Consider the following 140,828-nt stretch of genomic DNA (forward strand, 5'->3'; position numbering starts at 1 on the left):
TGTTGACCTTGACATCCTCAACAAACACAACTGTATTGTCTTCTGTTTTCTTCATGGCTGACTCAGTAGGCAGGGAGAATTTGATGGCATAGTGGTCAAGCTTGTTTCTCCTGGGGGCACTCTTTGTAGTATATTTGAGCTGCCTTCACAGACCTAGTGTCTTGGGCCATCAGAAGGTAGGTGATGCGTGGATCTTTTCTTCATTTTGTGACTGGACACCTTTCAGCATCACTTCTTGGCCTGCAAATCCTTTCCTTTGGCTTCAGCTTTGGGAGAGGCAGGGGTTTCCTTCTTCACTTTCAGTGTCATCTTCATGAAAGGACAATATGTTTTAGATTTATCAAGGATCCAGTGGATTGATATGGTAATTATGAGAATGAATAAGCTCATTCTATTAAAAAAAATTGAAGTTTCACTTTGGTTTTTGGAAGACCTCTGTGAAAGAATAAAAGTTATAAAACATTAATCCTTATGCATAGTTAGAAATCAAAAAATAAACTTAAAAATTAAAATTGGAAAAAATAAAAAATAAAAATTGGGTCTAATCCCCTGATGGTATACTGTGAATTAAAATGAAATTCCCCCCCAAAAAAATAAATAAAATAAAAATAATAATAATAAAATGAAATTCCCCTAAGGGGATTTAGCTGAAGGTCCACGTCTTCTTTTATGCAAATAAAGAATAGTAGAAACTATAAATTTGACACAAAATGAGACCCCATGAAAATGAATGACAAATGACAAGCAAAAAATGCAAATAAATGAGGACAGTGGTGAAGACCCTGGTGTTTCTAGTAGACAAGAGATACCAAGTTCCTCTGTTGGAGGATAGTTCCAAGAAAGCTGTCCCATTCTCCTTCCAGGGACTCCCCTTTGCCCTTCTGGCTTAGAGACCCAGGCCCAAAGCCTGTTCTCACTTCCTTACTCCCTCTTTCAGCCATCCACAGAGGCGACAGTGGCTCACAGGACCCTAGGGCTTGATACTCCAGGCTCTTGTCTCTGCTCTGACACTCCATTCTCCTTGTTTCATGGACTCTGGCCCCAAAGTGTGGCACTGGGTGTAGGGCACATGGGGTCAAGAGAGGGAGGCATGGTTTATATTCTTATGGCACTTACTGACCTCCTTCAAGGTTTTTCCTCTTCTGTCACAGCCCCCATATATTCAGCTTTTTCTTCCTCATAGCTTCCACAAGTTCATTGTTTCTACTTCATCTTTTAGCTTGCTGGGCATGACCTCTGAGTTCAGACATAGCTTCATGGCCTCTTTGATACTTATCTTGTCAACTTACTCAGCCCCAATTTCTTAAATCCCAAAGGGAGGAACTTCCTACCATGGCAGTGGTCCTTGATTTTAGAGTTGAATTTTCTTTGGTAAACAACTATAAATCCTAAGCAAAAAATAAAAACAGTTTATAGACACTTCACAGCAGCCAGTGTTTGATGGACAGAGGGCACACAAGGTGAGCCCTATATTTACCTAGCTTTCCCCCTGTGGCTATTTCCTCAAATGAGGTGCAGGGAGTTGAACCAAGCAGGAAGTGAGTATCTCACTGTATCTGAATATCTCAGATATTCAGATACAGTGAGTATCTCACTGGGGGGAAATGTATATATATGTATATTTATGTATAATATGTATAATATGTAATTTAAAAATATATATCTGTAATCGAATTTGGATTGTAGGATACAAAAATCTTTGTAAAGATTACCTTTGGTTCCTGGGCCAACTCTTAACCTGCACATGCTCAGAGTGAGGCTTTAAAAGATTCAGCAGAGAACAGCCATTGAGAAGCTAGAGAGCTGGAGAGACTTCAGAGGCCAAATAGTCCCAGAGAGATTTTGAAATGCAAGCCCAGGCAAAGAGGAGATCTTGGTGAATGTACCAGAGCTCCAATTAGGATTCCAGAAAAGCTATGTACCCTGGGAATAAAGAGTAAACTCTAGGAGAAAGGGCAAAACTGAAATGACCACCTTAAGAAAGCCTAAAACCAAATCTCTACAGATGAAGGTTTTCATCAGAATAGTGGTAATGTAACTGGTAATGTATTTGATTTTATTAAAAGATTTTATTTATTTATTTGTCAGAGAGAGAGAGAGTGAGCACAAGCAGGGTGAGCAGCAGAGGCAGAGGAAGAAGCAGTCTGCCTGCTGAGCAAGGAGTCACATGTGGGACTCAATCCCAGGACCCTGGGATCATGACCTGAGCTGAAGGCTTAAACAACTGAGCCACCCAGGCATCCCTGGCCCATTGGTAATTTAAATGCTTACAAGAACACAACCTAAAACTTGTCAGAAGAAGATAATAAGATTCACAGATTTTAAAGTGTAACAACTACAATCAAGAATCACTAGATAGTGGCTCAGTGGGTTGAGCCTTTGCCTTCTGCTTGGATCATGATCTCAGGGTCCTGGGATTAAGCCCCGAATAAGTCTCTCTGCTCAGCAGGAAACCTGCTCCACCACCATACCCTGCCCCCCACCTGCCTCTCTGCCTACTTATGATCTCTGTCTGTCAAATAAATTTTAAAAATCTAAAAAAAAAAAAAGAAAAGAAAAAAGAAAGAAATACTAGATATATGAAAAAGCAGGAAAAAGTTACACAAAATCAAAAGATAAAAGAGGTAATAGATTGAGAGATGATCTAGATGTTGAATTTAGCAAAAAAAAAAAAAGAGAGAAAAAAACAGCTTTAAAATAAGTAAGATTAATATATTGAAGAGAATAAAACAAAGATGGGTAAATGGGTGAAAATACTGAGTAATTTTTAAGGGGGGAGGGGCAGAGGGAGGGAGAGAATTTTAAGCAGGCTCCATGCCCGGTGTGGAGCCTGATGAGGGGCTCAATTTCATGACCCTGAGATCATGACCTGAGCCAAAATCAATCACTTAACTGACTGAGCCACCCAGGTGCCCCAAGATGATGTAAACAGAAACATTGAATCTATAAAAATGAAAAGCTGGAGGTCAAGATACAAAATAGGATATCTGAAATTAAGAACTCACTTGGGGGGCACTCATGGCTCAGTTGGTTAAGCAGCTGACTCTTGGTTTTTGGCTCAGGTTATGATCTCAGGTCCTGGGGTCAAGCCCCATGTCAGACAACACACTCAGTGGGGAATCTGCTTGAGGATTCTCTCTCCCTCTCCTTCTGCACCTCCCCCTGCTTACGTACACACTCTTCAAAAATAAAAATAAATAAATAAATAAATAAATAAACAAATATTTAAAAATTACTGTTAAAAAAAAAAAGAACTCATTGGATGGGTTTAACAGGAGACTGTATACAGCATAAGACAGGATGACTGACCAGTCAATAGAAATTATCCAAATCGAAACACAGAATGAACAAAAATAAATACAGAACTGCACATAAGAGATGTGTAGGACATGTTCAAAAGGTCTAATGTGTTTTGAATCTCACAAGGAGGAAAGAAAAAGAATAGGACAGAAGAAATATTTGAAGACCTAATGACTGAAAGTTTCCCAAATACGATGAAAGGCATCAAGCCACAAATTCAAGAGTATCAGTGAGCTTGGGGCGCCTGGGTGGCTCAGTGGGTTAAAGTCTCTGCCTTTGGCTCAGGTCATGATCCCAGGGTTGTGGGATCGAGCCCCACATCAGGCTCTCTGCTCTATAGGGAGCCTGCTTCCTCCTCTCTCTCTGCCTGCCTCTCTGCCTACTTGTGATCTCTGTCAAATAAATAAACAAAATATTTTAAAAAATGTATATTGCAATCTCTGGGATGATCACTAAAATGACAATAGAAGAAGATACAATTAAAAAGCTAATAGTCAGGGGACACTTGCTTGGCTCAGTAAGTTAAGTTTCTCAGGTCTTGATCTTAGGGTTGTGAGTTTAAGACCCGGTGAGCATGGAGCTGACTTAAAACGATTTTTTTTTTTAATTAAAAAAAGCCAGTAGGGGTGCCTGGGTGGCTCAGTCATTAAGCAGCTGTCTTCAGCTCAGGTCATGATCCCAGGATCCTGGGACTGAGCCCTGCATTGGGTTCTCTGCTTGGTGGGAAGCCTGCTTCTCCCTCTCCTACTCCCCCTGCTTGTGTTCCCTCTCTGGCTGTGTCTCTCTGTCAAATAAATAAATAAAATCTAAAAAAAAAATTAAAAATAAATAAAAAATAAAAAATTTTAAAAGCCAATAGTCTAATAAAATGGAATAAAACAACAACAACAATAACTTGATTAACCCAAAATAAAGTGAAAAAAGGAATAAAAATACCAAGAATAAGTAGTAAACAAATAGCAAGATAAACCTAATTGTATCAGTAATTACAATGAATGTAAATAGTATAAATATGCCATTAAAAGAGAAGGATTATCAGAGTTGATTAAAAAACACACACACACAGTTCATCCCTGCTGTTGACAAAAGGCTCATTTTATTTATTTTTATTTTTTAAAAATTTTTAAAGATTTTATTTATTAATTTGACAGAGCGAAATCACAAGTAGACGGAGAGGCAGCCAGAGAGAGAGAGAGAGAGGGAAGCAGGCTTCCTGCTGAGCAGAGAGCCCGATGCGGGACTCGATCCCAGGACCCTAAGATCATGACCTGAGCCGAAGGCAGTGGCTTAACCCACTGAGCCACCCAGGCACCCAGGCACCCTGACAAAAGGCTCACTTTAAATAGAAAAACACAGAAAGTCAAAGTAAAAGGTTATAGAACAGTATGTCTGCAACCATTAACCAAAGAAAACTGATATGGATACACTAATATTAGAAATATACACTTTGGGTACCTGGGTGGCTCATTTCGTTGGGCATCCTACTCTGGATTTCAGTTCAGGTCATGATCTCAGGATTGTGGGATCAAGGCCTGTACTGGGCTCCATGATCAGTGGGGAGTCTGCTTGGGATTTTCTCTCTCTCCCTCTGCCTGCCCGCCCACCCCGCCCAGTGCTCGCTGTCTCTCACATAAATAAATAAATCTTAAGAAAAGGAAATATAGACTTTAAGAAATATTATGAAGGGAAGAGGAATATTTCATAATAATAAAATTCCTAAGGAACTATTTGGCCCACTTGTACAGCCAGACAGAAGTTCCAAGTACTGGGGTTTGGAGAACTACCCTCTCAGAAACTCTGAGTGGAAAGGTATGGGCCATTTGCCACCCTGATCACTCTGGTTTGCTCCCATCTTTCCCATGTTTGATGTCTAAAATGGTACCCATGTATATGTTTCCCTCATCCTAGTCAGGCTCTCCTCTGTTAGGGATTCAGCCTGAATCTGGGGTGCATAAACACTCCAAGCTTGGATCTGAGCTACAGTCCATCCCAGGACCTGTGGCCTTAGAGTGGGGATTGAAAATCCTATCTCTTTGGCCTTAGCCACCGTTCCCATGGACGGTGACCATGTGTGATCCTGACTGGTGGCTCAGGCTATTCCGTCACCCTCGTGGACAAGTAAGTCTTTGCCACCTACTTGTTGTGCAGACTGTGTAGGGCAGGACAGGACCTGCAACTCCCCAGTAGGACCACAGTTCATGACTGATATACCTTAGCACACCATCGCTGGATTTCTGTGACATCCCTCTTCTATGCTTCAGAGAAGATATGGAACAGGGTAGGCTACATTGTATCTGGGTCTCTGTGGCTCTAGATCTAGCCCCTGCCTCACCTGTTAGCTCTGATCTAACTGTATTTTCCTCCTTTGGACACTGTTCCATCCTATGAAGTCCAGCTGTTCCTGCCCCACTGTTGGGATCCTTCCCTCTGAAAGAAGAAATGAAATAGTTTTCATGGTTCTCCATCGCTGGCTCCCTTTCCTCCCCATTCTTCTGCTTTTCAAGGCCATGTGGGTTGACAGGCCACAGCTCTTGTCCACCCAGCCCCAAGCCTTGCTCATCTGGGTGGATCCTGATCCACTTCAGGTCATAGCCTGTACTAATTTGGGTACAGGTCCCACTTGTACTCCCAAGTGTCATTATCTATCTTGCTGGAGTCTAATATTCCCTGTCAGACCTTATAAGCTATGGCAGATGCCTGACATGTAGTGATTACGCTCAAAGATATTAATTGGTTTTTAACCTTGTTCGTGTGCTATAGGATTGAAGAATACAGGTTCTGCAGGCAGGCCTGGGCTTGAATCCCATCTCTGTGATTTTAGACATGTGACTTAACCTTTTTGTGCCTGAACTTACTCATCTGTAAAATGGGTTAATATCTACTTTCTAGAGTGTGGTGAGGAATAAATAAGATGATGTATGTAAAGTCCTTAGCATACTGCCTAGTGCATAAAAAATGTCTACTAACAACACAGATGTGAGATTGTTATTTCTGAAGAGCTCTGCTGTAAGTATTCCTTTTAAAGTTGGGAGATAATTGAAATAAATTATATTAGTTTTGGGTATGCAACATAATGATCCAATATCTGTATATATTGTGAAATGATCACTACAATAAGTCTAGTTAACACCCAACACTATACACACTTACAAATTTTCTTTTTCTCATGAGAACTCTTAAGATCTACTCTTTAGCAACTTTCAAATATACAAGACAGTATTATTACTGGTATTATTATTACTGGTATTATTACATGGTGACTATTATTATAGTCACCATGCTTTACATGACACCACCATGTCTTATTTATAACTGGAAGTTTGTATACCTTCTGATTCTCTTCACCCATTTTGTCCACACCCCCAGTCCCCACCTCTGGAAACCACCTATCTATTCTCTGTATCTCTGAGCTTGAGGTTTCTGTTTTTTTTTGTTTTAGATTCCACATATAGTGAGAACATATGGTATTTGTTTTCCCCTGACTGATTTACTTATGAAAATTGCCTCAAGTTTCAGCCATATTGTAGAAAATGGCAAAGATCTCATTCTTTTTGATGGCTAAATAATATTCCATTGTACATATATACCAGATCTTCCTCATCTATTAATCCATTAAGGGACATTTAGGTTGCTTTCACATCCTGGCTATTGCTAATAATTCTGCAATACACATGGGATTGCATATATGTTTTTGAATTAATGTTTTTGTTTTCTTCAGGTAAGTATCCATTAAGTGGAATTTCTGGGACAAATGGTAGCTCTATTTTTAATTTTTCGAGGAACCTCCATACTGCTTTCCATTGTGGCTACACCGATTTATATTCCCATCAACAGTGCATGAGGGTTCACTTTTTTCCATATCATTGTTAACACTTGTTATTTCTTGTTTTTTTGATAACAGCCATTCTAACAGATGTGAAGTGATATCTCATGGTGATTTTGATTTGCATTTATCTGATAATCAGGGATGTTGAGTACCTTTTCATATACCTGTTAGCCATCTGTATGTCTTCTTGGGAAAAATATTATTCAGAACCTGAATAGATCCATTTATAAATAGTCTAAGAAACCATAATTCTGTTTCATTGTGGTTGGGTTATTCTATTTTGGGAGGTGGGGATTTTTCAATTTTTTTACTTCTTAAATTTTAGAATATATCATATATAAAAAAGAGTATGCCTTATATAACATATATGTATAATTTAAATAATAACAAAATTAATACATGCATACCTATTATCCAACTAAAATTAAACATTCCCAGTTCCCTGAAGCCTCTTCTGTCTCCTCCCAAATTGTATCTCCTCTTTTCACTCCAGAGGTTACTACTCTCCTGAATAGTCTAGTGTAAATGGAGGCCATGTGGGGAGCAGTAAGGAGATCTACCTGCCCCTTACGTCCAGGGCATTAGCAATGGAGCTACAGGGGGAGCCAGAACTCCCATACCCTTCCATCATTAACAAGTAGTGCTCCTAGTTCAAGAGTCAGTGGAGACTATTATAAACTGGATTGTTGCCCCTCACCATCCAGTGACAAGTTGAAGCCCTAATTTGGGTAATATGGACATTTTGACAATATTTGTTCTTCCAATCTATGAGCATGGAATGTTTGTGTTATTTTAAATTTCTTTCATCAATGTTTTATAGTTTTCAGAGTACAGGTCTTTAACCTCTTTGGTTAGGTTTATTCCTGGGTATCTTATTGTTTTTGGTGTAATTATAAATGGAATTGTATCTTAATTTCTCTTTCTAAAAATTCTTTTTAAAATTCTCTCTCTGCTGATTCATTATTAGTGTATAGAAATGCAATGTGTTTCTCTACATTGATTTTGTATTTGATTTTGTGTAGCATTACTGAATTCATTTATCAATTCTAGTAGTTTCTGGTGGAGTCTTCAGGGATTTCTATATGTAATATCATATCATCTGCAAATTACTGAAAGTTTTACTTCTTTTTTTTTTTTTAAAGATTTTATTTATTTATTTGACAGGCAGAGATCACAAGTAGGCAGAGAGGCAGATAGAGAGAGAGGGGGAAGCAGGCTCCCTGCTGAGCAGAGAGCCCAATGCAGGGCTCGATCCCAGGACCCTGGGATCATGACCTGAGCTGAAAGCAGTGGCTTAACCCACTGAGCCACCCAGGTGCCCCTGAAAGTTTTACTTCTTTACCAATTTGGATGCTTGTGTGTATGTGGGTTTTTTTTTTTTTTTAAGATTTTATATATTTATTTGTCAGAGAGTACAAGCAGGGGGAGTGGCAGGCAGAGGAGAAGCAGGCTCCCCACTGACAGAGGAACCCGATACAGGACTTGATCCCAGGACCCTGGGATCATGACCAGAGCCGAAGACAGATGCTTTTAACCAGCTGAGCCACCCAGGCATCCCTGGATGACTTTTATTCCTTTTCTTGTCTGATTACTGTGGCTAGGATTTACAGTAGTACGTTGAATAGAAGTGGTGAGAATGGACATCATTGTCTTATTCTTGAACTTAGGGGAAAACTCTCAATTTTTCCACCAGTGATTATGATGTTAGCTGTCAGTTTTTGATAGATGACCTTTATTATGTTAGGGTATATTCCCCCTAAAACTACTTTGTTGAGGGTTTTTATCATGAATGGATAGTGTACCTTGCCAAATTTTTTTTTCTGCATCTGCTGAAAGGATCATATGGTTTTTCCATTTTCTCTTGATGATGTGACATATCATGTTGATTGATTTGCAAATACTGACCCACCCTTGCATTCTGGGAATAAATCCCACTTGATCGTGGTAAGTGATTTTTTAATGTATTGTTGGATTTGGTTTGGTAATATTTTGTCAAAGATTTTTGCATCTATATTTATCAGAGATATTGGCCTGTAGTTCTCTTTTTTTGTGGTGTCTTTATCTGGTGTCAGCTACAAGGTAATGCTGCCCTCATAGAATTAATTTGGAAGTTTTCTTTCCTTTTCTATTTTTTTGAGTAGTTTGAGAAGAATAAGCATTAACTCTTCCTTAAATGTTTGGTAGAATTTGCCTGTGAAACCATCTGGTCCTGGACTGTTGTTATTGTTTTTAAAGATTTTATTTTTTTATGATAAAGAGTGATAGTGAAAGAGGGAACACAAGCACAGGGGAGCTGGAGTGGGAGAAGCAGGCTCCCCGCTGAGCAGGGAGCCCAGTATAGGGCTCAAGCCCAGGACACCAGGATCATGACCTGAGCCAAAGGCAGACACTTAATGGCTGAGCCACCCAAGCACCCCAGGACTTTTGTTGTTGATATTTTTAAGTTACTGATTCAATTTCATTGATGTTAATTGGTCTGTTCAAATTTTCTATTTCTTCCTGGTTCAGTTTTGGGAGGTTATATGTTTCTGGGAATTTATCCATTTTTTTTCTAGGTTGTCCAATTCATTGGTATATAATTTTTCATAACATTCTCTTACAAACCTTTTCTTTCTGTGGTGTCAGTTATTATTTCTCCTCTTTCATTTCTGATTTTGTTTATTTGAGTCCTCTCTTCTCTGTTTTTGATGAGTCTGGCTAAAGGTTAATCAATTTTGTTGATTTTTTCAAAGAACCACCTCCTGGTTTCATTGATCTGTTTTATTGTGTGTGTATGTGTTTTAGTTTCTATTTCATTTATTTATAATTTTTATTATTTCCTTTCTTCTGGTTTTGGGTTTTGTTTGTTGTTCTTTTCCTAGCTTCTTTACATGTAATGTTAATTATTTATTTGAAATTTTTCTTTCTTCTTGAGGTAGGCCTGTATTGCTCTAAACTTCCCTCATAGAACAAATTTTCCTGCATCCCAATGATTTTGGAGCATTGTGTTTTTGTTTTCTCTGTGTATATTTTTTTATTCCCTATCTGAGGAGGATTTTTTTTTAAAGGAATTTCTCTTTGTTATTTATATTATTTTTTTTTTAAGATTTTATTTATTTATTTGAGAGAGATCACAAGCAGGCAGAGAGGCAGGCAGAGAGAGAGGAAGAAGCAGGCTCCCCGCCGAGGAGAGAGCCTGATGCGGGGCTCGATTCCAGGACTCCGAGTTTATGACCTGAGCCGAAGGCAGCGGCCCAACCCACCGAGCCACCCAGGCGCCCCTCTGAGGAGGATTTTAAAGCAACCATCATAAAATGCCTTAACAAGCAATTGTAAACACACTAGAAACATGAAAAAAGAGAAACTCTTGGCAAAGAAATGGAAAATATAAAGAAGAGCCAAATAGAAATTTTAGAACTAAAAAATACAATAACCAAATAAAAACTCAGTGTATGTGCTCAGCAGCAAAACAGAGTGCGACAGGAAAATCTGTGAACTGGAAGAAAGAACAACAGAAATCCTAATCTGAAAAACTTTGGTCTGAGAAAATAGACCAAAAATAGAAGTAAACAAATCCTCAGGAACTTGTAGGACTATAGCAAAAGATCTGATATTCATGTCATTTTTATCTAAGAAGGAGAGAAGAGCATGTGGGATGGGATAGATTGTGGTGGGCAACTTTGGAAACTATAATTGGCCCCATCCATGTTGATGCATGGAACTATAGTTTTCTATTTCACTACAATGTTCTATTGTGTGATTGAGCCCCAATTTATTCATTTTACTATAATGGACATTTGGGTTGTTTCCTTTTGTTTTTTCCTTTGCTATTATAAACGGCGCTCTATGAATATTCTGATCATGTCTCCAGAAGTAGAATTGCTGGATCCTCAGGTATGTGAATATTCACCTTCACTAAATAATGCGAACTTGTTCTTCAAGATGAGTGTACTAGCTTCTAACCCCATAACAGTTTAATAGTTACATTTCACCAGGATTTTGCCAATCTCTCTCTCTCTTTTTTAAAAGATTTTATTTACTTATTTGACAGACAGAGATCAAAAGTAGGCAGAGAGGCAGGCAGAGAGAGGGGAGGGAAGCAGGCTCCCCGCTGAGCAGAGAGCCCGACGCGGGGCTCCATCCCAGGACCCTGAGATCATGACCTGAGCCGAAGGCAGAGGCTTAACCCACTGAGCCACCCAGGCGCCCCAGGATTTTGTCAATCTTTTCATTTTTTCCTGCACCAGTGGACATGAAGTGGTAATTTGTGGCTTTATTTGCATTTCCTTTTTTATTTACAAGGTTGAGTATATCTTCATTAATTTAATGGGCCATTTGTGTTCTCTCTTCTGTGAAATGTCTGCTCATATTTTTGAAAAATGTTCTATTGGATTGGTTGTCTTCCTAATCAATTTTAAGATCAGACTACTAAATTTTTTTTGTTTGATATGTGTAAAATTTATTGAATAACAATAAAGCTATAAATCAATTGGGGAGAAATAACAACGTTACAGTATGAAACTTTCTATCAATGAACATGATGTCGTTGTCCATTTGGTTTTCTTACTGTCTTCTAATGAGGTGCTATAATTTTCTACACAAAGGTTTTGCATATCTTTTGTTAGATTTATTTTCACCTACCTTTTATTCTTCATGGCTATTGTAAATTTTTAATTGCATTTTCTAACTTTATTTGATGGTGTTTGTAAATTCATTAGACTTCTATTTGTTGGACATTGAATTTATATCATCTTTTTTTTAAGATTTTAATTTATTTATTTGACAGAGATACATCACAAGTAGGCAGAGAGGCAAGCAGGGGGGTGGGGGGAAGCAGGCTTCCTGCTGAGAAGAGAGTCCCCCCCAGATCATGATCTGAGCAGAAAGCAAAGGCTTAACCCACTGAGCCACCCAGGCACCCTTGAATTTATATCTTCTTTTAGGCTCTGGATTGCTTTTCATTTTGTAAAGTGTCTTGAAGATCACTTGTTTTAAGCATTTTGATTATGATGTCCCTTGGTATAATTTTCTTTTATGCTTTTTCTGCCTGGGGTTCACTGAGCTATTTTGCAGTTATTGGTAATTTTCATAAATTTGGGAATTTTATGCTGCCATTATTTCTTCAAACTGTTTTCTGTGTTTCCCTCTCTCTTCTCTTCTGGAACCTCAATCACTTGTATATTGGGTTTTCTATCTTTTTTCTGTCTGTATTACATTTTGAATAGTTTCTACTGCTATGTTTTCAAATTCATTAATCATTCTTTATTGTCTAGTCTGCAGCTAATTCTATCAAGTGTATTTTTAATCTCACATATTGTATTTTTCTTATCCAGAAATTAAATTTGGGTTTTTAGAAATAGATTTCATGTCTCTTACTATGCTCAAGCTTTTTTTTTTTTTTTTAAGATTTTATTTATTTATTTATTTGACAGAGAGAGAGAGTGATCACGAGTCGGCAGAGCAGCGGGCAGAGAGAGAGGGGGAAGCAGGCTCCCCACCTAGCAAAGAGCCTGATTCGGGGCTTGATCCCAGGACCCTGGGATCATGACCTGAGCCGAAGGCAGAGGTTTAACCCACTGAGACACCCAGGTGCCCCTATGCTTAGGCCTTTGTCTGCTTTCTTGAAGATATGGAATATATTAGCAATTGTTGTTTTAATGTCCTTGTCTACTAATTCTATCATCAATATGATTTCTGGGTCTGTCTCTATTGACTTATTTTTTTCATTATGGGTCATATTTTCCCACTTCTTCATATACCTGGTAACTTTTTTTTCTTGAGAGTGTGTCAAGTTTATTAGCTTGTTAGCAAGCTAACAAGGTGACCGAAGTATGCTGCTTCAGAGAGGGTGTGAAAGGGAGGAGTGAAAGAGTATGGAAATAGACGCTTGGCTAAGCAGAGCATTGCATGTCCAGGAAAGGGGGCACTTTTTTTTTTTTTAAGATTTTATTTATTTATTTGACAGAGAGAGATCACAAGTAGGCAGAGAGGCAGACAGAGAGAGAGAGAGAGAGGAGGAACAGGCTCCCTGCTGAGCAGAGAGCCCGATGCGGGACTCGATCCTAGGACCCTGAGATCATGACCTGAGCCAAAGGCAGAGGCTTAACCCACTGAGCCACCCAGGCGCCCCAAGGGGGCACTTCTTTTGGCAAGATCCTAGCAATATTAAGTCTGTATCATTTTATCAGTTGTCACAGAGAAACTGTCTGTTTCAGGTGGCTTTAGGTGCCTGTCATCAGTAGCAGAAAGACATGATGGGGACACATTGCGTGTGAATTGGAACCACAGGGCTCATCCTCCATATCATGGGTGGGTTGGCAGAAGGCAGGAAGTGGTGTCACCTCAGACCAGCCGCTGGCCTCCGCTACAGGAAGGAAATGGAAACAGGTGCAGGGTACTCCCAGTGCTTTTTCTCAGCCTCAGAGAGGCAACACACTGCAGGTTACCTATCCCTTAGTTTGTGGACAAGCAGATGTTTCTGTGCAATTTCATTTCTTAGAGGGAATTCCTAGTGGTTTGTCAGTCAGCACCTGTGCATTTGCGAGACCTCTGGCCCACCTCCGCCACCACTTCTGTCGGTTTTACCTCCACGTGGCTCACTGGCATCCCTCTGTGGTCCATCGTCACTTTCAGGATGAAGGCACTGAAGTCCCCTCCGGGTCTGACTCCAGCCCAGATTCACTGTTTCTCCCCGCGTGTCCTTACTGTGTTCTCTGTGGCATGCGGTTCCTTGATGCCGCACCCCTTGCTTTTCTGGGCGTGGTCGCATCTGTCTGCCCTTAGGCCCAGCCCGGACGTAAGCTTCTTTGGGGAAAGGGGCTGTCTGTGGATTCCTAGGCGGGCTTCTCTCAAGTGCTGTGCCTGTGCCACCCTCTCTGTGCCCCGGCCCCCACTTTGTGGCATCCTTGTTACAAGTTAGAATGCTGTCATCTGGGGCACCTCGGTGGCTCAGCGGGAAGCCTCTGCCTTCAGCTCAGGTCATGATCTCAGGGTCCTGGGATTGAGCCCCACATCAGGCTCTCTGCTTAGCGGTGAGCCTGCTTCCTCCTCCCTCTCTGCCTGCCTCTCTGCCTACTTGTGATCTGTCTGTCAAATAAATAAATAAAAACTTAAAAAAAAAAAAAAAGAAAGAATGCTGTTTCCATGTACTTGACTTCTTTAGTTTCTTTCAGCAATGTTTTGTAATTTTCATTGTACAAGTCTTTCACCTCCTTGATTAAGTTAATTCTTAATATTTTAATGTTTTTGATGTTATTGTAAATGGAATTGTTTTTATAATTTCATTTTCAGATTGTGCATTATTTGTGTATGGAAATGCAACTGATTTTTGTCTGCTGAATGTATCCTGCTACTTTGCTGGATTCATTTGTTTTAACAGTTTATTTTTGTAGAATTTTAGGGTTTTCAAAATATAAGATTATATTATCTATAGAATCTGTGGACAAAGATCATTGTACTTCTTCCTTCTGATTTATGCCATTTATTTATTTTTCTTGTTTAATTGCTCTGGCTGGAACTCTAGCTTTTTTTTTTTTTTAAAGATTTTTTTAAAAATTTACTTATTTAAGAGAGAGAGAGAGCACCTTCATGGTCACGTGTGCTCAAGAAAGAAGGAGTGGTGGGGAGGGGCAGTGGGAGAGAGATAAGCAGACTCCACGCTGAGCAGGGAGCCCTACATGAGGCTCCATCCCAGGACCCTGGGATCAGGACCTGAGCTGAAGGCAGACACTTAACTGACTCAGCCAGCCAGGTGCCTCCCTTGCTGTTTCCCTCTTTCATTTTTCTTTTTAAAATTTTATTTAATTATTTGACAGACAGAGATCATAAGTAGGCAGAGAGGAGCGGGGCGGGGGGCGGGGGTGGGAAGCAGGCTTCCCGCCGAGCAGAGAGCCCGATCCCAGGACCCTGAGATCATGACCTGAGCCGAAGGCAGCGGCTTAACCCACTGAGCCACCCAGGTGCCCCCCCCCCCCTTGCTGCTTCTGATCTTTGAGGAAATGCTTTCAGTCTTTCACCATTGAATATGATGCTCACTGTAGCTTTTTTGTACATGGTTTTTATTATGTAAATACAGTTTCCTTTTATCCCTAGTTTGTTGAGTGTGTTTGAGGGTGTTGAATTTTCTCAAATACTTTTTTTATCAATTGAAATTATCATGTGGGTTTTTCCTCTTCATTCTGTTGATGTGGAGTATCACACTGATTGATTTTTGCATGTTGTATCATCCTTGCATTCCAGGAATAAATCCCACTTGATCTTGTGTATAATCCTTTTAGTATAAATCTGCTGAATTTTGTTTGCTAGTATTTTGTTGAGGATTTTTCACCAATATTTATAATGGATATTGGTCTGTAGCTATCTGCTCTTGTAGTGTCTTTGTGCGGTGTTAGTATCAGGGTTATGCTGGTCTCATAAATGAGTTAGGAAGTGTTTCTTACTCTGCAATTTTTGGGAAAAATCTGAGAAGGACTGGTATTAGTTCTTCTTTTAATATTTCATAGAATTAACCAGTGAGAGCATCGGGTCCAGGGCTTTTCATTGTTGGAAGATTTTTGATTCCCGATTCAATCTTCCTACTAGTCCTTGGCCTATTCATATTTTCTTTTCTTTCTTTTTTTTATGATTTGGTCTTGGTAGATTTTGTGTGTCGAGAATTTTTCCATTTTACCGAGGTTATCCAACTTGTTGGTGTACAATAGCCATAGCACTGTCTTAGAAATATTTTTATTTCTGTAGAATTGGTAAGAATGTCCACACTTCCATTTCTGATTTTAGTTAATTTGAGTGCTGTTTTTTTCTTAGTCTATCTAGCTGAAGATTTGTCAGTTTTGTTAGTTTTTTCAAAGAACTAGCTTTTGGTTTCATTGCTTTTCTCTATTGTTTTTCTACTCTCTATTTCATTTACCTTGGCCTTAATCTTTTTTTTTTTTTTTTTTTCTTTTTTAAGGTTTTACTAATTCGGGTGCCTGGGTGGCTCAGTCAGTTAAGTGTCTGACTTCAGATCAGGTTATGATCCCAGCTCCCATGTAGGGCTCCCTGGTCAGCAGGAAGCCTGCTTCTCCCTCTTCTTGCCCTCCCCACAACTCGTTATCTCTCTCACTATCTCTCTCTTGCTCTCTAACTTATCTTCTGGTTGTTCTATCCATTACAGTGAGTGGGAAATTAAAGTTTCCAACTGTTATTGTAGAACTGTCTATTGCTCCCTTCAATTCTACCACTTTTTGCTTCATGTATTTTAATGGTCTATCATCAAGTGCATAAATGTTTATTGTTATATCATCTTGTTGTATTAACCCTTTTATTAATATATATTGTACCATGGGGCTTCTAGGTGGTTCAGTCAATTAAGTGGCCAACTCTTGATTTTGGCTCAGGAAATTATCTCAAGGTCCTGGGATGGAGACCCATGTCAAACTCCATGCTCAGCAGGGAGTTTTCTTGATGATATCTCCCCCTCTCCCTCTGCCCCTACCTGTGCTCATGATCTCTGTCTCAAATAAATAAATCTATAAATAAATAAATAAATAGATAGATAGATATGTAGATATACACATATATATATATTGTCCTTCTTTGTCTCTTATAACCTGTTTTTTTTTTTTTTAAACATTTTAGTTATTTTAGTGAGAGAGAGAGCTGGGGGCAGGTGTGGAGGGTCCAAGGGAAAGGGAAAGAAGCAGGCTCCCCACTGAATGGGGAGGCTGACACGGGTTTGATCCCATGAGCCAGAGATCACGAGCTAAGCCAAAATCTAGATCTAGGTGCTCAACCAACTGAGCCACCCAGGAACTCCTTTTATAACCTGTTTTTGAGTTAAAGTCTATTTTATTTAATAGTTTATTTAAAGTCTGATATCAGTATAGCCACCTCTATCCTCTTCTGGTTACTATTTGCATGGAGCATCTTTTTTCATCCTTTCAACATCAACCTGCTGTGTCTTTGGATATCAAGTGAGTCTTGCATAGAAAGCATATAGTTGGAACCTGTGTTTTTTCCCCATTTTTCCAAACTCTTTCTTTTTTGGGAGAGTTTAATCCATTTACATTTAAAGTAATTACTGATAAGTAGGGGCTTACTTCTGTCATTGTTTTGTTTTCTATTATAGCCTTTTTTGTCACTCATTTCTTTCATTACTATCTTCTTTTGTTTTGTTTTGTTTTGTAATGAAATGTTTAAATATTTTTCTCATTTCCTTTTGTGTATATTCTATGCTATTTTCTTGGTGGTTACCATGGTGATTATACCTAACATCTTAAAGTTATAACACTGTAATTTGAACTTATACTGGCTTAACTTTAATAACATACAAAAATTCTCTCCCTATACAAGTCCTTACTCATTCAGTTGTTGATATCACACAATTATATCTTTGTACATTGTATGTCCCCAAACATATTAATAGTTCTTTAAAATGCATTGGTGTTAGAGTGCCTAGGTGACTGAGTTAAGTGTCTGAATTTGGCTCAGATCATGATCTGAGGGTCCTAAGATTGAGCCCTGTGTTAGGCTCCATACTCAGCAGGGAGTCTGCTTGTCCCTCTCCCTCTGTCCCTCCCTCTGCTCATTCCCTCTCTTTCTCTCTGTCTCTCTCTCAAATAAATAAATAAATGAAATCTTAATAAATAAATAAATAAAATACATTAGTACTAATTGTGTAGAAAACAAGATTTGGAGTTAAGAACCAAAGTTACATTAATACTAGCTTTTATTCTAATAATTTTGTTTAAACATATCAGTCCCTTAAATCATGTAGAGAATGAAAGGTGCAACCATAAACCATTGTTACAATAACACTAGCTCTTGTAATTGTCCATTTACTTTTATTGGGATCTTTATTTCTCTAATGGCTTTGAGTCTAGAGTCCTTTCATTTCACCTTGTACGACTCCCTTAAACATTTTTTGCATTTTTTGTGACCTAGTGTTCACAAACTTTCTCATCTTTTTTTAAAAGCTGGGAATGTCTTAATTTCTCCATCACTTTTGAAGGTTATAGGATTTGAAGTTTTTTTTTTTTTTAAGTTTATTTATTTATTCCAGAGAGAGAGAGAGAGAGCAAGACCATGAGTGCAAAGGTCAAAGGGAAAGGGAAAAGAGAATCTTAAACAGACTCTGAGCTGAGTGTGGAGCCTGAACTGGGATCTTGGTGTGAGCTGAAAGAGGGTCAGAGGCCCAACCTACTGCTCCACCCAGGAACTCCTAGGATTTGAAGTTTTGTTTGATATAAGATTCTTGGTTGACTTTTTTTTTCTCTTTTAGTACTTTGAATATATTGCCCCACTATCTCATGGCCTCCAAAGTTTCTGATGAGAAATCTGCATATATCTTATTGAGGATCCCTTGTATGTGATACATTATTTCTCTTGCAGCTTTCAAGATTCTGTCTTTGTCCTTTGAAAATTTCATTGTATTGTACCTCAGTGTGGTCTGTTGTAGTTCATCTTTCTTGGAGTTTGTTGAACTTGTTGGATGTTAATATTCATATCTTTCATCAAATTTGGGAAGTTTTCAGCTGTTATTTCTTCAAATATTCTCTGTTCCCCTTTTTCTTTATGGTATTCTGATATTCTCACTAAGTATATATTGGTCTGACTGATGATATAGTGCAATCTCTTAGGCTCTGTTCATCTTTTTTCAATCTTTTTTCTTTATGTTTAGACTCAAAATTTTCCATTATCCTATCTTCAAGTTCACTGATCCTTTCTTTTGCCTGCTCAATCTGTTTTTTAATTCCTCTAGTGAATTTTTCATTTTGGTTATTGTATTTTACAGCTTCAGAATTTCTTTTAGGCTCTTTTTTAGGTTTCCTATCTCTTTATTGATATTTCCACTTTGTTCACATATCATTTTCTTGACTTTCTTGACATCTTCCTTTAGTTGTTTGAGCAACTTTAATAAAGTTGATTTAGGGGCACCTGGGTGGCTATTGGTTAAGCTTCTGCTTTCAGCTCTGGTCATGACCCCGGAGTCCTGGTATGGAGCCCCACATCTGGCTCTCTGCTCAGTGGGGGGCCTGCCTCTCCCTCTCTGTCTGCCTGCTGCTCCCCCTGCTCATGTGCTCTCTCTCCATCTGTGTTAAATAAATAAATATGACCATTATGTCCTTTTCAGGGATAGTTTCTGTGGGTATTTTTGCTGTTGCTTTTGCTTTTTGTTTGTTTTGCTTTGAATGCTCTATACTTTCTTATTTTTGTTTAGTGTTTTTATATACCTTGTCATTTTTGCTGGACACTGGACATTTTGATCTAGTAATGTGGTAACTCTGGAAATCAGATTCTCCCCTTTCCCCAGAGTTTGCTATTCTTTGATTATTTATTTATATTGTTGTATGCTGTCCCTGAGCTGAGGGTCAGGCTGAGGTGTAAACTTAAGGTTTCTTGGGTCTTTTCTGAGCCTTTCTATGAGCATGCATGATTGCTTTCTATTAAAAAATTATATATTTATAAATATTATATACCTATTATTAATAAAATAATATTAATTAATAATATATTGGTATAGTAATAATATAATTAAATATTATCAATATATAAGTAGTATATAAATATATATTATATATTATGTACTTATATATATAAAGATTTATTCATTTATTTTAGAAATGGAGAGAGAGTGCAGGGAGGAGGGACAGAGGAAGAGGGGGAGGGAAGAGAGAATCTCAGGCAGACTCCACGCTGAGTGCAGAGCCCAGTTTGGACCTTGATCTCATGACCCTGAGCTCATGACCTGAGCCAAAATCAAGAGTCATGTGCTTAACCAACTGAAGCACCCAGGTATTCCTATACTATTATTATTTATAAATAGGTTCCACACTGGATGGAACCCAGTGTGGGGCTTGAGCTCACAACACTGATATCAAGACTTGAGATGAGATCAAGAGTCAGACACTTAACCAACTGAGCTACCCAGGCACCCTTGCATGGTAACTTTCTAATTTTTCCTCTATATGCAGCTGTTTTTGAATGTCCTAGTCTTTAATGTCTGGGTTTCAGAAGGGGAAAAACAAGAAAGGGGGGATTAATAGGGTGCTAACCCTTTAAATCTCTTAGAAGTCACTAGAGCCAGACGAGGGGGTGCAAAAACAATGACTGCCCTCCTTTCTGTCTGCACCTTTATGATAACAAGTGGCAATTAGCAATCAGAGCAGATCCCTGACACTGGAGGACAGGGCCCTTTTTGTGTTTTCTAGCTCCTCCCTTAAGCTATGTCCTAGCTACTTCCAGGGTATGTGTACAGCTGCCTGCCATGTGGTTGTAGGTGGAGGATGGCTAGCTGCTATAGTGATGAGAGCTGAAATTGAAATTAACCACAATTTACTATCCAAGTCTTACCCTGGAAGCTGGAAGCCTTCAACAGAATCCAGAGCTCTAAAATAGTTATATCAAGCAGATTGTGCCAGTGCAGTTATTGTCCTGATGAGGAGACAGATTTCCTGGTGCTTTTACTCTTCTTACATCATCCCAGAATACTCCTCTATACCTGGCAATTTTTTATTGGAGATCAGACATCATTATTGTTGGGTTCTGGAGTTTTTTGTATTCTTTCCATTTTGAACTTTGATCTTGCAAGCAGCTAAGTTACTTGGAAACAATTTGAGTTTGAGACTTACTTGTAAGCTTTTTCACATGTGTCCAGAATGGTTTCTAATCCAGGGCTCACTTGGCAATACCCTTCTGAGACCTCTGTATGCTGCATGGTTTGTCAGGAGGACTTTGCACTCTGCTGTTGGGAACATTTCTGTGAGTATTGGGATGTTCCCAGAAAAATTTGCAATATTTTACAATTTTACTCTGTAACATAAGAATTTCAGATGCTCTCCATTCTCTCCATTTTTATTTTAGCCATTCTAACAGGTGCATAATGGAATCACATTGTGATTTAAGTTTCATTTCCCTAATGATTGATGATATTGAACATTTAAAATGTGCTTATTGCCGTGCATATCAAATAAGTAAATAAAATCTTTAAAAATTTTATTTATTTATTTGACAGACAGAGATCACAAGTAGGCAGGGAGGCAGACAGAGAGAGGAAGGGAAGCAGGCTCCCTGTGGAGCAGAGAGCTCGATCCCAGGACCCCGGGATCATGACCTGAGCCAAAAGCAGAGGCTTTAACCCACTGAGCCACCCAGGCACCCCAGGACTATACAGTCTTGATTACTGTAGCTTTCTAGGAAGTTTAAAAATCAGGAAGTGTGAGTTTTCCAACCTTGTACTTTTCCCAGATTGTTTTGGCTATTCTGAGTTTCTTGAATTTCTATATGGATTTAAGAATCAGCTTTTCAGTTTCTGCAAAAAAAAAAGATAGCTGGGAGTATGATAGAGACTCCACTGAATCTGTAGGTCAATTTGAAAAATATTGCCATCTCAACAATATTAAGTTTTTGAATCCATAAATATGGGATATCTTTCTGTTTATTCGTGACTTTAATTTCTTTCAATGATGTTTCTTTAATTTTTTTCAATGATGGCTTATATTTTTCAGTGTACATTTTACACTTCTTTTGTTAAATTTATTCCTAAATAATTTATTATTTTTTATGCTATTGTATATGGTATTGCTTTCTTGATTTCATTTTTGGATTGGCCAGTGCTTGTGCAGTTGATATTTGTATACTGATCTGAAACCCTGTAAACTTGATGAATTTGGTTATTATTTATAATAAGGTTTTTTGTGTGTGTGATTTCAATAAGATTTTCTATATAAAAGATTATGTTATCTGAGGACGGACATAGTTTTATTTCTTCCTTTCTAATATGGTCTCTCCCTTTCTTTCTCTTTTCTGTTCTAATTGTCCTGGCCACTATCATCAGTACAATGCTTGAATGGAAATGGTGAAATTGAGCATCCTTGCCTTGTTCCTGATCTTAGGGGAATATGTTTCAATCTTTCAATATTAAGTATTGGGTATTTCATACATGTCCTATATCAGAATGAAGGAGTTCCCTTCTATTCCTAATTTTCTGAATATTTTTTTCATGAAAGGGTTTGGATTTTGTTAAATGCTTTTTCTGCATCATTGAAAGAGTCATTTGGTTTTCATTCTTTATTCTATGGATGTAGTTTATTATATTGATTGATTTTCATATGTTGAGCCAACCTTGCATTTTTGGGGCAAATGTCACTTGGTCATGGTGTATAAATGTTTTCAGATGTTGCTGGATTCAGTTTGATAATATTTTGTTGAATATTTTTACATCTATATTTATGAGAAATATTGGTCTATAGTTGTTTGTTTGTTTTCTTGTGATGTCTTTCTAGTTGTGGTATCAGGGTAACTGTGGCCTCATAGAATGATGGGAAGCTTTCCTCCCTTCTCTAATTTTTCAAAGTCTTTATGGAGAATTGATGTTAATTCATTTTCAAACATTTTTTTAAAAAGATTTTATTTATTTATTTGACAGACAGAGATCACAAGTAGGCAGAGAGGTAGGCAGAGAGAGAGAGAGATGGGGGGAAGCAGGCTCACTTCTGAGCAGAGAGCCCGATATAGGACTTGATCCCAGGACCCTGGGATCATGACCTGAGCTGAAGGCAGAGGCTTTAACTCACTGAGCCACCCAGGTGCCCCTCATCTTCAAATATTTGATCGAATTTACCAGTGGAGTCATCTTGCATCAGCTTTTCTTTGTGGGAATTTAAAAAAATTATACATATTGATCTTGCATACTGTTACCTTCTTAAACTTGCTTATTAGTTCTATCAATTTGTAGAGTACACTCCTTAGAATTATCTACATATAGGGGCCCCTGGGTGGCTCAGTGGGTTAAGCCTCTTCTTTCGGCTCAGGTCATGATCCCAGGGTCCTGGGATCGAGCTTCCCTTCTTCTCTCTCTGCCTACCTCTCTGCCTAATTGTGATCTCTGTCTGTCAAATAAATAAAAATTTTAAAAAAGAATTAACTACATATAATGTCATGTCCTCTCTGATTAAAAACAGTTTTACTTCTTACTTTCCAATCTGCATGCTTTAATTTCTTTTTTTCCTGTTGTTGTACTGGCTGAAACCTCCAGTACAGTTGGAATAGAAATGCAGGAGAGAGATGAGGTGCCTGGCTGGCTCAATCAGAATAATAACCAACTCTTGCTCTTGGGGTGGTGAGTTTGAGCCCCATGTTGGGTGCAGTGATTGAAACGTTAAAAAAATGAAACTTAAAAAAAAAAAGTTCATTAGAGAGAATCCTTTCCTATTCCTGATCTTAGTGGTGGGAGGGGGGTGAGAATATTCAGTTTGTACTATTAAGTTACTTGTAAGCTTTTTGTAAATGGTATGCTGTGATATCCCCTGTGATATTGGTAATTTGTGTACAAATTAATTAATTTGTGTACTCTCTCCTTTGTTCTTAGTCAGCCTTAGCAATTTTGTTGATCATTATAAAGAGTCAGCTTTTGATTTCACTGTTTTCTGTATTTATTTTCCTATTTCATAGATTTCTGCCTTTATTTTTATTATTCACACCCCCTTCTTACTTTGTGCTTGATTCACTTTTTAAAAAACCCTTTGAGACAACTCTTACATAATCAATATCTGATTTTTCTCCTAATATAAGTATTTAAAACTGTAAATTTCTCTTTAAGCATTGCTTTAATGATACCCTATACATATTGGTGTGCTGTGTTTGAATTCAATTTATTCTTTAATTTTCACTTTATTCTCTTTTTTGACTCATGGGATATTAAATGCCTGGTTTATTTCCAAATACTTAGAGCTTTCACAATTGTCTTCTCTTTTTGATTTCTAATTTAATTCTGTTGCATATGGAGAACACACTTTGTATGATCTCAATTTTTAAAAATTTACTGAGTCTTATTTTATGATCTAGTATATTGCCTTTCCTAAAGAATGTTACATGCTTTCTTGAAAATAATGTGTTGTTCCACTGTGACTAGTTTGAGTTTTCTATAATAGTTAGATCAAGTTCTTTGATAATGTTGCTCAGGTCTTCTACATCCTTAATATTTTGTGATTATGCATTCTATCGGTTACTGAGAGAGGTATACTGAAAGGGATCTACTACCATAATAAATGACTGGTCTGTCTCATCTTTTAATTCTGTCAGTTTTTGCTTCCAAAATGCTGGGGCGCTGTTGTTAAGTGCATATTTATTTATTTAAAATTGTTTTATCTTTGATGTAGTGATTCTAGGTCATCTATAGTGATTCATAGTGCTACTATGATGTAGTGATTCTTTTTTTTTTTTTAAGATTTTATTTATTTATTTGACAGAGAGATAGAGAGCGCAAGTAAGCAGCAGGCAGAGGGAGAGAGAAGAAGCAGGCTCTCCGTTAAGCAGGGAGCCTGATGCGGGGCTCGATCCCAGAACCCTGGAATCATGACCTGAGCCAAAGGCAGCCGCTTAACCAACTGAGCTACCCAGGTGCCCCTGTAGTGATTCTTTATCATTGTGTAGTGTCTCCTTGTCTGTAGTAATGTTTCGTGTCTTAAAGTCTAATTTTGTTTGATATTAATATAAATACTCCCACTCTTTTATGGTTACTGTTTACATGATATATTTTTTTCCATCCATTTTACTTTCGACCCAGTTACATCTTTGAATTAAAAATGTGCCCCTTGGTAGGAGAAGAATAAATGAAACAAGATGGGATTGGGAGGGAGACAAACCATAAGTGACTCTTAATCTCACAAAACAAACCCAGGGTTGCTGGGGGGAGGGGGGTTGGAAGAAGAGGGGTGGGGTTATGGACATTGGGAAGGATATGTGCTATGGTGAGTGTTGTGAAGTGTGTAAACCTGGAGATTCACAGACCTGTACCCCTGGGGATAAAAATATATCATATGTTTATTTAAAAAAAAAAATTTGCCCCTTGCCTTTGGCTCAGGTCATGGTCCCAGAGTTCTGGGATCGAGCCCTGCATCAGGCTCTCTGCTCAGCAGGGAGCTTGCTCCCCTCCCTCTCTCTCTGCCTGCCTCTCTGCCTACTTGTGATCTCTGTCTGTCAAATAAATAAAATCTTTTTTAAAAAATGTGCTTCTTGGGGCGCCTGGGTGGCTCAGTGGGTTAAGCCGCTGCCTTTGGCTCAGGTCATGATCTCAGGGTCCTGGGATTGAGTCCCGCATCAGCCTCTCTGCTCAGCAGGGAGCCTACTTCTCTCTCTCTGCCTGCCTCTCCGTCTACTTGTGATCTCTGTCTGTCAAATAAATAAAATCTTTAAAAAAAAAATGTGCTTCTTGTAAACAGCATATAGTTGAAACCATTCTGACAGTCTCTATCTTTTTTTTTTTTTAAAGGTTACTTATTTATTTATTTGACACAGAGAGAAAAAGATCACAAGTAGGCAGAGACACAGGAAGGGAAGCAGGCTCCCCGCTGAGCAGAGAGTCCGATGCAGGGCTCCATCCCAGGACCCTGGGATCACAACCTGAGTTAAAGGCAGAGGCTTTAACCCACTGAGCCACACAGGCACCCCTGACAGTCTCTATCTTTTCTTTGGAGTGTTTAGAGCATTCACAATTAATGTAAGTGTTGGTGTGATTTGATTTATGTTAATCCATTTTGTTATTTTCTTATACCTCATGTCTTTTTTTGTTCTTCTGTTCTTCATTGCCTTCAATTGTATGAAACAAATATTTTTAGTTTACTATCTTAATTCCTCTGTTGATTGATTGATTGATTGATTTTAAGATTTTATTTATTTATTTGACAGAGAGAGATCACAAGCAAGCAGACAGAGAGAGAGATGGGGAAGCAGGCTCCCCACTGAGCAGAGAGCCCCATGTGGGCCTCCATCCCAGGAGATCAAGACCCCAGCCAAAGGCAGAGGCCCAACCCACTGAGCCACCTATAGTGCTCTCCTCTGTTGATTTTTTAAACCGTATTTTTAAAAGTTATTTTCTTAGTAGTTGTTTAAGGGTTAAAAATCTTAATTTATCACTATCTACTTTTTAAAGATTATTTATTTATTTATTTATTTATTTATTTATTTATTTATTTGACAGAGACCACAAGTAGGCAGAGAGGCAGGCAGAGAGAGAGGAGGAAGCAGGCTCCCTGCTGAGCAGAGAGCCCAATGAGGGGCTCCATCCCAGGACCCTGGCATCATGACCTGAGCTGAAGGCAGAAGCTTTAACCCATTGAGCCGCCCCGGTGCCCCTCACTATCTACTTTTATGCTGACTTAATTCTGGTAAACTATAACAAGTTTCTTCTAATACAGCTCTTTTCCCTCTCCCTGCTTTGAGGGAGATATATATATATATATATATATATATATATATTTAATAATAAATTATATATAAACATAAATTATATGTATAAGTATATAAAATAAACTTTATAATACAATGCCATAATTATTGTATTATACAATTTTATTCTTCTTAAGGAAATTAAATGAAGTAAGCCGGTCACAAAAGGACAAATGTCATATGATGTCAAATGTATAGAGACAAATAGTGGAATGGTGATTGCCAGCTCTGGGAGATAGGAAGAATGAGGAATTAGTGCTTGATGGGTACACAGTTTCAATTTTCTTTATTCTTTCTTTCTGTTCTTCAGATCAGACCATTTCTTTCAATCAGTTTTTAAGTCAGGTGTTTCTCTAACTGAGATCTGCAGCTCAGCATTTATATTGAATTTTTCTTTTTAGAAACTCAAGTCTAGCTTTTTTAGGTCTTAAAGTTTCTAATTTTCTATTGAGAATCTCTGTTTGTTAGAGTATTGTCATCATATTTTCCGTAATTTTTGGAGCACATTTATAATAGGAACTTTGAAGTTCCGTCTGATAAATCCAACATCCACACCCCACCAGTGCGTTCCTACTGACCTTCTTTCTTCTGCGTGTATAAGGATTATACTTTTTTATTCCTTTGTATATCTCATATTTTTTTATTGATAATAATTTACAGAAACTCTGGGTTATGACTTTATTTTCCCTAAAGGAGTTTTCTGTTTGTTTCATTTTGCTTTTGCTTTTGCTTGTCATTTGCCTGGACTTCAATTGCAGATTGTCTCCCCCGCGGTGTACCTCCGCTGGCATCTCTGCTTTGGGTGTTTTTCTCACCTTTCTTTCTTGTTTTCATGCTTATGCTGGCTTCCCAGTGATTGCCCTTCATTTGCATGGCTTAGCAATCAGCGAAGAATTTGGGCAGAGGATGTGCTCCAACTCTCTCAATCTGTAAGGTTTCACCCTTTGCCAGTTGATCTGTGTATGGACCGCGGAGCTTATTCTCAGTTCACGCAGTTCTCCAGACTACCTTTACTTTTACATTTCATCAGAGCTCTCTAGATCTCTTGTGTGAATGTATATACTTTCTCAGTCTGCCAGGCATGTCTCTAATATTCAAGAATCCCCCTGTTAGATTTCTCAGTAGTTGGCAGCTCACCTCAAGCAGGCAAGCAAAGCAGCAGGTGTTTCCCACTGGTTTCCTACTTTTAATAACAATGCTGCTTGCTTAAGTGTTTACCTACTTCAATTCAAATATATTCCCTTTTGTAGAATATGTGCTTTCATTACTGTCCCCACTCTGGTAACGTTATCATTCTTAATAAGTGAGCTGAGCAGCAGAAGTAACAGACCTAGGAAGGAAGATGCCAAAATTCCATTGTTCTTTTTCAAAGTTCTAGCATTTTTTTCATGAATAAATGCTTCTCGATTTGTTGTTGGCCTTTGGTTAATTTCCAGAACCCTCTAAAGATTATTATTATTATTTTTTTAAGATTTATTCATTTGACAGAGAGAGACACAGCAAGTGAGGGAACACAAGCAGATTGGGGGGGAGGGTGGAGAGGGAGAAGCAGGCTTCCCAAGGAGCAAGAAGTCTGATGCGGGGCTCCATCTCAGGACCCTGGGATCATGACCTGATCCAAAGGCAGACGCTTAGTGACTGAGCCACCCAGGCGCCCCTCTAAAGGTTATTTTTTGGAAAATGTGTCCAGTTTTATCCTTGTTAAGGGGGGAGAGTACTTGACAACGTGTTCATGTCAGGCAGCCAGAAGGTCCTCTTCCTGTTATTGAATTTTGAGAATTCTTTATGCATTCTGAATACTAGTTCTTTATCAGATATGTGTGTGGCAAATATTTTCTTCAAGGCTGTGGGTTGCCTTTTTATCTACTTAACAGTGTGTGTTAAAGAGGAAAACCTTAAATATTTTATAAAATACGGTTTATTGATATTTTTTCTTTATAGATTGTGTTTTTCGTGTAATATCTAAGAAAGCTTTGCCCGACCAAGGTCTTGAAGATCTTTATACTACTTTCTTTTAGAAGGTTTAAGTTTTAGGTTTTATATTTCGGTCTATGGTCCAATTTAAAGTAATTTTTTAATATGGTATGATTTATGGGTTGAAGTTCCTCTTTTTTTTTTTTTTTTAATGAATGTCCAATATTCCCAGCACAATTTGGTGAGAAGAATATTATTTGTCCATTGAATTGGCTGAGCCCCTTCATCAAAAAGTATATGAGTATAACTCTGGATTCTCAATTCTGATCTGTTAAAAGATGAAGTACATTAAATTTTGGAAAAGTTTATTTGAGCAGCAAAAGAAGTTTATTTGAGCAGAAAATTGATTCTTTATTTTTTAAGAAAAAATTTTAATTAAAGAAAAATTACACTTGGCACGGTTTAACAACATCTTAAGCATTTAGGGCAAATTATATAAACACATTTACTCAAAGAAGGAAGGAAATATGAATATTGAAATTTGACCATCAGGAATAAAGCTACATTTAGATTTTTTTAAATGATGGGAGAGGGCGGGCACAGTATTTTTGCCCTCTCCGGGAGCACATGTAAGACACTGCTGGAAATGAAAGTGGTTAGGACCATTCCACCTGCAGGAGCTATAGGACAAGACTTTTATAGAGCAGATGTGGAAGCAAAGCAAAGAAATTGGTTTGCTATAGCTTAAGCAGTTGCCTTATTTGGAATTCCTTTTTTTTTTTTTTTTTTGCCTACTCAGTCTAATGGCCATCTTGTTTAATTACCTTTACAGTTTCATTGACATGTGTGTCTATCCTTATGTCAATATTACACTCTTTTTTAAAAAGTTTTTTTTAATTTATTTATTTTTTTCAGCGTAACAGTATTCATTGTTTTGCACCACACCCAGTGCTCCATGCAATCTGTGCCCTCTTTAATACCCACCACCTGGTAATATTACACTGTCTTGAATATTATAGCTATATAATAAGTCTTGAAAATAAAGTAATGGGTTTTTTGTCAATATTTCCATAAATATTTGTATTTCCATAAATATTTTTTAATCATCTTGTTAATTTCTATGAAAAAAAAAACTGCTGGGATTTTTTTTAAAGGTTTTATTTATTTGACAGAGAGAGACACAATGAGAGAGGGAACAGAAGCAGAGAGAGTGGGAGAGGGGGAAGCAGGTTCCCCACTGAGCAGAGAACCCAATGTGGGGCTCCATCCCAGGACCCTAAGATCATGACCCAAGCCGAAAGCAGAGGCTTAACCCACTGAACCACGCAGGTGCCCCCAAACTGCTGGGATCTTAATTGGGATTGCATTATATATATAAATTAAGTTGGGAAGGGTTGACTTCTTAACAATATTGATTTTTCCCAATCTATAAATATTTATTTAGGTGTTCTTTAGTTTCTCTCCTCTTGTTGTTTTCAGTATACCAAGCTTGCATATGTTTTGTTAATTTATACCAAGTATTTTGTGCTTTTATGGTATTGTAATGTTACTATTTTTTTTAATTTCCAGGGGAATTTTTCATTGCAAATATATAAATACAATTTATTTTTCTGTGTATACTTTGTATCCTGTAACTTTGCTAAACTCATTCATTAGAGTAGCTTTTTTGTAGATACTTGTTTTCTGCATAAGCACTTATGTTCTTTGCTTATAGAGACAGTTTTATTTCTTCCTTGCCAATCTATATGCTTTTTATATCTTTTTCTTGACTTGCTACACTGTTTAGGACATCCATTAAAATGAATGTTAAGAGTGTACATCCTTGGGACGCCTGGGTGGCTCAGTTGGTTAAGCAGCTGCCTTCGGCTCAGGTCATGATCCCAGTGTCCTGGGATCGAGTCCCATATCAGGCTCCTTGCTCAGCGGGGAGCCTGCTTCTCCCTCTGCCTCTGCCTGCCGTTCTGTCTGCCTGTGCTCGCTCTCTCCCTCTCTCTCTCTGATAAATAAATAAAATCTTAAAAAAAAAAAAAGAGTGTACATCTTTGGGTGCCTGGGTGACTCAGTTGGTTAAGCAACTGCCTTTGGCTCAGGTCATGATCCTGTAGTACCAGGATTGAAAAATTACCAAGAATTCAATAATGAATGATAAAAATATGAAATACAAAAGAGAAGTTAAGAGGAATAGAAGAGATTCAGTATTTATTCATGATAAAAATCTCAGGGCTTCCAGCTCCACGGGCAGTCTGCTTCTCCCTCTGACCTTCTCCTCTCTCATGCTCTCTCTCACGTCTCTCTCTCTCTCTCTCTCAAATAAATAAATAATTTTAAAAATCTTAAAAAAAAGAGTATACATCCTTGCTTATTCTTGAACTTTGAGAGAAAAACATTCAATGTTTCACCATAAAATATGACAGTAGATATAGGTTTAGGGTGGATATCTTTCATTGAGCTGAGGAAGTTCCCTTTAATTCTTAATTTGCTGAGATTTTTATCATGAATAAATACTGAATCTCTTCTATTCCTCTTAACTTCTCTTTTGTATTTCATATTTTTATCATTCATTATTGAATTCTTGGTAATTTTTTAGGCTTTATATTTTAGTTTAGTAACTCTCTCTTCGACTTTGCCTACTCTGCTTTTGATCTTGTCCTTTGAAGTTTTTAATTTGAATTATTACAGTTTTCATTTCTAGAAGTTTTATCTGGTTCATATTTAAATATGTCCAGTTAGTTTTATTTATTATCCTGTCATCATATTTCAATACCTTTTGAAAACTTCTTCAAACGTATTAAAGTACTTTTTCCTATTTTGGTTCCTGGTCCATTTTATGCGGCATTTGTAGATTTCACCATGCTATGTGTTGTTTCTGTTAATTTATGATCCTGTGGTTTGTTTCTTCATGGGTTTACTGATTTTATCTTCCTTGGAATTCTTTGAGATTGTGTTTAAAATCTGTTATTCCAGAGAGGATTTTGTTTGCTTCTGTCAGTCACATAGGGGTACTTCCAACTCAGAGCTACTTTTTTTTCCCCTAAGATTTTATTTATTTATTTATTTGAGAAAGAGAGAGTGGGAGAGAGCATGAGAGCCGGGTGAGGGGTAGAGGGAACAGCAGGCTCCCCGCTGAGCTGGGAGCCCCAATGAGGAACTCAATCCCCCAGTCTCTGGAATTATGACTTGAGCCGAAGGCAGATGCCTAACCAACTGAGCCACCCAGGTGCCCCTCAAAACTACTTTTAAGTAAATTTTTTGGCTTGGGGTTTATATAGTCACATAGGGAATATGATTTAGGATCCTCCCTCTGCATGAGTATTAGCTTGTGTCAAGAATCCTAGCAAACTTCTTTTACTCCTTGTGCTCCTACTACACCCAGAGCTAAGTGGATATGGGCAAGCCTTCTATGGGTGATTTTTCCCCCCCATTTCTCCTCTTGAGCACTGATTCTGAGAAGCCCAAAATATGGGGTAAGGAAGTGTTCTTCGATGACCCCCAACTAAGGCTCTTTCTTTCTTTCTTTTGGTTCTAAAATCAGACCTTCAGACAAAGGTGAATGTAGTTAATTTGAGAAGTGATCCCAGGGACCAGGTGTGAGGGGTGGTGTGAGTGAAACAAAGGAAGAAGAGAAAGCAGTACAATGTCACCTTATCAAGGGGACCTCTGATACCTCTCGATTGCCACAGGAGCCTTCTGAAATGGGGGCTAACAGGAGAAACATTTATTATTTACTTCTGTCAACCATTGATCAAGAGTGTCCCTATAGACATTGACTTCCCCAGTGGTACATGTGTGAAAGCCCAAGAGATCCCCAAGGGGTCCCTACCCTGTGGAGTCTGAACAGACTCAGACAGGAAGTGAGAAGTAGAACACAAGTGCCCAAGGTGAAGAGTCACCTCCATGAGGCTGGTCAAAACCTGCACAAAAGTGGTCACCTCCGCGGTGGGCAGAAGCAGAGTCAGGGCCCAAAGGACAGAAGGTGTGCTGAGGAGGCACCATGTACAACCCAGGACCATAGGACCACAGGCTCTAGTGTAGGCTTACCTCTGCTGGGATCACGTTCTCCCGTTATTCTGGCTTCTGACTGATTCTCTTACTTAACATCAGTTCATCTGTGCTTTAACATACATGGTTTTTATATTCAGTATTTTATATTCATCTGGTCTGCATATTGCCGGATACAGAGATAAATTTCACAATTTTCAAAATGCTTAATATGTACTTTAATATTGATCCTAAAACGGTCAAGGGGCACCTGCGTGGCTCAGTCAGTTAAAGCATCTTCCTTCTGCTCAAAACACAATCCAGGGTCCTGGGATCGAACCCACATTAAGCTCCCTGCGCAGGGAACCTGCTTCTCCCTGTCCCTCTGCTGCTCCCCGTGCTGTGCCCTCTCTCTCTCTCTCTCTCTCTCTCTGGCTGATCTTCTCTCTCTCTCAAATAAATAAATGGAATCTTTTAAAAATAATAAAATAAAATGAAACTGTTGAATATGGAAATCAAGCATCCCTTTCTGGAGTTCCCAGAATCTACTTTTGTGCCCTATTTTGGAAAACAGGCCAAACAATAATAATAACAACAAAAACTACCAGTTTTTAAAGCCTTATTATGTGTCAGATACTGTGCTGAGTGCTTTATAAGCATTATCTCGGTGAATCCTCGCAACTATATTGGGATAGTCACTTTGGTTCCTATTTTATTTTATTTTATTTTTTTAAATATTTTATTTATTTATTTATTTGACAGAGATCACAAGTAGGCAGAGAGGCAGGCAGAGAGAGAGGAGGGGAGGCAAGCTCCTCGCTGGGCAGAGAGCCAGGTGTGGGGTTTGATCCCAGGACCCTGGGATTATGACCTGAGCCGAAGGCAGAGGCTTCAACCCACTGAGCCACCCAGACACCCCTGGTTCCCATTTTATAGATGAAGAAACTTGGGCCTACAGAGGTTGCCCAAGTATATATAAGTGGTTGAGCCAGAATTTAGTCCAGAGTTTCCCCACTACATAGTCTGCCTTTTTACAGAAAAGCCTTCCTTTGTTCCCATAGTTGTTTTTCTCAAAACGTACAGTGGACCCAGAGGAGTGCTCAAGGCCCAGGCACCCTTGGCAGCTGACTAAGAGTAGGCAAGTTAAGTTTGAGGGAGCCAGGAGACATACACAGAGCTTTCTTATCTACCCAAGAAAACTGCAAGGGCCCAAGAGGTCTTTGAAGGTCAATGCTAGCAATTCCCAGCTCCAGGCAAATCATGAACTCTTCATTCTTGTAGACTGGCTACTGTCCCTGTTGGAACTCCGTGGAAGGGGTAGGGAATCCAGGCCCAGGGAATGGGCTCAGAGCTACAGCCAGCTGCCCCTTCACCCTATCCTGGGAGGGCCCACCCGGTAAGCATTTCACTCTTTTCTGGTTGATGTAGTCAAGGTAAAAAGTGTGAACCTTAAAAACAAGATAGCCCATTATTTAATCAGCAAAAAGGGGAATGCCTCAGGAATACCAGAGGAATTACAAGTCAGGACATTCCAACTATGGCAAACTACAGGCCAGTCTGAAGAACAAAGGAAGAAGGACTTGGGAGGGGTTGTTCTCAAGGGAAGTTCATTGCAGTAGAGCAAGAGTTCGGGATTTTGGTGATTTCTCATTAGCTGGGTTGTTGCTGAACAAGGAAAAAGAGTCTTCCTTCTTCCTGGGGTATGTAAAGTAAGCTGTGATGAGTGGTATACGAGTGAAACCCTCCTTTTACTGCTTCCCGATGCCATTTTGAATCAGGTTTTCTTTATTTTGACAAAAGCAAGGTTCAACCTGAAGGTTGGGGAGTCAAAAGGTGTCGGGTTCCTTCTGGCTAAATGTATGGGGTGTGGGGGTGGGGTCAGATCCCTGGAAGGTTCTGGGGGAACTAGAACATCGCTGGGATAACCCTGTGGTTTGTATCAGGGGCTGGGAAGGTTATGTTATCAGGCTGAGCAGACTACAACATGAGGACACACATCTCTCTTCTGGGTCCGAACCATGTTTGGTGAAAACAAGGGCTTTCTCATGCACTGGGACCAGGGAAAGAAAGTGACCCATGTGGCTGACCTGCATGGTGGTGCTGACCATGCCATGGACCATGTGTAATCTTGTGGCTGCCTGGGGTCTTGGATTGCCATTATCCTCAGCCACCCCATGAGCACCTGCAGTGACAGCACCCTTCCTGGGTGCTGAGATGCCCTGCTCAAGTCCCCAAGGCCTTGTGGGTTGACCAGAGTGAAGTCTGTCCTCCCCTCCTATCCCGTGCCCTCCAACTCTTCTCTGACCACTCTTCTCTGACCAGCCCTTATTTCAGGAGAGAGACACTTGTCTTTCCACCTGGGACTTGAACTGTCAGGACAATTAGCACTACCCTCATGGCTCCCACGGACCTGGCATTTTGTCTAGATGGACTGATAAATGTGTAGCTAAAGCAGGATGGAGCAAAGGGGTAGCAAGTGGAGAGTTGCAGAGCCACAGGTAGCCTCTGTCGAGGGGTCTCTGCCCTCAACGTCAACCCCAACCTGACCCTTCTTCTCTCACAGTGACACCACTGTGGATACAGGTCTGGAAGTCATGAAACCGAGTCAACCCATCCCTCACTACCACTGACATTCACTCAGTCACCAAGTACTGCTCATGCACAAGTGCTTCTGAAAAGTGGGCAAGCCCAGGCTGGGACAGGAAGTACAATGGGCGAGTCCTAGACATCCTGTCACACCATAAGATGGTGTGAGACACCACCACAATCACGTCAAAAGAACACAAGAGCCAACCTGAAGATGCTTCCACAAGCCAAAGGCAAGATTATTTGAGTATCAATAAGAATAATAACTGTAATGTATTGATTGGCACCCATCAAACGTGTTTAAATCCACGGATTCATAAATATTTTAAAAATAACTCATTTGTCCCGTTAGGAGAATTCTAGGCAAATGATAAACGAAAGGAAAGGACCAAATATTTATCCTGTCTTTTGTACATGATCTCTCCCTCGGGGTAACTAATCAATGAAGGAAGTTTCACTTTGTAGAAGTATGCCTGCTAATAAAAGAAGAAGAAATTAGAGGCACCTGGGTGGTTCAGTGGGTTAAAGCCTCTGCCTCGGCTCAGGTCATGATCTTCGGGTCCTGAGATAGAGCCCCGCATTGGGCTCTCTGCTCAGTAGGGAGCCTGCTTCCCTCTCTCTCTGCCTGCCTCTCTGCCTACTTGTGATCTCTGTCAAATAAATAAAATCTTAAAAAAAAAAAAAAAAAACAACCCAGGGCACCTGGGTGGCTCAGTGGGTTAAGGCCTTTGCCTTCGGCTCAGGTCGTGATCCCAGGGTCCTGGGATCGAGCCCTACATTGGGCCTTCTGCTCAGCGGGGTGCCTGGTCCCCCCCCCCCTTTGCCTGCTTCTCTGCCTGCTTGTGATCTCTCTCTCTGTGTCAAATAAATAAATAAAATCTTTAAAAAAAGAGAGAGAGAAAAGACAATTCTAAGATCATAGAATATAAACCGACTGGATAGCTGTTCCTATTAATGAATTATTATTCACTCTTTGGTATGATAGTGTAGTATTTTAAAAACTTCTTACCTTTTGGAACTACATACTGAAACATTTACAGCTGACATGATATAATGTCTTGAGCTTGCTTCAGGTAATCTGGGGGTTGTAGGAGGAGTGGGTGAAGGTATAGGTGAAACAAGATTGGTCATATGATCCAAGAGTGCCCAGACATTCATTTTACTATTTCCTCTATTTTTCTATATGTCTGAGATTTTCCACAGTGAGTTTAAAAGATTTTTTTTAAGATTTTATTTACTTATTTGTCAGAGAGAGAGAGAGTGTGTGCACAAGCTTGGGGAGAGGTAGACAGCCAAGATGGAACTCAATCTCAGGACCCTAACATCATGACCTGGGCCGAAGGTAGATGCTTAACAGACTGAGATACAGAGGTACCCCTCCACAGTAAGTTTCTTAGTGCTTTTGTATTACTTTGTGATAGCTATTGCCAAGACTATTGGCTGTGTCATTTTGGTCCCCCAAAATTCAGAAAGCTGTACACCTTTGAAAAGGTGCTAAACCACACAAAGGACTTGGCCATCCGACATCAGCCAATGTCAGTTACTGGCCACTCTGATACTGGCATAAAGGACACGTGAGGGAAGGAGCCACAGTCAGAGGGGTGGAGGGTGTGCGTGGACTCAGCAAACAGCATAGGCTCCCCACTAAAGGGTGACTTAGCCCCTGCTTCTGAAAGATGTCCACCACATCCCTCATTTAACACCATTCCTCAAGAGACCACCCACTTCCTCAGTGGCAAGTTAACCTGGAGGTCAAGTTAACAATTCTGGGCCCCTTCCATCCTGCTAGGGTCAGGAATTCATTATCGCAGGATAACGCATATTCCAAATAACATCTTAGCCAAATAATGCCAACCAGTAAGAAATAGATTCATTTCCATCTCCAGACTCAAGTCGCCCCAGAAAGGTTATGCCAAGAGCTGCCGATCATATTTCCCTACCGGGATTGTACCACCATCCCGACTGAGCTAAAGTCTTTCCCTTCCATCTACGAAACGATGTCCTGGGGTTCTTTACTCTGCTTCCACCTGCTGTCTACACATGAATGTACATGGGTTTAAACCATCGCGGCACTCAATCTTGACTGCTTTTGGAAGGTCTTTTGTGTTTGGTGTGGAACGTTGCTGGATGGGAAACTTTGCTCTTAGCCATATGATGGTTGGGGTTATAAAAGTCTGCTAAATGTCCTCATAAAATGATCGTTTATGCTGTACTAAAAACAAGCAAAAAATTCTCTCAGAAGCTTAAAACAATAAGCACATATTGTCATGCTCGGGTCTATAGGTCAGCTGTTCCTCCACGCTTGAAGCTTCAGGTGGAGTTCAGGTGTGCTCAACATGGCTTTCATTGTCCTTGGACAAAGCTATCCAGGGGGAACGATCTGTTCCTGAAGATTCATTCCAGGACACAGCAGAAGGAGCCCCGCTATCTGGGGTATGTTCTTATCAGGGCAGCTCAAGAGGGCATGTCCCACTGAGCAAGCGCACTTCAAAGCTTCTCTTGTCAGATTCACAAACTTCCTATTTATTGGCCAAAGCAAGTCACATGGCCAAACACAAAGTCAAAAGTGGGAAAATATTCTTTATCCACTATGTGGATGGAGGATTCCATTACGGTGGAGCAAAGATTTGGGTCAGTAATTCAATCTAGCACAGCTCCAGGCACTGCTTTGGTTCAAGCCTCAGCTTTGGACAATAAGAACATTCTGCTAGGAGACCTCCCTTCCTCTTGCTGCAACCAGAGTGATTTTTTTTTTTTTCACCAGCCCTCCTTCCAATTAAAAAAAAAAATAGTTGTAGTAAAAACCACATAACATAAATTGACCATCTTAACCATTTCTAAATGTACATTTGCACTGTTGTGCAACCAATCTCCAGAATTTTTTGATTTTGCAAAACCCAAACGCTAAGGCCATGAAACAACTCCCCACCCAGCTCCTGATAACCACCGTTCTACTTTCTGTTTCTATTAATTTGGTTACTCTGGAAACCTCAGATAAGTGGAATCACATAGTATTTGTCTTTCTGTGATTAGCTTATTTCACTTCACAGAACATCCTCAAGGTCACTGCATACTGCAGAGTTTTTAAGGCTGAATAACATTTCATCATATAAGCCACGTTTTGCTTATCCATTCACCCCTCAGTGGACACTTGGTTTGCATCCACAATTTAACTGTCATGCATAAGTCTGCTATGAACACGGGAGTACAAATATCTCTTTGAGGGATGCCTGGCTGGCTCAGTCAGCAGAGCGTGTGACTCTTGATCTCAGGGTCACAAGTTTGAGCCCCTAATTAGGTGTAGAGCTACTTATAAACAAACAAATAAATAATTTTCAAGTATCTCTTTCAGATCATGTTTTGAATTCTTTGAGGCATAGACCCAGAAGTGGACATGCTAGATTGTGTGGTAATTCTATTTTTAATTTTTTTGAGGAACTTCTATGAGGCTGTACCATTTTACATTCCCACCAACAATGCACAAAAGTTCTAATTTCTTTACTTCCTCACAACGCTTGTTATTTTCTGTTGTTTTTGACAACAGCCATCCTGATGGTGTCAGGTGTTTTTTTTTTTTTTAATTAAACTTTTTATTTTGAAATGACTGTAGATTCACATGCAGTTGTAAGAGATAATAGCGGGACGCCTGCAGGGGGGGCTCAGTCGGTTAAGCATCTGGCTTCCGCTCAGGTCATGATCCTGGAGACCCCAAAGGGAGCCCCACATCAGGCTCCCTGCTCAGCAGGGAGTCTGCTTCTCCCTCTCCCTCTGCTCTTCCCCCTGCTTACGTTCTCTCTCTCTCACTTGCTCACTTTCTCAAATAAATAAATAAAATCTTAAAAAAAAAAAAAGAAAGAAACAACGAGAGATCCCCTTCACTTGGTTCCCACGGCCCAGTTTTCCCCAATGATAACATCTTGTGACAGTACAATAGTCACAACCAGGAAGCCGACATTGATACCAATCCACCAAATTTGTTCAGATTTCAGCAGTTGATGTGTTTAGGATGATCTTTTTTTAACAAGCAAATCTGATCATATCACTGATTGGCTTTAACTCTTCCTAAGGATGTTCCTTGCATCTTTGCTTATATTAGTTTTTTTTTAAAAATTAGAGGCCTGGGGGTGCCTGGGTGGCTCAGTGGGTTATAGCTTCTGCCTTCAGCTCAGGTCATGATTCCAGGGTCCTGGGATGGAGCCCCGCATCAGGCTCTCTGCTCAGCGGGGAGCTTGCTTCTCTCTCTGCCTCTGCCTGCCACTCTGCCTGCTTGTGCTCTCTTTATCTTTGACAAATAAACTAATAAGTAAATAAAATCTCAAAAAAAATTAAAGCTAGAAACCCCTGTGTGGTGCAGTTGGTTAAGCATCCAACTCTGGGTTTCCGCTCTGGTCATGTCAGGGTCATGGGATGGAGCCCCGAGTGGGGTTTTGCACTGAGCATGGAATCTACTTAAGTTTATCTCTCTCTCTACCCCTCCCTCCTTCTGTCTCCCCAAAATAAATAAATAAATCTTAAAAAAAGAAAGCTAAGAAATTTTTAAAAATTGTGTATTAATTCATTTAAAAATAACTATTTTATTTTATTTTTTAAAAGATTTTATTTATTTATTTGAAAGAGAGACAGTGAGAGAGAGCATGAGATAGGAGAGGGTCAGAGGGAGAAGCAGACTCCCCGTGGAGCAGGGAGCCTGATACGGACTCGACCCCAGGACTCCGGGATCATGACCTGAGCCGAAGGCACTTGCTGAACCAACGGAGCCACCCAGGAGCCCTAAGAATAACTATTTTAAACCAATTATATGTAAGTGTAAAGAACTTTTGTGAAAGGAAACTATTTTTTCTATAACAAAAAATTTTAGTGGAAAGAATGGTTTTTGTTTTGCATTTTTGAAAATCTCTTCAATGTCTGGCTTAATAGAAAACAGCTTGATTCTCATATCTGCTTCTGCGTTCTGTGGCAATCTACTGTTTTAGTGGAAGTATATGGAGAAAATTCAGTGTCACAAAGATATGCAGTTAGAAAAGAAAGGAGTATTTTATTTTATTTTTTTAAAGATTTTTAAAAATTTATTTGATGGGGAGAAAGAGTGAAAGAAAGCACAAGCAGGGGATGTGTGTGTGGGGGTAAGGAACAGGCTTCCTGCTGAGCAGGAAACACCACCTGCCGTGGGGACCCAGTGCCCCTGAATGAGCTAAAGGCAGATCCTTAAAGGACTGAGCCCCCCAGGCGCCTCATGGGAGGGGTATTTTAATAGCCTTTTGTGGGTATTATTCTTTGATACCACATCAAAATTCAACAAGTGGCAGTTTCTTAAAGGATAGTTGCAATGTAGAATCTGAAACCATACCAATGGCATTTTCATACTGTTACATTAAAATCTATTCTTCTTCTTTTCTTTTCTTTCTTTCTTTTTTTTTTTTTAAGCAGGCTCCCTGCTGAGCAGAGAGCCTGATGCAGGACTGGATCCCAGGACCCTGAGATCATGACCTGAGCCGAAGGCAGTGGCTTAACCCACTGAGCCACCCAGGAGCCCCTCTTTTTTTTTTTTTTTTTTCAAGATTTCATTTATTTATTTGACAGAGAGCAAGAGCACAAGTAGGCAGAGCAGCAGGCAGAGGGACAGGGAGAAGAAGGCTCCTCACAGAGCAGGGAGCCCAATGCAGAGCTCGTTTCCAGGACCGCGGGATCATGACCTGAGGTGAAGGCAGATGCTTAACCGGCTGAGCCAACCAGGCTCCCTAAAATCTATTATTCCATCTTGCACTATGAATAAATCTTCTATGAATGTATGATTTTTTAAAAAGATTTATTTTTTTTAGAAGAGAGCCCATGAGTGAAGGGAGTGGGGAGAGGGCAGAGGGAGAGGAAGAACAAATCCCCAGGCAGACTCCCTGCTGAACATGGAGTCCAACACAGGGCTCCATCCCACAACCCACAAGATCAGGGTCTGAGACAAAACCAAAAGTCAGATGCTCAAGCAACTGAGCCACCCAGGAAAACCCACCTATGCATGATTTTGTGACAAACACTGATTTGACATTTGGAAAACATTGAGATATGCAGATATTCCAAATTTTAACACATTGCATGATACAATATTGAAAAATCACATTTGTTACTACCACTACTAATCTCCTCAGAAAGGTTTCTAAAGGGGTGCCTGGGTGTCTCAGTTGGTTGGCATCTAACTTCCACTAAGGTCTTGATCCTGGTGTCCCAGGATCAAGCCCCAAACCAGGCTCCCTGCTCAGCAGAGAGTCTGCTTCTCCCTCTGCCCCTCACTCTGCTCGTCTTCACACGCACGCTCTCTCTCTCTCGGTCTCTCTCAAATAAATGAATAAAAAATCTTTAAAAAAAGAAAAAAGGTCTTTAGGTACTAGTAAAAGAAAGAAACACACATTAGTTTCTTCTCTACTTGCAACACTTCTGACCCCTAAATGTGTGGGGTTTTTCCCGTATCACATGATTCTCTGGACGGTAACTGGGTGTCTTATGGTTCAATCCCGACACTAGCTACCTGCAGTTAGAGCAGACCCCACAGTTGAGGGTTCAGCCCCACTTCAGATCCCAGCCACAAGTCCCAGGCTATCACCCGTGCTTCTAACCAATCAGCTGTAAATCTGGGGTTCCATTACTCTCCTTTCAGTTTTGATAATTTGCTGTAACAGCTCACAAAACTCAGGAAAATGTGTACTGCCTTTACTAGTTTATTAAAAAGGATGAAATAAAGGATACAGATGAACAACCAGGTAAAGAAGTACACAGGGCGGGGTACCTGGGTGGCTCAGTGAGTTAAAGCCTCTGCCTTCACTCAGGTCATGATCCCAGGGTTCTGGGATCGAGCCCAGCTCTCTGCTCAGCGGGGAGCCTGCTTCTGCCCCCAACCACCCCCCCCCGCCCCTACCTGCCTCTCTACCTACTTCTGATCTCTGTCTGTCAAATAAATAAATAAATAAATCTTAAAAAAAAAAAAAAAAAAGAAAGAAATACACAGGGCAAGATCTACAACGGTCCTCTGGGCGGGAGCTTCTGTCCCCATGGAGCTGGGGGACAGTTCATGGATATTTTCACCAACACAGAAGCTCCCTGAATTCCTTTGGTTGGAGTTTTTATGAAGGCTTCAATATGTAGGTATAATTGATTGAGTCATTGGCCATTGGTGATTAAGTCAGTCTCCAGCTCCACTCTGGTCCCTGAAGGGGATAGTACCGGAAGTTCCAGTCCTCTAATCACATGCTGATTCTTTTTTTTTTTTTTTTTAAGATTTTTGTTTATTTATTTGACAGGGATCACAAGTAGGCAGAGAGGCAGGCAGAGAGAGAAAGGAGGAAGCAGGCTCCCTGCTGAGCAGAGAGCCCGATGCGGGACTCGATCCCAGGACCCTGAGATCATGACCCGAGCCAAAGGCAGTGGCTTAACACAATGAGCCACCCAGGAGCCCCCACATGCTCATTCTTGATGCAACCAGCCCCCTGCTGAAGAGTCACCTCATTAGCATAAACTCAGGTACCATTGAAAGAGGCTTATTATGAATAGCAAAAGACCCTCCCTCTTGAGAATTTCTAAGTGTTTTAGGAGCTCTGTGCCCAGAATAGAGAGTTAAAGGCCAAACACACAGTACTTATTATATTACAATATCATAGCTAGAAAGTTGTCAAGCTCACAGTGGTTGACACAAATTTTCCAAAATTGTAACTTCTGCTTGGAAGCTCAAATTTTATCACAAGCAACAAATACTGTTAGTTGTTTCTTGTTCAAGGAGAGCCTCACTTCACATCATTTTTGAGAAAGTGTCTGCCAATTATAAGTGTCTGAATCTCCATTGTTTGTCAGTCTTTCATGTAAAAGATGATATTCCATGAAAAACGCTAGCTCGGTAGCAATGCAGAGAATCGCACAAGTGCTTTTTCTTAAGACGACAAACATCCTTTGGTAAGCAGCAGAAGTATTTATGTATACTTTCCCCTTCTTCGTACAGGCTCTTAAAAAGACAAAGATGAGCACAACTCACAGGCTGAGGTTTAATAAAATTAATGTATTTTACTGCTTCATCATGGATATTCATAAATGAACTCTTTGTATTTGCAAATACATGGCAATGAAGATCTATAATGACTACAAGAGCAATTCGACATGTTGGGAGGAAAAAAATTTTCTGCATCCTCTTTTTAAAAATTTTTTTAAAAGATTTTTTTAGCGGCGCCTGGGTGGCTCAGTGGGTTAAGCCGCTGCCTTCGGCTCAGGTCATGATCTCAGGGTCCTGGGAGTCTGCTTCCTCCTCTCTCTCTCTGCCTGCCTCTCTGCCTACTTGTGATTTCTCTCTGTCAAATAAATAAATAAATAAATCTTTAAAAAAAAAAAAAGATTTTTTTAAAGTTTATTTGAGACAGAGAAAGCAAGTATGTGCGTTCACGTGTACAAGACACAGAAAGAGAGAGAGGGAGAGCATGAGCAGTGGGGAGGGGCAGAGGGAGAGGGAAAGGCAGACTCCCCACTGAGTGGGGAGCCCAGTCTGGAACTTGATCCCAGGACCCCATATCTTGACCTGAGCCAAAGGCAGATGCTTAACCGACTGAGCCACCCAGGCACCCCTTCCTCTACCCTCTTAAATTTAGAGTCTGGGGACCTGTGAATTGAACCAACAAGACAGATTAGCAGGAGAAGGGAATGGAATTTTCATTAATATTTACATGCATGAGAGTTCACAGCAAAGGGAACTCGAAGAAGTGGTTGGATGTGAGGGCTTATATTCCTCGAGTGGAATGTTGGAATACAAAGGAAGGAGGTGTGGTCCTCAAGGGACAATGGACTGTGGGAAAGTGGCTAGGACTTTCAGGAACGAATTAATGAAAGAGAAGCCTTATCTCAGAAAGATCTGTCCATACAGACTCATCTTGGTATCTGTGCTCTGTCTCCAGACCTGAAGGTGGCTCTTCCCTTTCTGGTGTGGGGGAAAACACATCCAGAAAGAAAAACTGACACCCTGCCTTAGTCAGACAAAGGGAGGACAAGGGATTGATTCTTTCTGCATCTGCTGATTGCCTGCCGGTCTAAATAATCCTTACGCTGAAGTGGCCTATTTGGGGGTGGGATATGCTGCTCCCTTTAGGTGCCCTTGCCTTAACTCAACCATTCCTTCTTTTTTTTTTTTTTTTTTTAAGATTTATTTATTTAGGGGCACCTGGGTGGCTCAGTTGGTTAAGCAGCTGCCTTCGGCTCAGGTCATGATCCCAGCATCCTGGGATCGAGTCCCACATCGGGCTCCTTGCTCCGCAGGGAGCCTGCTTCTCCCTCTGACTCTTCCTTCCACTCTGTCTGCCTGTGCTCGCTCTCACTCACTCTCTCTCTGACAAATAAATAAATAAAATCTTTTTAAAAAAAAATAAATAAATAAAAATAAAATAAAATAATAAAAAATTAAAAATATTTATTTATTTATTTTGTTGGGGGCGGGCCAGAGGGAGAGAGAGAGAAGCAGATTCCATACTGAGCCTGGAGCCTGATGCAGGCAGGGCTCGATCTTATATACCTGAGATCATGACCTGAGCGGAAACCAAGCTGGGCACCCAACCGACTCCACCACCCAGGTGCCCCTATGCACCTTCCTTTTTTTTTTTTTTTAATATTTTATTTATTTATTTGACAGACAGAGATCACAAGTAGGCAGAGAAGCAGGCAGAGAGAGAGGGGGAAGCAGGCTCCCCGCTGAGCAGAGAGCCGGATGCAGGGCTTGATCCCAGAACCCTGGGACCATGACCTGAGCCAAAGGCAGAGGCTTTAACCCACTGAGCCATCCAGGCGCCCCCCTATGCACCATTCTTTTGAGCGATTAATCAAATGATAACTTAGTGAAGGGGGCAAATAATATCTTAGTATCGTAGTAATCTTGACCTTGTGCATTTCTCCTGAAAGGACCTTAAAGACCTCCAGGGCCAGCCCATGGACCGCACTTGGAGGGTGCTGTTCTCTGTACTATACTCTTCTTCTTTTTTATTTTATTTTATTTTATTTATTTATTTGACAGAGATCACAAGTAGGCAGAGAGGCAGGCAGAGAGAGAGGGGGAAGCAGGTTCTCCGCGGAGCAGAGAGCCCAATGCGGGACTCAATCCCAGGACCCGGAGACCACCACCTGAGCCAAAGGCAGAGGTTCAACCCACTGAGCCACCCAGGTGCCCTGTACTGTACCCTTTATTTGTTTACCTCTACTGACAGATAAATTGTTAAGTACCCCTTGGTCGATCTCACGGCCACCGGTAAATTACAACGCTTTGGCACAAGATCCAAAGCCTGCGTGAGTGGCCTTGCCTGGCAGCCTCCCGGGGACTCTCAACCAGTATGGGGACAGCAGCCATGCTAAGGGAGCCACTCAGAATTCCCAGAATGTATCAGCATGTGCAGCTTTCCTCCTGGCTGGCTCCTTTTTCTCTCAAGCATTCTTTAAGCTCCAGTCCCACAGTCATCTCCCTTGACTCTCTCAAGGGAGAGAGACAAGGGCCAAGAAAGAGACTAGCGCCACCCTGCTCGGTGAATGGCTGGGGATGCCCAGTGGAGTTAGGATACAACGCAAACAGCCAAGCAGCTTCCTGGGGCCTGGGCCAACATAAGATCTCTGGTGTCAGATCTGAAAATCTAGGCAGAGCAGTAGGGGCAGGTGCTGGGGAGAGAGAGGACTGCCAGGCACCTAGAAGGGGACCTTGGAGGAATGCCACTCCTTTCTGTTACCAGGGTCCTGGCTCTCTTCATGCCTTAGGGATTGGGTTTTGGGGGGCGGTCCTCCTGCGTGGCTGTTTGGGGCCCTAGTGGGACAGGCCTAAGGCTCCCAGATTAATAATATACATGGCCCAGTTAAAATTGAATTTTGGATAAACCATACAGTTTTTTTAGTATAAGGATATCCCAAATATTGCATGGGGGCATACTTACACTAAAAAAAAAAATAGTCAGTGTTTATCTATAATTCAGATTTCACTGGGAGTCCTGTATATTTATTTGCTGAATCTAGCAACCCTAGACCATTACGAGTCATTGCCCCAAGCAAAGTGAGCCCCTTTTCACGCACCATGTTACCTTGGTCTCTCCTGAACCTAGTCCTTGCTGCCCCAATGGCAAGCTTGTACACCTTACTGAAATGAACCTTTTCAGTCCCAAAGCTGCCTGGAACCAGGGGCGAGCAGAGGCAAACTGAGGGCTTGGATGGATATGAGATGTAAGGCCATGGCATTGGATAATTCTCTGTTCCTGCATGAGGGAGCTCTCCCTTACAGCTTGAGGCTTCTTGGGGGTACCTATGGAGACACAACCTCCTTCCTTACCTCGCTTCTTCTCCCCAACCTCCCCACCTGCCCCTGATTGTCTCGCTAACTGTCCAGGCCTGGTGTCTCTGAAACTCCCCTCCCCCACCCTGAAGGACTGGCCAGCACTCCCCCCCCCCAGGGACCCCTGGCTGTCTGGGGTTTCCCCAGTGGGGTCGGCTCTGGAAAGAGGCTGGGGATGGCGATGTGTCCTCCCTCCCAGCTAGTCGCTCTCCACCAGCCACAGCTGCCTCTGGTTTTCTCCTTTTAAGGAAGGACCTGAGGGCAAACTCTCCTCCCTACTGGGAGGACTTCTTCTTTCCAAAGATCCCAGAGTGGGAGTGTACCCCCCCCCCCCAGCTTGCTTGAAGCCCTGATTTTCCTCTGATTAAGATGACCTTGACCCTCTTCTCTGTGGACAGATCAGCCCTGTTTTATGCTGAAGGTACCTTCTCTTCTTCCAGACCTGCTCAGTGTCCCCACAGAAGCTGAAACTGCCTCCTTCCAGCCTCTGACTGTCGGCTCCTCCAGCCCAGGGTTCCCTCTGAGAATAGGCCGCAGTGGGAGATGTGTGGGAGGGGCCGCCGCAGTCCCTAGGAGACCCTACTCAGCGGCTCCAGGCTTTGACATCCAGAATAGGGACCATCTCCCACTGCGACACTGACTGGGGGAAATGGCAGCCGTCAAATCAGCACAGGTTTGCCCTCCTGGAGGCGGAGATGGGTGTATCTGGAAGGGGTGATGCATTCTCCTAGGGAAGGTCACAGGAATGCTGAGGCCTTTGTGAGGTCTTGCGGGCCCTGTGACTGGGAGTGGAGCGGCGGGCAGAGGTTTGAGGGCCCGCCTTCCAGCGCTGCCCTCCAGGCTGACAGCTGAAGAGTGAGAAAAGAGGTGAGTGGCCCAAGAGGGCGGGGCGACCGAGTCAGGTCTAGAACCCAGGGCTCCCGGCCCTCTCTCAGGATAGGAGGCTGCATGGGCACGTGACAGATTCTCCCTCCACTCCTGGAAGGGCAAGGATGGGGCTTCCTGGTGTCTTACGTCAGAAAGAGCCCTCAGGGCTAATTCAAACCTTCCTCCCCTCCAAGGCCTCAAACCTAGCTGCTGCTCTTGGATTCACGAGGTCGGTTCTCAGAGATGGGCACTGGGGTCCTGGCTGGATGCCTTCTGGCTCAAGCCGAACAGTGTCACACAGGTGTATGTGTCTAGATCAGAGGGGACTGGCTGCCACCAGACAACCACCACCCTTACACTTGGCAGGCCTGGGGCAAGAGTCCATATAGAGTTCCTACCCATGGCTGGCTCCCTTTCTCTTCTGAGGCCCGTTGTGTAGCCAAAGGTGGCAGCCACAATGTATCCCAGCCCTCAGACTCTCCTCCCAATGTACTTGGACACTTGTTGCCTTGAGTGGCAGCATCTGTACACCCTCCCCTCTCTTGCTTCGACAGCGCAACTGATGTTATATGACTTCTGCAACTGGATCCCAAAGGACGATTCAGCTTCTGCCTGATTCTTTTTGAGACTCTTTCTTTTGGACCCACAGCTGCCACGCTATGAGAAAGCCCAGGCCTCGCCAGTGGAGGTGGAGGTCTCTGACCACAGCCGGCATATGAGCGAGCAGCTTTTGGGTTGACTATCACCCCAGCCACAATCTCCTGGCTACCATATGAGACCCCAAAATGTCTTTCCAAGTCCTCTGCCCATTTGTAAATCAGGCTGTTGGATTTTTTGGTATTACATTGTGTTTGTTCTTGATATGTTTGGGTACTAACTCCTTACTGGATGTATGACTTGCAAATCTCTTCTCCCATTCAGTGAGTTGCCTTTTCACTCCGTCAATGGTTTCCTTCCCTATGCAAAAGCTTTTTAGTTAGATATTATCCCATTTGCTTATTTTAGCTTTTGTTGCCCTTGCCTGAGGAGACCGGTCCCAAAAATATTTTCAAAATCTATGTCAGAGGGGCGCCTGGTGGCTTAGTCAGTTGGGTGTCTGCCTTTGGCTCAGGTCATTATCCCGGGATCTTGGGATCAAGTCCCACGTCAGGCTCCCTGGTCAGCCAGGAGTCTGCTTCTCCCTCTCCCTCTGCGTCTCTCCCTGCTCATGTTCTCTCTCTCATTCTCAAATAAATAAAATATTTAAAAACAAAACAAAACAAAAATAAAACGAATGCAGAGAACTGACTGGCTCTGGTTTCTTCTAGGAGTGTTATGGTTTCCATCTTTCATTCAGGTCTTTCATCTGAGTTTCTTTTTGTGTCTGGTGTAAGCGAGTGGTCCCGTTTCATTCCTCCCCATGTGCTGTCCAGTTTTCCCAGCACCATTTGTTGAAGAGCCTGTCTTTTCCCCATGGTGTATTCTTGCGTTCTCTGTCATGGATCAATTGAGTGTGCATGGGTTTACTGCTGGGTTTTCTAGTCTATCACATTATTATGTGCCTGTTTTCCTGCAGTACTATACTGTTTTGATTTCTTTAACTTTGTAATGTAGTTTGAAATCAGGGAGTGATACATCCAGCTTTGTTCTTCTTTCACAAGATCGCATTGGCTCTTTGAGGTCTTTTATGGTTCCATACAAATTTTAGGATTCTTTGCTGTAGTTTTGTGAAAGGCCATTAGTGTTTTGATAGAGATTGCATTGAATCTGTAGGTTGCTTTGGGTAGTGTGGACATTTTAACAATATTAATTCTTCCAATTCATAAGCATGGTGTATCTTTCCATTAATTTGTGTTGTCATCAATTTCTTTCATCAACATCTTATAGTTTTCACAATACACTTTCCCAACAAAAACATCCAGGTGGCCAAAAAGCACACGAAAAGATGCTCCACATCACTTGTTATCAAAGAAATGCAAAGCAAAACCACAATGAGATACCCCTTCACACCCGTCAGAATGGTTAGAATCATAAAGATTAAAAAAATACCAAGTGCTGGTAAGGGTGTGGAGAAGAGGGAACCCTCAGGCACTATTGTTGGGAATGCAAACTGGTGCAGCCACTGTGGAAAACATTATAGAGGTTCTTCAAAAAATTGTAAGTAGAACTACCATAAGATCCAGCAGCTCAGCTCCTGGATTTTCTTTTCCTGAAGAAAAGAGATACATGCCCGCTATGTTCACTGCAGCATCATTCACTGTAGCCAAGATACGGAAGCAACCTAAGTAACCACTGATAGAGAAATGGACAAAAAAGATGTGATAGACATAAACATTACTTACAGCCTTGTAAATAAGTGCGTGGGCTCCCCAGAGCTCCTGTCCATACTCTCCCCATGTCCTCCTTACAAGCAACCATAATTGGGCACCCCTCGGGCCTAGATGTGCTGTTCTTTCTGCCTTTGGGAAGACAAGCAAGGGCTGAGGCGAGCTCAGGTCCGGGAGGTCGGCTTGAACAGCGGACCCAGAGTGTAGTCAAGAACGGGGTTGTGGGCTCCAAAGGGGTTCTGTGCTTGGTCCCAGCAGGGTGGGGAGCAGGCAGAGAAGGACCAGAATGAGGCCCTCCAAATCATAGGGCCCAAGCAGAGGACCGCTGCCAGGTTAGGGCAGTTGTGACCAAGTATTTGTCTGCATCATCTCTCTCTCTCTCTCTCTTTTTTTAAAGATTTTATTTATCTACTTGAGAGACCGAGAACAAGCGGGGTGAGGGGCAGAGGGGGAAGGAGACTCCTCATTGAGCGGGGAGCCAGGAACAGGGCTCAATCCCAGGACCCCGAGATCATGAGCTGAGCTGAAGGCAACTGCTTAACGACTGAACCACCCAGGCACCCCTGCATCATCTCTTCATCTTTCCCCAGCTCTGCCCTCCTGGGTTCATTGTCTTCACCCTGCACTGAGAACCGAGAGGCCGAGAATAAGGCTCACGGCAAGGGCGCGTTAGCTCCAGCCAAGGCCAGGCCCTCTGCATTACACCACAGGGCTTCCAAGGCCCTCCCTGCTCCAAATCACTTGATTGAGCCCTTCTTAGAGTCTACTTATCTTTGCTTTAAAACAAAAAAAGACTGTGACAGCTTTAGGCTGAAAGGGGAGGCCCAGGGAACCTGAAATAGGAAGACCCAGCCTTGACCATGGAGGAGGATTCTAGAACCGAGGGCTGGAGGCGTCCAGCTGCCGTCCAGCCAGGAGACCGGTCGTCTTGGAGGTCATCAAACAAGCGGACTCATTTATCTCTTTAGCTCCCCACCAAGGGATCTCTTTATCGCCTGCCCAGCCTTTAAACCCAATGTCTACCCCCAAAGAGTGTCTTTTAAAACCCTTTGGCCTTGAAAGAAGCAGTCTATTCTTTATCTCTGTTTTGTTCTGTGTCGGCTTCCCAGAGGGTTATCAGGGGAGGCTCGGGTTTCTCTGTCTCCTGTTATCTCCCTGCTGTGTTTCAAAGCTGCCCTCGCAGCAGCTCCAGGCTTGGGCTGGAGCCTTACCCCACAGACAGAGGCCAGCGGGCCTTCTGAGTGCAGGGTCCCAGCTTCTGGGACCTCCCTGTCCCTTGCCAGCCTGGGCTTTCATCAAGGCTGGCCAGGTGTCATTTGTGGCCTCTCCAGGGAACTTTATGATACCAGGCAGAGCTTTGATTTGTAGAGTTCACAGACCACCCACTATATTTTTTAATTAGGGAAACCGACATAGGCTTCTCACTTCACTTTTGTATGTATGTTTATCTATTTGCCAAATACGTTACAAAAAGTAGCTTTTTAAATTTCTTTTTTTTTTTTTTTTACTGATTTTGTTTATTTATTTGACAGAGAGCGACATAGAGAGAGAGGGAATACAAGCAGGAGGAGTGGGAGAGAGAGAAGCAGGCTTCCCGCCGAGCAGGGAACCCAAAATGGACCTGGGATCAAGACCTGAGCCGAAGGCAGATGCTTAACAACCGAGCCACCCAGGTGCCCCCAATTTTTTTTATTTCTTAAGAAAGAAGGGACACTTTAATTCCCATTGAGTGGGAAGGCTATTATGTCAGATTAAAATGATTGTGTCCCCCCCTTCCAGCCCCACCCCCTGCAATAAAGGACAGCTGGCATCCTCACATGACCCCTGAAGCCTGGGAAAACCTTGTCTGGCTGCATGGGCCCGTGCGCGGGTGTGAAGGCCCAGCTCTGAGAACACAAGGCTCTGGGAATTTCACAGGGCTGCCAGGTCCTCGCACACGTTGTGCTCTTTCATGGCCCTCACTACGGCTCACGATGCTTCCCCTGGCACGCTCACACTCATCCTTCAGACTCAGCTCAGGCATGTTCTCCTTTAGGCAAAGCCAGATGAAGGGCGGTGAGCTCTGGGCAGTCCACACAGGGCCCCATCCTGCCTGTGTTGGGTCAAGGGGTCTGCTATTTGCCATCTTGAAATCCGAACAAGGGGCCTTGAATTTTCATTGTGCCCTGGGCCATACGAATTATGTAGTGGTCCTGCGTCCAATAACATCTTTCTGACATCACCTCTCACCCTGAGTTGAGTCCACTGCCTCCCCTGGGATGGCACAACCCCTCTTCTCCCTCCCTCACACCCCAATCAGCCCTGATTCACTTATTTGTCTCCCCACTAGACTTTGAACCCCAGGAGGGCAGGGCAGAGTTTACATGGATCCCCCCACTGTATGTATTTAGCGCAGAGCAGGTGCTCAGTAAATGCATGTTGAAGTGAACAGTCCTGATGGTTGAAGGCCTGGCCCACTTCCCTCTATGATTCTGGCCAGAGCTGGGCTTCAACCCATTTCTCTTGCTTTGGGGCCAAGACAATCCTCCCTGCCCTCTTGCTCTCCTGACCAGTGGCTGAAGGCCAAAACCAACCCAGACCAAAGCCAAATATAAATTTGTTTTTCTGACCTAGGACCCAAATTAATGTATTTTGTTTTTCCCAAAGGTACTCTACCCTTTTCTAAAGCAGTTAAAGTCAACTAATCCAGAACATCAGAACATCCTCAACTATCCAGGGCTCGGTGGGGTGGAGTTCGGGTGAGGACCAAAATACCACCCAAGGAGGACTGGGAGCCCTGTTGGGTCATGCGGGACTCACACTAGGCCCCAGACACGGGGAACTAGTGAGGTCCGGGCCATCCGCACTCTTGAATGTGTGAGGCAGGAGGAGTAGCCAGTGTTGAGGCCGACTTCTCCAGCAGGAGGAAAGGGAGGGTATGGCTCATACCAAGCCTGCCAGATTCACACACAATCTCCTTACAACCTTTCATCCAGCTATCCATCCCTGTGGGGCTTTTGTTGTCTTTAATAGCAGTCCTCTCCTGGCTCTGGGACGCAGGTCCAAGTCCAGAAGCGAAGTCAGGGCCAGTGGTTATCTAAGTGTGCAAGGGGCAATACTGGGTGGTGCTCTGAACTTCCCCCATTAGACCCCAGGGTCCTTTCTCCTCCCTCTTCTGTGTTCTTACCCAGCAGGGTCTGGGCCCCATCTGACCAATCACTAGTGGAGAGCAGACCACAGCCACCAGGTGTCCCTTGCTCATCCTGAAAGCCATGGCCACCAACAAATGCTTGAACATGGTCTGGACACCCAACTCTGAGCTCTGTTACCCTGAGGAGGGTATATCCAGCTCCAGAAGCCAAGGGCCCTGGTCTGCCTTCTAGAGCTCTGGTCCCCCAGTATCTCAGAGCACCTGATTAGGAGTTATTGGGGAAACAAATGACCGGGCTGGGCAGATTCAAACTTCAGGATAGTTTGTGTGGTTTGTTTTTTTTTTTTAAAGATTTTATTTATTTATTTGACAGAGAGAAATCACAAGTAGATGGAGAGGCAGGCAGAGAGAGAGAGAGGGAAGCAGGCTCCCCGCTGAGCAGAGAGCCTGATGCGGGCCTCGATCCCAGGACCCTGAGATCATGACCTGAGCCGAAGGCAGCGGCTTAACCCACTGAGCCACCCAGGCGCCCAGTTTGTGTGTTTTTAAAGATTTTACTTATTTATCTGACAGAGATCACAAGTAGGCAGATAGGCTGGCAGAGAGAGAGGAGAAAGCAGGCTCCCTGCTGAGAGCCTGATGGGAGGCTCTGACGGAAGACCCTGAGATCATGACCTGAGCCAAAGGCAGAGGCTTAACCGACTGAGCCACCTAGGCGCCCCACTTCTGGATACTTTGAGCACAGATGATCCCTGCGTGGCTGGTCAGCAGTGGAGGGGGGGGGGTATCGGGTGTGAAGGTCAAAATAAAAGGTTTCTATTTTCTAAATTCAAAAAAAGAAAAGATTTCTGCGCCCAAGTCCCAAGATGTGGACAAAGCACTATAGATCCATTTAAAACTTGGCCCAAACAATCACAGACTTCTTCACTTGCTCCCCTGAGAGCCAGCCAACCAGAGGCAGTCTCATTCCAGTGTCCACCCCTCTGAGAGCCAGCCAATGAGCAAGAGCCTTACTCCCTAGCAGCGCCCCTTCTGAAAGTCAGCCAATCCCTAAGCGCCAAGGCTGAAAGTCAGCCAATCTGTAAACAGACCAGCTTCTGAAAGTTGGCCAATTGCTGACCAGCCTGCTCTCCCTACTCTATATAAGAACAGCTCTTGGCTTGCGGTGAGTCTGTGCTTTATTCTGAGTAGGGCGTCTGTCTGTTTTTGCAAGTTAGGAATTCCGCTTCAGTGTTTCAGATACACATTCCCAGCGAGGAGGGCTAGCACTCAGCATATGTCCCAGTGGCTCCTGGGGGCATCTGTGGTACCGTCCCCTCACCGCCACTGCACACACACCAAGGCTAGGGCAGACTCCCTGGGCCCTTGGTCATAGAGGCCTGACTCGTGGTTTCAGGACCTCCTGGTCACTTCTCTAAAATCCTGTCCCCTTCTTTCCTGAGCTGTGTCCGGAGAGGGTGGGGGAGGGAGGCTGTGGCTGAGGAGGGTGTGTGGAGGGGAGTTATCTCCATAAGGTCTTCCGTGGGTGCCCAAGGCAGGAGGAGAGGTTCAGCCTAACGGGGGTCCACTGACAGGAGACAAAGCTTGCTTTTGTGTCCTCCAGGGCTGGTCTGAGAGGGACAGTGACGGATGGGAGGACACCCATGACATCACATCTGTTTGGTGTGACATGGTTTGATAGGGGAGGCAGGATACCTTAAGAGCACTCAACAAAACTCTAGAGCCCCTAGGCCACATCCAGTTAGATCCCTCTTCCCTGGACCTGTACTAAGTGCTGAGAGAAGTCAAGAAGTGAGGGTAAGTCAAGAAAGGCTTCCCAAGGGAAGTGAGGTTGAGGAGGATGTGGGACTGACCCTAGCAGGCACTTGAGGTCAAGGGAAAGAAAAGGACAACACAGCTCACCCCTTTCTGTCTTCTCCCACTCCTGTCCCCCAGTATCCTTCAGGCTAAGTCTCTGGTGGGGTGAGCGCAGAGCAGGAGATCCTTGCGGAAGAGAGCTTTTGTGGGCTGCAGGGTAGGGGAGGGAGGAGGGCAGGATGGGGCATTTAGAGTGGCCATAAGCAGAATCAGACTGCTGTGAAGTTTCTTGCCCTGTTTGCCCCTTTCTTCCCCTCCCCACAGATGCGTATCTCTGCAGCTCCCTTTACATCAGAGCCTCAGTCTTCCCTTTGTGTAGTGGGCACAGCACCCGCTCTGTCCCCTTCCTGCAGTGTGGTTACTGGTGCCTTGTCACTTGGCCTCCCAACCCCCATCCCATACAAACCTCCAAGAGGTTGTTAGTCCAGAGTCTGTTCTTGAGCTGGCCCCAGCTTCCCCTTCCTTGGCCCCAACCCCCTCTTGGAGGGGAAGCTGGAACAGGTAGGAAGAAAGTTTGAAGTAGGTAGGACTGTAAGATGAACCTGAGACTCAAGGAAGGGAGGGGAGCCCCCACCACATGCCAGAAACTGAAAACCATGTTGAAGGGCTCTCGTTGGTTCCTGCAGAAGGAACCAAGCTGGCCAAGCTGTGACTGGGACCAGTGCTGATGTGAAACCCAGAACTCTGAGTTGAACTTGGTCCCAGAAGGGTCTCAAGGACTCTGGGAAAGGCCAGGCTGGCTGGGAAAGGCCAGGGTTTAAATCCCAGGTCTCTGATAGGACTTAACTGTGAAAAGGGGGGCTACTGTAGAACCAGGAGAGACAAGGCAGTAGAGGTCCCCAACCAACTGTGTGTGCCCAGTGGGGGGGGGTGTCCCCCAGCTGTACGCCTGGGCCTCGGGACCTGGTCAGGCAGTGGGGTGACCTTGTTCCTCTCTTGGCCCTGCCCGTTCTTTGCTCTGCAGGTAGTTTTATCATTCCTGACTCCTTAGGTATCCCTCCTACTTTCAAAGTGCATCCAGAGCCCAAAACCCACTCCGCGCCTGGGTCGCTATTTGTGGTCTCAGAAAGTATCTTCTGTGAGTCTGGTGGAAGGAGAGGCTGTCCCTGCTCCCTGGCCCTTCTGGCGATGAGATGGCAGGGGTCTATAAGGCAGTTGGAACCCTGCCCGTGTTGTAGGGTGAGTGCCCTTCTCTGGGGAGGTGCTGAGCCAGAGCTGGGCTGTGTGTGTGTGTGTGTGTGTGTGTGTGTGTGTGTGTGTGTGTGTAGGCGCTCCTGGATTATTCTGAGCCAGAGCTGGGCTCTGTGTGTGTGTGTGTGTGTGTAGGCGCTCCTGGATTATTCCAGGCCGGGCCTTCTGCATTCTCTGCGTGGCTGGGAGGCCTGAGCTCACTAGACAAACAGCACCTTGGCAGCTGGCCTGTAGGGTATTGTTTCCAGGAGGTGCTTCCTCACTTGGATCGGGAGAGGTGAAAAACAGACAACAAGGCTGAAGATTCTGAGCTCCACCAACCAGAGTGTGCAGTGATCCCAAACTCTCTGCCTCCCCTATAGTTCTCCTCCCAGCTCTCCTGGGGCTGAGGAACTCCCAGGACAATCTGGACCCAAGCGGCCCCCCTGACTCTTAGGAGACTTCTGATTGGCAGGCTTGGGCCTCGCTTTGGCTTGCCTCCCTCCAGTGACGGGGAGCTCAGTGTGCCCCCAGAGAGTATGAGGAGTAAAAAAAACAGAACAGATTTGGAAATAGGCTGAGATGATCATCTGGGGAGACTGGAGGAACATGTGTTTAAACCGGAACTGGTGAGGAAGACCCCACAACCCAGGCCCAGCAGCTTTGACAGTAAAGGGGAGCAACATGCCACCTTGGAATGTGCTTCGGTGTGTAGGGTATTTGAAGCTGGACATTGCGAAACCAGCAGACTCGGGAAGGGCTTTTTACTTCCTCCTTAACTGCCTAAAACAGTTCAGAGGGGCACCTGGGTGGCTCAGTCATTAAGCCTCTGCTTTCAGCTGAGGTCATGATCCCAGGGTTCTGGGATCGAGCCCCACATTGGGTTCCTTGTTCAGTGGGGAGCCTGCATCTCCCTCTCCCCCTCCACCTGCTTGTGTTCCCTCTCTTAAAAAAAAAAAAAAGAAGAAGAAGAATTTAGATAGGGGCCTGTACCAAGAAGAGGGCTCTTACCAGAGATAACTTCTTTTTTTTTTTCTTTTAAAGATTTTATTTATTTGCTTGACAGACAGAGATTACAAGTAGGCAGAGAGGCAGGTAGAGAGAGAGGGGGAAGCAGACTCCCTGCTGAGCAGAGAACCCGATGCTGGGCTTGATCCCAGGAGCCTGGGATCATGACCTGAGCGGAAGGCAGAGGCTTAACCCACTGAGCCACCCAGGCGCCCCAGCGAGATAACTTCTTACATCAGAAAGAATTATCTTGCAAGGCATGGCCAACATCTGCTTACCAAACTTTTGCTCTTCCTGTCTTCCTGTGAATTGTCTTCCTACACTTTGAAGTCCCAGAACCCTACCCCCTTAGTTCAGAATAGCATATAAGCCCTGCTTATCTTACTACCATTGGGAGTCTCCTATTTTTATGGGGTTCCCGTATTTATGAAATGTGTTTTTCTCATGCTAATCTGTCTTATGTTAATTTAATTATTAGACCAGCCAAAGAAACTAGAAGGGAAGAAGAAGAAAGTTTTCTGACATTACAACAGTGTCTGGGGTCCACTGGCCAAGGAGGTAGGTCCCAGGGAGAAGGGGTCCAGCTCAAAAAAAAGAAAGACCTTCTCTCAGCAGAACTGGAGGCCAGTGATCTGGGGCATTAATGAGCCTTCTGTCACTGGAGGAGTACAGGGAGAGAGTAGCCCACAGGCGGGGCTGTGAGGGCTTCCAGAAGGGCCCTTCCTGATGGGACTGGCCTCTGCTGACAGAGACAGGCCTGGTCCAAGGACCCAGAGGGGATCCAGCAGGACTAGCCAAAAAGGTCTTTGGCTTCATGCAGGAGAGAAGTCAAACACGAGCCCGGAGGAAGTGAGAGCAGAGTTTATAGTGGTAGTAAGCAATAGTGTACAGCAGATGGAGGTTCTGGAGACTCAGAAAAGGAGAAGTGAGGCTCCCGGCTGCTTGGGGTTAAGTAGTTTATATTGGAAAGGGGTCCTTCAGGAACCCAGAGTAGGGTCTGATCAAAGGTGAGTGTCAGGTGAACAATAGGTGTTTTTCCATAAATCACCGAAGGTAAGGGGGGTATTGGTACCAGTGTTTACCGAGGTTTGTTCAAAGCTACTGTCCTGGAACATGTTTGGGATCCAGTTCCTCTTAGATGTTATCAGGTATTTGGGGGCCTAGGATGAACCTTAGAGAATGGTTAACTTTCTTGTCTTCCCTTGGAGTGGGATCCTAGCTGCTTTGCTTTACTCAGATATAAAATCTACAGCATTAGTAAATGGGACTTAGGAGAGAAACAGCAGAAGGGAAGCCTTTTTCTTTGTTAAAAAAAAAAAAAGATTTTATTTATTTATTTGACAGAGATCACAAGTAGGCAGATAGGCAGAGACAGAGAGGGGGAAGCAGGCTCTCCACCAAGCAGAGAGCCTGATTCGGGGCTCGATGCAGGGCTCGATGCAGGGCTCAATGCAAGCTTCGATGCAGGGCTTGATCCCAGGACCTTGGGATCATGATCCAAGCTGAAGGCAGAGGCTTTAACCCACTGAGCCACCCAGGCATCCCAGAAGGGAAGGCTTTCTAAAATGGAGTCCCTTTGGGGCACCTGGGTGGCTCAGTGGGTTAAAGCCTCTGCCTTCGGCTCAGGTCATGATCCCAGGGTTCTGGGATCGAGCCCCGCATTGAGCCCCATATTGGGCTCCCTGCTCGGCAGGGAGCCTGCTTCCCCCGCCCCTCTCTGCCTACTTGTGATCTCTGTCTCTCAAATAAATAAAATCTTTTAATTAATAAATAAAAGGGAGTCCCTTCAGCTTCTCTATTTTACTCCTCTGGGAAGATGGTCTGGTGTATCCCAGCTGACCTGTCTGAGAGAAGGCTGGGGGCTAGAGGGATAGAGTGGGGGAAACTGGGCGTTGCCCACGTGGCCTGCTCTCAGGACAGGCCCCTCCACCTGGGCATCAGTAGTTGGCCCTTGGCTTCCTCCCCAGGTCTGTTTCTGTCCCAGCTCCTGTCACGACTCAGCAAATTCTCACAGCTAGGTGAAGGCAGGATGATGAAGGAAACAACCCCCTCCCCCCCTCATCTCCCCCATAATGCCGGGCAGAGAGCAGAGCATGCCGAGCCCTCAAGACTCTTCAGGGCTGGGCCTCACCTCCCTTTAGGACCTCTGGGACCCAGCTGGGTGAGGGGCCTCCCTTCTCAAGGCCCAGACCTGCTGTACCAGTGAAGCGTCTGGGGTCTGATTAACAGAACTTGCCCCTCTGTGCTGTCAGCTGGGCCTCTCCCAGGGAGAACTCCATCAGAGCCAGGCTCTGGGAGGGCCCAGCTGCCTCACGGACAGGCACAGGCGCTGACTGATAGGAAATGCACAGGGGAGGTTGTGGGGGCCAAAAGGGGTCCTCCTGAGTCCTAGGATCCTATAGGTGGGCCTGCTCTGGGTGTGAGGCAGCAGGGACGCATTCAAACAAGATGCAGATCACCCCACAGTGCCCCAGCCAGTCTCAGAGCTACCCCTTCCTCTTCCTCCCGTACTGGGAAGCCACACTGGGTCTGAGTGGCCACCAAGGAGGCTAAGAATTGGGTCAGGCTCTTCCCCTTAGCCTCACCCTCAGGCGAGGTTCCATTCCTCCCAAAGCCTCAGTTTTCCCACATGAACCCATCTCTAAGGGAGCTTGTCTCCAGTGACCTGAGGCTTTCCAGTCAGGCCCTGGGGTGAGGTGGCATAGGGCTGGGGAGGTCTTGGAGGCCAGTGAAAGCCAGAAGCAATCTGGATCTCCAGGGCCTGACATCCTAACAATGCGGCCCGTCAGCCTCCAGCTCAAAGGTGAAAACCCATGGGCCTGGGGGTGAGCACAGTTTGTGCTAGTGGTATACAAAAATCAGGATGGTGGGAGCTGTACACCCCAACCGCAGGCAGTAAGGAGGGGCATCATATGCAGGGAATTTAAAACAATAATAAAGTCCATCTGCCTTTTAATTTCACCCTGTGCTAGTAGTTTTTTAAAAAAAAAAAATTATAAACATATAATGTATTATTAGCCCCAGGGGTTCAGGTCTATGAATCGCCAGGTTTACACACTTCACAGCACTCACCATAGCACATACCCTCTGTGTTAGCAGTTTTAAACCATGTCAGTGATAAAAGAAACACTCCTCTCTGGAAGGCCTTTATTGGTCAAAGTTCTAAACAATTGCTACAATTACTGCTGAATTTTTATAATAAATCAAATAAGTTCAAATTAGCACCTTTGCTGCTTATTCATGAATATTGTGTCACACATCAAAGTTCACTCAGAGAATTCCCTGTTGAACACGTGCAGACCAAGCCGCCAGCAAACGTTTGCAGTTACTGGAGGTTCCCACCGCCCTTTCCGGGCCATTCCTGTCTCCAGCCCCAGAGAGACAGAGTGCTGGGTGTAAACTGTGAATTCCACATAAGCAAGGGTAGCCTGGTGATTGCAAAGACAAAGGAACAGACCTTCAGTTCTGTCACTCTGGGACAGCTTAAAAGGTCTTATTTCTGTTTGAAATTTAAACTAGTTATATTGTGCAAAGAGGTGTAATAATTTTTTTTTTAAAGATTTTATTTATTTGAGAGAGAGCGAGTGCATGAGCAGAAGAGAGGGGCAGAGCAAGAGGGAGATGCAGGCTCCCTGCTCAGCAGGGAGTCTGATGCGGGGCTTGAACCCAGGACCCTGGGATCGTGACCTGAACCAAAAGCAGATGCTTAACCCACTAAGCCACTCAAGCACCCCATGATTGTTGTCTGATAAAAGCAAAGTTTGGTTTATAGGGAATATATTCGTTTCATTTCATCATCATTGTGGTATTGTTACGTCAAGGAGGAAAGTATTAAAGAATGGCCCACTATGTGCTTGAGACGCCATTGGCTTTAGCAGGTCTGCAGAGGGGGACATGGCTGCTTCTCCACCTGGGAGACCCTGACCCCATGGGGAGGGCAGGAGCAGTGAGCAGCCTCCCCAGAGAAATGGCCTCTGCTGCCCCTCCCAGCCCAGCAGTAGGCACCTCCCCCGTTCCAGCTGTGGGTGAGGTTCCCCAGAGTAGCCGGAAGCCACCCCATTGCACCAGGTCAGAGGGGCAGGGAATGGAATGGCTCCAGCTTAGTCCTGAGCGAGCTCTGATAAGGGGCAGAGGCCCCAAGTGGCCCAACCTCAGCCAGGGAGGGCAGCCTGAAAGGCGTCTAGAAAACTGAAAGTTGCCCTCCCGCTTTGGCCTATATCTCCCACCCTACCCCACCTTCTCCTGTGTCTGATTGGAGGGGTGTAACATACGCCACTGGGTCATAAGGATTATTCTGAGCTGAAAATATCTGAAAATCAACACATACAGGAAGAGGCTCCCCCCCCAACTTCCCTTATCTGCCTAAAATCAGAACCTCCCAAAAGAATTCAAGGGTCATAAATCCCCTCCCCAGAAGTTTCACAACCACAGAAGATTGACTCCTGTCACCTGAAACCAGGATAAGGAGTCACCTAGACCTACAGTATCACAAAATGACCCTATCTCCATCTATTCTAGAGGCCCATTTATCTTCCCTGAAAGTCATTTGTTTTCCCCTCAGTGTTGTTACTCCCTTCCCCCTTCCTCTGTGGAGATGGTATCTACTATCTGGCAAGGGGCAAGTATCTGAAATACATAAAGAACTCAAGAAACTCAACAGACAAAAAACACGAACAATCCAACTAAAAATGGGCAAAAGACCTGAATAGAGATTTTTTCCAAAGAAGATATCCAAATGGCCAACGGACACATGAAAAGATTCTCCATATCACTCATCATCAGAGAAATGCAAACCACAATGAGATGTCACCTCACACCTGTCAAAATAGCTGTCATCAAAAAGACAAATAACGACGATTGTGGGTGAGGATGTGGAGAAAAGGGAATACTCGTGCGCTGTTGGTGGGAATGTAAATGGGTGCAGCCACTTTGAGAAACAGTATGGAGGGTCCTCAAGACATTAAAAATGGAACTGCCGGATGGCTCAGTCGGTTAAGCTTCTGACTCTTGATCTCAGCTCAGGTCTTGATCTCAGGTTTGTGAGTTCAAGGCCCACACTGGGCTCCACATTGGGCATGGAGCCTACTTTTAAAAAAAATAGAATTACCATATGATTCAGCAACCCCACTCCTAGGCATGGATACAAAGGGAACAAAAACGGAATCCCCGAGAGAAGCCTGTGTGCCTGTGTTCACTACAGCATGATTCAGAATAGCCAAGACACGGAAACAGCGTTAAGTGTCCATCGATGGATGAAAAGATAAAGATGTGGTACATATGTATAATGGGATATTATTCAGCCATGACAACATGGGTGGATGATTAGGGCATTATGCTAAGTAAAATGTCAGGCAGAGAAAGACAGTTACTGTGTGATATCACTTTATGGGGAATCTAAAAAGCGGAATTCATAGAAACAGAATGGGGTGGTGGTTGCCAGGGGCTAGGAGGATGGGGGAAATGGGTAGAGATGGTGAAAGGGTACAAATTTTGAAATATAAGATGAGTAAGTTCTGGGGATCTAATGTACAGCATGGTAATTATAGTTAATAATACTCTATTATATACTTGAAATTTGCTAAGAGAGTAAATCTTAACTCTTACCACCACAAAAAAGAAATGGTAATTATATGGCGTGATGGGAGGTGTTAGCTAACCTATGGTGGTCATCATTTTGCAATACATAATTGTATTAAAATCAGCACCTTGTACCACTTAAACTTACACAACATTGTATGTCAATTATATCTCAATAAAGCTAGAAAATAAAATAAGGTGACATATGAGCCCCCAATTTTTTTTTTTTTTTTTTAGATTTTATTTATTTATTTGACGGAGTGAGAGAGCACAAGCAAGAAGAGCAGTAGAGGGAGAGGGAGAAGCAGGCTCCCTGCTGGGATCCTGAAGTGGGGCTTGATCCCAGGACCCTGCAATCATAACCAGAGCCAAAGGCAGATGCTTCACCATCTGAGCCACCCAGATGCCCTATGAGCCTCATATTCTAACTGCTTCTTTGAGCCACATTCCCATGAGCTCCTGCCTTAGTACACAAATAAACTTTATCTTTTCTCTAGCTCATCTTGTAGCCTGTCAGTTTAATCCACAGGTCCTCAATCACTGAATCTAAGTAGGTAGAGGAAAATGTTGTCCTCCCCAATAGGATTATAATAAAAATAGTACTAGATCACATTCGTTGATCATGTACTTTATACCAGGCCCTGTCCTAAATCTTTCTTGGTGTTACCTAATTTAATCCTCTCAATATCCCTTTGAGGTGGATGCCACTGTAAGCCCCACTTTATAAAAACAAAAATTAGGGGCGCCTGGGTGGCTCAGTCATTAAGCGTCTGCCTTCAGCTCAGGTCATGATCCCAAGGTCCTGGGTTTGAGCCCTGCCTTGGGTTCCCTGCTCAGGGGGAAGTCTGCTTTTCCCTTTCCCGCTCCCCCTGCTTGTGTTCCCTCTCTCACTGTGTCTCTCTCTGTCAAATAATAAATAAAAATAAAAACAAAAATTAAGACATAAAGAGGTTCACTTGCTCAAGGCACAGTGGAGCTGGGATTTGAATTTAGTCATACCCAGAGGTCAAGGCTACAGAGCTGGGGCGGGGCAACACATGCTGGAGTCCTGCTTCTGGCTCTGCCACCACTGGCTCTGTAATTGGGGCCTCAGTTTCCTTGTCTTCACAGTGGGGCAGTCATTCCCTCCTAGCTCTGAGGGTCATCAGTCCCGAGTCACTGGGGCTGACAAGGAAGACACCAGCTTGAGTGTGATCTGTCTACATGGTTCACCGAGGCAATGTCATACTACAGGAAGAAGCCAGTGGCTGCAGGGGGAGGGACTCTGGGCTGAAGCCCTCAGGCTTTTTTGTGCCACCCTTTTCTGTCCCTGCCTTGCTGTGGACCTCTGGACCACTTGCTTCTCCTCTCTGATTCTCAGTGCCTTCATCTTTATCTACCTGGTCTTGAAGATCTGAAGAAAAGGTGTAAATTATGTAGAATATACTCAAAAAGTAGAGTGTATCGGTGCATAACTTAGGAGTCCCAGTGATGGTTTTTTGTTTTTGTTTTTAAAAAGATTTTATTTATTATACTCTGGTTTCTCTTCGCCTTTTACTAAAAAGATTTTATTTATTTATTTATTTGACAGAGAGAGATCACAAGTAGGCAGAGAGGCATGCAGAGAGAGAGGGAGAAGCAGGCTTCCTGCTGAGCAGAGAGCCCGATGATGGGCTCGATCCCAGGATACCCTGATATCATGACCTGAGCCGAAGGCAGAGGCTTAACCCACTGAGCCACCCACATCTGAGCATCCACCCACATCTGAGCATCCACATACGACGATTGCCTAATTTGGATATTGATCAGACCTACAGCCAGATTTGAGGGATTTGTGGAGTCTGCATACGTGCCAATCCTATCAAGGGGAACACCTCGAGTTTAGCTAATTTGCATATTGCCAATCATAGTGAAGAAATGAATGGCAACTCCCTTAGGAAGATTTAAAAAATTTATATATGTATATAATATGTTTTATGTGATATAATAAATGTAGTATGTATCTACACCATATATATGCCTGGTACAGACTTCCTAAAACTCTTGGAACTTCCTGATAGGAGTGTCTTTTGTTACTAATAACAAGCTCTTGGACTAACCTTGAATTTATACTAATGTGACTTGGGGTGGGGGGCCCCTCAAATAGTTCAGGATGGGGGCTGATCACAAGGATGGGGGAGGATCACCACCAAATATGTGCATAGAGAGTGGGAACTTTCAGCCACACCCCCACCCTGACCTCGAAGGAGGGGGAGGGCTGGCTACTGGATTATAAAAACTATTTTTTTAAAAGATTTTATTTATTTACTTGACAGAGAGCGAGAGAGCCCAAGGAGGGGGAGAAGCAGAAGGAGAGGGAGAAGCAGACTCCCCACCGAGCAGGGAGCCTGACTCGGGGATTGATCCCAGGACCCTAGGATCATGACCTGAACCAAAGTCAGCTGCTTAACGGCCTGAGCCACCCAGGCGCCCCTTTACTGTTTCTTTGTATCCTTTATAATGAGCCAGTAAATTTAAGTCAAGTGTATTCCTGAGTTCTGTGAGTCATTCAAGCAAATTATTGAAGTGGGGGGATGGGGGCAATTGTGGGAACCCGAGCTCATAGCCCACCAGAAGTGTGTTGGGCTATGGTATCTGAAGTGGAGGTAGTCTTGTGGGACTGAGCCCTTTAACTTGAAAGATCGGACACCAACTCATGGTAGACAGTGTCAGAACTGGGATGACTTGTTGGATGACAGTTGGAGAATTGGTTGTTGGTGTGGAAAGAAACTCTACACAGCAATTATACAGGAAAGGAGTTCTCAGAGCACCTGGATGCCTCAGTCAGTTAAGCATCCGACTCTTGATTTCGGCTCAGGTCATGATCTCAGGATCCTGAGATGGAGCCCCGAATCCTGTGTGTGGGCTCTACACTCAGTAGGGAGTCTGCGGGGGATTCTTTTTCTCCCTCTGCCCCTCCCCCCCACCCTCTCTCTCAAATAAATAAAATCTTTAAAAAGGCAGAGAGGGAGTTCTCCGCTGCTCAGAGTAGGAACCCTGAGTTTCCTCAACCCCATGCTGGAAGCACGCTGTCTCTCAGCATCATGCACAAGAAGGTTTGAAATAAAGGGCAGATCTCCATCAGGAGACTCTGTGTGTGGCTCTGAAGAGCTTCACACCAGAGCTGATGCAGAAGAACATTCTAGGCAGCCACAGTTAGTGAGAGAGAGCATCTATACCAGCAAAGCGGGCCACCATGGGCAACCACCTCAAGCCCGCGCTCCTTTTTATTTCTGCCCTAAAGCAAGGTGTATGTGTGGCAAACGTCTTCATAGAGACTTTCCTCTAAGTAGGTGGAATGATTCTACTTTCGCATCTTTTATGTTGAATAATCATATCATAAATGTGGAAAATGTAGAAATGCTGCCCATTTTGTCCTGGGGCCTCTGAAAACTATAGTTTGCTGCAAGGACCAAGGCGCTAATGCTTTATTCGGAAGATGAGGGGAAGGGAGTGAGGCCAGGAGCGCTGGGCTGCAACACAGGGCTTGTGGCTGGAGGTCCCTACAGCTAGCTTCACAACCAGCAGGCAGGGTGCTCTGCCTGAGGATGTGGCCAGAGGGTCACAAGAAAGAGTGGCACCTTGGAGCAGTCCAAGGAGGGACAATGGAGGGAGAAGATATCTGCCCAGCTATTTCCCAGCTCCTATTTCCCACCAGTCAAGTTTCACCTCAGTTGGAATGAAATCGCTCATAGGGGTTCATGGTGAGATCCATGCATGGGATGTAGTGTTTTATCCAGTTCTGAAAGTGGAGAGTGGCCTGGTGCTGGTGGCGCGCCAGAGGAGAGGAGGAAGGCAGATTGCTGAATGAGTCGGAGTAAGCACCCGAGGTCTGCGCCTGCAGGGAGTTCCGTTTGGGTTCCCAAGCTGCTCTGAAGCCAGTAAAACGAGAGCCATGTGCCCACTGCAGGCTGACGTGCCGTGTCTCCACCTGTAAAACGAGGGACTGACTGAGGATGACCCTCATGTCCCCCTGTTCCAATTCTGACCATTTCTTGGGGAGGTAGGCGACCAGGGGCCCAGCACAGCTCACTCACACCTCTCCCTGCTGCTGCCTAAAGACCACAACTCCACAAGCCCTCTCCTGGCCCAGCCCAGCCAAGGCCCAGTAACGGAATCCACATTCCCCAGTCTCACCAGAGACCCACAGGTGAATCACACCCTGTCTTGCTGTTTGATTGCTAATGATCATAATAGCCTCCCCTATTAACATCTGTTACTGTAGCAACAGCTGTGTGTCTGGCATATAAATGTGAACATACACACATGCATCTTGTTTAATCCTGACCACAACCTTGAAGATGGGCATCACTTTCTCATTTTACAGATGGAGAAACTAAGGCTTGGATAGTGCTCTGGGATTTGTCCAAGATCACTGAGGAGTAAGAGGGGCCTGGGGTAGACTCAAAACACTCCGTAGTTTGAATTTCTATGGGGAAGCCAATTGAAGAACATGCTAGAGGGGTGCCCATTTTCCCTTAATCAGACAGGTTTTCTCAAGATGCTATCAACTGGCTTGTAGCTGGTGTCCCCGCAGACACTTCAGGCTAAGGGTCCTGGGCGACTTCCTGTCTGAATGGGTGTGTGTGTGTGTATGTGTGTGTGTACATGCTTGGCTGGAACAGTCTGGCCCTTTGCCCCCTCTTCAATGCAGCACAGCCCGAGAGCTTGAGAGCTGAGCTTGGGCCCCCATGGTGGGTCATCATACAGACAGAGCTCAGGGGCACACAGCTCACAGGCTGAACTTGTGTCATCAGGCTTTGCCCATATTGTGTGGCCCTCCTCCTTGAGGAGACGCCCCCTCCAGCAGCTGGTCTGGAGCATCTGGCAATGCCTGAGAAACTGAACCCAAACCACCCTGGTCTGGGGCTAGTGTGGTATGAAGAGTGTCTCTTCCAAATCCTCTCAGTCAGGAAGTAGCTGCCTGGGACACCACGGTCATTCCCCTCAAGGGAACAAACTACCACACTTGATATGTGGAAATACTTTGTAAACCAAGAAACTGCTGCTCTAAATTTGCTAAAACTGGGTCAATATTTGGCTTCAATCCCCAGGACAAATACCAGTATGGAAAAGGGTTTTATGGCTGTGGATGCTCTCTAGACCAATGAATGTAACCCGTCACATGTTGTCCAGATGGGCAGTGAATGGGGTGTTTGACAATGTTATCTCTCATTTGTTTAGAAGCAAAAGACACATTTTTAGAAAGTATTTTCAGAAGGAGCAAAGCAGCACAATGCAAATGGAAAAGATGAGGCCCGGTAGCTGGGTGATCAACGTTCCATAACAAAACTGTGTCTTTGTTTGTTTAACAAGTTCTTGTCCACTTGCAATGCCCTGTGAGTGCTTTCCCAAGTGCAAAAGCTTTCTCCTAGGAGGGAGGGTTTGGGAAGCTCTTTGGCCTCTCCTCCCCTCAGGATCTCCCCAAGTATCTCCCAATTAAATAACACTGCAGTTCCTCCTGGATCCTGTGGGGGCATCCTTCCCTCGCTTGGCAAACAAGCCCTCAGGTTCCGAGTTGAGGACCCATGGTTCAAGGCACTGGGGTCTATCTGCATTTAGAATTCTTCACCATTTTAGCTTTGAATTTGTGGAAGTGAACTTCCGTGGCAGTGATGGACCCGATGCAGGGGCTCACAGCAGGCCCCCACCTCCCTGCCTCCCTGGACTGAGTTGTTGGTGGTGGCTCACTTATGGTGCGGTGCACCTGCCCACCTGGGCTCCTGCTCCTCGCCACCCCGCAGCCTCTGGCCCTCCTTCTCCAGACTCCCAGCAATAAGATACATCTGGTGTAACGACAGGGACAGGGCGAGCCTCTCTCCCACTGCTATGAATATCCTGTCCTGGAGATTGGGACCTGGGTGGGGAATCCCAGGCCTTTGGGTCAGAAGATGGCCTGACTTGACTTCCTGGGGCAACTGTCTGGTGGCTGGCAGGAGGTGCGACCTCGTAGTCGGTGGGTCCCATGTGAGCGTGCCGTCTTGGGGCTCATCCACTCCCCCACCCTGCCACTGGCAGGTCTGCACTTGCCCTGTGAATATCCCCACACTGGAAGGAGTGCACCGTTCACTAAGTAAAAAGAACATTATGGTGGGTTGAGAGAAAAATCGCAGAAAGAAGGAAAAAGCTTTCCTTCTGCACTTTTTGAGCAAAGGACCCTGTAATTTCATTTTGCACTTGGCCTGGCAAATTATGGAGCCAGTGCTGTAGGCAGTGTTGTGCTGGGGCCAGCAATCACTGGCTCCCAGCTCTATGATCTGTGATGTCATGTTAGAAGCTTGAAAAAGCCACGGTGATAATACTAACAATACAGAAATCAGGCAAATGCTGCAAAACAGGACTTTTTTTTTTTTTTTTTTAAGCTGGTTGTTAAACATTTACTAGCATACTGTTGCACAGAGCATTAAATCACACAGGAAACTTTTTACTCTTGTTCTTTTCTCTGACGAAACCTGTAGGCCCAAACTTCTATGGGAACAGTGCAGAGCCAGGGAAGGAAGGCTAAGGGAGAAGATTGCTCACTCAGTGCCACGACAGACCCAAATCACTTCACTACTGTCACAGGGATGAGGAAATAAGAGAAGTAATGGGACTCACCCACGGAAACCCAGCAGGATAGCTGCTGAGCTCACGTTTGGACCCGAAGTCCTAGCTGTTGGGATAGGCTCATTAAGAACCTCACAGCACCCGTCCTTGCACAGAGCTCAGCACAGGGTTCCGAGTTTCAGGGGTAAACTGGGATGAGGGTGCTCAGAAGGAGCAGGCAGGAGGGGAGCTGGGGGAAGGACCCTGAAGTCCCAACCCTGCAGTTTTGTCCTCTTCCAGGATCTTCACAGCCTGAGGCAGAGGTCTGGACAAATGAGCAACAGGACAGAACGTTCCAGCACCCACTGACTACATCAGAGGCACAAATATTTGCTAAGACCAGGGGCCTCCCAGACATGCTGGCAAGATTGGGGAAAGCAAGTGTATGGAGCCTCTCCCTCTGGGGCCAGGTAATCCAGAGAAGGGAGAAGCCCCTTGAAGGCCTGTCCCTGACTCCATTCTCGTTGTCATATTTGTATATGAGTATCTCACACCCATAAGTATGTAAAGTCCTATCACAAAACACCTCCTCAGCCATGAATGGAACAGAGAGCTGACCATTTTACAGACAAAGAAACTGAGGTCCACGAAAGGAAGAGAATATGCAAAAGGACTGGGAGATGGGAGATCCTGAAGTGGAGACAGGACCAGAGAGCTGACATCCAACCAGTAGTCTCCCACCTGCACTGGCTCTGCAGCTCCCCTACTCAAGAACTTCCCTTGAGGGGCGCCTGGATGGCTCAGTGGGTTAAAGCCTCTGCCTTCGGCTCAGGTCATGATCCCAGGGTCCTGGGATTGAGTCCTGAGTCGGGCTCTCTGCTCAGCAGGGAGTCCGCTTCCTCATCTCTCTCTGCCTGCCTCTCTGGCTGCCTCTCTGCTGACTTGTGCTCTCTGTCTGTCAAATAAATAAATAAAATCTTTTAAAAAAAAAGAAAAAAAAGAAGAAGAACTTCCCTTGAGCCTTGTGGGCTTGGACTAATTGCTAGTCACTGACCCCCAGACCGTCTTCTCTGGTCAGACACCCCACCCTCCGCAACCTTGATTCTTACAGCTCCCCTGGGCTCTCCTTTCCAGAGGAACCTCTCTTCTCTTCTAACCTCCCAGCTCAGGGAGCCCTTCCAGCCCCACACCCTCTCCCAGTCTTAACCCTCCCGCCTTGCCTCAACTTCCAGTCCGGAAGGCTGCCACGGGGCTCTTGCCTTCTCAGGAGTGGGATCATGAAGGACTGGGAAGCAAAGGTCTGGATCCCAGTTGCAGCTCTGTCACCAAATCGCCCCGTGACCTGGGGCTACCGTGCTCTCTCTGAGTCTCACTCAGATAGCTTGTCTGGACTCAGCTCTCCTGCCTCATCAGGGGAATGAGAGTCTGGGTGGGAAAATCCTGGCAATGGACAGAGGCCACAGCTGCTGGGGTTCTTGTTGGCATCTGCATTCCCCAACTTGGGGCTCCATCCAGATCCATTGTCATCCAGCCACACCTTGTTATTGACCTCTGCCTCTTCCCAGGCCATGGGGTGGGGGGTTGGGGGGGGTGGAGAGGGGTGAGGTAGAGGGATGGGTGATGCTATGTCTGGCCTGAGAGCTCAGCTGGGGTGGGTCCCTGCTCTCCTCCACTGGCCCCAAGTGAGCCAGACCTGGGCATGGGGCTGGGGGCTGGAGGTTGGGGGCAGGGTGCTACAAGCAAGAGAATTTGGAGGCCCCCTTGAGTCCCAGTCCTGAGGGTTCTGCCCTTCAAAACTCCAGGTTGTTAGCAACTTTTCCCAGGCAAGAACAAACTCCCTCTTGTCCTCTTCCAGGATCTTCACACCGGCAAAATTAGAAAGAGCCCCTGGGAAATGCTGGAGTCCCCCCCCCACCCCCGCAGACTCTTGGAGGGCTCAAAGAAGTGCTCCCCACAATGCCTAGAATCAGAGACCATCGCAGCAACGCCCTGCATTGTACAGATGAGAAAACTGAGACCAAAAGACATGAGGGGACTTGCCACCACCGCCGTGGAGACGCTGGTGTGTTCAAATGGAGGGTCCTTGTCTTGAGGCTGCGTAGGCCGTCCAAGCACCAGCTTTTTATTTAGTTCGAATTTTTTTTTTGAGGTGTTTTGGAGGCTCACGCCCTTTCGGAGTCGCCGCCGCCACTGCTCCGGGTCTTAGCATGTCTAAGGCGGAAAGAGGACCAACACCCGCGGGCGCGAAGCGACCTCCTGGAACTGGTTCCGAGGTTTCGGACTTTCGGATCTCCCAGGTCTTGGCCGCCCTCCCAGAGCAACGGGGGCGGGCTCGGGGGCGGGGATATGGGGCGTGACCGGCGGCTGTGACTCCGCCCCCCCCCGGGCAGGCCCCACTCGAGTAAACAGGCGGCCGCGGCGCCTGGGGGCTTCTCCTGCAAGCCAGGCGCCGAGTTACATCACAGTTCCCGGGAGTTTCCCGCCTCGGCGGCCAGGTCCCCGCGGCCCTTGCCCGCTCATCCGCCCGCCAGCCCGCCGCCGGTGTCCGAGGAGCAAAGGGGACCAGGAACCGCAGGGCAGGGAGGCCTCCGCGCTTTCTCCGGAGGCCCTGGGACTTCGTGGAAATCTGGCTCCGCTCGAGGGTGGGGGCTGCGCCTCAGTTTCCCCATCCGAAACCAGGGGGCTGAGTTAGGACTGTGCGTCTCCCAGCTGGGGGTGGGGGGTGGGGGCGGAAGGATGCGCCCTGAACCCAGGAAGAGTGGCGGCCCCTGGGGTGGGCCGTGACTCTGGCCGGGGTTTCCATTTTGGCGGGGTGGTGGGTGCTCGCTGAGCGATGTAACCCAGAACGCAGTTTCCCCCCGCCCCGCCCCCGCCAAGGCCTTAGGCACCACTCAGCCGCGCAGGGGACCGATGACTTTGTAGGATCCTAGCATCCCCCTCCCTCCACTTGCTGCGGACACAGACCCTCTAGGTAAAATGAAAAACGCAGTCTCAGCGTGCCACCTTCCTGCTTGTTCATGCCGGCTTTGTAAAAGATACTAGATTGCACAAACAGGAGGCAGTTTTCCGTGCAACATCAACAGCTTCCCCCTTGAAGCCTGAGAGGAAAATGCTGCTTAAGGAGTCAGAGGCCCCTCGCACTTGGGAGATACTCAAGCAGAATGTGGGCCAGAGCCCACAGGAGGGTAGTAGAAAGGATGCTTGCTGTGATCTCCCCAGGCTGCAAAGTCCTGGGGCTCTAGGATTTGGTGATTCTGCAGCTGCGCTGTCCAATAAGAAAACCCCTAGCCACGTTTAGCTACTGAGCACTTGAAATATGGTCAAACCCCCAGAGCTGGCATGATTATTTTAAGACCTTTGAGAGTCAACCAATGCAGAAAACAGCTTCCCTTATCTGACCAAAAGGATCAACTTCCTGGAAGTGAGGCTATAAATTCCCTCTTCAAGAGAGCTTTGTGGCCTGGAAGAAGACGAGAGACCATTCAGACCTATACAGACAAATATTATCACAAACTTTCTTACCTTTCTTATGTTCTCCTAAAAACCCGTTTGCGTTTCCTAAAGAAATCTGTTTTTCCCATTGAACTATTTCTCCCCACTCTCTCTTCCCTACTAAGGTATGTAAACCTCCGACTGTAATTAAGGAGACTGCTGCTTCCTTGGTTGGCTCCTGTATGCCCAGGAAATACCCTTTTTTCTCCAGTTAATTTTCCTTTTGTCAATTTAATCTGTAGGCCCCAGCAGCTGCACCTCTGAGGGTAGGAGAGAAGTTTTTTCCTCCCCTACAGTGGCTAGTCCACATTGATAAGTGCAAGAAGTGTAGAATACACACAGGAGTTCAAAGGCAGCATGAAATAAAAGAATGTAAAATATAGGGGCACCTGGCTGCCTCAGTGGGAAGAGGATGCAACTCTTAATCTCAGGGTCATGAGTTCAAGCCCCATGTTGGGTGTAGAGATTACATAAATAAATAAAACTTGGGGGGGGGAGAATGTAAAGTGTATCATCAATAATTCCATATATTGATTATATGTGAAATCATATTTTGGATAAATTGGCTCCAATAAAACATATTATTAAACTTAGTTTCAGCTGTTTCTTTTTCATTTTTTCCTGTCTACTAGAAAAACTTCAAAAGATATATTGGGGGGTGCCTGGGTGGCTCAGTTGTTAAGGTCTCCTTTGGCTCAGGTCATGATCCCAGAGTCCTGGGATCGAGCCCTGCATCGAGCCCCTCATCAGGCTCCCTGCTCAGCAGGATGCCTACTTCTCCCTCTCCCATTCCCCCTGCTTGTGTTCCCTCTCTCACTGTGTCGCTGTCAAATCAATCAATCAATCAATCAATCAATCTTAAAAAAAAAAAAGGCAAAAACATATGGGGTTGGTATTATATTTCTATTAGAAAGAACTCCTAAATGTCAGGTAACCTTGTGTCTTTGGGTTTACTTTCACCAGGCAACCTCACAAGGATTTATTAACTGAATGCTCTGTGTCAGGTCCTGAGCCGCTCTGGCAGTTGGGGGATGGAGAAGGAGGAGGCACGGTGCCAGCCCTCGGGGAAGCTGCCAAGCCCCTCTTGGCTCTCAGCTCAGCCTGGCTGGGTCCTCCTCCCCTCCTCCACATTCCACAGGACATTCAGGCCTGCCCAAGGTTGGACAGAGGGTTCTGGGGCCTGCCAGGGCTCTGGGAACTTAGGGAAGGAGCTTCACGTGGGCCAAGGGTTCAGAAGACAGTGTGGCCAGTGGCCAGAAACCATGGCTGGCCTTTGAGAGCTGTTCCCAGGCCAGGACCACAGACAAGCTGTTCAGCTGCCCAGTCCCCGGCCTCACTGCCCAGCAGCCCCCGGCCGTCTTCTCATGGCAACAGAGCCCTCCACCTGCCGTGCCAGCACCACCGGCTCACTCATTCTCTCTGACCCCTTCTGTTCCCCCCAGGCTCTGTTCAATTAAAAGATGTTTCTGATAATTATTCATTCAGGGGTACAAGCTGCAGTCTGGGGACAGAAGATATCCTGGACTAAAAAAAAAAAAAAAAAAAAAAAGAAAAGAAATTAACATCACCAAAGCTGCAGCTGGTGTTTCTGATAGCAGCCCACACCTAGCAATTTGGAGGGACGGTCCTGCCTGGTGTGACCCAGGTTTAACCCATGCAGCTGATAGGCATGTGACAGCTTTACAGCCCTATAAAGCTACCCAGTCCTGTCCATAATTAAACAACCTTATCTAACTTTCCTGTTTCTTCTCCTATATAAACTTGCTCATACTAATAATAGCAGACACTCATCATGCTTGTAGTGTCCCAGGCTCTGTGTTAGTAGCTTACAAAGCTTAATTCATTTAATTCAGTAAATATAAATTTAAATTAGACAACAACTCTGTGATGGAAGTAGTACTATCCTCCGTCATTCATGGGTAAAGAAACTGAGGCACAGATAAGGAAGGTCACACAGCCAGAGAGGCCCAAAGTGGGATTGAAACCAGGCAGTCTGGCTTTCGTGTTTGCGCTCCAGATTACTTCGTTACACACCTTCTCCCAGGATGCTGGAGGAATTTGTTGTGTTTTGTTCTCCACAACAGGCTCCTCTGCTAACCCGTTTATGATAAACCCATGACACACACTCACAGTCTAAAAAGTCTCCGAGATTGGCTTCAACAGATGAAAAATGTTGAGATGGGGGAAAGAAATCAGACTTGTGGGGAAAGAAAAAAATATCTTTCTATATCATTCTTTGTCCATACCCCCATGTGGGTAGCAAGGGCACCCTGACTAAGAACGGGTGAAGCTGTGGGAAGGTACAACAGAAGGGTGCTCTGGCCCAGGTTCCTAGGTGCCCCCAGCTTAGCAAAACGCCTGGCCAGGCTCAGAAACCTCTGGTTTGCACATTCAGGTGGGGTGGAGGGTTAAACTGCTATGAGTGAGGACAGAAGGACGAGTGTTTCAGAAGGGCCCAAACACACAGCGTGGGTCCTGGGCTTCTGCTCTAGACCCTCCAAAGTAGGAGAAAGCCCCATGGGGACTTTCCAGGCCTTCCTTATCCTGACCCTTGACTTAGTCTCCCGCTTTCTTCTGAGGCCTCCCTAGGCAACCTCCTCTGGACAGCCTGCCTGTGCAAGTGTATCCTATCTGTGGGCCCTCAAAGACTCAGAGATGGGGTAGCAATAGACTATGAGTAACAGGGGCCTCTGAGCTTGTAACTAGGGTTTCGTATTATTTTAAGAAGTTAGAGCCGCCTCAAGAGTTTGTTCATTTATTTGTTCATTTGTTCCTATTTTTTTTTTAAAGATTTTATTTATTATTTATTGGACAGACAGAGATCACAAGTAGGCAGAGAGGCAAGCAGAGAGAGAGGAGGAAGCAGGCTCCCAGCTGAGCAGAGAGCCTGATGCGGGGCTCCATCCCAGGACCCTGGATCATGACCCAAGCCGAAGGCAGAGGCTTTAACCCACTGAGTCACCCAGGCGCCCCTGTTCCTATTGTTTTATTGACCCGTACACCAAATACGTTGGTTTTCTAATTTAGTGTCGCAATGTATCTCTCTTGTTTGTTTTTTAAGGAGGCTCCACGTTCAGCATAGAACCCAACACAGAGCCCGAACTTACAAGACCAGGAGCCAGACACTCAACCAACAGAACCAACACAGGTGCTCCCATATATATATTTAGGCTGGTTTTTTTTTTTTTTAATTTATTTATTTGACAGACAGATCACAAGTAGGCAGAGAGGCAGGCAGAGACAGAGAGAGGGGGAAGCAGGCTCCCCGCTGAGCAGAGAGCCTGATGCGGGGCTTAATCCCAGGACCCTGGGATCATGACCTGAGCTGAAGGCAGAGGCTTTAACCCACTGAGCCACCCAGGCGCCCCAGGTATTTTTATTCCTAAATTACCGATGAGGAAATTGAGAGGCCATGGGTAGCTGGTACCCAGCCCCTGCCTGGATTCTGGCTCAGCAGGGGTGAGGCTGGGGCAGCCTGGGCTTCAACCTTGAACTGGATGAGGGAAGCTGGGTGTGCCTGTGGGCCACAGACCCACAGAAGAGCCGCAGCCGGCAATGAGGGGCTTGTGAAAGAGAAGGCAGCTGGAGCTCGCACAAAGATGGGAAATAGGGAGAGAGGGAGTAGGGGGCTTTTAAGGGCCTTGCAGAAGCAGATAGAGGCTAGAGGGATGAGAGGCTGGCGGGTGCCCAGCGGGAACCACCGGCAGAAGTCCTCCGGCACAAAGTGATGGGACTAACTTGAGGGTGGGTGTCTTCTCCTCTGAGCTGAGCAGGAGGGAGGGACTCCAGCTGGGTGAGATAGGCCTTCCTGCATGCTTCGGCACTGTCCAGGGTGGTTGTCTGTATGGGGACCACCTCCGTCCCTGGCAGGTGGGAGTGGATGAGCAAGTGAGCCTCTCGCGTGGGATTTTCATTCAGGATCTCCTCCCTTCCTCCCTTCCACAATAAGAACATAAGAAAAGCATAAGCAGGGATGCCTGGGTGGCTCAGTCAGTTAAGCATCTGCCTTTGGCTCAGGTCATGGTTGCATTGAGCTCCCTGCTCAGTGGGGAGCCTTCTTCTCCCTCTCCCTCTGCTCTTTACCCTGCTCATGCTCTCCTTCTCTCTCTCTCTCAAATAAACAAAATACTTTTAAAAATGAAAAAGGCAGTGGGCTGACCATGTCCAGTGATGTGCTTGTGGTCACAGAATTAGGCTGGGGTCCAGTGAGGAGGCAAACTCACCTTTGCTGGTCTGGTGGAGGAACTTGGTGCAAAGCCCAGACCAGTGAGTGCCAGGAATAGGGTGGGGGAGCAAAGCCAGAGAGCAGGGGGAGAGGGTGACTGAGCATCCCCACCCCAATACCCACCCTCCCAGCCCCTCCTCATTCTGAGCCAGGGCCCTTTCTTTAGGTCCCTCTTGTCTTAGGTGACCAGTGGTCACGCACACATGGAGGTCACGCACACATGGAGGTCACGCACACCTTGGCCTCACATGCACCCTGAGAAAGCAGATGAATGGATGAGGGCAAGAATGCATGGAAAACTAGGTCTGGAGGTCTGTCTGTACACAGGAGTGCTCCTGCTTGAATGTGGCAGCCTTGTCCTTGGTCCTCTCAGCTCCTGGGAGTCCTGCCTGGCCAGAAGGCCTCCATTCAGAAGGCAGGAGCCCAGTGTTGGGAAGGAGGAACCCTACACTCACCTGTCTCCTAGATCTGCAGCTTCCTGGTGTGGGGACCTGGGGCAAGTCCCTTCGCCTTGGTTTCGCCCTCTGCACTGCAGGCCTATGAAACCGGAGCTCAGGAGAGGGCTGTGCAAGATAGTGCACTCAGCTTCGTGTGCTGTAAGTCTGCAGGGGTATTCTCCTCCTTAGAAGAAGAGTCAGCGGCCCTGGATGGAGTCCACAGGCGGGGTGGGGGGAGGACAGGAAATGGGCCAGGTAGAGGAGGGAAGGCTGAGCAAGGGCTGGAGAGCAATGCACACCCCGGGCAGGCCTGTATAGAAGGGGTGCTCTCGCTCATCCCAGGCCAGATCGTCCCCCACAGGCATGAGCGCCGCCAGCTGTGTAGCCCAGTTTGGGACCCCCCCGACCTCTTGGGGCACCTCCTCCAGGAGGTGAGCATTGTTGTATCCCAGCTCATGCTGGGGTCCTCATGTTCACATGTTCATAGCCTCACTTAGTCTGCCTGATTGTCCCATGATGTTGGTGACGGTTATCCTAATTTTATACCTGTATGAACTATGCTTCGGGAAGGTAAAGTGACTGGCCTAAGGCAAGGAAGTAGCAGAGGCGGGATCTGAGCCAAGGAAAGGCCCCATCTTCCCTGGCCGCTCCAGGAGGAGCATGGCCCCCTTCCCTCCAGTGCCCTGGCCCCAGGAGTACATTCCTGAGATGAGGGAGGGCCCTCATTCTGCTCTGCGAGGCCTGTCTTGACTTGTCACGGCGTGGGGAGAAGCACATCGGGTCACAGTGACAGTCCTGGCTCCCCAGGGTGTGGCTCCTGAGCCTGAAGCATGAGGTTAGTCCATCAGGGAGCCCCTCAAAGTCCACAGGGGTGCTGGCCACCTGAGGGGCTGCAGGAGGGGCTGCCGGAAGTGGCCCAGCTCTGGGCAGCTGCCGAGGAGGAAAGAGGGCTGTCCGTGGGGAAAGCTGTGGTGGGGTGGGCCCCCGGGGTTGGGCCAGCCTCTCCTGTCCAAGCCCAGACCCACTTCTCAGGTTTACCAGTGTTCCCTGCCACCTCCCACGGTCCCCAAAGCCCAGCAGAGTCTCCCCAGCTCCCTCAAAAGGCTTTCTGAACCCCTTGCCCTCGAGGGCTTCATGCTGCCGCTTCCGGATACAAACAGGGACCATGGTCACAGGCAGGGCTCAGGCTGACCATAGCCTCTGCTGGCTATGATTAGTGTGGCTCGAGTCAGGTCGCAGGAAGGTCGCATGACTCCTGGACAGCATTTCCCATCTCAAAGCCTTTTATCCCTATTAGGGCTGTCCTGGTGTGTTTGTTGGTTGTTGTCTCAGAATTGAGATAGGAATGGGGACAGAGCTGGGACTGGGAACCAGATGGGGCTGATGATGGGCGGGGCAGGGCTGGGGGCACCTGGGGCCAGGAGCCAGAGGCTTGAAAGCAGGAGGTTTTATTGGAAGGACTTACCTGGCCCCCCTACCCTCCAGCAGCGAGCCTTTGCAGGGTATCTGCCTCTCCTGCTGCTGGGGGAGAGGTTCCTGACTGACCACAGCCAGCCAGCGGCCCCAGGTGGCCTCCTTCTACAGCCTCAGCTTGTGGTGGGACTGACTTCCTGATAGACTGGGTCCCCTGTGCCTTTTACACTGGTTACTCAGGCCTGACACGCCCTTCTTCCCTGGAGCCTGAGCAAAGGAACCCCCGTTCCCTGGGCCAGAGCTGCTCTGAGTCTGGGGGAGGGAGATGAGATGTGGCTTCTCTTGCCTCTCACCCCCTGCACAGTGCCCCTGCCACCTGCCTCCTGCTCCCTCAACGCTATTGCTCACCCCACACCCTGCCTCTTGTAATCCTTTCTGGCCCCTGGGGGCTGTTAACTTTTATTGTCCCTGTGATGGGGAAACTGAGCTCAATCAGAGGACATCTCCGCCTGCGCCTGACCCTGGAGACACTCCAGTGTCCTGTGACCCCACACACTCTGACAGCACCTCAGGACTTACCACCTCCTTTTGTCTCTTGCTGGAGGCCTTCTCTGACCCCATCAGCCACAGGCCAACCCTCACCCCCCAGCTCCCTGATGGACCCCAGCTGGTTGTACCTCCTTCCCTAGGGGAACTTGGAGACTTGGCTGTCACCCTACCCTTCCCCACTGCCCATCTGTGTCCCCGATGCCTTAGCCAGCCAGGGGTCCCTGCATAAGCAGAGCTGGAGAGGAGGTGGGTATGGGTGCAGGTATGCGATCCCAGGGGTTGCTGGGAGAAGCCCTGTCCCCACCCGGGGTTCCGCTGCTTCCCAGCTGCCCTATTCCAGTCTGTGAGGGGTTGGTTCTCCAGTCGGGTCCACTGCCCTGTGCAGGGGAAACCCATACCAGTGAGTGCCAGAGGGCATCTGTAGGTGCCGGGAGACCCACAGGGGCCTTTCCGTCTGGCCCCTAGGCCTGTCAGAACTTGCCTGAGCCCTGGGCCCCTGAGGTCCCAGAGACCTCCTGAAACCCCTTCCCAGAGGGCTGTTCAAAGGCAGACAGGCCTGATGAGGTGCTAATTACGGAGCTAATTGGAGCCCTTGTGAGCTACAGATGGCCTGGCTGACAGGAGGCGGGGCCTGCGCCAGGGGAGGGGGCTGCCCACGAGGGTAAGGAGGGCAAGGAGAGAGGCCCAGGTCCAGGAACGGGCTGTGTTTGTTCAGGAATTGTTGACTCACTAGTGCTGACCAGCTGCTTTGAAATGCAGCCCGGTCCCCTCCATCCCTTGGCCCTGGCTTTCCCTTCACAGAAGGACTCGTGTTCTGAGTTGGAAGGGTTGGAAGGGTTCTTCATGGAACACTTTGCGGGGGCAGAGGGCCCTGCTCTGGGGCGTCCTTAAGGAGAAGGAAGGCCCACCACCCTGTCCTAGGGCCTCCAGGACCCCGGCAGCCCAGCCAGATACCGGGCTGGATGTCGTTGGAGGCTGCTTGTGAGAACAGCGGGGACATCACTGAGCTGGGTCATCCCAAGGGGTCTGGGTCTCACCCGATGCCGGCCCTGACTCTTTCTGGACTTTGGTCCAGGCCCTGTCCCAAGAGCAGGCCCGTAGAGCCTCCTGAGGGGGCCGGAGAGCCTGGGGAGATGGACTTGTGCTCCGTGACCACAGAAACCTCCCAGATCAGGGATGAGACTGACCCCCAGAGAGAGGGCAGGGGAGTCAGTGGGTCATTTTGCTGCAACCAGAAAGGCAAACAAGTAGCACCCGCCTTTCTCCCGCAGATTCCCTGCTTCAGCTCCCCTCCCCCACTGCCCTGCACAGCATAGTCGATCTCAGCAACCTGGAGCTAGGGGGCACTCTGGTCACTTAGGGCCAGACCCCAGCCTCAGCAGGGCTGCTTGCGGCTATCACTCGCATCAGCCTATGACTCTCAGCAGACCCCAGCTCTAGCCCTGGCTCCCCATGGCTCCTGACCACAGGCAGTATTCCCTCTGATCTCCTGACCTTTGTTCACCCCACCAAGCACCCCCTCTCTGCTCCTTGCTGCCTAGTTAGGTCCTCCCCACTCTGCCAGCTCTGGCTCCCTCTGGATCCCAACCTGCTCCATGACCTCCAGCTTGACCCACACCCCAGCCATTGCTCTTCCTGCTCCCCCACACCCCTCACCTGGCCCAGGACCCACACTCATGTAATTGGGAGAGAGAGCTGAGAGGATAATGGTCCCCAAACTAAAAGAGATGATGGGGGCACCTGGGTGGCTCAGCAAGTTAAGCCTCTGCCTTCAGCTCAGGTCATGATCTCAGGGTTCTGGGATCAAGCCTGACATTGGGCTCTTTGCTCAGCAGGGAGCCTGCTTCCCCCTACCCCCTGCCTGCCTCTCTGCCTACTTGTGATCTCTGTCAAATAAATAAATAAAATCTTAAAAAAATAAAGTAAAAATAAAAGAGATGATGGATATGAAAGGTAGTGATACATCTGCTCCAAGTTTCTAAGTCCCTATTTCTGGGCCACACGCTGTGCTTGGTACTTTCTGTACATTGCCTCTTACGGCAGCCCTCCAGGAGCTTTTTTAATCTTCACTTTCCAGGGAAGAAACAGAGGCTCAGAGAGGCCAAACCACTTATCCGAAGACACACAGCAACTCAGTTGACAGTCTGGCAACTCCCAAGTCATCCCCCTCACAAGGAGAGAGGGGCTGTCATTATTTTTTTGCCAACCTGTTTCTTTGCCCCTTCCCTCTCCCTCCCTGTTATCCTCTACCTGGTGAGTTTGCATCACTACTAGGGCCCCCTGGGTCCAATTAGGGGGCCTCCCCAAGGGAGCTGACTGAGGCAATCCCTGCCCCAAGGGGGCCTCCCCGAGTCAAAGTTTTAATTAGCCATCACTGCTCTTCCTGAAACTCTGACCTGCCCACGGCTACACCAGCCCAGCCTGGCTTTGCCGCAGGAGGCGGGCCTGGCATCCAAGCCAGTGGCAAAGCAAAGCAAAGCTGCCCCAGCACGGTGAGGGGGCGTGCCTGGGCCCCTGTCCCACCGCAGCTCCCCAGGCATACCTCCGCATCACCTCATTTAATCCATTACATGGATTAATAAATGGATTAAGTGACTTAATCCATTAAATGGATTAAATAAATTAATGCGCTAATATTTGTAGAGACTTAAATCAGTACCTGCTCCCTAGCAAAAGGCTATAGGAGTATTCAGTTGAAAATGCAAGGCAGCATGGACTGCTTGGGGGAATCGAGGAGTAGGGTGGGGTGCAAGGCTATTCTTGGACATGAAGATGGAACGTTCCAGGGTCACCCGACAATGGTGGCCAGTGCGAGGGCTATAATGCTTGTCCCCTTGTAATGTGGGAAGCTTGGGGCTTGGAAGACGGGCATGGACAGGTGTGGAGAGGAGGCTCTGGGCCAGGCGCTCCTCTGATCATCTTATATACTGCACACTGCCCTATGAGCCTCCCATTCTACAGATGAGGCAACCGAGCCTCAGAATAACAATTAACATGTCCAAGGCCACATAACCATGAGAGGTAGGGCACGATTTTGACCCAGTGTAACCCAGAAATATCGGGCCTGCACACTGGGAAATCTGACTTCTCGTGCCCCGCCCCCCATCAGGCCACAGGGTGGTGGTAAGGTCAACAGGCCACACCCCCAGTCCCTAAAGAGGGAAGCCTGCGCAGCTCAGCTACCCCTCAGCTTCCCGCGACCTCCCAGAAACCTGAGGGCTCTGAGTATGGCTGTTGGTGTGGAGGGCCGTGAGGGGTCATGGAGGGGCAGCTGGAGGCCCCTCTCCTGGGGCTGGGTTGTGAGGCTGAGCTTCGGTAATGACTAGGAGTTCTGAGTTTGAAGGCACCACCCCCCACCTCTCCGGGGAACATGAGGCTGTGGACCGTGACCCTGGCCTCAGCCGGCCAGGCCTCACGCCTCCCCTTCAGCAGCAGCAGACACCAGTGCCAGCCCCAGCCAGAGCCAGCCCTCCCAACGCGGTTGCCTGGTAACCGGCCCTAAGTGACGGAAACCCCAGCAGGCCACTAACGAGGGGGCAGCGCCAACCACCTGGCCCAGACCCCGCTGCCCCAGCGGCCTGAGGAAGGTTTCGATGGACAGTGCGCCTGGCCTGCCCACGGTAGGAGGGGATGCACTCTGGCACTGGGGGAGGGGGCCTGGGCAGGCCCAGGAGGAGCTGGGCTGGCAGCCCCCCCAAGACCTCTGAACTGGGGAGCTGCAGGAAGGGAACTCCCGATGGAGGCCGAAGCAAGGCAGGCACTGGGCAGGAGTCAGGGCTGTGGGCACAGCCCGCCCAGGCCCAAACCACCATCCTGGAAACAGCTGTGCTGCTCTGCCCAGGGCACAGAGGTGGGGGGAGGGGATCCCCTGAGAGAGGCCCTGGCTGGGGAAAGGGAAGGAGGTGATTAGGAAAGCTGGCAGAAGTCCAGGCTCCTGCAACACGGAGGGGAAAATGCATCAGCCTCTCCTCTCCTCACCGAGCTCCCCCTCCTCTTCTCCTCGCACCCCCAACCCCAGGCTAGGGGCCTCCAAGGAGGGACTGCAGGCAGCTGGAAGCCCAGGTGGATCTCAGCCAGGTGTTTTTCCATCCTGGGTCTGGAGATGGAGAAGCAGTGTCAAAACAAGACGGAAGCTGGTGTGCAGACCAGACGGGTCTTTGGGAGACCTGGGTTCAAGGCATGCCTGCTCCAGCCCCTAGGCACGTGGCTACCCCTCTCAGGGCCTCAGTGTTTCCATGTTGGAATGGGCGCGGGCAGGGCAGAGGATTGGTGTCACGGGTCCTGAGAGGCTGGGGCGGGGCGGTGCAGGGGCTTTAGGGGAACTTTTGGCTATAGAGGCTTTCCTCAGGCTCTCATCTCTGGGCCAAGGCAGATTTTTTTGCCCTTCTTTCTGCTCTTCAGACCAGCCGAGTCCTCCTTTTTGCCATTAATCCTTCACTCCCTCACCGTGGCCCAACTCCACCCTGTGCTGGGCCCTGAGGTGTCTGTGTTCAGGCGGGCCCAGGCCCGGCCCTGGAAGGCATCAGTCCCCAGGCTTGTGACCCGGCCACGTTAGCACAGGGAGCTGTGGCCAGGCTGATGAGCTAACGCAGAGGAGAGTTTGGGAGGCTATAAGGCTCCAGAATAGGTGACCAAACCCAGCTTACATCTCCGGAAGTTTTCCTGGAGGAGTGGGTCTGAGCTGTCTTGAAGACAGGTTAGCAAAGAAAGAGCTGGATACACGGCAGAGGCCAGTGCTCTTGGTCGAGGAGAGCATAATCAGGAGCACAGAGGTAATGCCCAAGTGAGGACCTCAGGCCGGCTCTGGGGGATGAGTGGAAGGCGGCGGGAGAGAGCCAGTCAGGAGGCAGGCAGAAACCTGACCGGGAAATTGGATCCTGAGGGTACTGGAGAGCCTTGGGAGGCCACCCCACCAAGCTGAGGGTGGGGCTTGGGGATGGGTTACAGGATGAGATATGGGCATTAGAACGACCTCCCTGGAGGTAGGAAAGTAATGTTTCCCACTGCTTCCAGCACTAAGCCAGACAGAGCCCGTTGCTCACTCCGGCATAGCCAGAATGGGGGACCCTACCCTGACTCAAGGCTCAGCACCCTAGTCCTCATGCCTCTCTTGGGCAGCCCAGCCCTACACAAGCACTCATCACCCGGAAACATTTGTTTCTTTAACTGCACTGGAAACAGCACCAGAATCAAGGGTGGGAAGGATGGTTAATCTACCCCAGCTATTCATTAATCAGAGGGCTCCTCACTCCCCTGCACTAAGGTCCCCAAATTATTGTGTCTGGGCTTTTTCTCTCTGGCCAGAAGGCTGGCAGGCATCGTCCTGCAAAGGAGCCCAGTGAAAGCCCATCTCCCTTTCCTAAACTTGGGGAGCACCCTCTGAGAGACTCTGATTTCCTCGGAAGATAGCTCTCCGAATGGTTCGGGATCACACAACTCTTTGTGGGGAGTTTCAGCTCCTCTGTTTCTTGGCTCTGTGGGCGACCTACTCCCCCCACTTCCTCTAGAGCTACCACCGCTTAAGGTCTTACTACAAAGCAAGCTGTGAACTCATTGAATCTGCGTGAGACCTGAGATAAGTTCTCATTCTGCCCGTTGGACTGATGAGCAAACTGAGAGGTTAAGGGGCTGCCTTAAGGTCACACAGCTCAATAGGTCAAACCTCAGTTGGCCTGTTTGTCAAATCCTGACCTCATATGATTGTGTAAGAATTAAGTGAGAATTAAGAATTAAGTGACTAGCCCAGGGCCACACTCCAAGTAGGAGCTACTTGCCTAGCCCATCCACCCACACAGCTGTTCCTCTACTGAGTGGGAGCACGGAAGGGAGGAAGAAACAGAAAGGGCAGAGAGTTGCAACAGCAGTCAGAGGGCCTCCCTGGACGACACAATATATATCGCTGAGTCCGGAAGGATCAGAGAGAGCATTGCTGTGTGTCTCAAGGAGAGGGGCCTTGCTTCCCTGTTTGTCTGCCTATGCTGTGGCTGCCAGTGCCACGTCTCCCTCCTCTGGGGTGAGAAGCTCCTGGGAGGAAGGAAAGAGTTTTGTAAATAGCAAGTGTGGCCTCATTAGAGAGAACGACATTATTAATAACTGTAGGTCCAGCTGAGGTTCGGGGGGCTGACCTTTTACCTCAGCTTCCCAGAGAGTGGGGGGGGCAGTTGGTAATCAGTGTCTGGGGTGGGGTGGAGGAGGGCAGGCTTGGTGTGTTGGGGTGTGTGTGTGTGTGTGTGTGTGTGTATGTGAAACCTCCCTTCCAGGTTTTTCTATGTGACTTTTCTTTGTTAACCCCACCCAGGAAGCCCACAGAAGGACAGACTGCTCCCTTCTCTGCTTTTGTTAACACTGTCCCTTCCAGCCATGATACCATTTCTCCTCTCCAAGATCACAGCCTAATATTACCTTCCTCCATCCGACAGATGCCTGAGAGAGCCACTTTTCTTCACAGGCTCTGCACATACATGACCCTCGGGATAGAGAAGAAAAGGACAAGGTTAGAGCCTTCAGGAGCTCCCAGCTGACACCCTACAGAGCTTTTTATCATTTGCAAGTAATTTCCCACCCAGTTCCCACGAGCAACACTCACCTCGTGGTTCCCATTCTGCAGATGAGGAAACTGAGGCTCAGAAAGTTACAAAGTGGCTCCCAAGTTCTCCTTTCTATTATAGTGCAAGTTAGTTAGGTGCTGCCGAAAAGGAATGGGCAAGACGCCGATTAAGGGGGCTACTGTCTTTGTGAAGTGTCCCTAAGTTAAGGCAAGACTCAGAATGGGGCCGCAGACTCTTAACTGGCCCCTAGGGTCTCCACCAGGTTTATGTGGGCCTGGATGGGTCCCATTCAGGCTCAGCGAGACTGGAGAGAACACCAGGTGACCTGAGCACACAACCTGAGAGTCCTAGGCCCTAAGAACTGAGAATACTGCCCTCTTCCCACAACCCCTCACCCCTGCCCCACAGCAGCAGCAGCAGCAGCAGCTCAAAGGTGGGCAAAGGTGGGAGACAACTAGTGTTGTGCTAAAGAATGGAGAGGGGGAGGGCAGAGTGGTGAGGAGCAAAAGTAGGGACAAATAGCCTGTGATCTGAGCCTTGGGCATGACCCCTAGTTGTCACGCACAGGTGTACTTTCCTGATGTGAAGATGTGGGAGCCAGGAGATCTGAGTTTTTATCCCAGCGTGCTGTGTAACCCTGGGAAAGCCCCAACCCTCTCTGAGTCTCTCCTCCTCAGATCACTCCAGACTCTCAGGACCCTACAGCTCTCAACTGATACTCTCTCCCCTCCCCCCAGGTGACCTCCACTTCCTCTTCCTTTTCTTACCTGCAGGGTCCAGCCCCTCCTCCTCAGCTCCAGCTGCTGCCTGACTTTCTGAACTTAAGGCCTCCAGCCTCCTCTGCCCTCTGACTCAGGCAGCCCTGACCTTTGGGATCAGACTGGGTGGTTTTGCCCCATGAACTTCCTCTGACCCTTGGCATGTCCACCTGTCTTCCTCCTCCTCCACTGCACACACCTGTCCCTAGTCCTTGAGCAGCCCAGGAACTGCTAGGGACCAGGTTTCTTTAGAGAAGGTAGCAGCACCGAGGGCCTTCACATCCAGAATTAGATGGCCCAAGGAGTCTGGGCAGATGGAGACAGCCTGTCCACCCCTCCAGCCCCTCTCTCTGCAGCATACCATTCCTGGTTGGGAACACTCCACCCTATCCCACCTCCCAGGCTGTTCAGGCCTGTCTTAGTGAGGGAGGTTTGCCAAAAAGGTTAAGGTACCCTCTGAGGCCACTTACCAACCCCATTCCTGGCATACTATAGTGATGGAGAAATCACCCCTTCCTCAGACACAGGTGGTACCCTAACAGGGACTGAGATACATTTGTCTGGAATTTGCCCTCTGGGGCCGCACTGAGATGCCGGGACAGACTCAGGAGCCCTTCCCCAGCTCCCTAATGCAACTAGTACCTGCCAAGGGAGCCAGAACACCTACCGCGTGCCAGATATCTTAATACAACCTCTTCCAAGCCTTCACACCACTACTACTACGATGTAATTCCACTTTTACTAAAATAAGGAAACTGAAGCCCAACAAGGTCAAGAGGCATGCACGAGGCCACGTATCTAGAAAGTGGCAACGAATGAATGATCTAACGGAGTGAATGAAGGCGTGTGCTGGGCGCGCTGAGCCACGGCTCAGGGATGCGGTGGGTACAGACGGTGCGCAGCACGCACGGCCGTGTTCTTGTAGACTTGGCCACCTCAGGTCCTCCGCACACCCGGGGCCCAGGGGATCGCGGGCTCCCAGAGGCGCGGCCCGGCTCAGCCTACACCGCGCCGGCCGCCCCGCCCCCGCTCCGCCCCCAGCCCGCCCCGCCCGGGACCGCAGACGGCGCCCAGCGGCGGCGCGAACGGCCGCGAGGAAGGTGGCTCCGGCCTCGGTGCTCTCCGGGACTTCCCGCTCAGGGCCCGGCCCGACAAGGACCCGCCGCCTCCACAGGGCGGAGGATGCGGCCGCAGCCCACGGCAGCAGCATCGAGAAGCCTGGCGCCCTGCAGGTAGGAGCTCGCCCGCTCGGGCGCGGAAAGTTGGGCCGAGTTTGCGGGCGGCGCGTGGAGAAGGGGCGGGTGGCGCTGCCCCAGGGCGCCCCTACCGGCCGGCCGGGGCATGGAGCGCGCCGGGCCTGGGCCGAGGTGCTACAGCTCTGGGCTGCGGCGGGCCCGGGGCTGGCGGGCTGCGGGGCAGGGGGCGCGCGGCTGCTCCGACTTTCCCCGGACTTCGAGGGCCCCGGGGCCTGGGAGCGCCCCGCAGCGTTAGCTAGGCTTTGGCGCCGGATCCCGCGAGGGACTAGGGAGAAGGAGATCGGGCTGAGCCCTCGGGCCTCCCGCGGGGCCCGGCTCACGTGGACTGCCGGGGCGGAGATGAGGGGGCGGTGGGGGGCTGGGCCTGGGGGGGGCGGCGGCGGGCGCTGAGGCGCCGCGGGGCCCTGGACGCGCCCTACTGGGACCGGACGGCCCTGCGGTTTCCTTGCTACAGCTTGACTCACCCTCTGGCCGCAGCCCAGGCTGGCGGGATCGCCCCGAGGCGGTGTCTGCCCGGACACTGCGGCCAGGCCGTCCCCTGCTCCTGTCTTCCCTCCAGTCTTTGGGTGTCGGCCCTCGGGGCTGGGTGCGCGGGCCTTGCTCTGTGCACACGTGTGCTGGGCCCGAGCGAGGGAGAACGCAGTTCTGGAGGGGCGTGTGTGCAAATGTGGGCCGTGCACGTACTTGCAGGCACGGGGTTGCATGCGTGGCTGCGGCCTATGGATCAGCCTGCTGGGGTGCACGTGCGCCCAGCGCCAACGGACAGAGCATGGGGACACCCGGAAGCGCGCGGGGTCGGGCGCGGCGGCAGCCCCAAAGCCAGGTTGGCTGAGGGCCCCAGGCACCACCGATATGGGCGGGGCGGGTGGGAGAAAGGTGGTGGAGGCCTATCCTGCGACCCTTCCCCCTCCAATGGAGCCTAAGCTGCGCCAGGTTCTGTAGGGCCCAGAGCCTCAACTGGGGAAGGTATGAGGACCCCGGGAGGGGCCCTGATCCAGCGCTCTAGGGGCCGGCCCCAGCCTGGCAGGATGGCTCTCTTCTTCCTGGTCTTTCCCAACTCCCAACAACCACTGGCCTTAAGGAGAGTCGCTAGGAGGTGGAAAAGCTGTTTGCTTCCCCTGATGCTTAGGACAGGGAGGGCACAGTGGTGGTGGGCTCTTTTCCGGGACCCTGCTCTGAGCCCTGGCGGAAGTTGGTCCTCCCAGCCCTCAGCCAGCAAACAGCTTGGTGGCCCAAAGGGCAATGTGACCCTGCTCCCTGGGGTCCCCCCTTCCCTAAGCAATTGCTTGCCTCTTCCTCCGTGTGTGTGTGTGTGTGTGTGTGTGTGTGTGTGAAGGAGGCACCTACATTTTGGCTACTGGCTTGAGTGGGGAGGGGCCTCCCTCAAGGGAGTGTTCACTGGGCTTTTTCTACTGACAGGAGGTAGTAAGGTCAGCCCCATACTCTTCCTAGTTCTCTGCTGATTCCCTAGAGCTCCGTCTCTCCCTCAGAGACTTCTGAGGGTCCCACATGGCTTCACCTCTATTGACTGGGTCCCAGGGTGGAGGGGGAGGCTGTCTCAGGAAGTCTCCAGGGCAAAGGGCTCGCAATGGGCAGAGCCTGGGGGGAAAAAGACTCCAGGGGCTGGGGTGGGTGTGGAGCAGGCTCCTAGGGGCATGTGGGGGAGGTGAGACCAGAGCCAGCACTTAATTAATCCAGAGCTCCCCGTGGTGGAGGGGGCGGAATACTTACTTAGCACCCCCAAAACCATACAACTCCTTCTTGCAAGGTTGCTGTGCCCCAGGATGGGGCTTTGCATCTGGGATGCAAATCTCTGTCATAGAGCATTGCTATCAATACCATACCCTGATGTCCCTTCTGATCTCTCCTAGGGAGCATCCCCTTCTCTAGGCTGGCCTAAGGTGTTGGATTCTGGCCAGAAGAGCCAACTTTTTCAGAGTCCCACCTGGCTTCCGTGGTGTGGTTAGGCAGGGATGAGAGTGGGCATTGGCCCTCCTACTACCCTTGGCTTTTCTTGTCCACAAGATGTGTTGGTCTCCTTATGAGCCTGCGGTTGTCATTGGCCACCAGCCAGAAGGGAGGAGAGGGCTGGAAGAAGGGGCTGGTCATGGCTTGCACCTGACCCATGGCCTAATCATAGCAAGAGGGAGCTGATTCATCCTTTCTAAGCCACCTGAGGGTTTCGGGAACAGGGTGCTAGGGGAAGTAGAGGCAGGATGATGTGGCCTGAGAAGGCTGGCCTCAGATGACCCTTCATGGGTCATTGGGTACCTGCTGCCTTGAGAAAGCCCGGGCTTAACTTCTCTGGGCCTGGGTCCCAATCCTTGCTTTCCCTTGCTTCAGGGCCTTAGTCTTGCTCTGGCATTCAGTGTTTCAGTGGGGGTAGTAGCCCTAGCACTCTGTGGTCCTTGGGGACTCCCTCCCTGGACATTTGCATTCTCCCACCTCCCTACCTTCTTGTCCCTGGAGCCGTGCTGCTGCCCTTGCATGCCTTGAATAGCCAAGGGCAGTTGAGGGGCTGGGATGGAACACAGGCTCTCCTCCTGGACACTTTGGGAGCTTCCTGCTGGTACCACAGCACCATCTACTGGACAGCCTCGGCTCTCCTGCGGGGGGGTGGGCAGGCCCTTGTGAAGCCATGTTGCCCACTGCTTCTCTTGGGGTATAGTCCTACCCTGTGGAAACGAGCCCGGTATCTGTGTTGCTCTGGGCCTAGAGACCTGGGTTCAAGGCTCGGCTCTGACATTTTTGCTAAGATTGGCCAGTCAGACAGACCTAAAGAGTGTCTTGGGAAACCTGAATGCATAGACAATGTCCAGTTCCACATCTTGGCTGTAGTGGGCATCTTGGGATCCCTGTGTCATTGGGAGTAAGAGCTGTAGGGGGAGGTAGGAAGCCTTCCTCTTGTCCCATCTCCTTTATCAGTGACTGGGATGAATAGGTCTCCTCATCGGTGTAGGGGGAACAGGCGTAGCCAAGCGAGTGGATCTTCAGACTGCCTGCAAAGTTGGAAACCGCAGGAAAGGGGTCTGGAGAGTCACGTGGGGAGAAGCTGAACAGAAGGGGCTCCTGGAGTGGGACTAGGGGGAATGAGTTGGAAACCTCTGTGTTGTCTGACTCATGCATTCATTCATTCATAGGCTTTATCGAGCATCTGCTAAGTGCCAGGTTCTGAGGTGCGGCGATGAGCCAGTGAGAGCAGCAGCCCTCGCTTGCCTGTAGCCTGTTCTAACAGCCCCTACCTTTCTCTCTCTCCCAGGTCAGCAGTTGAGTAGCTGGGGCCCCTGAGGGCTTGAAGCCTTCACAGTGATGGCGGAGAAGCGGCCCCTGGGGACCCTAGGGCCTGTGATATATGGCAAGCTGCCCCGCCTAGAAGCAGACTCTGGACCTGGGCACAGCCTATCCTCTTCTGTTGGTAACCAGGACCCCTGCAGCTACAAGGGTGCCTACTTCTCCTGCCCTATGGGGAGTGCTCCCAAGGCAGGGTCTGAGCGGTTGGCATCTTGGACCCCATATCCACCCTTGTACCCCACCAGCATGGCAGGACCCCCTCTTCGGACAGACAGCCTGTTGACCAGTTGCCTGCTCTACCGCCCAGCAGCAGAAAGCTCTGAGAAGGTGCAGGAACCTGGCCCTGTTGAGCTCCTGCCCTTTGGTCCCCAATCTCATTCCTACCCAGGCCCACCGTTGGCAGCACCCAAACCTGTCTACCGCAGCCCTCTGTGTTACGGGCTCTCAGCTTGCCTGGGGGATGGGGCAGCGAAGAGGCCACTGGATGTTGACTGGACGATGGTGACCGGACCCCTCTTACCCCCGGCTGACCCGTCTTGTTCTCTGACCCCAACTCCTGGCAAGGGCCAGTCTGTAGATGGCACCTTCTTGCGTGGTGTGCCAGCTGGAGGATCTGGCAAGAACTCAATGAACTTCTCCCCATGCCAGGCATTTCTGGAGAAGTATCAGACCATCCACAGCACAGGCTTGCTGGCCTCCAAATATGCAGGTCCTTACCCTGGGGACCCCAAGCAGGCATTGTCTGATGGACCTCCCAATCCATGGACCCAGCTGGCCCAACCCCTGGGGCCAGCCTGCCAGGATACAGTGCCTACCCACTACCCGCTCCCTCACCCTCCACAGGCCCTGCCTTGCCCACCAGCCTGTCGCCACCCGGAGAAGCAGGGGAGCTACAGCTCGGTGCTTCCCCTACAGCCTGTGGGAGCCCACAAGGGGGCTGGGTACCCAGCTAGTGGGCTGAGCAGCCCTTACCTGAGGCAGCAGGCTGCCCAGGCACCCTATATGGCCCCAGTGGGCCTGGACACCTTTTCCTATTCCTCTGCCCCACTCCCCGCACCCTCACCAGGCCTCAAGCTGGACCCACCTCTTGCTCCCCGGTGCCCAATGGACTTTGCCCCCCAGACACTGGGCTTTCCTTATGCCCGGGATGACCTCTCTCTCTATGGAGCATCCCCAGGGCTTGGAGGGACGCCGCCTTCCCAAAACAGTGTACAGGCTGTGCCTTCCAGTGTGCAGCCCAGTGCCTTCCAGCGAGCATGCCAGTCCCTGCCTGCCAGCCAGCCCTGCTCAGAGCCCGCAAGGCCTGCGGAGAAGCCAGTCCAGGAAGCAGAGGAGAAGGTGTGGCTGCCCAGCTGCAGGAAAGAGCAGCTCCAGCCCCAGCTCGATGAGCACCCTGGGGCACCCATTGTCATTGGGGATAGCCCGGTTCCACGCACCCCTCCGGCGCTCCCACCATGCGCCCAGGAGCGCCAGTCTCTGCTGCAGAACAAGGGTGCACTGTCACCCTGCTCTCCACCGATGCCGATTATTGACAATGTCTTCAGCTTGGCCCCCTACCGTGACTATCTGGATGTGCAGGCTCCCGAGGACTCGCCTGAGCCTGACCCAGCCCCAGCCCCCAGTGAGAGCCCTGCCAAAGACTGTGGGGGGACCCTGCCTGCCCAGGAGGCCCCTTCAAAGGCTCCCTGCTCACTTAGAGAGGAGGTGGCCCTGGACTTAAGTGTGAAGAAGTCCTCGGCAGAGGCTCCTGTCCGGGTTCCTAGTCCTGAGGTGTGTGCCAGGCCCACGGCAGCCCTGGATGTGCCAGGTGTGGGGAACACAGTCTCGGATCTGCCAGAGCTGGAAAAGATAGTCACGGAAGCACCAGGGCTGCCCGGGGTGCCGGCAGCCACCGAGGCCACCACCCCAAGGACCAACTTCCACAGCTCCGTGGCCTTCATGTTCCGAAAATTCAAGATCCTCCGGCCAGCACCTCTGCCAGCAGCTGTGGCCCCATCGGCGCCCACCCCAGCCCCCGCGCCGGCCCAAGCTGTACCCACCCCCACGAGCGTGCCCCTTGGTCTCCAGATTCTCACGCAGCCCTTGCCAGTGGCCTGCTTCAACGTGGCGCTGCCCAGTCCTCCCGCTATGGCCGCGGCCCCCACTCCCGCGCTGGCCCCCTTGCCTGCCCGGACCCTGGCTCCGACCCCAACTTCAGGCTCTCCCCCAGCCCCAGCAGACTCTCCAGAGCAACGCTTCACGGGCCTGCACGCATCCTTGTGCGAAGCCATCTCGGGCTCAGTGGCACACTCTCCGCCTGAGAAGCTGCGGGAGTGGCTGGAGACCGCAGGGCCCTGGGGCCGGGGGGCGTGGCAGGACTGCCAGACTGTGCAGGGGCTGCTGGGCAAGCTGCTGTCGCAGCTGCAGAGCTTCGTGTGCACGCAGCGGTGTCCCTTCCCCCACGTGGTGCGCGCTGGCGCCATCTTTGTGCCCATCCACCTGGTGAAGGAGCGCCTCTTCCCCCGGCTGCCGCCTGCCTCCGTGGACCATGTGCTGCAAGAGCACCGCGTGGAGCTGCGACCCACCACGCTGTCTGAGGAGCGTGCGCTGCGTGAGCGGGCCCTGCACGGCTGCACCTCTCGCATGCTCAAGCTGCTGGCACTGCGCCAGCTGCCTGACATCTACCCCGACCTGCTAGGCCTGCAGTGGCGGGACTGTGTCCGCCGCCAGCTGGGTGAGCATGGGGCGGCCCCAGTAGCCACCGGAGCTGTGTGAACGAGTGACAGGTGTGTGGGCTGTCTGAGTGGTCACAGCCGGGCCAAGGGACTGCCTGGGACTCAGGGCAGGGGAGCCCAAGAACTGGTGCTGGGGAGGGGTCTGGCCATCCTCCGGAGGCCCTGTGGCCTCCCACCCACACTCTCACCCCCCATCCCTCCTCACCCCGGTACCACCAGGACCTTCATGGCCTCTTCCCTAAGCCTCTGAGCAGGCCTGCTGCTCTGTCCCTGTGGAAATGTCTCTTAACTTTCCCCGATGCTGCGGCTTTCCAGCTTCCCTCTTCTGCTGGGCCTTCTCCCACCTCAGTATAGACTTCTCCTTTGGGTTCTAGGGCTCTGATGAGGCCCTGTTCTCTATCTGAGGTCTCTTCCTCCTGTGTCTGTGTCCCACCCAGCTTCCCTTCTTCTGAGCTTGAGCCCTGAATTACTAAGTGCATGCTGGCCTTTTCCACTCAGTATCTCTCCGACCCTTAACTCCTCCCAGACCCACACTCCTAAGCTTTCCCCTAAATCTTTGCCCCCCACTCCACCTTCTCCCCCTCAGTAAATGGTACCTGATTCCTGACAGGCAGGGGTCCCCTTCTCCCTCCAAACACGGTTGCCTTTTGCATGTGCCGTGTTTCAGTTGTCCCACTATTTATAGTCACAGAAGCGCCCCTGTAAGTGGGAGCGATGTTTCTGGTTTGCTTTTCCCCTACTAAATGACGTCTCGTGCATATTGCTCTCCAGCTTGCTCTTTTTCTGTCCTGGAGCATCATGAGCTTAGGTCGCTTGGCCCTGCTCTGGGCAGCTGCTGCGTGCTGTGTACACTCACTCCTGCTGGGACTTTGGTGATGGTGCCAGGTGTGCTCATCATGGCCTTTTGTGCATCAGTACACCTGGCACATGGAGGCCTGAGGCCTGTGACTTGCTTTATAGCCTTCCCTCGCTGCTCCGCCATCCTGCCACCAAGCCTCTGTGTCTCTGTCTCCACGGGAATGGTTTCTCGTCCCTTCATCACCTGGCAGCCTTGCCCTGGGCCCTTACCTTGTCCTGGCTCCACATCAGGGTGGGGAAGGCGCCCGAGGCATACATGTGGAACTTGGGGTCTAGGTGACAAGCATTGCTGACTCCTGAGCACTTAAGTTGGAGCATTTCCCCAAACAGGTGCAAAGAGAACGTACACGGGAGTGTTGAACCGGGGGGTGGGGTGGAGTGGAGTGAGGGATATCATGTGTGGCTCAGAGGCTCCAGCCCAGTCTTCTCCCTGGACAGTTGGACTGTCAAGCCCAGAGAGGACAGGGCCGTATTTTCCAGGCTGCCTGCTGGGCGCTCCACAGTCCCCTCCTGCCCTGCCCAAGCTTGGAAGAGTCTGGGGCCTAGTGCAGAACTGACTGGGACCCAGGTTATTCCTGCTGCTGGCTGGATTTGGCGCCCCAGGGAGGGGCCAAATTTGGCCCCTGAGCTGTGAGTCTTCCCCCATATCCCGGAGGGGAGGTCCACCCTTCTGTGGGTGTCCTTTGTGTTCTCCCTGACAGCCTCACTTGCCATGAGGTATGCTCTTGGTCAGAAGCCCTCTCCTGCCCCCTCTGCTGCTTCCTCTACTCCTGGGCCCTGGGGGTGGTCTGGTAGAAGGATGCCACTCTTAGGTGTAACAGGGCCCTCTCTCTCCATGCCCCAATTTCCCAGCCTCTACAGGCCAGTGGTTCCTGTCTTGTTGGCCCTTTTCCTTTGGTTCTTGGACCAGATTCTTTGCCTGAGCGGTACTGTCATCTGATAGAGCCCTGGCGTCACCTGGGGAGAAGCATACCTTTCGGCTTCCTGCACACGTGGGGAAGTCATGATGGCCGTGACCCTGCTGGGGCCCTCCAGGCCTGAGGCAGAGTGGAACCACTGGTCTAGGTGGCTTTGGAGGTCAGGAGGTGGGACCTGAGGGTGTTGGGGTCTGCAGCCTGACTGTGTGTTCATTTTCCAGGTAACTTTGACACTGAGGCTGGATCTGTGCCCTCCTCAGAACCCACCATGGCCAGAGATGAGCCGGAGAGCCTAGCCCTGGCCTGGAAGTCACCTGTCCCCAAGGCCAGGAAGCCAGGGAGGAAGCCACCAACCCCTGGCCCGGAGAAAGCAGAGGCAACCGCTGGGGAAGGGTCCCATGGTACCTCCCCTACCCCTGCTGCCAGCACCAGACCCCCTGGTCCCACACTAAGAGCCCGCTTCCGCAGCCTCCTGGAAACCGCTTGGCTCAGTGGCCTAGCACTCCCCACTTGGGGCCACAAGGCCTCAGGGCCGGACCGGTCTGTGCCCCACCCACAGGTGCTGGGTGGCCAAAGCCATCACCTATAGCCTTGGTGGCTGTTTGGACAGCTACTGTATGGGGGTCATTTTCTGGACCCCAACCTTTTTGTAAGGCCAGCTGCCCAGGGCCAGGAGTGGACATGCCATTGGAGCTTCTCCTGCTCTGCTGCCCCCCACCGCCCCCACACAGTGGGCTGAGAGCCCCTGAACTTTTTACATGAGGGCCTTTATTATTAGAAAGGACTACTTCCTGTTTCTTCTTAGAGAAAATGTGTGGGCTTTGGAGCTCAACAGACTTGGGCTTGAATCCTAGCTCCTGTGTTCTTGCTGTGTAACCAGGCAAGTCACTTCCTCCCTTGAGCCCTCAGTTCTCAGTTTGTAAGATAGGACAACGCAGCCTACCTCACAGGGTTGTTGTGGGGGTGATGCCTGACACACACCCATTAAGGTTTGCTCTCTGCTCCCTCCCCAGGACGGGGGCCTAGATCCCAGCCAGGGCCTAGAATAGGAGGCTAAGGCAAGTAGAACCTTCTAGAAAGTCTTTTTGTGTCATAGGACTTGGTTATTTAGGGTGGTACAGTGTACAGTGTGTATGACTTAACACTTTCTAGAGTCATTTCCCAGGAAAGCCTGGGGCTATGCCCTAACGTCTGGGGTTGGGCCCTGACCCCCCCTCCCCCCCCCCCAGCCTGGAAGCTCTCTGGGAAGCCTGCCCCTTCCCTCCTTCACTACAGGGGGTGCCCAGATACAGCCTGGGGCTGGCATCCTTGTTCTGGGCCTGCTGCTTTCACCTTTGGGAGGCCCCAGGCCTGTCCTGAATTGACACCAGTGACTTCCCTGAGCTGCCTTGTCCCCCCTGGTGCATCTTCCTGAGAAAGTGGTATGTTTGCTAGAAGCCAAGCAGCTGCAGGGACTCAGGGACTAGACAAGACAGGCTGAATGACAGCTGGATCCTGGGAGGTCTCCGAAGATACGGACTGGGGACCCTGGCATTCCCCAAGCCAGAGCTCCATCAGTCACACCTGCTATGAGTGACCTCCTTGCAGAGTACTAAACTGAGCCAGAGGCTGGCAAGCTGGGCCCTTGGCCTGGCTAAGGTTTGTAAGAAGGCTGTGGGCCCGGGAGGCAGGCCATTAAACATTAAAGCATTTGGGTTGTTTTTGGATCTGAGGCCTGGCTGTGTGTTTGGGCCGGGGGGTGTGGGGTCTCAAGTTTAATAGGCCATCACCTAGTCCTTGGCAGTTCTCCCTGCTCCCAGCCCAGAAGGTGCTGAGGCTCCCTGGCACCATTGTGCTGGCTAGCTGTGGCCAAGTGGGTCATGGTCACACGCCCGCTGGGTGGCCACTCCCCTGCTCAGGGAAAACCCCTCCTCGCGAGACCCTTGGGGGTCCTGGTGGTCTTTGGGTCTGTGGCGCACTGTCCCAGTGAGAAGTGCTGGTCACTGCTCCCTAGCATGTGCCCTTCTCCAGCACCAAGGACGTGCTCACTAAGGCGTCCCTAGAACAGTGCTGTCACCCCACCCCCATGCTGGTGACTCCATCCTGCAGAAGGACAGTTTCTCACACCTTCGCTGGTGTGGGGAGATGCTGGGTACACCCTCCAGAGACCCTGTCTCTGCTAGGCTCTCCCTGCAGAGGTTTGTTCTCAGGGCTTGCTGGGGTGGCTTCCTGATTTCCCATCTCATCTAGACCAAGAGCCAGCCCACTAGGACAGGTCAGGCCTGCCGGGTCAACCCCAGTCTTTGTGAGCCTTCCCGGAGCTCAGTTACAGCATCCCTCCTGCGCCTGCTGACAGCTGGAGTCTGGCATTGCATGAGGCCGTTGACTTGCTGGTGACTGCCAGGATGCCGAGCCGCCACCTCCGTTGCCCTGCTGCCTGTGCGGGCCCGAGGAGTCCCCCAGCCCGTGAAGGTCACAGGCCAGAAGAGAGGCAACTCCCAACATGTGGTCACCACAGTGACAGAACCTGGGGAAGCGGGCTTTGGAAGCTCGACAGGGGCCTGACCTAGCTTGGGGACAAGGAAGTGTCCCTGGATCCCAGAAGAGATGCTGCCGGTACTGGGCCTCGGAGGCAGGGAGGAAGAAGGTAAAAGCGAGGGAGAAGTGCACCAGGAGTACGGTGAACAGCATGTGGGGAGGCCTGGGGGAATATTTGGAAAGGGGAAAGCAGCCTGCTCAGCCCTACAGCCTGGAGGCTAGGGGCTATAGGGCGCCTGTTTCCCAGAGAGCTGAAGTGAGGCCTGTCTGCTTCACTTGAGGCTACCTGAGTGGGGAGCATAGATGGGGTTCAAGTCACTGAACCCCCAGGCCCTCTGCCACCCCGTCAGCTTCATCCTCCTCATTGTCAAAACGTGGATTTGGCTCTGTTTCTTTTTTTTCTCTTCCTTTTTCCTTTTCTTCCTTCCCTCCCTGCCGTCTTCCTACACTTGCTTGCCCACCTACCATGCCCCTGCTCCCCGGCAGGCACACTTCTCACCGGCAGCCCCGGGCGGGCTCCAAGGCCTCGGCATAGGCAGAGCTGCTCAGCACCCAGGGGCACCTGCCTCTCCACTGTGGCACTACAGGGCCTCCATGGTGCAGAAGCTGGGTTTCAGTGTCCTGGCCCTGGACCTTGCTGGGGGAGGGGGCTGCTTCCAGGAGACAGCTCTGGCCTGGGAGCCTTGGTCAGGTGGGGCAGGGATGGCACTGCCCAGGACCTCGCCTGTGGGAGGCTGTGCTCCCGCCCCTCAATGAGGGTTTTCACAAGGCCTATTCTGCGCCTCAGTCAGGGTGTTGATGGCTGACAGCGGAGGTTGTGTCAGTGGCCCTCACCTCTCAGCGAAGCTAGATCGGGCCCACTCTACCTTGGCTGATCATGGCTCTTCAGGCCCTGCAGTTCCCCTGTAACTGTCCAAGGCTTCCGAGCTGGGGTAACTCTTCTCACATGGAATCACCTGGAAAATGTTTGCCCCCCCCATCTGGAAAATATTCAGGTCCCACCAAGAACCCTTCAGCAGAGCCCAGAAAGCTGGGTTTGAACCTAGCCCCAACGGTGATCCTGGGTCAGGTGTTCAGGAATCCTATTGAGTAATGCTGACAACTCTCTTCAGGTGACAGATAAGGAAACAGGTCCCCTCACTTGCTGCTGGTCACATCAAGTCAGGAGCTGTGTCAAGACGCCGCAGATCCAGTGCTGGTTTTTTGAGCCGGCCAGGAGGCCAAGAACGTTTTGTACCTGCCACTGCTTCGCCCTAGCAGCTGAGCTCAGACCTGCTCACCGGGCTATTCTCTGCCTCAGGTGGCCTCACTAGACAACATGTAGGTCTATGGCCTGAGTTGAAAAAGGGAGGATAGCGCTCAGGTGGGCCTAAGGCCTGAATGAGGCCCTGTCTCCCGGTGGCCCTACTTGGCGCTTGGACCCAGTAGGAGGCAGAGGAGCCCAGCCTGCTAAATTCCCCGCCAGGAATTAAGCCTCAGGCCTGCAAGGTAAGTGACACGGGGCAGCTTTGTCTCCAGCCTGTGTCAAGCCTGTGTTGGGTCACTGGGGAGGGGAAGGAAGAGTGCAAGGCTCTGCTTGACAGGGGATTATGAAGACCCCCTTGGTAACCTCCAGGTGCTTCCAGCCCTGCCTAGTTCTCACTAAGGGGGTTGGGGTGAATGGGCTGGGTCTCCCGAAATCCCCATAGGGGAAATGGAGCACCTGCCTGAATGTGCCTCTTCTCACCCCATAGTCCTGCCAGATGTGGGAGTTAGTGGCTCCAGGCCCTGGGCCACCCCTCACCCATGCCTGCTGCTCCTTCCACCCCAGCCCCAGCTGAGGAAGGCCACAGGGACACCCCAGTCAGAGGGCACTGAGCCCTGCTGCTGGCTCTTGTCCTGTGTGCTCTCGAGACCCCTTTCCTGAGTACCTATCCCAGCCCAGCGGGTGCAGCCCTTCCAGGCCCCAGGGCAGGGGAAGGTGGTGTAGACCCCCTCCTCTCTCATCTCTAGCTGGACAGGCTCTCTTGCCTCTGCCTCAGTCTTGGAGGGGCCCAGCTTCCAGGCTTGGGGCAGTGAGAGCCTGGGCTCCTGGGAAGAGGGAAGAGAGTGCTGAGCCCCTGAGTCCCTTGAAAGACCCTCAAGAGGCCCCTCCTATGATTACTAGACTGGAGCAGAGGGTCCCTGCTGCTTTTTTCACTGGCACCAGATAAAATCTACAGACCTCTCCTCAGATGGGGGTTATGGGGACAGAGCAGGTTCCCCTCCTACCCTCCAAGCTTGGCAGTGGCTTCTCCTCAAACCGTATAAACCTCCCAGACCCGAGCACCCTGTCAGAAGAACAGGAGCTTTGGTCTGGGGCCCCTCAGCACAGACGCCAGAGGCTTTCGTCAGTCTCCACCCTTCATCCTGAAGCATCCTTATTCCCGAGTCCCATCCACCTTGGGTGGGCAGGAGAAAGCCCTGACTCAAAGAGGCCTGGGTCCCCCCAACAGACCTGGGCCCTGCCTACCTTTCTGTGAAGCTTGGCACCTTGCTGGTATAGGAGAGCCGGGGTCGCCTTGTCCAGCCTTCACTGCCACCCCTTAGCTTGCTACCTGCTGACAGCAAGGACACATCAGGTCTCCCAGCCCTGTCTGCTACCACCCTACCACTCTGGCATTACTAAGTCAGCTACGGCAAGGGTCCCCAGCCATAAAGGACTGGTCCTCACCAGATCTGCCTGCTGCTGCCCTAACTCTGCCTTGGAGCTCAGCAGGCATTCCAGGCCCCCAGCTTCTGGTACCCTGGTCCTTTCTGGTTGTTGCCAGCTGGACGTGTTCCATCTGGAATTAGCCTAGACCTTTCTGGTCTTGTTGGTGCCTCTGATCCCAAGTGCCTGGTCTACCAGGATGGGTGAGGAGGCCTCTCCCACTTCCACTGATCCCATGCCCTGTACACCAGGCTTGCTTTCTATGTACTGCCGTTCCCTTGGGGCCTCCAGACCCCTGCCGTGTGGGCCCTAAACCTTTAGCTGGGCCCACCCCTGCAGAGGAAGTGCCGAGGCTTCTGCAATACTTCCTCTCATGGTGGGCTGTGTAAGAGGGCCTGAACCAGAGTGTTTGGGAGCTCCTCTCTGCTGACCTTCCTTTCTCCTTGGCCTCAAAGAAGGCGGTTTTCTCCATGTCCCCAGCATGTACAACACCGCCCCTGGTCTTCCCATCCCTAGAAAGCATTATCCACTTCCCTGTGTGACTGACAGCTTTGCTTTGCCCTGGGATCCTTGTGAAATGTGGTTATCCTTGCTTTCCTCATCAGAGGGTCAGCTGAGGTGGAGAGGTGGAATGGCTCCCCCATGGCCCCAGCCCATCTCTGGGTGGTCATGTCAGGGGTTGCCAACCTTAGGGGCTTCCCTCAGCAGTCTTCTCTCCTCAGGCATGTGCTGTCCTTACACTCATCTTCCTAAAAAAAGCCAAAGTCTGTTTCTAGTAAGACTTCTTGGTTCCATGGGGTGGATGGGGCTCCCGGCCTAGGGTTAGGGCCCTGTCTGCCTCTCAAGCCCCTTTCAGATGAGGGAGAGACCTGGGCCTCCATTGCTACTGATGTCCACTAGCTGCCTCCTCTCCACACCTGTTCCCTGCAGCCAGAGGTCGGGCTAGGCACAGAACTGGGTGGGGGTCTAGGGGGAGAGTCTGCCCACCAGCTCCTACCTGGGCCCTGGGGCAGCCACCAAGTGCCAGCTCATGGGCCTGGCCCCACTTAGCCCCACCGGTGAGTGGGAGGACGCTCGCTATCTTCTAGGACATGACCACCACACTTCGTACCTCCTGGATTCCCTGGCAGACCTGTTACCCGCCCTTCTGACTGTCCTGAACCCCAGCTCAAATCTTCCCTGCCCACAAGAACCTTTTCCTGAAGGGTCCTCCCCCTACCCGTACACCCCCTCCCTTCAGAGCTTTGGGTGAGGGTTCCTGTGAGGGTTGGACGTCAGGGATGGCCTAAAAACATCCGGAGGAAGGCACAGATACCTGTAATTCCCACAGGGCTAGGCCCTCCTCTGCCTCCACCTCACCTTCCAGGACAGCCCAGTTCCCTGCTTCCTTTGGTCATGGGCCTGCTGGGAGTTGTGGTTGTCCTTGCTTGATTGAGCTTCCAAGGCAATAGTGACCTCACTGTGAGACAGAAGGGAAGACTGGCCTGGCAGGAGTTGTCCTGGGTGACCACAGGGTCCTGACCAGGAAAGGGTCAGCATAGCAGGACCTGGGTATTGGCACAAGGTGGCCGGAGATTGGTGTGTGTGTGGGGGGGTGCTGTGTTCAAAGTCCCAATGCCCTTCCAGTTTTGTGCCCAGCAGGGTATATCTAGAGCACCCTGAGCCCAAGAAGCTGCTCATCACCTTGGTGGTCCTAGAATCAATGCCCTGCTCATGATGAAGGCCAAACCCGCTGAGTCCTGAAAGTGGGTGGAGCCCCTCCACCTTCCACAGCCTTTGAGGTGGGAAGATGTTCCTAGAGGCATAAGGGATGGGAGCAGATTGGGAGTATGGGCTTCTCAACCTCAAGGCTCCGTAGTCTGTCCTCCCCAGGGGAAGCTTTGAGCGCCAGAGGTGGGACCTCTGAACCTAGCCCTTCTGCTGTGAGTCTCCTGGCTCCAAAAAACGAGTGCTTGTTCAAGGTCACCATGTAGAGAGGGTGGAGTAGGACTTGGGCTCATCCTTACTCAGAAACAACTTTACATCCCCTCTCTGTACAGGCAACAGATAACCAGGATAACCTCTCCACTGGGATTTTGCCTTCATTTATATCTGGAAGGGGTGCCACCTCTTGTCCCATTGGAGGACAGATGCCCTCCGGGCTTCAGCATGAGTGGCTCATCACTGGGACTTGAGTCTTAGAGTGCTCCCATGTGCTTCTTTTTTATTATTATTATTTTTTTTATTAACATATAATGTATTATTAGCCCCAGGGATACAGGTCTGTGAATCGCTAGGCTTACACACTTCATAGCACTCACCATAGCACATACCCTCCCCAACGTCCATAACCCCACCACCCTCTCCATGCCCCCCTCCCCCCAGCAACCCTCAGTTTGTTTTGTGAGATTAAGAGTCTCTTATGGTCTGTCTCCCTCCCAATCCCATCTTGTTTCATATTTTCCTTCCCTACCCCCAACCCCCCCAACATTGCCTCTCAAATTCCTCATATCAGGGAGATAAAATGATAATTGTCTTTCTCTGTTTGACTTATTTCGCTCAGCATAATACCCTCAAGTTCCATACATGTCATCGCAAATGGCAAGATTTCATTTCTTTTGATGGCTGCATAGTATTCCATTGTGTGTGTGTGTGTGTGTGTGTGTGTGTGTGTGTGTGTGTGTATCACATCTTCTTTATCCATTCATCTGTTGATGGACATCTAGATTCTTTCCATAGTTTGGTTATTGTGGACATTTGCTGCTATAAACATTCGGTTACATGTGCCCCTTCAGATCACTACATTTATATCTTTAGGGTAAATACCCAGTAGTGCGATTGCTGGGTTGTAGTGTAGCTCTATTTTCAACTTTTTCAGGAACCTCCATGCTGTTTTCCAGAGTGGCTGCACCAGCTTGCATTCCCACCAACAGTGTAGGAGGGTTCCCTTTTCTCCCCATCCTTGCCAGCATCTGTTGTTTCCTGACTTGTTAATTTTAGCCAGTCTGACTGGCATAAGGTGGTATCTCATTGTGGTTTTGATTTGTATTTCCCTGATGCTGAGTGATGTGGAGCACTTTTTCATGTGTCTGTTGGCCATCTGGATGTCTTCTTTGCAGAAATGTCTGTTCATGTCCTCTGCCCATTTCTTGATTGGATTATATGTTCTTTGGGTGTTGAGTTTGATAAGTTCTTTATAGATTTTGGATACTAGCCCTTTATCTAATATATCGCTTGCAAATATCTTCTCCCATTCTGTCAGTTGTCTTTTGGTTTTGTTGACTATTTCTTGATGAAGTCCCAATAGTTCATTTTGCCCTTGCTTCCCTTGCCTTTGGTGATGTTTCTAGGAAGAAGTTGCTGTGGCTAAGGTCAAAGAGTTTGCTGCCTGTGTTCTCCTCAAGAATGGATTCCTTTCTCCCATTGAGGCCTTTCATCCATTTTGAGTCTATTTTCGTGTTTGGTGTAAGGGAATGGTCCAGTTTCATTTTTCTGCATGTGGCTGTCCAATTTTCCCAACACCATTTGTTGAAGAGAGTCTTTTTTCCATTGGACGTCCTTTCCTGCTTTGTCAAAGACCATAGAGTTGAGGGTCTATTTCTGGGCTCTCTATTCTGTTCCACTGATCTCTGTGTCTATTTTTATGCTAGTATCATACTGTCTTACAAAGATGACAGCTTTGTAATAGAGCTTGAAATCTGGATTTGTGATGCCACCAACTTTGGCTTTCTTTTTCAACATTCCTCTGGCTATTTGAGGTCTTTTCTGGTTCCATATAAACTTTAGGATAATTTTTTCCATTTCTTTGAAAAAATGGGTGGTATTTTGATAGGGATTGCGTTAAATGTGTAGATTGCTTTAGGTAGCATAGACATTTTGACAATATTTGTTCTTCCAATCCATAAGCATGGAACACTTTTCCATTTCTTTGTGTCTTCTTCAATTTCTTTCATGAGTACTTTATAGTTTTCTGAGTACAGATTCTTTGCCTCTTTGTTTAGGTTTATTCCTAGGTATCTTATGGTTTCGGGTGCAATTGTAAATGGGATGGACTCCTTAATTTCTCTTTCTTCTGTCTTGTTGTTGGTGTATAAAAATGCAACTGATTTCTGTGCATTGATTTTATATCCTGACACTTTACTGAATTCATGTACAAGTTCAAGCAGATTTGGAGTGGAGTCTTTTGGGTTTCCCACATAAAGTATCATATTGTCTGCAAAGAGTGATAGTTTGACTTCTTCTTTGCTGATTTGGATGCCTTTAATTTCTTTTTGTTGTCTGGTTGCTGAGGCTAGTACTTCTAGTATTATGTTGAATAGCAGTGGTGATAATGGACATCCCTGCCGTGTTCTTGACCTTAGCGGAAAAGCTCTCAGTTTTTCTCCATTGAGAATGATATTCGCTGTGGGTTCTTCATAGATGGCTTTGATGATATTGAGGAATGTACTGTCTGTCCCTACACTTTGAAGAGTTTTGATCAAGAAAAGATGCTGTACTTTGTCAAATGCTTTTTCAGCATCTGTTGAGAGTATCATATGGTTCTTGTTCTTTCTTTATTAACATGTTGTATCACATTGATTGATTTGTGGATGTTGAACCAACCTTGCAGCCCTGGAATAAATCCCACTTGGTCATGGTGAATAATCATTTTAATGTACTGTTGGATCCTATTGACTAGTATTTTGGTGAGAATTTTCACAAATGTGTTCATTAAGGATATTGGTCTGTAATTTTCTTTTTTGATGGGGTCTTTGTCTGGTTTTGGGATCAAGGTAACGCTGGCCTTATAAAATGAGTTTGGAAGTTTTCCTTCCTTTTCTATTTTTTTGTAAGAGTTTCAGAAGAATAGGAATTAATTCTTCTCTAAATGCTTGGTAGAATTCCCCTGGGAAACTGTCTGGCCCTGAGCTCTTGTTTGTTGGGAGATTTTTTTTTAAAGATTTTATTTATTTATTTTATAGAGAGAGATCATAGGTAGGCAGAGAGTCAGGAAGAGAGAGAGGGGGAAGCAGGCTCCCCGCTGAGCAGAGAGCCCAATGCGGGGCTCAATCCCAGGACCCTGAGATCATGATCCGAGCTGAAGGCAGCGGCCTAATCCATTGAGCCACCCATGCACCCCTGTTGGGAGATTTTTTGATGACTGTTTCAATCTCCTTACTGGTTATGGGTTTGTTCAGGTTTCTATGTCTTCCTGGTTCAGTTGTTTATATGTCTCTAGGAATGCATCCATTTCTTCCAGATTGTCAAATTTGCTGGCATATCGTTGCTCATAATATGTTCTTATCGTTGTTTGTATTTCTTTGATGTTGGTTGTGATCTCTCCTCTTTCATTCATGATTTTATTTATTTGGGTCTTTCTCTTTTCTTTTTTGATAAGTCTGGTCAGGGGTTTATCAATCTTATTAATAAGGTCCTAGTTTCATTGATTTGTTTTTTTGGTTTGATTGTTTTTTTGGTTTCTATTTCATTGATTTCTGCTCTGATCTTTATTATTTCTCTTCTCCTGCTGGGTTTAGGTTTTCTTTGCTGTTCTTTCTCCAGCTCATTTAGGTGTAGGGTTAGGTTGTGTATGTGAGACCTTTCTTGTTTCTTGAGAAAGGCTTGTATCACTATATATTTTCCTCTCAGGACTGCCTTTGCCGTGTCCCACAGATTTTGAATGGTTGTGTTTTCATTATCATTTGTTTCCATGAGTTTTTTCAATTCTTCTTTAATTTCCTGGTTGACCCATTCATTTTTTAGTAAGATGCTCTTTAGCCTCCATGTATTTGGGTTCTTTCCAGATTTCCTCTTGTGATTGAGTTCTAGCTTCAGAGCATTGTGGTCTGAAAATATGTGGGGAATGATCCCAAACTTTGTTACTGGTTGAGACCTGATTTGTTGCCCAGGATGTGTTCGATTCTGGAAAATGTTCCATGTGCACTAGAGAAGGATGTGTATTCTGTTGCTTTGGGATGGAATGTTCTGAATATATCTGTAATGTCTATCTGGTCCAGTGTGTCGTTTTCTAACCCCTCACTTTAAATCTGGAGGTGTCTTTGGGTCTAAAATGAGTTTCTTGCACACAGCATATTAATGATTTTTTAAAATCCATTCTGATACCCTGTGTCTTTTGATTGGGGCATTTAGGCCATTTACATTCAGGGTAACTATTGAGAGATATGAATTTAGTACCATTGTATTGCCTGTAATCTGTCTGTTACTGTATATTGTCTCTGTTCCTTTCTGGTCCACTATTTTTAGCCTCTCTCTTTGCTTAGAGGCCCCCTTTCAATATTTCCTGTAGAGCTGGTTTGGTGTTTACAAATTCTTTTAGTTTTTGTTTGTCCTGGAGGCTTTTTATCTCTCCTTCTATTTTCAATGATAGCCTAGCTGGATATAGTATTCTTGGATGCATGTTTTTCTCATTTAGTGCTCTAAATATATCATGCAAGTTCTTTCTGGCCTGCCAGGTCTCTGTGGATAAGTCTGCTGCCGATCTAGTATTTTTACCATTGTATGTTACAGACTTCCTGTCCCAGACTGCTTTCAGGATTTTCCCTTTGTCACTAAGACTTGTAAGTTTTACTATTAGATGACAGGGTGTGGACCTATTCTTATTGATTTTGAGGAGGATTCTCTGCACCTCCTTGATGCTTTGCCGTGTTAGGGAAATTCTCTAAAATAATTTGCTCCAATATACCTTCTGCCCCACCTTCTTCTTATGGAATCCCAATTATCCTAATATTGTTTCATCTTATGGTATCACTTATCTCAAATTCTTCGTTCATGGTTCAGTAGCTGTTTGTCTCTCTTTTGTTCAGCTTCTTTATTCTCCATGATTGGGTCTTCTATATCACTAATTCTCTCTTCTGCCTCATTTATCCTAGCAGTAAGAGCCTCCATTTTTTATTGTACCTCATTGATAGCTTCTTTTTATTTTAGCTTCGTTAGATTTTAGTTCTTTTATTTCTCCAGAAAGGGCTTTTATTTCTCCAGACAGTTTTCTCTAATATCTTCCATGCCTTTTTTGAGCCCAGCTAGCACCTTAAGAATCATCATTCTGAACTCTAGATCTGACATATTCCTAATGTCCATATTGATTAGGTCCCTAGCCTTCTGTACTGTCTCTTATTCTTTTTTTTTTTTTTTATGGTGAGTTTTTCCACCTTGTCATTTTATCCAGATAAGAATATTAGAACAAGAAAATAAAATACATAAAGGGTGGCAAAGAGCCCAGAAAAATGTGTGTTAACCAACTCAGAAGAGACCTTACAAATCATAGGGAGAAGAAAGGGGGTAAAAAGAAGTTCAAAAAAAAAATTTTTTTTTAAGATTATTTATTTATTTATTAGACAGAGAGAGATCACAAGTAGACAGAGAGGCAGGCAGAGAGAGAGAGAGGAGGAAACAGGCTCCCTGCTGAGCAGAGAGCCCGATGTGGGACTCGATCCCAGGACCCTGAGATCATGACCTGAGCCGAAGGCAGCGGCTTAACCCACTGAGCCACCCAGGCGCCCCCAAAAAATTTTTTTAATTGAAAAAAATATATATATATAGAGAGAGAGCCACCCACTTGATTTTGGGTGTATTTTGGTCTCTTTTTTTTTTTTAATATTTTATTTGTTTATTTGACAGAGATCACAGTAGACAGAGAGGCAGGCAGAGAGAGAGAGGGAAGCAGGCTCCCCACTGAGCAGAAAGCCCAATGTGGGACTCGATCCCAGGACCCTGAGATCATGACCCGAGCCGAAGGCAGCGGCTTAACCCACTGAGCCACCCAGGTGCCCCTGTATTTTGGTCTCTTGAAGGAACTACCTCCCAAAATTTTAAAGAAATAAATACATATATATATATATATAAACACACACACATAAAAAATATAAGGGTAAACACAATAAAGGGATAAAATATGACTGTGAATATGAAAATTTTAAAAAAAGGTGTTGATAAGATAAGTTGGTTGGGGAAAGAAAGAAAAAGAGTGGAGAGAATTTGCTCAGGCTGGAGACTAGAACAAAGCCCTATGCTAGATTTAGTTTATATTTTGATCTACTAGAAGAAGTATCCCAAAATTTTTTAGAAGAAAAAACCCTATATGTATACAAAAAATAATGCTAGATATAATATAGGATAAAATATGACTATAATAATAAAGGTTCAAAAAGATTTTTTTAAAGAAAGGTATTGTAAAATAAACTAGTTAAAAAACATTAAAAGAAGAATAAGTAAAAGTTTTTAAAAAATTAGAATAAGAAAAAAAATAAAATTAAAATAATTTTAATTAACTTTGCAAGACTAGAGAATCATGAGGCGAAAGCCACGAATTCCATGCTTTGCTTTCCCCTCCTCTGGGATTCTCCTTTTCTCCCTGATCAGTGAGCTTGTTCTTGGCTGGATGTTCTTGCTGATCTTCTAGGGGAGGGGCCTGTTGTAGTGATTCTCAAGTGTCTTTGCCTGAGGTGGAATTGCATGTCCTTGCCAGGGGCTGGGCTAAGTAATCTTCTCAGTTTGGTCTTAGGAGCTTTTGTTCCCTAATTGCTGCCAGTAGAGTTGTGAAGGACGGGAATGAAAATGGCGGCCTCCCAATCTCCCGCCCAGAGTAGCCAAGAGCTCAGGGCCCCACTCTTAAGTGTGCCCTCCTAGAAAAGCGCTCAATCACTCCCATCTCCCTGGTCTCCTGCCATGCTCTGAGCTCACCTGACCTGTGACCAAGCATCTCTGTCTTGGGCACACAGCCCTGTTTGGAGTCTCCAAACCCAGCAGATTCCTGCCTCCAGAGAAGGAAGGTGAGTCTCCCCGGATCTGCCACTGTGGCGTCCCTGCTCAAAGAGTAGTGGCCTGACTGTGCCACGGATCACGATAAGGTAATCCCGAACTCAGAGCTCACTCCTTGGCTCCATCTCTTAGCTGGCTTCCCCACTCTAATACCTGCGAGCTCTGCTACACTCAGACACCCCTGATCTTTCTGTAACCCTGTGGGACCCTGTCCCCACGAGGGCGCCACCCCTGCTCAGCCTCTGGAGCGATGTCCCTCAGTGGAACAGACTTTTAAAAGTTCTGATTTTATGCTCCACTGGTCTGCCACTTGCCAGGAGCCGGCCCCTCCCCCCATGGTCTATCTTCCCGTCGCTTTGGATTCACTTCTCCGCACGTCCTACCTTTCAGAAAGTGGTGATTTTCTGTTTCCAGAATTGCTGTTCTTCTCTTTGATCTCCTCTTGGGTTTGTAGGTGTTTGGAATGGTTTGAGAACTATCTAGCTAAACTCCTGCAACCTGAGGTCATCTCAGCCTGCTACTTTTCCACCATCTTTAGTTCTTTTATTTCTCCAGAAAGGGCTTTTTTTCTCCAGACAGTTTTCTCTAATATCTTCCATGCCTTTTTTGAGCCCAGCTAGCACCTTAAGAATCATCATTCTGAACTCTAGATCTGACATATTCCTAATGTCCATATTGATTAGGTCCCTAGCCTTCTGTACTGTCTCTTATTCTTTTTTTTTTTTTTTTTTTTATGGTGAGTTTTTCCACCTGCTTTTTTTTTTTTTTAAGATTTTATTTATTTTACTTGACAGAGAGAGACACAGTGGGAGAGGGAACACAAGGAGGGGAAGTGGGAGAGGAAGAAGTAGGCTCCCCGCTGATCAGGGAGCCTGATGCAGGGTTTGATCCCAGGACCTGGTGGTCAGGACCCGAGCTGAAGGCGGATGCCCAAAAACCAAGCCATCCATGTGCCCCTCATGTGCTTCTTGATCCAGGTGTCCAGGACCTTGAATCTGTCTCACTAGAGTTTCTCATGCCCCCAGCCTTGGGGCCTTCTCCACTCCCAGTCCTGGAGGATCTCAGAGCATAGCCATCCCCATGGCTCCAACACCAAGACAGGCTTTGGCCACTGTAGTTCCCCCTGGAGCCTCAGGCCATTGCCCTGCCACTGTCCAGCCCCTGGAGGGACACTTGGCTATAGCTCCTGGGCCCTGGACCAGATCTGTACATCCTTCTGTCCCGGATGAATCATCTTGGCAGATTGGACACAGCTTTGCTGGATGTCCTGGGCTGGGCTAGGCCCCTCCCCACAGTGGTGAATCTTTGCCTTGAGGCCCCAGCAGGCTCTGAGCTGAAGGTGGGGTGGGATCTGATGTCAGTGGATGAGATGTCCCAGGACACCTGCTTCAGTTCTTGGCCCCTGTGGTCTCTTTTGGGCATTACACCTTATCCTGTGCAATTTCCTGCTCTGGCCACAAAAGCCTTCCCTAGCACCCTCCCTACCTCAGGCCAGTGTCAGGACATCTGCCGTCCCAGGCAGAAGCCCAAGGACAGAGCCAGGCCTTGGGAATTGTCCCCGGGTGCTGAAGGCCCTGGCCAACCAGCCATGGGTCCACGCTCCCTCATTGTGGCTGGTGAGTGACACCCACTGCCCTTCCCCAGCCTGCTGTCCCCCTAGGGGAGCCAGGTTTGACCCCACCAGATCTTTGTCCGCTTTTAGCCTCTTCTCTGCCCACCAAGCTCTCAGGTGAATGTAACCGTCCTGCCTATTTCCTTGACTATCCTCAACAGGAAATGTATAGAGCCACTCAGAAATCACATCTTTTGTCAACCAGGCCCTTGCCAGAAACGTGACCTCCTCAATAGGCCTGGGGTCAGGCTCAAGGTATCCAGAGGTCATGTTCTCCTTCTGGGACCTAGCCCCAGTGGCTCCCATAGACCTTTCTCTATCCAAGCAATGGCTTGATGGGCAGCTTCCCCTTTTCCAGTGCAGAGCGCCTTACAAGGGCAGGAGAGTGGGGAGGAAGGTCAGGCAAGAGCTCTGTTCCTGCCTCCCCCATTTAAAGTTCATTGGAATTGAGGTGTCCATCCCTGTCTACCTCCCCCTCCCTGGCCTACTGTAGGTTCCATTTTGAGGTTCCTAGTGAGTGTCAGAAGTATGGGTGGTGGTGCTCGGCCTCAGCATTCCTCCTGACCTTCTGGGCCTGGGCAACCACTGGCCCAAGAGAGCCTTGGCCAGCTTGTTTCCCACACTGCCACCTCCCAATGCATGGGCTACATGCTTTGTCCTCTGGGTGAGCAGAAAGAAGTTGCAGAGTTCCTATCTTTTAGGTTCAGATCCTAGTAAATTCCCTGCCATGGGAATGTGGTGCTGAAGAATGCAGGTTCTGGGGTCATTCAGACAGTTGGGGTTTGAGCCCACCCCAGCCACTTTGTGACCTTGGGCAAGTCACTTCATTCCTATGCCTCCCCTTCTTCAGCCATTCTATGGGGACCAGAGCGCCAGATTCACAGGTACTTGGGGAGTACTAGGCTTTTGGCAAGAAAGGAACTCTGGGGGAGATGGCAGGCAGAGTGACTGAATCTCTTATCAATCTGGAGAATGAGGTTGCATGGTGCCAGGATTGCTGCGAGAATGTTCTGTGTGCTGCTGGCAGTAGGCCATGGGAAGTGATCCTGCAGCCCCATCCTGCCCAATGGGGAAATCCCACTTAGGAAAGACCCCTCATGTGTATGGGGGACCTGGTATTCCCAGCCCCAGGTCAGACCCCTCCACTGACCTCCAATGGCCCATCCAGCTGACCCTAGTGGTGGCTGTCCCACTCAATGGCCATCTGGGTGACTCACTTGTCCAGGTGGACCCTTCCCCCTTACACGTTGCAGGTAATACCATGTCACCTCCAGAGAAGCCAGGCCTCTCTGAAATGAAACAAATTGAAGATGATACAAATAAGAAGATGTACCCATGCCCACGATTGGAATTTAACAGTAGTATTTATTGTTATAATGTCCATACTACCCAAAACGATCTGTAGATTAATGCAATCACTATCAAAACACCAATAGCCTTTTTTACAGGACTAGAACAAGTAATACTAACATTTGTAGGCACCATAAAACATTTGTATGAACAATCAGAGCAATCTTGAGAAAGAACAAAGTGGGAAGTATCACAATTCCAGATTGTAAGATACACTACAAAGCTATAATAATCAAAACAGTATGACACTGACACAAGAATAGACATATAGATCAATGGAACAGGATAGAGAGCCCAGAAATAAACCCACAATTAATCTACGACAAAGAGGGCAAGAATATACAATGGAGAAAAGACAATTTCTTTAACAAGAGGTGCTGGGAAAACTGGACAGCTACATGCAGAAGAATGAAGCTGGGGCAGTTCCTTGCTCCCCCCAATAAATAAATACCTAAATGTGTGACCTAAAACAATAAAACTCTTAGAAGAAAACATTAGCAGTAATCTCTTTGACATTTGTCTTAACAACATTGTTCTAGATATGTTTCCTCAGGCAAGGGAAATAAAGGCAAAAATAACTGGGACTAAAAAAGATCGCACAGTGAAGAAAACCATTAACAAAATGAAAAGGCAACCTACAGAATGGGAGAATGTATTTGTAAATGATATATCTAAAAAGGAGTTAATATCTAAAATATATAAGGAACTTCTACAAATCAAATCAAAACAAAACCAGTTCAATTTAAAAATGGACAGAGGAACCGAATAGACACTTTTCCAAAGAAGACATACAGATAGCAACAAGCATGTGAAAAAATATTCAATGTCACTAATCATTAGGGAAGTGCAAATCAAACCCACAGTGAGATGTCACCTCACACCATTTAGAATGGCTAGTACCAAAAAAACAAGAAATATCAAGTGTCGGTGAGGATATGGAAAAAAAAAAAAAAAAAGAAACCCTCGTGCACTGTTGGTGGGAATGCAAACTGGAGGAGCCACTGTGAAAAACAGTACGGCAGTTCCTCAGAAATTTTAAACTAAAAATATCGGGACACCTGGGTGGCTCAGTGGGGTAAGCCTCTGCCTTCAGTTCATGTCTTGGTATCAGGATCCTGGGATCTAGCCCTGCATCAGGCTCTGCTTCCCCCTCTCTCTCTGCCTGCCTCTCTGCCTACTTGTGATCTCTCTCTCTCTGTCAAATAAATAAATAAAATCTTTTTAAAAAAAGAAATACGATATGATCCCATAATTCCATTACTAGGTATTTACCCAAAGATGGGTACCTGGGTGACTCAGTCGGTTAAGTATCTGTCTTCAGCTCAGGTCATGATCCCAGAGTCCCAGAGTTGAGCTCCCTGCCTCAGCAGAGAGTCTAGTTCTCCCTCTCCCTCTACCCCTCCCCCCCACTCATGCTGTCTCTCTCTCACACACACTCTCTCTCTCTTAAATAAATCTTTAAAAAAAGAGAATGAAAACCCTAATTTGAAAAGATACATGCTCCCCTATCTTTATTGCAACACTATTTATAATAGCCAAGTTTTGGAAGCAGCCTGAGTGTCCAATTGTAAGTGAATGGATAAAGATGTGTATATAGACACGATGGAATATTACTTAACCATGAAAAGAATAAGATCGTGCCATTTGCAACAATGTTGAGGAGACTAGAGGGCATTATACTAAGCAAAATAAGTCAGAGAAAGGAAAAACCAGGCCTGTGCAATCTAAAAAACAAAGCAGAAGCAGACCCATAAATACAGATGAGTATTTTGGTAGTTGCCAGATGAGTTGGGGGAATAGCCAAAATAGATGCAGGAAAGGGGGAGATACAGGCTTCCAGTGGTGGGATGTGTAAGTCATGGGGGTGAAAGGTGCAGCATAACAAATAGAGCCAGTGATACTGTAACAGTGTATGGTGACAGATTGTAGCTAAATTTGCTATGGGAATAGCACAACACCATAGTTGAATCACTATGTCATACAGCTGAATCTAATGTAATATTGTGTGTCAACTCCCATTTTTTTGAAAAATTTTTTTCATTTATTTGGCAGAGACAAAGGAGAAGAAGGGACACAAGCAGCGGGAGTGGGAGAGAGAGAAGCAGGCTTCCCATTGAGCAGGGAGCCCGATGCGATACTTATTCCCAGGACCCTGGGATCATGACCTGAGCTGAAGGCAGATGCTTAATGACTGAGCTACCCAGGTGCCCTCAACTGTCTTTTTTTTTTTTTCTTTTAAAGGTTCTATGAATGTGGTCACTCTGTCTCTCAAAATATCATATTATATTTTATCACCCTTCTTGTGATGACATGAGATGATAAAATGCCTATATAATGACACGAAATGAGGTGAACATCTTGGACACTGTGAGGTAGCATTAAACTACTAGTGACTGACATATGGCACGATCATCTGCTTCCAGTTTATGCTTGACTACAGGTCAAACTGCAGAAAGTGAAAGACATATACATACACAATGAAACTGCAGATGGTGAGGGAGAACTGTATGCAGTTCATACATACAGCACATTCATGTATGTAGCACACCCAACCATCTAAATGAGGATTTATACTTTTTTAACTTTTCTTTTTATGGACATTTTCTATCTATATAGAGATAGAGAAAATAATGATCCCATCACTCATTTTCAAGCATTACCAAATACAAATAATCTTGCTCCCTCTATACTCTCCATAACCAGGTTCTACTGAATTATCTGAAGCAAATCCCAAGCTTCATATAACATCGTCTATAAATTCTTCAGTTTGTGTATCTTCAAGATAATGATTATTTGTTTTTTTAAGATTTTATTTATTTGCTTGACAGAGAGAGCACAAGCAGGGGGAGCAGCAGGCAGAGGGAGGGAAGAAGCAAGCTCCCCACTGAGCAGAGAGCCCGATGCAGGACTTGATCCCAGGATCCTGAGATCATGACCTGAGCCAAAGGCAGATGCTTAACCAACTGAAATGGTCAGGTGTCCTGATAATGATTCTTTTTAAACAAAATAAACAAAAGTATATGACTATTATTAGACCTAAAAGGTGAAATTAACAATTCCTTAAAATTATCAAATGTCCAGTAAGTCTATCATGCAAAGTTTCTAATTTTTGTCTCTTTTTGCCCCAGATGAATATTCAAATCAAGATTCTTTTTTAAAAAAGATTTTATTTATTTATTTGACAGGCAGGGATCACAAGTAGGCAGAGAAGCAGGCAGAGAGAGGAGCAAGCAGGCTCTCCACTGAGCAGAGAGCCTGATGTGGGGCTTGATCCTAGGAACCTGATATCATGACCTGAGCCAAAGGCAGAGGTTTTAACCCACTTAGCCACCCAGGTGCCCCTCAAATCAAGATTCTTAAAATATTCTTAAAATATCCTTAAAGGTATCCTTTATATAAATATATACAATGGACTACTACTCAGCCTATCCTTTTATTGTATAAAAGGATATTTTAAGAATCTTGATTACCACTGTACTTTTTGTTTTCTACCCACTTTGAGAGACTTAACATTTACGAAAAAAAGCCCCACAATTATTAGTGTAAAAGCTAGTATGTTATAGCTTTGGGTGGCTAACTGAGCCACCCAAGCTCCACTAAACAATACACTTTTAGACAATCAATAGATCAAAGACAAAATCATAATGGAAATTAGAAAATACTTAGAAGTGAATGAAACTGAATACCCAAACTTACTAGACGAAGCAGAAGTGGAGCTAAAGGGGAATTTGTAGCTATAAATACTTACACTAAACAACAAGAAAGATCTCAAATCAACAACCTAAATAACAAACAAATGAACTAAGCCCGTAACTAGTACAAGGAAGAAAGAATAAAGACTAGAGCTAAGAAAAATGAAACAGAGACTAGAAAACAGAAAAATTAATGAAACCAAAAGGAGGTTCTTCATAAAAATCAAGAAAGTTGAGGGACTCCTGGGTTGCACAGTTGGTTATGCCTCTAACTCTTAATTTTGGCTCAGGTTGTGATATCAGGGTTGTGAGATCAAGCCCTGCATTGGGCTCCATGCTCAGCAACGAGTCTGCTTCTCTCCCTCTCCACCTCCCACTCACATGCGTGTGCATACTCTCTTTCTCAAATAAATAAATAGATCTCTTTTAAAAAGGTGACAAACTTGGGGGCGCCTGGGTGGCTCAGTCTGTTAAGCAGCTGCCTTCGGCTCAGGTCATGATCCCAGGCTCCTGGGATTGAGCCCTGAATCGGGCTTCTTGCTTGGTGGAGAGCCTGCTTCTCCCTCTCCCTCTGCCTGCCACTCTGTCTACTTATGCTCCCTCTCTCTGTCAAATAAATAAATAAAATCTTTAAAAAAAAAAAAAGACACTTATCTTTAAAAGAAAAAGTTGACAAACTTTAACTAGATGGACTAAGAAAACAAGAAATAAGACTAAAATTCTAAAATCAGAAATGTAAATGGCGGGGGGAATGCCTGGGTGGCTCAGTCTTTTAAGCATCTGCCTTTGGCTCTGGTCTTGATCTCAAGGTCCTGGGATCCAGCCTCATGAATCCAATTTAGATGCCTTTTAGTTCTTTTTCTTGGCTGATTGCTGTGGCTAGGACTTTCCAGTAGTATGTCGAGTAGAAGTGGAGAAAGTGGAAATATATGTCTTGTTCCTGATCTTAGAGGAAAAGCTGTTTGTCTCTCACCATTGAGTATTATATTTCTTGTGGGTTTTTAATATGTCACTTTTATTATATAGAGGTAATTTCCTTTCATTCCTATTTTGTTGAGTGTTTTTTATAATGAAAAGGTGTTGAATTTTCTCAAATGCTTTTTCTGAATCAACTGAAACAATCAAGTGTTTCCCCCTTCATTTTGTTGATGTGACATATTGATCAAGTTTCATGTATTGAACCATCCTTGCATTCCAGGAATAAATCCCACTTGGTCTTGGGGATATATCCTTTTAATATGCTTGCTGACTTCTGCTTGTTAGCATTTTGCTGAGAATTTTTGGATCAATGTTTGTGAGGGATGTGGGTCTGTAGTTTTATTACAGTGTCTTTTTCTGGCTTTAGTGCCAAGGTATGCTGGTTTCAGAGAATGTGTTAGGAAGGGTCTCTCCTTTTCCATTTTTTGGGAAATGTTTGAGAAGTATTGATATTAATTCTTATTTAAGGTTTTGGTTGAATTCAGCAGTGAAACCATCAAGTCTGGGACTTTTCTTTGATGAGAGATTTTTTACTCCTGATTTAAGGTCTCTACAATTTATAGGCCTATTCAGATTTTCTATTTCTTCATTAATTAGTCTTGGTAGGTTTTGTGTTTCTAGAACTTCTTCCATTTCATCAAGGTTATCCAATTTGTTAACATACAGTTGTTCACCATACTCTTACAAACCTCTTTATTTCTGATAGTAATGATAGTAATGATAGTAATGTCCCCATTTACATTTCTGATAGTAATGATAGCAATGATAGTAATTGATAGTAATGTCCCCATTTACATTTCTTTTTTTAAGATTATTTATCTATTTATTTATTTATTTGAAAGAGAGAGAGAGAGAGCATAAGCAGGGAGAGGAACAAGGGGAGAGAGAGAAGCAGACTTCCTGCTGAGCAGGGAGCCCAACATGGATAGACAGACTGGATTCATGAAAATTAAGAGATTTTATGCTTTAAAAGACTAATATCCACAGAGTAAAAATTCAATCCACAGAATGGAGAAAAGATTTGCAAATCATGCATCTGACAAGGGATTAACATTTCAAATACACATTCTAAACTCCTAAAAGTTTAGGAACTCCTAAAACTCAACAAAAAAACAACCTGGTTCAGAAGTGGGCAAATGACCTGAATAGACATTTCTCCAAAGAAAACATACAAATGGCCTATAAACACATGAAAAGATGCCCCATATCACTAACCATTAGGGAAAATGCAACTCTAATCTACAATGAGATATCACTTTTTACTTATTAGGATGGCTACTATAGAAAAACAAACAACCAACCAGAAAACAAGTGTTAGCAAAGATGTGAAGAAATTGGAGCCCTTGTGAACTGTTGGTGGGAATGTAAAGTGATACCACTGGTGTGGAAAGAATATGAGGATTCTCAAAAAATTTAAAAGAGAATTACCATATGATCTAGCAATTCTACTTCTGGGTATATATTCAAAAGAATTCAAAGCAGGATCTTGAAGAGATATTTGTACTCCCATGTTACAAACTAGCAGCATTATGCCCAGTTGCTAAAACATGGAAGCAACTCAAGTGTCTGTGGACAGATGAGTGGGTAAGCAAAATGCAGTATATACATACAATGGACTATTACACAGCCTTAAAAAGGAATGGAATTCTGCAATATACTATACCATGTGTGAACCTTAAGGGTATGATTCTAAGTGACATCCACTCTCCTATTTGGTAATGCTAAAGTATAATTTATACAGGAGGCAGGAAAAAAATACTTGTTTCTTTCCATTTTATTTACCAGTTTTTACAATAAAAGTTGGTTCACTAGAATACTCTGAAGTCAACCAACTTACTTTTTTCTAAATAAATAGAATGGCAGACTTAGTCAACTATCAATTCAGAGCAGTCATAGATTCTTGACATATTTTATGTGTTTCAATTCATTGAATTTATTTTTAATGCTTGAAATAGTCTTTCTTTTAGGATGCCTGGGTGGCTCAGTCAGTTAAGTGTCTGCCTTCAGCTCAGGTCATGATCCCAGGGTCCTGGGAGTCTTGCATCAGGCTCCTTGCTTGGTGGAAAGATTGCTTCTCCCTCTGCCTGCTGCTCCCCCTGCTTGTGCTCCCTCTCTCTCTCTCTTTCTCTTTCTCTGACAAATAAGTAAGTAAATAAATAAATAAAAGAAATATCCTCTCTTTTGCTAGTGAGAGGCCATTCATAGCCAAAGATAGGTTTTATTTATTATTTTTTAAGACTTTACCTTTTATTTAAGAGAGAAAGAGGGAAAGCCAAGGGAGAGTGACACGGAGATGCAGAATACCTGGTGAGCAGGGAGCCCCACATAGGGCTCAATCCCAGGACTCTGAGATCATCACCTGAGCCAAAGGCATACACTTAACTGACTGAGCCACCCAGGTGCCCCCTAAGACAGGATTTAAAGAAACTCTCTTCTCCCACCCCTGGAGAGTAGACTGAGTAGGAAATTGGCACAGAAATGAATCATAAGTATGGCAGAACTGCAACAGAAACTGAATGATCAACTGTAATGGGTCTCGATTCATTTTGGATACCTTCTATTTAAGTTCACTGCCTTCAGGTTCACTGATCTTTTTTTCCTGCAGTGACTAATCTGTTAATCCCACACATTTGTTGACATTTTCTTGTCTCTAGAAATGACTTTTTAAATATCTTCCATTTATCTCTTCTCATCATGTTCAGATTTTTCCCTACCTTCTTGAACACATGCAATATATTTATAACCACTGTTTTTAAATGTCCCTATCTGCTAATTACATCACCTTTATCATTTCAGGGTCTGTTTCCATGGATTGATTTTTTCCCCTTGTTATGGCTCCTATTATCTTCCTTCTTTGCATTCCTGGTAATTTTTGACTAGGTGGTAGACACTGTGATTCTGCTGTTGTAGAAACTGAATTTAGTCATTTTCTTTCAAATAGTTTTGAACTTTGTTCCCACATCATTTAAGTTACTTTTAAAAAATTAGATCTATTCAAGGCTTGCTTTCAAGCTTTGTTAGGAAAGTTTCAGACCAGCCTTTATCCCAGTGCTATTTGAGCACCCCTGTTAAGACAAAAATTTTTAAGGATTCTGTTCAAAGTCCTGTGTATTAGGAGGTGTTCCTATTCTGGCTAGAGAAAATAGGAATTATTTCTAGTCTCTTGTATGCTCTGGGAATTGTTTGGTCTTCTGCTTTCCAGTTTTCCCCTCCATACTTGTTTTCTTTCACATGTGTATATATCAGTACTGAGCCAAATACTTCAGGCATCTTCTGTAATTTTCCAGAATGTGCTCACTCATGCTCTCTCTCTGAAGTGTCCTCCTCTCTGGTATTCTGCCTCAGATTCTATCTGCCTTGATCTTCCTAAACTCCATTCTCCCATCTCAACTCAGCAAGAGAGCTGGGCTTTGTTTGGATTCCCCTTCCCAGGGTTGCAGGCTGTTGGTTGCTTATAGCAGTAAAATGAGGAAGATGTAAGTTTCACCTTCTTTTAGAAATCATAATTCTGCTCTACCTACTTTCTAATATATATAATGTCACATCGTTTTTTAAGATTTTTTTAAGTAATCTCTACATCCAAAGTGGAGCTTGAACTCGTAACCCAAAATCAAGAGCCATTCTTCACTGACTTAGCCAGCCAGGCACCCCTTCTCATCTTCTTTATCCATTCATTAATTGATGGATGTCTGGGCTGCTTTGGTAATTTGGCTATTATAAATAATGCTGCTATAAACATAGGGGTGCATATATTTCTTTTAATTAGTGTTTTTGTATTCTTTGTATAAATACCCAGTAGTGCAATTATTGGATCATAGGATAGTTTCATTTTTTCTTAAAGATTTTATTTATTGATCTGACAGAGAGACAGTGAGAGAGGGAACACAAGCAGGGGGAGAGGGAGAGGGAGAAGCAAGTTTCCTGTTGAGCAGGAAGCCCAACACGGGGCTGGATCCCAGGACACTGGGATCATGACTTGAGTGGAAGGCAAAAGCTTAATGACTGAGCCACCCTGGTGCCCTGAGAGTTCTATTTTTAACTTTAAAATAAAACCTCCATACTGTTTACACCATGATTACACCAGTTTGCATTCCCACCAACAGTGCAAGAGGGATGCTTTTTCCATCTTCACCAACACTTGTTTTTTTCTGGTGTTTTTTATTTTAACCATTCTGACAGGTATAAGGTGATATCTCACTGTGTATTTGATTTGCATTTCCCTGATGATGAGTGATGATGAATATCTTTTCATGTATCTGCTGGCCATCTGTATGTCTTCAATGGAGAAATGTCCATTTATGTCTTCTACCCATTTTTAATTGGATTATTTGTTTTTTGAGTGTTGAGCTGTATAAGTGCTTTACATATTTTTGATATGAAGCCTCTGCTGGTTATGTCATTTGCAGATATCTTCTCCCATACTCTGGGTTGCCTTTTAGTTGTATTTTGTGATTTTTATTATGATATTCATGTTTAGTTATATAATTTTATTTTTATTTCATTTTAAATATTTTATTTTTAAGTAATCTCTACACCCAATGTGGTGCTTGAACTCCCAACCTCGAAATTGAGTCACATGCTCTACTAAGCCAGCCAGGCACCCTTAGTTATATAATTTTAACGTATTAAATATCATTTTTAAGAAACACGAAGCCTTTCCTTGTGATCTAGCCAACACTGACTATAGTTGGAAGAATCAGGAAGGCTTCCACGCATAAGGTGGGCTCTCTGCCTGGACACCCTCACCCTAAGTTTGCTCCCACTGCCCCTCCACATTCACACCCACCATCGTCACCTCCTATGAGTGAGCCCCCCCCTTTCCCCCAGCCCTGGGTGCCCACTCTCCAGTGGCTCTGGTTGACCCAGAGCCTGGCATTGAGAAGTGATCAGTGGGTATGTGGTGAGTGAGTGAGTGAGTGAGTGAGTGAAGGAAGGAAGGAGGGGCTAATCCTGAAAGAGGTGACTGCCTATGACCTTTCCCCAACAGATGGAACCAGTTCCCCTTTCAGCAGCCCCCTGGGGAAGGACCCCAGGGTAAGAGTTGGGGTGGATACAAAGCTCAGTGTTTTCTGCAGTGGGTCTGGGGGTGGTCCTGCTGCTGTGCACAGCAAGGAGGTGGAAGTCTCAGGAAGCGCTCATCCCTGAAATCCCCCCAGGACCTCCCAGAACCCTAGAGCACCCTTGCCCCCCAGACATGGCTCTGTGGTCCAGGAAGGCCCAGCTGATGGTGAAGGTGCACTGGGGCTAGTTTGTGACTGGCCATCTGGTCCAGCCCAAGGAGCTGACCTGGCGCCTGTGCTCCCAGTCCCCCAGAGCTAAGGGAGACACTCACAGTTGATGTGGGGGTGCTTAACTGTGGAAGCCAGCTGAGATAAAAGGGAAAGGTGAGGTGGGGTTTGGAGTTAGAAGCCAAAAACTCATCCTGGCCAGAGGCTGGAATGGCTTCCGACCGCCATCTGTGAACCAATTGAATAGGGTCTTCAGCTAGTCTCAGGGTTCCTGGGTTCTGGTTGGAGTCCTCCCCTCATGGGCTCAATGGTTTGGACTGCCCCTCCTCCAGCCTCACTTTCATAAGGCAAACCAGAACTGGGCCAGGGCTCTCAAGACCTTTCAGTTGGACCTCTGGTTTCCTCGCAGGCTGATCGGAAGTCAGACAGATGTGGCCTGGGCTCCGCTGCTTGCATCTAGCTCTCCACCTGTGAGGTGGATGGGGCTAGGACAAGTGAGTGCTTACCTGTGGGTTTCTGACTCTCCTCTGCCCCAGGTAGGCCTGGAAAGCCTCACGCAATGCTCCACCTCACACTGCTCCCCCCTCCACCCCCGCCCCCCGCCCCCCGCCCTCCCATTCCCCCTGCCATCCCAACTCCCCCCACCCCGGGCAACTGGCATTCTGTGACTTCTAGTTTTTCTTCAGGTGCTTCTTTTGATTTTTCAGATAGTCTGTCATCTGCAAATACGAGTTTTTTTCTTTTTTCTTTCTTTTTTAAAAAAGATTTTATATATTTATTTGACAGAGAAAGATCACAAGTACACAGAGAGAGAGAGAGAGGAGGGGGGGGGGAGCAGGCTCCCCGCTGAGCGGAGAGCCTGATGCGGGACTTGATCCTAGGACCCTGAGATCATGATCTGAGCGGAAGGTAGTGGCTTAACCCACTGAGCCACCCAGGTGCCCCACGAGTTTTTTTCTTTTCCAACATTTATGCTAGTGGTTTCCCATGTTTTATTTATCTAGAATAGAGTTTCTTAACACCAGCACTATTGACATTTTTGGCTAGATAATTCTTCATTATGGGGGACTGTCCTGAGCCGTGCAGAATGTTTAGGAGGCTCTCTGGCCTCTGTCTTCTGGATCCCAGCAGCACCCCCTAGTGGTAACAACGAAAAATATCGCCAGACAATACCAAATATCCCTGAGAGGCAAAATCACCCCCAGCTGAGAACCACTGGCCTAAGCATCTAGAATAATGTTGGATCACAGTAAATGCCGGCACATAACTGCTCCAGACTTTAATGGGTCCCGTCTAGTATTGAAGTATACGAGTATTTCCTGTTCAGGGCTAGTATACTTTCTCAAAGTTTAATCTGCAAAAAGTAAAAAGCATGACTGTCATTCAAATAAAGAAAGAATGAGTGTTGAATATTTAATCATTGAAGGCTCAGGGGGGCGCCTGGGTGGCTCAATGGGTTAAAGCCTCTGTCTTCAGCTCTGGTCATGGTCTCAGGGTCCTGGGATGGAGCCCCGCATCGAACTCTCTGTTCAGCAGGGAGCCTGTTTCCCCCACCCTGCTGCCTGCCTCTCTGCCTGCTTGTGATCTCTCTCTGTCAAATAAATAAATAAAAATCTTTAAATAATAATAATTTTAAAAAGAAGGACTCAATAAGATGGTAAGGCAAGTTCAAGTAACATTTTGAGAATCATTTCTAGTGTGCCCAATCAGAAAATCTGTTGATGTCTTACAGGGCGATAATACTGTACTCTTTGGGATTTTCTCCTAGACAGAAATCTATAAATGATCACATCATAACGTTTCAGGTATGTTTTCCTACATTAGTGGTTTTCAAAGTATAGTCTTCAAAGTGGAAGCATTAGCATCACGTGGGAACTTGTGGAAATCGCACGTTTTTGTTTCCTATCCCAGGCTTATTTAATTAGAAACCTTGAGGGTGGGACACACCTCTGTCTCCCCAATCCCTCCTGGTGATTTTGACACACTGAAAAGTCAGAGAACCACTGCTCCAAAGAGTCAATCTCTATTTACGAAACAAATCTGTGAGACAATGTTTCAGTATGACATTAAAAGGACACCCTTTTGCCTGGTTTCCAGATTTAAATACTTTGATGTTAAGTCTCATGTTTGGTCTTTTATTTTTCAAATACTCTGATCAACTTAAGACAGCTTCCACCTATTCCCAATTTTTCTTTTTTCTCCTTTTGAATCAAAACTGGTTTTCCAAGTCTTATCAACTGTGTTCTTCTTCAACCTATTAGTATAATGAAACAGAAGTTGGGCCAGTCTTATAATTCTTAAGATGAAGTTTTTCTTTGACATAGTGTAGTATTTTAACACATTGTTGACTTCAACATGCTGATATTTATGATTTTTAAAAAGCTTTTTATAAATGAGATCGATTTTGGCATGGATTGGGAAGCTTTCATCTTTTTCTATTTATGGAGCAGTTTAATTGCGATGGGTTCTGTCCTTTGAAAGCCTGAAAGGCTGCAACAATAAAACCAGCTGGGCCCGGTTTATGGGGGGCTGGGATGTGTAATCGAAAAGAGATCTCAGATTGTTCAATTTCTTCTTTGGTTTTTTTAGTCTATTCTCTAGGGTATTTTTTGGTGCTATTGCTGGTTTGTGTTTTTTTTTTTAACCTCTTTAAGTGAATATTGGAAACTTAGTTTTCCTAGTCCATCTTCTGTTCAAACTCACCAGTAAGCAGGATAATGCCACTTAAAACAGCCCATTTTTCTCCTATTCCATTGAGAAAAACTAAGATAAAGATCTAATGTTGGTGAAGCCACAGGGAGAGTTCTGGGCATGTCAATTGTTACAGCCAACTGTAACTAAGGCAACTAAGGGGAATTCATCAAAATGAAATCAAATACTCAGGCACTCGAAGGAGCTATGCGGCTTACTGGTAATGTTTCCTTATATGTGTGCTGGAGATGTGGGCTGTACAGTTTATGAAAATTCATTTAAGCTTTATACTTACAATACGTCCAATTTTCTGTATGTGTATCATATTTCAGGAAAATTTTTAAAACGCCTTTTGCCACAGTCCATAGGTATCGATAAGGGCACGGCTTACTGGCGGGGACCGACCTGAATACCCCTTCACAAGGGAATCATTCCAAGTGCTCCGGGGTCCGGATTCCTGCTCTCTTAAGTCGAACACATTCAATGACTCGCACGCCCTCTTTTCTAACTAAACCGGGTCGGAGAGGGGGAATTGACGCCGGTCACCTCCGGGAAGGGGTTCTGGGGAGACACTGAATTCATCAGCCTTCCCCGCGAGCTCCAGCCGCGGCCACCCGCGCTCGCCCCGGTCCCGCCCCCTCCCCCTCCCCCTCCCCCTCCCCCGAACCGGCCCTGCTAGCCCTCGGCCCGCCCCCGGCCCGAAGGCCCCGCCCACACCACGTGACCGTCGCGTCAGCAGTGCGCGCGCGTCGGAGAAGAAGGCGGGTCGGCTTGCTGGCGCGATGGTGAGGGCCGCGCGGTGACGGTGCGCCGGGGCGGGCTGGGAGGGCCCCGACTCTCGCCTTTGCTGCCACGGGAGACTGAGCGCCGGGACGGGGTGGTGGAGGCAGTCCCGGCCCCTCGGCAGACACTTGGGTGCGGTCGTCCGGCTGGCAGGACGGGCGGGCTGGGGGGCCGCGAGCTTGGAGTCCCGGTGCCTCCTCCGCGGGAAGGAAGGGCCCGCACCCCCCAGGGCTGGAAGTGGATGCTGCCTGGAACGGGAGCGCTTCCAGGGCTTCCTCGCCCCCGGACGACCTCCCAGAGGTGCCCTCTTCCCGGCCCTCCTGTGTGACCTGGAGAACAACTTGCATAGAATTAGGCTTAGTCTTACGCCCAGTTCGGAAGTCTTTCCATCCTTCCCATAGCCAGAAAGGAGTAGACGTGGGGTTGGGACTTCTCAACAACTCCATCCATTTATTCCTTTAACAGACTTTGAGTGCCTACTCTCCACTGAGGCTTAAGCTGCAGGAGGCTTGACTTGGCAGGCATAATTAAGACTTGAGGGGAGGGGACCTAACTGTGCCTTGTGTGTACCGTTAGGAAGGCTTCCTGAGGGTGACAGCAACCGGAGGGCGTGAGGGCAGGGAAGAGAACTGGCCGGCTGCAGTGCAGATTGTGTACCAGGGGTTAGGAGGCTTGGGGAGGGGGCCCTCTATCTTCAGAGAACAGCATTCAGGTGAGAGAGAGCATGGCTCACTAGGATGCAGGTTACCTAGCTGGAAGGGTATCACCTGGACGTTAGTGAAACATGAGGCTCAACAGGTAACAAAGACCAAATCCTGCTGGGTCCTCTCTCCTGCTGAGAGCACTGAAAGGAGTTTAGACTTTAAGAAGAGGGCCCTGGGAAGCTAGGAAAATCCTCTTGGCTGACTTGTGGAGGGAGCAGGAGGGGAGCAGACCCCCAGGGGATGGTGGTGACCTGAGTTAGGGCGGAGAGAGTGGAGATAGAAGTGGGGAAAGGCAAGAGGGAAAAGGGAGAGCGGGGTGACTGGGGTTGGCTCCTGGGTGGTGGTGCTTCAGTGGGGTGGAAAACATAGGAAGGGGAGCAGGTTTCAGTGCGAAGACCAAAAGTTAACTTTGATGGGCGGCTCTGTGTGAGGTTTCTGCTAGCCATCAGGTGCAGCTGGCTAGAAGACACTCTAGATTTAAGGGTCTAAGACTCAGAAGAGAAGCTACAATGCAATTATAAATTGGGGAGTCAGCACAAAGATGATCCTTGTAAGCCTAAAAACATGTAACATCTCAGTGATGTGAATTGGGAACAGAGGACCCAGCGCAGAACCTAGAGAAATGCCAGCATTTTCAGAAACTACACAAGGAACACATTTTTGTAAAAAATGTAGATAACACAGAGATGGTAGATGACTTCTGTGAGTAGAAGTCGGGGCCCATGAACTCGGGAAAAACCTCACATCTTAATTTTCACTAACTTCAAACTGAAATTTAGCATTTCCTTCCATTATGAATGTTGGCAGCCAACCCCAGTTATTCATAGCACCTCTGACTTTGTCACCAATAGAAATTAGTTATTTTCGTATCATATTACAGCTGGTGACATTGTTCACATATTTATGCAGATCATTTTAAGTTACGGGTATTAGACTTGAAACATCACATCACCAATTTGACTGTCTTGACTTAGTTTAACTTAGTTTCCTTTGCAATCCTGTGTATTTTATGCATTTAAAAACATGGTTTTGAGAAAGTCCTATAAGGCTCCACCAGATGCCAGATGAGGCTATGGCAGAAAAAGGTGAAAAACTCCTGAAATAGAGACAGAAGTGCAAGACTATCCTTAATGCCCTGTCACCTCATCAGTTGTCCCAGGCCCCTGCCCCAGAGTAATGATGCAGGCAGTGTGCAGAGATTACCATTTGGGGGCTAGGGGAAGGAGGGTGAGCCAGCAAATGAGACCAAGGCAAGGACAGGGAACAGTACTCTCCTGTATGCTGCTTCACCAGGGAGGACAGGTTCATGTGGGATGCTGCTGGGGAGTTGGGAAGAGGAAGGCCAGATTTAGTGACAGTCATTTGGGACCACGGCTAGAGGACTTCGTGGGAAGCCCACATACAAGCACCAATGCTGGGGGTTCAGGCGAAAAATAGCAAGAGAGCTGGTGGTTGAAGGATCGTGGAGCAGGTCTGACATGACCGAGGTGACTGGTTGGGGCAAGTAGAGGACATGGTGTTTTCAGGCTGCACTGAGGGCCCAGCAGAACCAGGAGAATGTGGGTGTCCTTGGTTTGCAGGGTTTTGTTCCCAGCATTTGTAAGCAGCCTGTATGTAAGAGGTGTGGGAAGCTGGCCATGTATGTTCCTGTGCTCTGGAGCTTTGCCGGGCAGACAGGCCGAAGGACAGTTGATCCAGGGAACGGAGAATATTGGCAAGATGTGGCCAGCATTCTAACAGGAGACAGACCTCGAGGAAATAATAAATGTGGTGTCTTCTGTGGAGATCAAGAAAGAAGGTTAGGGACTAAAGCATGATGGAGAAGAGCTATTTTATTTTTGAACAGTTTTACTGAGATAAAATCAGTAATAACACACGTTTATAAATGCACAGTTCAATAAGTTCTGAAATGTATATGTTCCCACGATCAAGATAATGAACATACCCACTGGCCTCTGAAACTCCTTTGTATAGGGGCTGTTTTAGAACAGGGGTGGGCAGGGGTGCCTGGTGGCTCAGTTGGTTAAGTGTCCAACTCTTGGTTTCAGCTGAGGTCATGATCTTCAGAGTCCTGGGACTGAGCCCTGGATCAGGCTCTGCGCTCAGTGCAGAGTCCGCTTGAGATTCTCCTTCTCCCTCTGCCCCTCCCATTGGTGTTCTCGTGCTGTCTCAAATAAATAAGTAAATATTAAGAAAAGAAAGAAAAAAGAAGGAAGGAAGGAAGGTCAGAGAAGGCCCATCTGAGCGGAGACCAGAAGGAGGTGAGAGAGCAGGGTGTGCAGAGGGGCAGCAAGTGCAGGATGGAGAGTGCCTGGTGTAGCCGGAATAGCAGGGAGGCCAGTGTGGCTGGAGCTGGCGGGGGGAAGTGATAGGTCACTGACGTCATGACAAGGACATTGTTCTGTTCTGTACTCCCAGCGCTTAGAGTGGGGTCTGCCACAGAGAAGTTTGCCACAGTCAGTGTTTCCTGAGCATATGAATGCCTAGGATAGGCAACAGAGCAAGGTTTGGTGGCAGGTGGGTCTGTGAGGGGGTTCTCTAAACAGCCTAGTAATAGGAAAGAACAATGGCCAGAGGCATCCATCTTGGACAGGAAGCATGGATCCCTGAAGAGCAGTAATGTGGGAGACCCCTGGCCACACTTGATCCCTGAATCCTGACCGCCTGCCTCACTCCTGTGCAGAGGTTCCGGTTCTGTGGTGATCTGGACTGTCCTGACTGGGTCCTGGCGGAGATCAGCACGCTGGCCAAGATTGTTGAGTGCACGGGGTCTTCTAGGGTGGGAGGCGGGGATTGAGGGTAGGGGCTTTGGGGAGGGAGGGTGGTGAGGCTCCTCTGAAGTTGGGGCCTCAGTGCCCTCAGCTTGTCCTAGCCTGCTGTGTGACTCTAATATGTGGCCAGCCCCTCAGCATGGAGGGGTGGGGTGGGCCAGTTTGGCTCATGCAAGGCCTTCCCCTCCAGTCCTCCGTGAAGCTGAGGTTGCTGTGTAGCCAGGTGCTGAAGGAGCTTCTGGGACAGGGGATTGACGTGAGTGCAGGGCCCAGCACCCCACTGTTTCATGACCCTCTGATCCTTACTGCCCTGAAAGTGCATCAGAACCGGGGGCGGTGGCGGGGAGGGCAATCAGGATGCAGACTGGGGTGCAGGTGGCTGGTGAGCAGGGGCCTGGCACCTCCTGAGGGCCTCCTTTCCCCATAGTACGAGAAGATCCTGAAGCTCACCGCTGATGCCAGGTTTGGTGAGTACCCGCTCAATCCGCAGAATTTTGGGCCGCAGTGGATGCTCAGCGGGGCTTAGCACAGAGGCCCCTCCTCCCAGCAGCCTGTCCTGCTGCACTTGCCTCAGCAGAGGAGCCCCAGGGAAGGAGCTGTGTTGTCAATCCCACCCTCTGCCTGTTCCTGGGGAGGCAGTAGCTGTGCTCATGGCTCAAGGAGGCCCGGGCGCTGGGAGCTGAAGATAGTGGGGCAACAAGAAGGTGGCCAAGGCCACAGTGACATTCCCCTACCCCACCCACGGGTTCCCCCAGAGTCGGGCGATGTCAAGGCCACGGTGGCAGTGCTGAGTTTCATCCTCTCCAGTGCGGCCAAGCATAGCGTGGATGGCGAGTCCTTGTCTAGTGAACTGCAGCAGCTGGGGCTCCCCAAAGGTACGGGTATGCAGGCAGGCGGGTGGGGGACCTGTGTGCCCGGGGTGCTGGGCAGCAGGCCAGGCCGAATGGCTTTGAGATATGCCCTGCCCTCCGGGAACCTGACCAGCCCTGTGAGCAGTCTGAGCCCCCACCGGCTACATCAAGGGGCCTCCATTCTGTCCCCAGAGCACGCGGCCAGCCTGTGTCGCTGTTATGAGGAGAAGCAAAGCCCACTACAGGAGCATCTGCGGGCCTGCAGCCTGCGTGGTGAGTGTGGCAGGGGCCAGGGTGGAGTTTGGGCTCCGATCTGGAAGATGTATGCTGCGTGGGATGTGCTGGTCCTCAGAAAGGAGACTTAACCCTGGTCACATGTCAGGCAGTCACGGAGCCAGGACTCCTGACTCCAGCCCAGATTTCTTTCCTCTGAGACCTGCTGTGGATAATCTCGCTACTGATTATTGAGCCCTTCCCTAGGTCAGAGGGAGGAGAGGTTCTTAAAGCCACAAAGCCTTGAAGGGTTGAGAACGGAGCCGGGTGTGGGCTGAGGGCTGTGTAGCTCAGCAGCCTGTGGTCCTGACAGCCACCCCGTTTCACAGTGAACAGGCTGGCAGGTGTGGGCTGGCGGGTGGACTACACCCTGAGCTCCAGCTTGCTTCAGGCTGTGGCAGAGCCCATGGTGCACCTGAAGCTGGAGGTGGCAGCTGCCTCGGGTGCTGCAGCCCAGCCTGTGGCCATGTCACTCTCAGCTGACAAGTTCCAGGTCCTCCTTGCAGGTGAGACTCAGCTGTCCCTGGAAGGGGAAGGGGCCCTCCCAGATCCCACCGGACTGCCACCCACCTGCTCACTTCTTCCCTCTGCAGAACTGAAGCAGGCTCAGACCCTGATGAGTTCCCTGGCCTGAGGAGAAGGGTGTTTGGGGCCCGTATTGCATCGCTGCCCTCCAAACTCCTCTTCTTGGGTGGCCGCAACTCCGGGACCCTGGAGGCCTGGCCTCCCAGATGTCTGACTTGCTAGGTTCCCACATGAGAATTCAGCATAAGGATTCTGAGGACTTCTCGAGCATTGCCTTCCCTGCCTCACGAAGGGCACTTGTCAGCAGTTCTGATGAGCCGGAAGAATAAACTGAAGTGTAAAGGAGTGCGTGCACAGGTTTCTTTTTGGCTCAGATGAAAGGTTTTTGTGAGAGGAACCAAGTGACATCCCAACCTCCCTGGCCCATTACTCGCTCTCTCTTTTCAGCTGCTGATTGAGGCAGGTCAGGGGTAAGGCAGAATGAGGACTGAAATGAAACACCTTGTCTGTAGATCAGAAAGTCAGGGTTCTAGCTCCCAGTCCTGCAGTGTTTGTGGCTCTGCTTCCTGTGCTGGCCATGTCTGCAGGCTGAGAGCAAGCTCACGGCCCCAGGGCAAGATGCCCTGAGTAGAGAAAGGAGAGAGCCTCGCTCTTCCTGCCATCTTCGTTTGGAAGAGAGGAGGTCCCGTGCCTGAACCACTCCTCGGCAAGAGGAGTGGGGTTAGGGGCTGCATGTGTGTGTCCACCCCCTGTTCCTTGTTGAAGCCCTAACCCTTCAGTGAGATGGTTTTAGGAGATGGGGTTTTGGACAGTACTTAGTTTTAACCCACTGAGCCACCCAGGTGCCCCGGACAGTAATTAGTTTTAGATGAAGTTATGAGAGTGGGACCTTCATGAAGGGATTAGTGCCCTTAGAAGAAGAGAAAGGCTCTCTCCACAATTGAGTACCAAGAAAAGGCCACATGAGAACAGCAAAGCAGGAGAAGGCCCTCACTAAGAACCAAATCTGCCAGCTCCTTGACCTTGGACTTCCCAGCCTCTGGAACTATGAGAAATAAATGTCTGCTGTTTAAGCCACCCAGTCTGTGGGGTTTTGTGACAGTACTCTGAGCTAAGACAAGTGACCTGAGAACATCTTGGGGTGCAGGGAAGCTACCAAACAACAATGAGAGCCCTCAGGAGGAGCCAGCTCGTTGCATTGGCCAAAGATGTGATAGTTGTAAGCATCAAAAAGTTAAGGACTGACTCCAGTCCTGACCTCTGCTTCTGGAAAAATGGGGCAGATGCGCTTTCCCCTGTTCCTCCCACTAAGTACAGCTGAAAACCTTGGACAGAAGACTCTATAAGGTGAAGAGAAGGCAGATTCTCTGAGATCCTCGGGAATTGGAGAACAGCAGAGCAGAGCCATCCTTAGGTTTTCTTTTGCTCCATGTGTCCTGGGCTGGGTGCCAGAGACTGGCAACCCAAGAAACCCCAGCACACCGAAAGCCCCCACTGCAGCATGCTCTCTTGAGCCAGGGGATCAGGAAAGGGGCCATCTGATGAGATGGGAGACTTAGAGATGGCAGCTGCTGTCCTCCAGTCACACCGCAGAGAAACTGCAGCCCCTCTTCCACCCCCCTGGCATGCATGCATATATATATTCTATATATGTATATACATCTACAAAATATAAAATATATAATTTTTTGCACGCAAGCAAGGGAGGGGGAGAGAGAGAATCAAGCAGATAAGAGCTCGATCTCATGACCCTGAGATCATGACCTGGGTTGAAATGAAGACTCGGATGTTCAACCAATTGAACCCCCCAAGTGCTCCAAGAAGATTTAAATAAGATGCAGAGTCTCAATACCCCAAATGTCCAAGATTCAAAAAAACAAACAAACCGAGAGCTAAGATCTCAACTTTAATGAGAAAACAACAGATGCCAACACTAAGATAACTCCTGACTTGTATGACAGGGATTTTAAAGTAGCCGTAATAAAAATGCCTCAGGTCTTAACAAGGAAATAGGAGATACAAAGAATGAGAAGTTTTAGAAAAATCTGCAATCAAAGTAAAAATAAGCCGGACTGAACAACAGAAGAAAGAATCCATAAATTTGAAGATAATCATAGAAATTACCCAATCTGGACAACAGAAATTAGTTTGGGAAATAAACACACAGAAAATCAAACAGAGCCTCGGAGCCTGCAGGCTGTAACATCAGATCTAATATTCATGTCATCAGAGTCCCAGAAGGTGAGGAGAAAGGGCAGAACAGAAAAAGCATGCACAGAAATCATGGCTGCAAATTTCCCCCATATGGCAGAAGACCCAAGCCTACAGAATCAAGAAGCTGAATGAATCCCATATGGGTTAAACCCAAAGAAATCCATGCCGAGGTACAACATTACAACAAACTTCTGAAAACTAAAGAAAACAATCTTGAAAGCAAGCAAGAGCGGAATGACATGTTACCTTATGGGGGGGAAACACAGAGTGGATTTCTTGTCAGAAACCATAGAGGCCAAAAGGGAGAAGCACATTTTTCAGGTCTGAAAGAAAAGTGTCAACTGAAAATTCTGTATTCCACAAAAACTACCTCAAGAGTAAAAGGGGAAAATCAAGATATTCTCAGACAAAGGATAGCTAATATGATTTGTCACCAGCAGACCTAACCTAAAAATAAAAAGGTGAAAGGAGGATCTCTGATCAGGAAGGAAATGAAAAGGAATCTTGGAACATCAGGGAGAAGGAATGATGGAAGGTGTGAAGCTGTGGATACAGTTAGACTTTCCTTGAGCATTTCAAGTTATGTTCAGCAGCTGGAGCAAAACATAAAACATTGTTGGATGTGGTATGTAGAGGAAACACGCAAGGTTATTATAAACAGGAAAGGGGGAAAGGAGGTGAGATTCCTACATTTAGAATGTTAACACCAGTGAACTGTGGCAAGTACGTGTGCGTAATATCTAGAACAGCTACTTCAAAGGCCGTGCAATGTATTGCACTTGAAACCCATACTGATAAGTCAAACTGGAGTTCTGAAAATTCAGGTCACCCACAGGAGGGCAGGAGGAAGACCAAAGAGAAATGGATTAAACAAAAAGCAGCAGGCGGAAGTCATAGGAAATTCTAAGTTTCCTCAAATGTTTCACATTTGCTTGATTTCCCAGGTTGCATTCCCTCTTCTGTGCTGTCACAGAATCCCACAGGTGCATCTCTCACTCCTGTGGTAATACGGGATTGTCATTTTGTATTTACTCATTTGCCTCATTTACCCTTCTGAATTTCTTAAGGATGGGAATTATGTTCCTGTGTGTGTATAGTTTTGGTGCCTGATAAGTACTCCATTAAATGGGGGAGAAGATAAAGACGGCAATGGATTTACTTGTGTTGAATGTAAAAAAAAAAAAAAAAAAAAAAAAAAATCCATGAATCAATAATAGGAAAGAGTCTATAAAAGACAAAGTCCCTCACCACCACCAAAAAAAACCCAAATGAGTCCTAATTTGTCACCATTAGATGTTAGTGCACCAGATTCTTAGTCTGAAAATTGATCATTAAAGGGAAGGAATACAGAATTTATCCTGTCTTTTTAACATTTCAGGACAATCAAATGGCCTTAGTCAAAGAGGCAAAGCTCTTTACAGAAGAATTCCCAATAAGGTACAAGGAGTGAGAGAAAAACCACCACTTTATAAATCCTGCTTAAATACTTGATTGAGGCAGGGATCCTTGGAGATGGTAGAGCCATTAGGTGAAAAGTTTATGTGATGTGAAATGGTATTTGCGGGGTGCTAAGGAATGCTTTCACACAGTCCAGCGCCCCTCAGCTGGAAACTCGATAAACACTGGATAAACACGGACTACTACTCCGCAGTCGAAAGAAAACGGCTGATGAGTATAACATGGATGGTCTCAATGCATCATGCTGAGAAGCCAGACTCGGAAGGCTACATACTGACGATTCCGTTCAGGTGGTAGCATGGAGAAGGCCAAAACATAGGGACTGAAAGCAGGTCAGGGGTTGCCAGCAGGTGGGGTGGAAGTGGAAACTGCCAGGTTGGTGGGGGGAGAGGAGAATGTATTCTTTTGATTGTGGCCATAGTTATGTGAGTGTATATATTTGTCAAAACGCATTCCACACGGTGAGTTTTACCTTAATTTAAACAAAACAACAAGATACCAACCAGCAGAGAAATCACCCCATCGGTTACTTAGTAGTCACGAGGTGTGAAACATCTTTATAGAGCAGAGACGGGCTGTCACAACCTCACCCGTGATTGGTTTCAGCCTCACTGACGTGGGACAGCCAGATGTCGGGTGTCTCCTACCGAGAAGCAGCTTGGAGTGCAGTGCATCTGAGTAAACATTCGGACAAATCCAGAGTGTGAAGGGGCCTCTCAGAAAACAACTGGGTTGGACTCCAGAAAGGTCAGTTTCATGAAGACCAAAAAGGAGGGGTGGGGTGAGTGGGAAGATGGACGGGGTGGTTCCATTCTGAATCAAAAAAATGATTGAAGAAACTTGTAACCCTTGGCGGAACTCTGAACAGACCAGCCATAAAAGACATTTTGGGGACAATTAAGGAAATTCGAACGTGGACTAGGTATTAGATGGCATTTTATTAGGTATGATAAATGTGGCTTTGTAGGATATCGCTTTTTAGAGATGAATGTTGAAGTATTAGGGATAAAATGTGGTAGTTTGTTGTAGTTTGCCTAGTTTACTTCAGAATACTTCGGCCTCTAAAAAAAAAAAGAATACTTCGGCCTCAAGAAATGAGGAAGCAGAAGTAGTATGAAGGGGCAGATCCGGGCTATGGGTTAGGCAGGCACCTGTGCCTACCGCACTTAGGACAGAGGCCCCTTGAGACCACACTTACCATCTGAAGTCTGTTCTGCTTCTCCGCCCACTTTTTGTTGCTTGGCTACACTTGCCACCCTGCAGGTGGTGATGGTGCTTCTGTGTATGTGTTATGTCTGACTGTGCCTGGATGTTTAGCGGCCACCACCGGGTCCCTAGGGCCTGCGTTTTTCACGCACCTGCGCGCCCTGTGCACAGGTGCAGGCACCTAGGCCTCTGGACCTTGCTGCTGTTTCCTGCTGGGAGTGCCTACCCTGTTTGGGACTAGTCGGGTGGCTTCCCCCACCTCACTACCCCTCCACCCCCTGCGCCACGGAGACAGCCAGCTGCAACCCAGGACCTCAGACCTGACCCCAATCCCGGCTCCGAGCAGCAGGAAGCCAGGTTCCTCCACCACCTCCCGGACAGGTGACTGCCCCCAAAGCCTTTTCCACACCTGAGGCCCCCAGCCCATCCTAGCCAAGCACTGCCGCCTGCTCGAGAAACTACACTTCCCGGCAGGCGCCAGAGCTGCGACCTCAGCTCCCAGCATGCTCTTAGGTGCAGCTGGGCCCCCCACGTTAACCCCTCAGTGGCTGCAGGCTGGCGGGGAGCTGCGTGGGGAGCAGGTTATTGGGCCGGGGGAGGAAGCGGCAGAGCTGAGGAGGGGACCTTGGGGAGGAAGGGACCTGGGATTAGCCGAGGACGGGCAGCAGGGCAGGGTGGTGAAAGGGAAGCGAGCAATGGGGTGCCCGCCCGCCCTGCGGAAGTTAAGAATCTGGACTTTCACCTTTTACCGGAAAACGAACTCTTTTGGTGCCAGGCCCCACACGGCGCAGAAGAGGGGCTGGGGGTAAGGGAGTCTGCCCTCCCTGGCTAAATCCCCCCTCTGCCCCACACAAAACCTGGCCTTGATCTTGGCAGGTCCTGGAGGAGAGTGGAAACTCCTCCCCAGCCAGGTGTCGGGGGTGTTTGATTCCCATGGGCTGGCGCTTGGTGCTGATGCGGGCATTTCCTCTACCCCCTTGGACCTTGGCCTGGAGCTCAGGAGCCCTTCCTGTCACCCCTGTCCTCCTCCCTCAAGAGTCGTGGGCACCTGGTTCCAGCGCATATGCGCCTGGAGACACCTGCCTTCCCTCCCCTTTGTCCCAGGTCTGGTCCTGAGCATGGGTGGTGACAGGCTGGTCCTTGCTGCAGGCAGAGTCTCTGGCAGAGTAGCATGGTTCCGAGTTCTCATTCCCCAGGTGGGGTTAGGGTCGCTCCATCAGTTGTTCCGGACCAGGTGCCGGCGGGGTCCTAAGAAGTGGAGTCCTGCCCTCTGAGGTGGGAGTGGAGGTAGAGGCAGACAACAAACAAGATGATTTCATATTCTGGGGATGCCATGAAGAAAACTCAGTGGTGGGGGGGGCTGCTACCTCAGAGAGGGTGGTCAGGGAAGGCCTCTCTCCAGTGTCCCAGACTGAAGGGACAGCAGGGACAAAGACGTGGCAATGGGGAGACTGTGCCTGGAGCCAGTGAGTGAGGAAATGAGAGGACCCTGTGGGCGCAGGAGGGATCTGGGCTTCATTCTGAAAGCACTGGGGGCTCCTGAAAGCCCCGTGGAGAGTGTTAAATAAGGCAGAGTCTTGCTTCCCCAAAGCTATGGGGCTATGAGCCCCATAGCGCCCTGGGTTTTCTGAGCACTGTCAGCTGGGGACCAGGGCCTGTGGCCAGGCTGGCTGATTTGTCCGCCCATTGCAGCTAGGAGCGGCCCCCTCTGACCCTCAGGGTTCTCCTTTATAAAATGGGGTAATGATTCTATGTCGCAAGGTGATGCTTGGCCCCACCTGCTGTCATCCTGCCTTCCCCCCCTACAGGCCCAGCCACCCCTTGCCCAGAATGCCCGAGGGCCCCGAGCTGCATCTGGCCAGTCTCTATGTGAACGAGGCGTGCAAGGGACTGGTGTTTGCCGGGTGTGTGGAGAAGTCACCTGTCAGCCGCAACCCCGAGGTGCCGTTTGAGAGCAGCGCGTACTGCATCTCCTCCTCGGCCCGTGGCAAGGAGCTGCGCCTGACTCTGAGCCCCCTGCCTGGGGCCCAGCCCCAACAGGAGCCACTGGCCTTGGTCTTCCGCTTTGGCATGTCTGGCTCCTTCCAGCTGGCGCCCCGGGACGCACTGCCGGCCCATGCCCACCTGCGCTTTTACACAGCTCCCCCTGGTCCCCCACTCGCCCTCTGCTTCGTGGACATCCGCCGCTTTGGCCATTGGGACCTCGGGGGCAAGTGGCAGCCCGGCCGCGGGCCTTGTGTCTTGCTGGAGTATGAGCAGTTCAGGTAGGCCCGGTACCAGGAGTGATGAGCACAGTCTTAGGCTCCCATCCTGGCTCTGTTAGTGCCTCGCTGGCCAGTGAGGAACAAGTCTAGTCCCCTCTGGTTCCTCAGTCCCTTCATGTGTTAACAAAAAGTCTCCTTTCCTGGGGAGCTAATGGATGTGGAGCCCCAAAACAACTGATGTGGGGGGGGCAAGAGGAGGATGGGCAGGCCTGTCCCGAGGACACATGGCCAGCTCGTGTCAGAGCTGGGGATCAGCATTCCACTGTGCTTCTCTGAGGCTAAGAAAGGTGACAGGGCTTTAACAACCTGGCAAGAATGGTTCCTGCTCAGGTTCCCTTCCCTGAGCAGGAAGACATTGCTTCGAGGCGGGGGGCTGCCTCATGCCACAGTTTCTGAAATGAGTTTGCGGTCTCCCACTTCTGCCTGCCCACTGGTCTGTGACCATCTGCCGGAGGGGTCACCGCCCCACCTGGGATGTGATGTGTGTTGCGGAGGATTGCCAGCCACTTCCCTTCCCTGAAACATGAAACGTGTGTGGGTTTCTTTTTTGTGCGAAGCCCTCTTCCAGGTGTTGGGTGGGTACTGCAGTGAGCAAGATGGATGTGGTCCCTCTCCCACAGGCTGAAGTTCAGGTAGGGCAGGGGGAACAAGGAAACAAAGTGGGTGACTTCAAATAGAAGAAAAATCCAAGAAATAGATGACTCTTGGCCAGGGGGCTGGGGGTGGGGGATTAGGAAAAGACCACTCCAGGTGATTTGAGCCAAGGCCCGCCTGATAAAAAGGACCCAGCCTTTGCAAAGTCCTAGAGGGAAAGCGCTGTAGGGACAGAATCACGGACTCAAGGCCTGCAGTGGACTTGGCGAGTCCTCCCTTGGGGCTGGCATGCTTTCCATTGGGCCTTAGGCTCAGTGGCTCGTCAGGGTTGGTCAGGGTGTCTTGAGCACAACAGAAGTCACTTGATTCCTGGCCTTCCCAGGCACAACCCTGAGTTCACTCCAGGGTCCTGGATTCCTCCCACCTTAACCTTCCTGGGAAGTCATTACATGTCAGCTGGCTCTGAAGTTTCTCTCAAGTGAATTTTGGTGGTTTTTTTGGTCCCACTACTGAGGAGCATGCAGGGGTCTGCCGCCTAGTGCTCTGACCACTTAGGCTAGTGTTCCCCACTTGGCCCCAAACTGTGTCTTATGGCCCCTACTTCATATGCTCCTTGTGCCTGTTACTGAGTCAGTCTCTCCAGGATCCTTTCCCACAAAGAACAAGGTGCATTTCCTCTTCATGGGGATGAGGAGAGACCTGGAACCCCTGGAGGTGGGGGCTGCTGGAACACTCTCTAACCACACATCTCCTGCACAGTCAGCTCCGGCTTCCTTGAAGATCTTCAGGGTCTTCAGAAAAGTTGACCCCACCAGTGTCAGACCCACATTCTAGTCCATCAGAAGTTCCAGACAGGGAGCTCAGGCTCTTGGGACACCACGTGAGCTCTTGGGATCACCTTGTTCTCCAAAAGGTCTTGAAGTCTTGACTCTGAGGGTCTTTGGTAATAGACCACAATATCTACAGACTCGTGTGCTTCCTTGAATACATTTTCTTTTTTAAAAAGATTTATTTGCGAGACAGTGAGCACAAGCAGTGGGAGGGGCAAAGGGAGAGGGAGAAGCACACTCCCTGCTGAGCAGGGAGCCCAACTACTCAGGGCTCAATCCCAGGACCCCAGGATCATGACCTGCGCCAAAGACAAGACACCCAGGACCCCGAACACATTGCTTTTGATTGGTATCTTTCACCATTCATAATGAATTCAAATCTCATATTGGTGTTCCCAATTAACAGGAAAATGGAGGGGCCCCTGAGGGGCTCAGATGGTTAAGCATCTGCCTTTGGCTCAGGTCATGATCCTGGGGTCCTGGGATGGAGCCCCACACCTGGCTCCCAGCTCAGCAGGGAGTCAGCTTCTCCTTCTGCCTCTCTGAAACGAATGAGCAAAATATTGAAAAAAAAAAATGAAAATGGAGGTTTTCACGGCCAATATAGCACCAAGGCTGGGAAAGGGGAACAGAGACTCCCACATTCCTTACCCTTACATCCAGGTACAGGTACTGCTGGCCCCTCTCCCCTATCGTGTATCAAGCCCTCAGGAATGGGGGCAGAGAAGGGAGTCTCATGTGCCCGGCTGGCTGTGTTCCTCCAGGGAGAACGTGTTACGAAACCTAGCGGACAAGGTCTTTGACCAGCCCATCTGCGAGGTTCTCTTGGACCAGAGGTTCTTCAATGGCATTGGCAACTATCTGCGGGCAGAGATCCTGTACCGGTCAGCAGGTGGACCGGGAGGACTAGGAAGGGCTGGGTGTGCCCGCATTCTCCACTGCTTAGCATGGCTCCCTCTCTCCACCCCAATGCAGGCTGAAGATACCCCCTTTTGAGAAGGCCCGTAAGGTTCTAGAGGAGCTGCAGCAGCGCAGGCCGGTGAGGGTGCAGGGAGCAATGCGGCCATCGACAACTAAGGCTGGGTTAGGTGTCTCTAGCTTTGGGCCCATTTCCCTTTCTCTGCAGTGTCCGGGGTGGGGGCAGATGGATGGTCTCTTGAGCCCAGCTAAGCTCTTGGGGTTCTGCACCCCGGGACTCATCTGCCTTCTGAGTGGCCCTGCCTCACGCTGCCAGCCAGTTCCTGACTCTGCCCCTTCTCCAGAGCCCGGAGCTGACCCTGAGCCAGAAGATCAGGGCTAAGTTGCAGAACCCAGACCTGCTGGAACTGTGTCACTCCGTGCCCAAGGAAGTGGTCCAGCTGGGTGAGCCCTGGGAGCCAAAGATGGCTCTACCTCTGCTTCAGAATACTGTGGAACCCCAGGGCTGTTCCTGCCCTCCTTGGGGTGTGGATGTCTATAGACTTAGTTGTTGCTACCTGGATCAAGCCTCCTCACTTGTTAGGCATCTGTGTCCTCTGTGCAGCCCAGGAGGTGGGCAGGACAAGGGTTAATCACCCCACCCCAGGATGGGAAAGCCGTGGCCCAGAGCCAGGGAGCCCCCAGCCTGAGGGCACACAGCTGCGGGAGGGAGAGCCTCGGTCCCCTGACGCGGTCCCTCAGCTGTGTGGCTGAGGTCTGAGCCAGGTCGACCAGGCTCCCCCTCCTCACAGCCCGAGTCTGCCTTCCGACTCCGGCCCGGTTCCTCTGTCCCACAGGGGGCAAAGGATATGGGCCGGAGCACGGGGAGGAGGACTTTGCTGCCTTCCGAGCATGGCTGCAGTGCTATGGTGTGCCTGGCATGAGCTCCCTGCGGGACCGGCGT

General features: G+C 47.5%; 3 protein-coding genes across 19 annotated transcripts in view; all 3 read left to right on the forward strand.

Annotated features, from left to right (window-relative positions):
- The first annotated feature begins 81,824 nt into the window (after window positions 1-81,824).
- On the forward strand, window positions 81,825-96,725 carry LOC309867246 (uncharacterized protein C15orf39 homolog). 9 transcript variants are annotated; one of them, XM_082735850.1, is made up of 4 exons: window positions 81,835-82,297; window positions 86,909-87,215; window positions 90,499-93,295; window positions 95,241-96,725. In XM_082735850.1, exon 3 carries the CDS (start codon window positions 90,549-90,551, stop codon window positions 93,282-93,284), a length of 2,736 nt encoding a protein of 911 aa, XP_082591976.1. In that variant the 5' UTR covers window positions 81,835-82,297; window positions 86,909-87,215; window positions 90,499-90,548; the 3' UTR covers window positions 93,285-93,295; window positions 95,241-96,725. The 9 variants fall into 9 exon arrangements, 8 of the variants coding, with proteins under 8 accessions (XP_082591979.1, XP_082591974.1, XP_082591976.1 ...); XM_082735846.1 differs by having other exon boundaries at window positions 81,884-82,297; window positions 90,499-93,243; XM_082735851.1 differs by having other exon boundaries at window positions 81,884-82,297; window positions 87,025-87,215.
- Window positions 96,726-125,195: 28,470 nt separating this feature from the next.
- Window positions 125,196-130,746, forward strand: COMMD4 (COMM domain containing 4). Of its 3 annotated transcripts, XM_082735949.1 has the most exons (8): window positions 125,196-125,279; window positions 128,665-128,736; window positions 128,943-129,008; window positions 129,180-129,219; window positions 129,508-129,627; window positions 129,796-129,876; window positions 130,206-130,382; window positions 130,470-130,746. In XM_082735949.1, exons 1-8 carry the CDS (start codon window positions 125,277-125,279, stop codon window positions 130,508-130,510), a joined length of 600 nt encoding a protein of 199 aa, XP_082592075.1. In that variant the 5' UTR covers window positions 125,196-125,276; the 3' UTR covers window positions 130,511-130,746. The 3 variants fall into 3 exon arrangements, with proteins under 3 accessions (XP_082592075.1, XP_082592077.1, XP_082592076.1); XM_082735951.1 differs by lacking the exon at window positions 130,206-130,382 and having other exon boundaries at window positions 125,209-125,279; window positions 130,383-130,746; XM_082735950.1 differs by lacking the exon at window positions 128,943-129,008 and having other exon boundaries at window positions 125,210-125,279.
- Window positions 130,747-134,679: 3,933 nt separating this feature from the next.
- Window positions 134,680-140,828, forward strand: part of NEIL1 (nei like DNA glycosylase 1) — a 7,765-nt gene continuing 1,616 nt past the window's right edge. The window contains exons 1-7 of one of the 7 annotated variants that reach the window (XM_082735886.1): window positions 134,680-134,820; window positions 135,579-135,660; window positions 137,088-137,543; window positions 139,732-139,851; window positions 139,943-140,006; window positions 140,230-140,329; window positions 140,722-140,828. The exon at window positions 140,722-140,828 is cut by the window's right edge and continues 21 nt beyond it. In XM_082735886.1, coding sequence (XP_082592012.1) covers window positions 137,110-137,543; window positions 139,732-139,851; window positions 139,943-140,006; window positions 140,230-140,329; window positions 140,722-140,828 — 825 coding nt within the window. In that variant the 5' untranslated portion in view covers window positions 134,680-134,820; window positions 135,579-135,660; window positions 137,088-137,109. The other 6 variants (XM_082735885.1, XM_082735884.1, XM_082735887.1 and 3 more) reach the window with 6 other exon arrangements.

The sequence above is a fragment of the Mustela nivalis genome (assembly GCF_964662115.1).
Source record: "Mustela nivalis genome assembly, chromosome: 6".
Lineage (NCBI taxonomy): Eukaryota > Metazoa > Chordata > Mammalia > Carnivora > Mustelidae > Mustela > Mustela nivalis.

Bases quoted from the DNA above. Each gene is read 5' to 3' on its own strand.
- LOC309867246 (XM_082735848.1), top strand. From the start codon at position 90,549: ATGGCGGAGAAGCGGCCCCTGGGGACCCTAGGGCCTGTGATATATGGC. The intron at 93,244-95,240 runs GTGAGCATGGGG...TTCATTTTCCAG, and splicing joins CTGTGTCCGCCGCCAGCTGG to GTAACTTTGACACTGAGGCT.
- COMMD4 (XM_082735949.1), top strand. The intron at 128,737-128,942 runs GTTGAGTGCACG...CTTCCCCTCCAG, and splicing joins TCAGCACGCTGGCCAAGATT to TCCTCCGTGAAGCTGAGGTT. The intron at 129,009-129,179 runs GTGAGTGCAGGG...CTTTCCCCATAG, and splicing joins TTCTGGGACAGGGGATTGAC to TACGAGAAGATCCTGAAGCT.